At 51.4% G+C, this 120,407-nt stretch overlaps 5 protein-coding genes, 1 long non-coding RNA gene and 15 other non-coding genes across 30 annotated transcripts; 5 read left to right on the top strand and 16 right to left on the bottom strand.

The window, feature by feature from the left end:
- Positions 1-4,763: 4,763 nt before the first annotated feature.
- Positions 4,764-21,236, bottom strand: LOC129016329 (olfactory receptor 1F1-like). Its single transcript, XM_054455694.2, has 4 exons — positions 20,056-21,236; positions 11,238-11,433; positions 9,054-10,176; positions 4,764-5,778 (listed from the first exon to the last, which is right to left on the bottom strand). The coding sequence occupies exons 1-2, from the start codon at positions 20,937-20,939 to the stop codon at positions 11,421-11,423; spliced, it is 897 nt and encodes a 298-aa protein (XP_054311669.1). The 5' UTR covers positions 20,940-21,236; the 3' UTR covers positions 4,764-5,778; positions 9,054-10,176; positions 11,238-11,420.
- LOC129016330 (olfactory receptor 1F1-like) lies at positions 9,716-10,293 on the bottom strand. The gene has a single exon (XM_054455695.2). It carries the CDS (start codon positions 10,160-10,162, stop codon positions 9,716-9,718), a length of 447 nt encoding a protein of 148 aa, XP_054311670.1. The 5' UTR covers positions 10,163-10,293.
- A 9,424-nt stretch (positions 21,237-30,660) lies between the features above and the next one.
- On the bottom strand, positions 30,661-30,733 carry TRNAR-CCU (transfer RNA arginine (anticodon CCU)). Its single transcript has one exon. It is a non-coding gene; the product is annotated as a tRNA-Arg (tRNA).
- A 2,350-nt stretch (positions 30,734-33,083) lies between these two features.
- On the bottom strand, positions 33,084-33,156 carry TRNAK-CUU (transfer RNA lysine (anticodon CUU)). The gene has a single exon. It is a non-coding gene; the product is annotated as a tRNA-Lys (tRNA).
- Positions 33,157-34,953: 1,797 nt separating this feature from the next.
- TRNAP-AGG (transfer RNA proline (anticodon AGG)) lies at positions 34,954-35,025 on the bottom strand. Its single transcript has one exon. It is a non-coding gene; the product is annotated as a tRNA-Pro (tRNA).
- Positions 35,026-36,427: 1,402 nt separating this feature from the next.
- TRNAP-UGG (transfer RNA proline (anticodon UGG)) lies at positions 36,428-36,499 on the bottom strand. The gene has a single exon. It is a non-coding gene; the product is annotated as a tRNA-Pro (tRNA).
- Positions 36,500-40,534: 4,035 nt separating this feature from the next.
- Positions 40,535-40,606, top strand: TRNAP-UGG (transfer RNA proline (anticodon UGG)). Its single transcript has one exon. It is a non-coding gene; the product is annotated as a tRNA-Pro (tRNA).
- A 1,401-nt stretch (positions 40,607-42,007) lies between these two features.
- Positions 42,008-42,079, top strand: TRNAP-AGG (transfer RNA proline (anticodon AGG)). Its single transcript has one exon. It is a non-coding gene; the product is annotated as a tRNA-Pro (tRNA).
- A 1,995-nt stretch (positions 42,080-44,074) lies between these two features.
- On the top strand, positions 44,075-44,147 carry TRNAK-CUU (transfer RNA lysine (anticodon CUU)). The gene has a single exon. It is a non-coding gene; the product is annotated as a tRNA-Lys (tRNA).
- Positions 44,148-50,862: 6,715 nt separating this feature from the next.
- TRNAK-CUU (transfer RNA lysine (anticodon CUU)) lies at positions 50,863-50,935 on the bottom strand. The gene has a single exon. It is a non-coding gene; the product is annotated as a tRNA-Lys (tRNA).
- A 3,683-nt stretch (positions 50,936-54,618) lies between these two features.
- TRNAK-CUU (transfer RNA lysine (anticodon CUU)) lies at positions 54,619-54,691 on the bottom strand. The gene has a single exon. It is a non-coding gene; the product is annotated as a tRNA-Lys (tRNA).
- Positions 54,692-56,802: 2,111 nt separating this feature from the next.
- Positions 56,803-56,874, bottom strand: TRNAP-CGG (transfer RNA proline (anticodon CGG)). The gene has a single exon. It is a non-coding gene; the product is annotated as a tRNA-Pro (tRNA).
- A 6,991-nt stretch (positions 56,875-63,865) lies between these two features.
- On the bottom strand, positions 63,866-63,938 carry TRNAK-CUU (transfer RNA lysine (anticodon CUU)). Its single transcript has one exon. It is a non-coding gene; the product is annotated as a tRNA-Lys (tRNA).
- Positions 63,939-69,778: 5,840 nt separating this feature from the next.
- On the bottom strand, positions 69,779-69,850 carry TRNAP-UGG (transfer RNA proline (anticodon UGG)). Its single transcript has one exon. It is a non-coding gene; the product is annotated as a tRNA-Pro (tRNA).
- Positions 69,851-71,374: 1,524 nt separating this feature from the next.
- On the top strand, positions 71,375-71,447 carry TRNAK-CUU (transfer RNA lysine (anticodon CUU)). The gene has a single exon. It is a non-coding gene; the product is annotated as a tRNA-Lys (tRNA).
- Positions 71,448-75,511: 4,064 nt separating this feature from the next.
- Positions 75,512-75,584, bottom strand: TRNAR-CCU (transfer RNA arginine (anticodon CCU)). The gene has a single exon. It is a non-coding gene; the product is annotated as a tRNA-Arg (tRNA).
- Positions 75,585-77,601: 2,017 nt separating this feature from the next.
- TRNAR-CCG (transfer RNA arginine (anticodon CCG)) lies at positions 77,602-77,674 on the bottom strand. The gene has a single exon. It is a non-coding gene; the product is annotated as a tRNA-Arg (tRNA).
- A 906-nt stretch (positions 77,675-78,580) lies between these two features.
- Positions 78,581-80,475, bottom strand: LOC129016328 (uncharacterized). Its single transcript, XR_008494774.2, has 4 exons — positions 80,415-80,475; positions 79,937-80,011; positions 79,296-79,399; positions 78,581-78,640 (listed from the first exon to the last, which is right to left on the bottom strand). It is a non-coding gene; the product is annotated as an uncharacterized LOC129016328 (long non-coding RNA).
- Positions 80,476-85,525: 5,050 nt separating this feature from the next.
- On the bottom strand, positions 85,526-93,397 carry ZNF213 (zinc finger protein 213). Of its 6 annotated transcripts, none has more exons than XM_054455687.2 (6): positions 93,036-93,376; positions 90,775-91,288; positions 89,953-90,076; positions 89,676-89,749; positions 89,381-89,504; positions 85,526-87,785 (listed from the first exon to the last, which is right to left on the bottom strand). In XM_054455687.2, exons 2-6 carry the CDS (start codon positions 91,171-91,173, stop codon positions 87,127-87,129), a joined length of 1,380 nt encoding a protein of 459 aa, XP_054311662.1. In that variant the 5' UTR covers positions 91,174-91,288; positions 93,036-93,376; the 3' UTR covers positions 85,526-87,126. The 6 variants fall into 6 exon arrangements, with proteins under 6 accessions (XP_054311662.1, XP_054311660.1, XP_054311663.1 ...); XM_054455685.2 differs by having other exon boundaries at positions 92,817-93,302; XM_054455688.2 differs by lacking the exon at positions 89,676-89,749 and having other exon boundaries at positions 89,953-90,138; positions 93,036-93,375.
- On the top strand, positions 92,838-103,202 carry LOC129016056 (uncharacterized). Its single transcript, XM_063655126.1, has 7 exons — positions 92,838-92,850; positions 93,005-93,130; positions 93,796-93,902; positions 96,324-96,407; positions 96,530-96,680; positions 99,140-99,332; positions 102,851-103,202. Exons 1-7 carry the CDS (start codon positions 92,838-92,840, stop codon positions 102,960-102,962), a joined length of 786 nt encoding a protein of 261 aa, XP_063511196.1. The 3' UTR covers positions 102,963-103,202.
- Positions 103,203-108,240: 5,038 nt separating this feature from the next.
- On the bottom strand, positions 108,241-116,215 carry ZNF205 (zinc finger protein 205). Of its 5 annotated transcripts, none has more exons than XM_054455677.2 (7): positions 116,078-116,215; positions 115,272-115,410; positions 113,191-113,404; positions 112,839-112,930; positions 112,212-112,332; positions 109,745-109,855; positions 108,241-109,504 (listed from the first exon to the last, which is right to left on the bottom strand). In XM_054455677.2, the coding sequence occupies exons 2-7, from the start codon at positions 115,326-115,328 to the stop codon at positions 108,432-108,434; spliced, it is 1,668 nt and encodes a 555-aa protein (XP_054311652.2). In that variant the 5' UTR covers positions 115,329-115,410; positions 116,078-116,215; the 3' UTR covers positions 108,241-108,431. The 5 variants fall into 5 exon arrangements, with proteins under 5 accessions (XP_054311652.2, XP_054311656.2, XP_054311654.2 ...); XM_054455681.2 differs by having other exon boundaries at positions 115,272-115,342; positions 116,078-116,199; XM_054455679.2 differs by having other exon boundaries at positions 115,810-116,175.
- Between the last annotated feature and the right edge of the window lie 4,192 nt (positions 116,216-120,407).

Raw genomic sequence — 120,407 nt, 5'->3', positions numbered from 1 at the left:
CTTACCAATTTACCCTGAAGAAACGATCTGGCCTAACATATTGCAGCTATCCTTCCCACAATAGGGAAACAATGCAAAGTCCCATCAGTTACTCCATCAAGGTCCATAACAGGAGCCCCTCTACTCCAATGTGATCCCATCCTGACATTCTGAAACTTCTGAATCCAGCTTGAAAGCTAACCAATAACTACACATCCTGTGTATATAAAATATGGAGAAAATAGAAAGGACGATAAAAGGAAGGAGGAAAATATGAACAAATACTGTAATCTTTATTTCTGCAGGTAGCCACAAACCCTTAGTTCATATTAATAATTATCCTCGTCCACAAGCTAATTCCTTTTCCTTGTCTTTAGCCAATGTCTCAGCTGTTCCAGGTTGTTTTTTAATCTGATGTAGTCACCCAAAACTTTCACGTCTGAGAGATTTGGCCTCCTTATAGGCCTGCCTATAATGTATAAGATTGTTCCAGTTTTTCATGTTATCAATGAACATGTCAATTCCAGAATTCTCTCAGAGATTTTTCTATCCATAATCCTCTCTGCTACCACTGTGAAGCTGCAGAGCTACGTTCTGTTGATAGTCAAAGCCATAACAATGTTAGAATCCCCTTTTTGGTGACTTTATTCAGTAACAAATGGAACCCAAATTGGCCAGCAAGAAGTCTCTACAAAGTCCGGTGTTTCCAGGATAAGAAACAAAATTTTGCTAGTAAATCATTAGGTATTAGAAGAAGACATGTCCACTTGTACCCCTTGTTTCCTTGCTCTATAAATTCCTGGTTGAGAAAAAGTTCCGCATATATTGTCCACTGGTATGAATCTTAACAATATCCTTAAAACAGCACCGAAAGCTTACAGGGTAGCTTCAAATGGTGCCAAAACTGAGTGTTTAAAAGACCATCTCACTATTCCATAAGGTCAGCTGCTTCTGGTGATGGTGTACAATACCCATGAATCACGGGGACACCAGCTGGACCCCTTGTGTTAATTACCTATTGTTGCATAACAAATTATTCTAAAATTTAGCAACTTAAAACAGTAAGCATTTCTCTTAGGCAGATCTTGTGAGTCTTGAATCTGGCAGTGGCTTAGCTGAATGGTTCTGGAACAGAGTTTCTCATGAAATTGCAGTTAAGTTTTCAGCACCAGCTCAGTCACCTAAAGGCTTGACTGAGGCTGAAGGATGGGATTCCAAGATGGCTCCTTCACGTTACTATCAGGAGGAAGCCTCGGTTTCTCACATGGACCTCTCCATAGAGCTAATCAGACATGTCCTCACACATGACAACTTGTTTCCCCCGGAGCAAGTGCTTCAAGAGAGCAAGATGGAAGTTACAGTACCTTTTACGACCCAGCTCCAGAAGTCATACATCATTGTTTCTTACAGCCACTATTGCTGCGTCCATCAGACCAATTCAAGGTGGGAAGTGATTACACAAGGCTAGCATCATTGAGAGTCATCTTGGAAACTGACTACCATGTCACTTTTACTATAAGTTGGGTTCCTTGGTTAGAGACAATGTCTGTGGGATGCCAAGTTGGTGAATAAACCCATGCATCCCTAATACACATTCCGCCTTGTCTTTCCACCTCAGGTTGATTGAGCACCTCTTTTCATACATGGGTTTCCCTTTCCTGGGCACTTCTGCACATTCCCAGGCACCCATGTTCACTGTAGGTTTTCTACCTACAGCATCTCACATCATAACTTTCGTTATATCATCCTGATTAGGTAGACAGTTATGTCTAAAAGGTCATAAAGATCCAGAGTGTGACTCACAAGTCTCAAGTCTTATTATCTCCATTAGGTTTGCAGTATAGGCCACCGGCTGCAGAGCCAAATGCAGACGTCAACATTGTCTCCCAGACTCGAAATCTTGGGAAGTGCACGGCAGCCATTTTGAAACATTAACACGCACAGAAATTAACACCTAGGGATGTTATCAAAGTGAAGATTCTGACTCAGGAGCCCTGAGATTACGTATTTCTAACAGTCATCTAAGCGATGCCTGTCCTCGGATCTTTTTATAAGCCCTAAGTAAGGGCTTAGGTTGAGAAGACGAGCCTGAGCCACCTACATCCATTTTTGCGCTACTGGCTCCTCAGCCAACCTCGCCTTTTTAAAAGATACCCAGACTGGAAGTCAGATTCTGACCTCCTTCAGTCCCACTCGTGGAAGTAGGAGACAAGAATCCCGAACATTTGGTGAAGCACCCTATCCAGAAAGGGCAGACAGGTGAGGCAGAGACCTAAAGATCCCCGGGCAGGTGGAGTGGAAGTGCTCATGAAACCCCCCAGCCGCCCAGGTTTGGCGGGCACCAACACCGGCGTGCCTCTTCATGCCTTCTGGGGTGTAAGAACTCGAGCCAACGCAGGACCCTGGTCCAAGCAACTGACTCCTGGCGGCCGTACTTGCGGCGAAACATGGCGCTGCACTTCTTTACAGAGATGGCACCGAGCTTACGCCCCGCCCCCTTCTATGTAATTGGACAGGAGGGCGCCAGCGGAGAAAATAGTCCTCTAGTACTGGATAAGTAAAGAAAAACCTGCAGGGGGCGGGGCAAGGAGAGTTGGACGGCGCAGCCTCGGATTGGTCCCGTTCTAGGGCTTGTGCGGCGCTTTCTCAGGGAGGGACCTCCGGGTTCGTCCCTACCGCCCTGCGCCTGCGCGTGGTGGACTGGCCAGGGGCGGTACCCTTACTGGAAGAGGTCGTTCGCGTCCGGGAGACTGCCGATCTCGCGCAGGCAAAACTGAAGCACGTGCAAAATTTAATGGGGCCAAAAAAGTTTAGTAATAGAGATAAACAATATATTAATGCGATATTTTTTAAAAGCAAACTTAATGCAAAGACCAGTAAGATAGAAGCTATATTTTACCTCTGCATTTGGTCAAAAGAAATTGTCAAATACTCTGGCACTTCTTTCAGTTGAAACCAAGATAAGCAAAGAATTAGATTTTGAAAATATTATTGATGTTTGTCACCACGGGCGCTGGGAATGTAATACAGTCGTGGGCCCCAAAATGACGTTTCGGTCAACAACAAACGGCATATACAGCTATGGTTCTATAAGATTATAATACCGCATTTTTACTCCGCCTTTTCTATGTTTACATATGTTTAGATACGCAAATGCTTGTGTCGCAATTGCCTACAGTGTCTGGTACAGTAACACTCTCTTCGGGTTTGCAGCCCAAGAGCAACACATTTCTCAGAGGGTATCCTCCTTATTAAGCTGCACATGACCGTATTTTAAAATATTTTAGTTTGGGGCTCGGTGTGGTGGCTCACGCCTGTAATCTCAGCACTTTGGGAGGCTGAGGTAGGAGGATCACTTGAGCCCACGAATTCGAGACCAGCCTGGGCAACATAGCGAGACCCTGTCTCTAAAAAAAAAAAAAAAAAAAAAAAAAATCTGTGTGTGCTGGTGCACCTTTATTCCCAGCTACTTGAGAGGCTGAGACAAGAGGATGGCTTGAGCTGGAGAGGTTGAGACTGCAGTGAGCCATGATTGCACTACTGCACTCCAGCCTGAGTGACAAACCAAGATCCTGTCTCAAAAAAAGAAAAAATTCTTGTTTGGATACAAATAAAACATTGAAGCTTAAAATAGTTTGAGTTTTAACATAGCTACTTTTTTAGTTTTTCAGTTTTTTATCTTTTTTACTTTTTTTTTTTTTTTTTCGGAGTCTCGCTCTGTCGCACAGGCTGGAGTGCAGTGGATGCGATCTCGGCTCACTCCAAGTTCCGCCTCCCAGGTTCACGCCATTCTCCTGCCTCAGCCTCCCGAGTAGCTGGGACTACAGGCGCCCACCACCACGCCCGGCTAATTTTTTGTATTTTTAGTAGAGACGGGGTTTCATCGTGTTAGCCAGGATGGTCTGGATCTCCTGACCTCGTGATCCGCCCGCCTCAGCCTCCCAAAGTACTGGGATTACAGGCTTAAGCCACCGCGCCCGGCTATCTTTTTTACTTTTATGTTGCCCAGACTGGTCTTGAACTTCTGGGTTCAAGCAATTCTCCCACTTTGGGCTCCCAAGTGCTGGGATTACAGGCGTAAGCCACCGCACCCGATAGTTTTTCCTTTTTTTTTTTTTTTTTTTACTCTTTTAAGTGTTCTGGAAAAATTAATGGTTTAAAAAATACAAGAAAACATGTGTATAAGGGTATGTATTTTTCCTTTTGCTTCAGGCTTTAATATGGCTTGGGCAACTCTGGTACAAGGTGGGAGAGAGCTGAGCCAAGCCCATCATCTCCTTTAGGAAGATTTTCATCTTCCTCTCCAGTGACTTCCACATCATATTCATTCATTCATGTAATCATTGTTTGCCTAATTTATGTAATTAGGCCAACAATAGTTGTTTAGCAACTAGTACATCCCAGGGTCAAGCTGATAAAACTGGGCCCCTGCGCTCATGGATACAGCCTAGTTGCGAGATGGGGAGAAGACAAGGAGAAAGACACACAAAAAAATTTTCGGGGTACTGATTCCTCCTATTTATCCATTATTCATTAAACATTATACACTTTACTTGAACCAAACCCAGTGCCTAGCACTTACATGCACAAATGTGAATAATGATCTATTCTTTCTTTCAAGGCTTCCAAAGGCTTTATAAGCTCGTGGAGGAAGACCTAAGAGCAATGCAAACAACAGCAGCAGAAGGCTGTACAGGGCATATGAGAAGGATAAGGCAAGCAATTCTATTGGGATGATGTATTCCTATGGCTATTGTAATGAAGTACCACAAACTAGGAGATTTAAAAAACAACAGAAATGTATTGTCTCATTGTTCTGGAGTCTTGAAATCCAAAATCAAGAGGTTGGCAGCATTTGTTTCTTCCGAAGGCTGTTCCGTGCCTCTCTTCTAGCTTCTTGTGGCAGTCAGCAACCCTTGGTTTTCCATGTCTTGCAGATGCATCATTTCAGTTTCTGCCATCATCTTCACATGGCATTGTCCCTGAGTGTCTTCTGTGTCTTTGCATGGTGTTCTATGTGTTCAAATTTCTCTCTCTTTCTCTTTTTTTTTTTTTTTTCTGAGACAGAGTTTTGCTTTTGTTGATCAAGCTGGAGTGCAGTGGCATGATCTTGACTCACTGCAACCTCCACCTCCCAGGTTCAAGCAATTCTGTCTCAGCCTCCTGAGTAGCTGGGATTACAGGTGTGCACCACCACGCCCCGCTAATTTTTTGTCTTTTTAGTAGAGACAGGGTTTCACCGTGTTGGTCATGCTGGAGCAGTAAGGGAGCTGTAGCACTGCTTCTTCAATAAAGCTGTTTTCTTCTACCTCTAGCTTGCCCTTGAATTCTTTCCTGGGCAAAGCCAAGAACCCTTGTGGGCTATGCCCCACTTTGGAGCTCGCCTGCCCTTCATCATAGCTGTTCTTGTTCACTGTTGTCATGCTGTTGTTACTGTTATCAAAACGTTGTCTCAGATTGGGTTCTCCAGAAGCACATGCTAAGGCGAACTTGGGGTAGAGATGTTTACTGACCTTCAACGCCTTTGGGTGAGAGGTAGGGGGCAGAAGGGATTGGGCAGTGAAGAAAGTAAAACCCAGTGGCAGCCATGAACATCTCTGGAGATGAGTGGGCTCATCGGAGTTGTACTGGGCTGGGCAGAACTGTCAGGGCTTTTATACCTGCCATGGATCAGTCACTGAATATTGTCCACCCAGGAATGGTATGATCTCCAGAGAGTCCCCTCTCTGCCTCTGAAGCCATCCCAGAAGGAGCTGACAGCAAGAAGTTTGGTTGCTGACAGCAAAGGCAACCAGAATCCTGAAGGGGAAATTGAGCAGCAAAAGTTAAATAATAAAAGTGAGTTACAAAACACATTCAAGCATATTGGAGTACTTCAATTTTTAAAGTTTTAAAATGCAGACATTTGTGAAGGAGGTAATATCATCTTGATTATGTGTCTATGTAGGATTGTCAGTTCTCTGTAGTTTTCTTTTCTCCTCTCAAATTTAAGCAAAGAAAGGATTAAAAGGGCAAAAATACTATGTGCACAGTCCTCAAGTGAATACGTGGTATTCATGAACCCTGGGCACGGCCGACTCCATTGGATGAATGAGCTTTGGGAACCTTTGCCAACAACAGGGTGAGACTCTGATAATAAAGGCCAGTGGAATTGGGTGGAAATAACTAGATAAAGGAATATGACCCAATACTTGCCCCTGCAGTTGAAATGTTAACGGTTATCTGTGGAAATGTTAATGAATGCAAACAAAGTTGTGTGAGCATGATGTCCACTGCAATGTAATTTCCATGTGTAAAGGAATTGAATCTGCTCAAAGTTGGGAATTAAGCCAAATAAATTACAATACATCCATATCATGAAATGTCACACAACTGTAAACATCACAGTTGAAGGTATTTGACAACATGGGAAATGGTAAGTGGAAAAATCAGGATGCGAAATTGTATACATAACCTGAAATCAACTTTGGTTGAAATTATTTTCAACCAAAATATTTATACCAAAGTATTTTTAACAATGTTTCAATATGTTACTTTAATTTTCTTACTTATATTTTTTGAAATCTTTTCTAGAACGTAAATACTATATTGTTATTCCCAAAATATAATTTTTAAGCCTCTTGCCTGATTAAAGATGTCAAATTGAAAGTTAAGATGATGTTCATTCATTCACATTCAATAAAAGTGGGTTGCTGCCAGACGCAGTGGCTCACACCTGTACTCCTAGCACTTTTGGAGGCTGAGGTGGCAGATCACTTGAGGTCAGGGGTTCAAAACCAGCCTGGCCAACATGGTGAAACCCCATCTCTACTAAAAATATAAAAAATTAGTGGGGCATGGTGGTGGGCACCTATAATCCCAGCTATTCAGGAGGCTGAGGCGGGAGAATTGCTTGAACCTGGGAGGCGGAGGTTGCAGTTAGCTGAGATAGCGCCACTGCACTTCACCCTGCGTGACTGAAGAGCGAGATTCTGTCTCAAAAAAAAAAAAAAAGTGGGTTGCATAAGTAATCTCTATCAGGAGCCAAGCTTTATATCTGAGGGGCACAGTGTATGTCTGAGTCCCGTGCATCTCACGTCGGTAGAGGGCTTTGAGGATGAAGCAGAAGTTAGAAGCAGCAGCAATAAACAAACTGGGTGGCCTTGCGTGTACAATAATTCAAATAAGAGTGTTCTGAGGGAACCCAGGAGAGGACATGGCTGTCTCAGCCTACAGGAATTAGTAAAGGCATCAGAGAGTGGGAGACGTTAACTTGGATCTGGAAGATTTATGTAGAGTGTGCTACTCAGGAAGAAGACAGGTGAGGCATCCTGGACAGAATGAATAGCAAATTTATTTCTTTGAAATCGAAGACACACCTTATATTAAATATACCCCCATAAAGTAAGGCAGTCAAATTGGAGGATGAGACACTAAAAATTATGAAGTGTTCTTCGGAATCCATAATCCACACTTCGCCCAGGAGTGTGAATTATGGCCAAAGGACCAGCCTCGGCCTTCCCAGCACAACAGTTTTGCCCACAGAGAACTTCTAGTGACTCAATTTTTCACCTCTATTGGTTTTACCCAGATTAGACCTTGGATTTCCTTAGGCAGGGTTTCTAGGCTCACTCTTCATGATGAGCAATCTGAAAGGTGATCCAGAGCAGGGTGACTGTCAGCTCCGAAGGTCCATTAGACCCACAGCTGGTATCATGCTGAATGAGGAAAAACTAAAAGCCTTTCCTCTAAGATCTGGAACATGTGCCCACTTTCACCACAGTTATTCAACATAGTACTGGGAGTCCTAGTCAGAGCAATCAGACAAGAGAAAGAAATAGAGGACATCCAAATTGGAAAGGAAGAAGTCAAATTATCCTTGTTTGCAGATGATATGACCTTATATTTGGAAAAACCTAAAGACCTCATCAAAAAAAACTATTAGAACTGATAGACAAATTCAGTAAAGTTGTAGGATACAAAATCACACAAAAATCAGTATCATTTCTATATGCCAACAGCGAACAATCTGAAAAAGAAATCAAGAACTTAATTCCATTTACAATAGCTACAAATAAAATTAACTACCTAGGAATTAAATTAACTAAAGAAGTGAAACAGCTCTACAATGAAAAACTATCAAACGTTGATCGAAGAAATGGAAGAAGATACAAAAATTGAAAGATATTCTATCTTCATGGATTGGAAGAATCAATATTGTTAAACTGCCCATACTACTTAAAGCAATCTACAGATTCCATACAATCCCTATCAAAATACCAAAGACATTCTTTACAGAAACAGAAAAACAAACCTAAAATTTATATGAAACCACAAACGATGCAAGTTAAGCTATCAGGATGCAAAGGCATAATGGATTTGGGGGACTCAGGAGGAAGGGTGGGATGGGGGTGAGAGATGAAATACTACATATTTGGTACAGTGTACATGGCTAAGGTGACGGGCGCACCAAAGTCTCAGAAATCACCACTGAAGAACTTATCCATGTAACAAAACGACCTGCCTCCCAGAAACTATTGAAAGAAAAAGAAAAAGAAAAGAAAAAGTCATTGAACAAAATGTTGTTGGAGGATGTGCTGTATATATTTTCAAAGTGCCCCACATGATACTAAAATGCAGCTATGATTGAAAACCAGTGCTGTAGAGCCTAATAGCATTTACAACAGGAAAGTGCAAAAATATTTGTAACATATAGCCTTTTCTTGGAGATGGAGTCTTGCTCTGTCTGGAATGCAATGGCCGATCTCGGCTCACTGCAACCTCCACCTCCTGAGTTTAAGTGATTCTCCTGCCTCAGCCTCCCAAGCAGCTGGGATTACAGGCACCCACCACCATGCCTGGATAATTTTTGTATTTTTAGTACAAATGGGGTTTCACCATGTTGGCCAGTCTGATCTCAAACTCCTGACCTCAGGTGATTTGCCTGCCTCTGTCTCCAAAAGTGCTGGGATTACAAGCGTGAGCCACTGTGCCTGGCCAACATATAGCCTTTCAAAATGATCATTTGGAAAGGAATAGTTTGACTTTTATGTAAAAGAATTTTAAATACAGTAATTAGAAACAAATGTCATTACCTGCTTAAGAGAGTAGGGTTGTAGTTAAGTCAGAGTTCATCGATAAGTATCTACTGGATGTATTTATTCTAAGTTCCTTGAAGACACTTTGACAGATAGATTGCTACATTTCAATGAGTTGGCAAAGATTGCTATGCCTGGAAATGACACATAGTTCCATAGGACGTCCATCCGTAAGAGCATGTCTTCCTGCCAACCACTTTGCCAAGAGCCCATTTTATGTCCTTGTTCCTCAAACTGTACATAAAAGGGTTCAGCATGGGAGTCACCTCTGTGAACATCACAGCAGCTGCTGTATCTCTCTGAGCTGAGTGGGAGGATGAAGGGCTGAAATACAGAGACATGATGGTGCCGTAGAAGAGGAAAGGCACAGCCAGGTGGGAGCCACAGGTGGAGAAGGCTTTCCATCTTCCCTTTGTGGATGGGACCCTCAGGACAGCGCAGGTGATGTGCATATAGGAAGCCAGGATGCGAAGAAATGGGGTGATCATGACTAGGGCAGCCTCAGTAAGAATCATCACTTCACTGAGGTGTGTGTCTGAACAGGAGAGTTTCAGGAGGGGAGTCACATCGCAGAAGACGTGGGGGATGGTGTTGTCTGCACAGAATGAGAGTCGAGCCACCAGCAGGGTGTGCAGCAGAGCATTCAAGTCGGTAACCACTCATGATCCAGTGACCAGCAGGGCACAGAGCTGATGGGTCATCTTTGCTGTGTAATGTAAGGGGTGGCACACAGCGACAAAGCGGTCATAGGCCATCACAGCCAGGAGGTAATTGTCCATGTCAGCAAACACACAGAGAAAACACATCTGCATGAGACAGCCAGAGAAGGAGACGGTTTGAGTCCCGAGTATGTGATTGGCCAGCATCTTGGGGATGATGGTGGAGGAGAAGCAGACGTCCACAAAGGACAGCTTGCTGAGGAAGAAGTACATGGGGGTGTGCAGGCGGGAGTCTGTGCTGACAGCCAGGATGATGAGCAGGTTCCCCAGGATGGCGGCCAGGTACATGCTCAGGAAGAGCACGAAGAGCAGATGCTGCTGCTGGGGCTGCCTGGAGAGTCCCAGGAGGAGGAACTTGGAGACACTCGGCTGGTTTGTCCCTCTCATATGTCTGAACCCAGCTGCGTAGAAGACAGTGAATTCAGAAACACACACATGGATGGGTAAGATGTGATGAGGCTCCAGGAAGAACCACGTTTGCAAATCAATTGGTAAACTTGCAAAAACAGGATGTGGTCTCCTCACCCACCGTTCCAATTTCCAACACTCAGTTATGATGCTTTTCCTAGCGGACTCACTGATTCTTATTTTGCATATTTAACATTGAAAACACAGACAGGCTGGGCATGGTGGCTCATGCCTTTAATCCTAGAACTTTGGAAGGCCGAAGAGGGAAAACGGCTTGAGGCCAGGAGTTCAAGACCAGCCTGGACAACATAGCAAGACCCCATCTCTATTAAAAAAGAAAAGAAAACAAAACACACAGACATATACACATAGCCTGACTCTGAGAATGTGAGTGTCTTTGGTACATTCAGTTCCCCACCCAACTAGTTAACAGCTCATAAAGAGACTGGAGGAATGACTGATGATTACTGGGTTAATCTCAAGTGACAACTGATGGATTGAGGACTCCTGTACTTCACTTCTCTGTACTGTACTATTTACTTCCTATATCTGGATGATGTAGCAAAGAAGATTCCTAAAAGAACTTCACATCTGAGCCACACATATTTAATTTTTTACCTCTGCGACCTTACCTGGAGAAGGTTGGTGCTGTCACTATCAGTTGTTCCTCATTTCTACATAACTGGTCAATGCTTCTACTTATTGTGGGAGTTAGAATGTCTTGGAAACACAGGCAGGTCCTGAGTGTGTGAAGAGTAGGGGCTCATGGTCTTAGTCCTCTGTGTAAGTAAGTGTTTGCGGTGATCACAGAGCAGGCATTTGCAGGAACCTCCTTTGACCACTGGGACCAGATTCCCTGAATCCTCATTAGGGACAAGAAGAACATAATTGTCCCACCTAATTTTGGCCCCTTTGGAACAAACAACGATGACATACAATATTATCTAAGGTTTAGATCAAACTCTTTGACCAAAACTTGAAGATATTAGAAATGAAGCCATCCTGATAGAGATAAATCGCAGACAAAATTCCTTGGAACTACAAACCTCCTCACCTTGTTATCTGGTCCTGTGCCCATAGGTGTGGAAATTCTGTCATGAAATCCTTTGCAGTATCACTTCCTTTGTTGAGATATGGGGCTCTGCCGTGTTTTCTGTGCAGCCCTTGCTTTCCTCTGCCTGGTCATCTTGAGAGATTAGTGATGCTTCATGTTTTCCATTTTAACGTTACGAGCACGTTACTGAGATGGGCTTAATTCATGAAAATGTTTGGGGTCAGGCACTGTGGCTCATACCTGTAACCCCAAACTTTGGGAAGCCAAGGTGGGCAGATCACCTAAGGTCAGGAGTTCGAGACCAGCCTGGCCGTCATGGTGAAACCCCCATCTCTACTAAAAATACAAAAATTAGCCAGGCATGGTGGCATGTGCCTGTAGTCCCAGCTACTTGGGAGGGTGAGGCACAATAATTACTTGAACCCAGGAGGTGGATGTTGCAGTGAACCGAGATTGTGCCACTGCACTCCAGCCTGGGCAATAGAGTAAGACTCTGTCTCAAAAAAAAAAGGAAAAAGAAAATGTTTGAGATGAAGGGTAATCTGATTCTAAGGGACGTTTTCTCCAGGAGAACCCAGGATGCTGTGATTTATGAACTCTAGACCCCTAGGATGGACATCTTTGGGGATGTCCCTGCAACTCACATGGTTTACCCTTTTCTTGGGATAGAGCTTCCTAATCTGCATAGGCACAGTGTGATGGAGCCCCAGGAGTCATGTTTATACCACCTCCCCTTCACCATAGCTGGTTGAACCAGAGTATTTGGAACCAGGATTGAGCAAAGCTATCACTACATGCTTGGCTAGAATGTATAAATCCAATCACCTTCTCCCTGTCCCATTCTTTTTTGTTTTTTTTTTTTTTTTGAGACGGAGTTTCACTCTGTCACCAGGCTGGAGTTCAGTGGTTCGATCTCGACTCACTGCAACCTCCACCTCTTGGGTTCAAGAGATTCTCCTGCCTCAGCCTCCTGAGTAGCTGGGACTACAGGCACGCGCCACCATGCCCAGCTAATTTTTGTATTTTTAGTAGAGACAGGGTTTCACCTTGTTGGCCAGGATGGTATCGATCTCTTGACCCTGTGATCCGCCTGCCTCAGCCTCCCAAAGTGCTGGGATTACAGGCATGAACCACTCTGCCTGGCCTCTTTCTTTCTTTTTTTTTTTTTTTTTTTTGAGACGGAGTCTCGCTCTGTTGCCAGACTGGAGTGCAGTGGCGCAATCTCGGCTCACTGCAACCTCCACCTCCCAGGTTCAAGCGACTTTCCTGCCTCAGCCTCCCAAGTAACTGGGACAACAGGTGCGTGCCACCACACCCAGCTAATTTTTTGTATTTTTAGTAGAGAAAGGGTTTCACCATTTTGGCCAGGATGGTCTCTATCTCTTGACCTCGAGATCCACGGGGTCTCAGCCTCCCAAAGTGCTGGGATTACAGGCATAAGCCACCGCGCCTGGCCCTCTTCTCTTTCTTCTCTTTCTTTCTTTCTTTCTTTCTTTCTTTCTTTCTTTCTGTCTCTCTCTCTCTCTTTCTTTCTTTCCTTCCTTCCTTTCTTTTCTTCTTTCTTTCTTTCTAATTTTTATTTTTGGAGAGTATTTTTAAGATGAGATTAACATTTAAATCTATAGAATTTGAGTACAGCAGATTAGCCTCCATAATGTGGGTGGGCCTTATCCAATCAGTTGAAGGCCACAATAGAAAAAGTCAGCCGACTGCCTCTGGACTCAAGCTGCAACAACATCAGCACTTCGCTAGGTCTACAGCCTTCTGGTCCACCCTGCATATTTTGAACTTGCCAAGCCTCCATAATCACATGTGCCAATTCCTTAGCATTTAAAATCTTACTTTCCCACCCACCCCACCCACCCTTTAACAATATATTTTGTTGGCTCTCTTTCTCAGGAGAACTAACAAACCAGTCTTATGGCTGAGTGTGGTGTCTCATGCCTGAAGTCCCAGCACTTTGGGAGGCCAAGACAGGAGGATTGCTTGAGGCCAGGAGTTCAACATCACCTTGGGCAACATAGCGAGACCCCACTTCTACAAAAACAAAAACAAAACAACAACAATAAAAAAAAAATTCATCTGTTAACAGTGTCCCAAATCATGACTCCAAGCCAGCTAGTGAGGACACCAGTGCTGCTGCCACCAAGCACTAGATGCTGCAGCTTGTATTTCTGATGTTCTTCTCACAGACATTCGCTGCTACCCCTAGCATTACTGTCGTCACACTCCAGGAATCCATGTCCCTACAATGGCTGCCACTGCCAGAGCAAGTTCCTCCTTGTCTTCCCTTCTCTGTTTCAAATGCAGGGCAGGTATATCTGATGGACAGAGAGCCTGTCACTTGCTCTCATTCTAGCTGAAAGAGACACTCAGAAGCAAGTTTCTGGTGTACTTATTTCTATAGTGGGAGGTGGGCTGTCTTCCCAAAAACATCCATAAATTAGGGGACTCTACAAACTTTGGAAGTGGGCCCAGATGCTTGGAAGCCACAAAGTCTGACAAATGTCCACTAGAGTCATCCTCTGGCTTGCGATATTAATAAGCACACCTCTTCCCCAAAACACACCCTTCTGAAAATGTTAGGATGGATCCTAACATAACGCAAGTATCCCTTACAAAACCGAAAGCCCCACTCACCCGTCTTCAAAAGAGGGACATTCAAAGGTGAAAATTAGTAGATAAAAATTTACGTGGAAAAGCAGAGACATAAGTGTGTGAGATAGACAAAAGACAAATTGAAAAACAGAATCATTTCTTTTTTTTTTTTTTTTTTTTTGAGACAGAGTCTTACTGTCACCCAGGCTGTAGTGCAGTAACACGATGTTGACTCACTGCAACCTCCACTTCCCAGGCTCGAGGGATCCTCCCACCTCAGCCTCCTGAGTAGCTGGTATTACAAGAACCCGCCACCACACCCAGCTTATTTTTTTGTAGTTTTAGTAGAGATGTGGTTTCACCATGTTGGTCAGTCTGGTCTCGAACTCCTGACCTCAGGTGATCCGCCTACCTCGGCCTCCCCAAGGGCTGGGATTACAGATGTGAGCCACCATGCCTGGCCTGTAGACTGTTCTTTCTAGGTGTTAGATTGTACAATAATTTTTTTTTTTTTTTGACAGAGTCTTGCTCTGTCACCCAGGCTGGAGTACAGTGGCGTGATCTCGGCTCACTGCAGCCTCTGCCTCCCAGGTTCAAGTGATTCTCCTGCCTCAGCCTCCCGAGTAGCTGGGTAGCTGGGACTGCAGGTACCCGCCACCACGCCCAGATAATTTTTTTGTATTTTTAGTAGAGACGGGGTTTCACCGTTTAGCCAGGATGGTCTCGATCTCCTGATGTCATGATCCACCAGCCTAGGCTTCCCAAAGTGCTGGGATTATAGGCATTAGCCACTTCGCCTGGCCTAATTTTTTCTCACATACTGAAAGCTTTGAAAAGGAAGATCTTGATACAGAGGGAAGGAGCCCTTCATTCCAAGTAAACTGTTTCAGAAAGTCTGAGAGAATGAGCAAACACAAGAAAGCAGAATGAGTAATATTAATATTAACCAAAGTATCCTTTAAGCAGAAACAAGAATTGAAGAGGACAAAGATCATTCTGTTACTAGAAGGTATTTAATATAATTCATAATGAATGGATAACATTCACCAACTTCCAGGCCTTCTGTGTTAGTCCGTTTTCACTGCTATAAAGGAATACCTGACACTGGGTAATTTATACAGAAAAGTGTTTTTGGGTCACGGTTCTGCAGGCTGTACAAGAAGCATGGTGTGGGCATCTACTTCTGGTGAGGCCTCAGGAAGTTTCCAATTATGGCAGAAGGTGAAGTGGGAACGGGTGTGTCACATGACAAGAGAGGGAATAAGAGGGAGAAGGGGAAGCTCCCAGGCTCTAACAATCAGAGCTCATGGTAACTTATTACTGTGTGGGGGGAACCAAGCCATTCATGAGGGACCCACCGCCATGATCTAAACACCTCCTGCCAGGTGCCACCTCCAACACTGAGAATCACATTTCAACATGAGATTTGGTGGGGACAAACAGCCAAACCACATCACCTCCATAACCAAACATCAAATCAAAAAGTAAAGCTGGCCCGGCATGGTGGCTCGTGCCTGTAATCCCAGCAGTTTGGGAGGCCGAGGCAGGCAGATCACTTGAGGTCAGGAGTTCAAGACCAGCCTGGCTAACATGGTGAAACCCTGTCTCTACTAAAAATACAAAAATTAGCCAGGCATGGCGGTGGATGTCTGTAATCCCAGCCATTCAAGCGGGTGAGGCAGGAAAATCACTTGAACCCAGGAGGCAGAGGTTGCAGTGAGCTGAGATCGTGCCACTGCACTCCAGCCTAGGCAACAGAGTGAGACTCCTTCCCAAAAAAAAAAAAAAGTAAAAGCTTAGTGCAATCATCCTGTAAAGAAAAAAAAAAGTAAAAGCCATTAATGTATAGAAAGAAAATAATTGAAATGTTAATTATTAGACTTCACAAATCAAATAAATAAATAATAAGACGCAGTCAGAATTCAAACATTATAATCTTCATATAGACCTATTTGGATTATATTTTACAGCTACAGCTGTATCATGAGAAAAAAATAGATTGAAGTCAATTCCACATAAAAAGATCCCAAGGACCCAGAGGAGATCTCAAAGGAATAAGCCTGGATCTGCCCTGGGTGTTCCTGGGGAAACCTGGTTTGACACAGTGGGACTGGAAGCCCCAGGGCCAGGGAGTGGGTGTCCATCCGGAAGCAGATTTTTTTTTTTTTTTTTTTTTTTTTGGAGGCAGTATCTTGCTTTGTTCCCCAGGCTGGAGTGCAGTGTCATGATTACAGCTCACTGCAGCTTCAACCTCCTGGGCTCAAGTGATCCTCTCACCTCAGCCTCCCAATTAGCTGGGACCACAGGTATGCACCACCACGCCCAGTTAATTTTTTAAGTTTTTGTAGAGATGGAGTCTCACTGTATTGCCCAGGCTGATCTCAAACTCCTGGGCTCAAATGATCCTCCCTCCTTGGACTTTAAAAATGTTGAGATTACAGGTGTGAGCCACCACACCCAGCCCAGAGTCAGACTTCAATGGAGAATAACATGAGTTTGAACACAAATGGCAGTGATCTGAACCTTAGGTGGGTCCCAGTGTGGCCCCCAAAGGGATGGGCCACAGGCATCTATATTGCAGCACACGGGCTGCCAGCTGACCAGACATCAAAGGGCGGGGACTACACTGTGTGCCGGCAACTCAGGATCGTGCCAGTGGACGCTTCTAGCTCCCCATTCTCTCCCTCTCTCCACCTGGCTGACTCCATTGAGTGAATCTCTGGGGTGCTTTTTGACACCCACAGGGAGGTTCTGGACCCACTGATACTAATGGCAGGGTATAGTTAGGCAGAAATAATGAATAACAAAGGAAAGGTGACATTGTTACTACAAGCTGGAGAAATAGATCACTCAGGCTACCTGTGGCAATAATAAACACAAACGATTCCCACACAAGGAAGTGTGCAGCAGTGTTTGTTATGGTACAGAAACACTTGAAATTGTTCAGAGTTGAGGAATGGGTGAATTATATCACGTCCCTGTGATGAAATATTATGCAGCCATTAAAATCACATTTCTGGACCGGGCACGGTGGCTCACACCTGTAATCCCAGCACTTTGGGAGGCTGAGACGGGCAGATCACGAGGTGAAGGTCGTGCCACTGCACTCCAGCATGGCAACAGAGCGAGATTCCATCTCAAAAAAAAAAAAAAAAAATCACATTTCTAAGCGCTCCACTGACATGGGAAGTAGGAAGTGGAAAATCAGAACTCAAAATTATACACATCGATTGCAGCCAACTTTTGTAAAACAATATTCCAAGTGCCTAACTGCAATTACCTTTGAGCTGCAAGGATACAGGTTACTTTAATTTTCTTCTTTATGATTTTTGGTGTACCATAATGCATGGGTAGACACTAGCTTTTAAATAACAAAATGATTTTTTGTTATTTGACCCCGCCCCCTAAGTCAGGCAGCCAATCAGGGTGCTCCTGGCCAGTTCCCACGGTTCAGCGTCGCTTCACCTCGGCACTGCCTGGGCTACAAGCGGGCCAAGGCCCAAGGCTCATCTGAAATGCTTGTTACTTGCTGTAGTACTCACATTTCACTCCGCTATTTCTTTCTTATTCTAAAGTAAGACTCTCCAAATTAAAATGTATGGCAATATGCATTCACCTATATTGTTTCCTTTCAATTAAAGTTGACGATCACCTTTGGTCTAGGAGCAGTGCTGGACACCGAGATACAAAGTGAGTCGTGTGTGTATTTAGGTCTGTAGGTCTCGTAGTCTGTGGAAAGCCCTTGTGGAGAGGGAATGATAAACCAAAGAAAAACAGAGCTCTGAGAGCCAGAAGAAGGAATCCGGAGGCTTCATGGAGGAGGAGGTGGCATTAACTTGGTTCTTGAAGGTGTGGGTGGGAGCTGACTTGAGAGGAGAGCCAGGGGCAGTTGGTCTGGATGGAGGGAAGACCAAATGTCGATTTGTTTCCCTGATGTCAAAGACCTGGCTCCGGTTGACCCCGCCCCCTAAGTCAGGCAGCCAATCAGGGTGCTCCTAGCTGGGTCCCACGGTTCAGCATCGCTTCACCTTGACACTGCCTGAGGTAAAAGCGGGCCAGGGCCCGAGGTTCATCTGAAATGCTTGTTACTCGCTGTAGTACTCACGTTTCACTCTGCTCTTTCTTTCTTCCCTCCCCTCCCCTCCCCTCCCCTCCCTTTTTTGACAGAACCTTGCTCTTTCACCCAGGCTGGAAGCAATGGCCTGATCTTGGCTCACTGCAACCTCCACCTCCCAAGTTTAAGCAATTCTTCTGCCTCATCGCCCTGAGTATCCGGGTTTACAGGCACCTGCCACCACGCCCAGCTAATTTTTGTATTTTTAGTAGAGACAGGGTTTCACCATGTTGGCCAGGCTGGTCTTGAATTCCTGACCTCAGGTGATCCACCTGCCTCGGCCTCCCAAACTGCTGGGATTACTGGCATGAGCCACCACACCCGGCCTCACTCCGCTGTTCTTTTGCCTGAGGGTTTTTGTGACCCAGCCTTTATGCTTGACCATTGTGGAGGACACATAAAAGGAGGATGAGGCCAGTGAGTCTTCACCCGGGCTGCACAGGTGATGCACACCTGTAGTCCCAGTTACTCGGGAGGTTGAGGCAGGAGAATAGCTTGAACCTGGGAGGTGGAGGTTGCAGGAAGCTGAGATGGCTCTACTGCACTCTATTGGGGCAACCCACCCCCAATATTTCAACATAGGTTCTTTCTATTTTCCCTAAGTGTCAGCCAGCTGAGAAATAAAGAGAAAGAGTACAAAGAGAGGAATTTTACAGCTAGGCCTCCGGGGGTGACATCACATATCGGTAGGACCGTGATGCCCACCTGAGCCACAAAACCAGGAGGTTTTTATTAAGGACTTGAAAAGGGGTGGGGGTGTATGAACAGGGAGTAGGTCAAAGAGATCACAGGTGTCAAAGGGCAAAAAGGAGAACAAAGATCACATGCCTCTGAGGCCAATAAAGATTATAAGGCAAAGGGCAAAGCAAAGATCACAAGACAAAGGACAAAATAAAAACCTCCAGATAAGGGTCTATGTTCAGCTGTGCACGTATTGTCTTGATAAACATCTTAAACAACAGAAAACAGGATTCAAGAGAAGAGAACGTGTCTGACCTCAAGTTCACCAGGGTGGGGTTTTTTCCCCACACTAATAAGCCTGAGGGTAATGCAGGAGACCAGAGCATATGTCAGTCCTTATCTCAACCACATAAGACAGACGATCCCAGAGTAGCCATTTATAGACCTCCCCCCAGGAATGCATTCCTTTCCCAAGGTCTTAATTATTAATATTAGAATTCAGCGATATCTTCCCTACTTGCATGTCCATTTATAGGCTCTCTGCAAGAAGAAAAATATAGCTCTATTCTGCCTGACCCCACAGGCAGTCAGACCTTATGGTTGTCTTCCCTTGTTCCCTAAAATCACTGTTATTCTGTTCTTTTTCAAGGTGCACTGATTTCATATTGTTCAAACACACATGTTTTACAATCAATTTGTATAGTTACATACAATTATCACAGTGGTCCTGAGGTGACATACATCCTCAACTTATGAAGATAACAGGATTAAGAGATTAAAGTAAACACAGGCGTGAGAAATTATAAAAGTACTAATTTCGGGAACTGATAAATGTCCATGAAATCTTCACAACTTATGTTCAGAGATTGAAGTAAAGACAGGCATAAGAAATTATAACAGTATTAATTTTGGGAACTGATATATGTCCATATTAAAACGAAATCTTCACAATTTATGTTCCTCTGCCACAGCTCCAGCCGGTCCCTCTGTTCGGGATCCCTGACTTCCCACAACAGCACTCCAGCCTGGCGACAGAGCGAGACTCCATCTCAAAAAAAAAAAATTAGCTGGGCATGTGGCACACACCTGTGGTGCCAGCTACTCAGGAGGCTGAGGCAGGAGGATGACTTGAGCCTGGGAGATGGAGGGTACAGTGAGCCAAGATCGCAGCACTGCACTCCAGCCTGGGTGACAGAGCATGACCTTGTCTCAAAAAAAATTATAATTAATAGTTTAACTTAGTATAAGTAATAAGATCTCCCCCTATGTGTCACTAGCAAGAACATCATTTAATGAAACAACTACTGCATTAAACTCAATTGGTGAAAAATAAATTTCCTTGGGAATGAGATTCAGTCTTGATTATTTCATCACACAGAAAACACCACACTGCCAACTACTTTTTTCAGTGCCCCTTTCAAGTACCTGTTCCTCAGGCTGTAGATGAAAGGGTTTAGCATGGGAGTCACCACTGTATACAACACAGTAGCTGTAGTGTCTTTCTCAGCTGAGTGGGAGGACAAAGGGTTAAAATACACAGCAATGATGGTGCCATAGAAGAGGAGAAGCACAGCCAGGTGACAGCCACAGGTGGAGAAGGCTTTCCACCTTCCCTTTGTGGATGGGACCCTCAGGACAGTGCAGTTGTTGTGCACATAGGAAGCCAGGATGCAAAGAAATGGGGTGATCATGACCAGGGCACCCTCACTAAGGATTATGACGTCATTGAGGTGTGTGTCTGAGCAGGAGAGTTTTAGGAGGGGAGTCACATCACAGAACAAGTGAGGGATGGCATTGTCTGCACAGAATGAGAGTTGAACCATCAGCACGGTGTGCAAAAGGACATTCAGGTTGGCAACCATCCATGATCCAGCAACCAGCAGGGCACAGAGCTGATGGGTCATCTTTGCTGTGTAATGTAAGGGGTGGCACACAGCGACAAAGTGGTCATAGGCCATCACAGCCAGAAGGAAATTGTCCATGTCTACAAACATGAAAACGAAATACATCTGCGTGAGACAGCCACAGAAGGAGATGGTCTGAGTCTTGAGTATGTGATTGGCCAGCATCTTGGGGACGGTGGTGGAGGAAAAGCAGATGTCCACAAAGGACAGGTTGCTGAGGAAGAAGTACATGGGGGTGTGCAGGTGGGAGTCTGTGCTGACGGCCAGGATGATGAGCAGGTTCCCCAGAACTGTGGCCAGGTACATGCTCAGGAAGAGCACGAAGAGGAGATGCTGCTGCTGGGGCTGCCTGGAGAGTCCCAGGAGGAGGAACTCGGAGACCCTCGACTGGTTTGTCCCGCTCATGGGCCTGGGATCCTGGACACAGAGGCAGACAGGCCTGGGATCCTGGACACAGAGGCAGACAAAGAAGACGAAATGCAAAAGCTTGGAAAATGCTGGTTAAGATGGGGCACAGGAATGGCAGTAGAATTTTGCTTGCAGGATGTAAATGATAATATTGTCAACACTGCTGGGGTTGCTATTGCTAAGTTCAGGGCTCAGGTTTACAGAAGTCCGAGCTAGGCCTTCTTGCCTATATCCACTGAGCTCCCTTAATCCAACTTGTAAAATTAAAATGGAACAACCCAGAGGTCTGGGCAGAAACTCAGTCAGTTTGTGTTCCCCACAATTCAGGATGTCAGACAGACGAGACGAGAGTGGTCCTGACTGGGTGATTGCAAGGAACTGCTGCTGAGCTCAGGACTGTTTTTCTGGCTCCACATAATGGAAAGGAAGGAGTGTCCCTCTGAGGCTTTACATCCTGACAAGCAGTTACCAGTGAAGTTCCACTGATCTGACTTTCTTTTTCTTTTTTTAAACGGAGTCTTGCTCCGTCGCCAGGCTAGAGTGCAGTGGCAAGATCTTGGCTCACTGCAACTTACAACCCCCTAGTTCAAGTGATTCTCCTGCCTCAGCCTCCCAAGTAGCTGGGATTACAGGCACGTGCCACCATGCCCAGCTAATTTTTGTATTTTTAGTAGAGATGGGGTTTCACCGTGTTGGCCATGATGGTCTCTATCTCTTGACCTCGTGATCCGCCTACCTCAGCCTCCCAAAGTGCTGGGATTACAGGCGGGAGCCACCGCACCCGGCCACTGATCTGACTCTTACCCAGAAAGAGCAGCAGTCCTCACTGTCTCCCGAAGTCCTGGGTTGGCTTCCCTTTTTCAGACCTGGCCAGAGGTTATTGGTCTGAGGGAGGGTGACTCATCACTGGAGCTTTGAGGCTGAGTATCTCGTGAATCAGGAGCTGGGCTGCACAGACTCAGCCCTTGATGCAGGAATGATGTTCGGAAGAATCACAGGGCAAGCTGTTTACAGGAGCCTCCATGGCCACTAGGGTCATATTCCCTGAGAGCCTCATTAAGAAAAGCAGAGAGTAATTGTCCCTTCCCCTCCTTGGCTCTTTTGTGTCCAACATTGACGATAAAGCTTTGTCATACGTAATTCCTGCCTCAGCACTTGGCAACACTGAAAATGATGCAATCTAAGGGGTAATCATTGGCAACAACACTTCCGCTAGAGGGAACTCACGACCCTGTATTTTATCCCCCACCCAGCTGGGATGGTGATCTTGTTGGGAGATACCTGTGAAGCTGTACTGGGATTAACAAGATAACCTTTGGATTTTCACAGACCAGCACTCAATTTCCAGATCCACCATTACCAGTTGTATAGCCTTGGAAAAGCTAGTAACCTCCACTGAATCACCAGCTCCCATCATCTATAGAGTGGAGAAATAATATTCACCTTGTAGGGTTGTAATTTATGTTAAATATCTCGTGACTCTTAACCTCATCAATGCACTGGGCTAAGACCATGTCCACTAGGTGAAGGCTAAAGATATTAAATTGTTATTATTATTATTATTATTATTTTTTGAGATGGAATTTCATTCTTGTTGCCCAGGCAAGGCACTACAGGCATGCACTACCATGCCCACCAGGCTGGGTAACAGAGTGAGACTTCGTCTTAAAAACAAACAAACAACAAGAACAACAAACAACCCGTATAGCTAATTACGAAAGATCTGGAGAGGAGGAGGGGAATGGCCACTGCATTAGCAAAGACATTGTTTGCAAGCGATAGAAAACCAATTCATATCAGCCCAGGGAGAAATGACAGGTTAATGTCATTACAAAATCCAAGGTGTCTTCTTGCAAAGACTTTGTGTTTCAGGCCAGACCAAATTCAGGGATCTGAATAATAACATCAGGACCCTGTATTTCTCTGTCTCACTACTGTGTTAACTTCTGCTCAGCTTCATTCTGCAGATTACCTCTCCTCATGTGGCAGCAAGATGTCCAACAGTGGCTCCAAATTCACATCCTTCCAGACTAGCAGCCACAGGGCACATGAAACTTCTCTCTACCAATGTTTACTTATTAATAACATTGTACTGATGCAGGACAAGCGAGCCCCAGAGTGAGGCCTAGTCTGCAAGGGTTCTTGGCTTTGCCCAGGAAAGAATACAAGGGCGAGCCAGTGGTAGAAGAAAACAGCTTTACTAAAGCAGCAGGCAGTGTTACAGCTCCCTGAATGCTCCTGCAGAGGAGGGCTCCCCCATAGGCAGTGTGCTGAGAGTAACTGCTCTGGGCAGTTTTGCAGCCATATTTATACCCATTTTTAAGTACATGTAGAATAAGGTGCAGTTTATGCAGAAATTTCTAGGGAAGGGGTAGTAACGTTTGGGTCATTGAGTCATTGCCATGGAAAGGGGCGGTGACACCTGGTGTCACTTGTGGGTATGTCTTATGGAAAGCTGCTTTCACCCCATCTCTTTTAGCTAATCCTCAATTTGGTCCAGTATCTGAGCCCTGCCTCCTACCTCAACTCCAGGTAAGGTTGTGATCATCCCTTCGTGGGTCATGTGTCCAAACCTGAACCAACCATTCTGCATGGAAGAACGGGGTACTCTCATCATTCTGGATCATCAACTCAATCCATTCCATGCGGGAATCCAGTGATGGACATTATCACCAGGACTAAATGGAGGAGGATAGGAGTTCCCCTTTCCTCCACGTATTTGGCAATAATTAAACAAGCAAACAAAAATGACAAGTGTTGGCAAGGATGTAGAGAGACTAGAGGTCTACATTGCTGGTGAGAATGTAAAATGATGCAGCTGCTGGGGAAAACAGTTGGGTTCCCCCAGGAGCTAAACATAGAATTACCATACAATCCAGCAATTCCATTCCTAGCTTTGTACCCAGAAGAATTGAAAACAGGGACTCAAACAGCTATTTCTACAACAATTATTGTACATTAGTCACAATGGCCAAAATGTGAAAATAACCAAAGTATCCATCAACAGATGAATAGATAAACAAAATGTGGTAGATCCTTATGATGAAATATTATTAATCCATAAAAAAGGAATGAAGCACTGACACACACTACAATGTGGATGAACCCTGAGACAATATGCTAAGTGAGAGAAGCCAGACACAAAAGAACAAATAATGTATTATTCTACTTATATGAAATGTCTAGAGTAGGCAAATCCATAGAGACAGGGAGTAGATTAAAGGTTATTAACAGCTGCTGAAGGGGATGTGGGGAGTTATTGCTTAATGGTTACAGAATTTGTTTAAAATGAAAACGTTTTGGAAACGGATAATGGTGATTATTGCATACATTGTGAATGTAATTAATGCCACTGGTCAGGCATGGTGGGTCACACCTGTAATCCTAGTGAGGCAGGATAGGTAGTCAAGAAAGTAACCATGTTCTTGGGACACAGCAACTGAGGTGACTACACAGTCCACACAGTAAGCCTCAGCATTCACCTTGTAATTGAGGTCATTCAAGCAAAGCTATCTTCAGTAGGTACTTTCCCTTCTGCAGAGCATGTGCATTCTGATCTTTCCTGTCTTCAAATTGACCTTTTCCTGGTTCTTTGTTTGTTTGTTTGTTTTTTGTTTGTTTGTTTTGAGATGAAGTCTTGCTCTGTCGCCCAGGCTAGAGTGCAGTGGTGCAGTCTCGGCTCACTGCAACTTCTGCCTCCCGGGTCCACACCATTCTCCTGCCTCAGCCTCCCGAGTAGCTGGGATTACAGGCATGCACTGCCATGCCCGGCTAATTTTTGTATTTTTAGTAGAGACAGAGTTTCACCATATTGGCCAGGCTGGTCTCGAATTCCTGAGCTCAAGTGATCCGCCCCTCTCGGCCTCCAAAAGTGGGATTACAGGCATGCGCCACCATGCCCAGCCTTTTTCCTCATTTTAATAGTAAAAAACACATCCCTGGGTGGAGATTTAAGATGCTAAAAAGACATGCAACCTATAAACAAGCATTCACAGCTACAGCATGCATGCACCAAGAAGACCACCCAGAACATGCTTACTAGTAACACCTCTCTCATCTCCTTATGAATAACCATTTAAGGCTCCCATAAAGGGAGTCTCCCTCATGCAACTTTGCTGTCTCATTCTTACAAGCAGCCTGCCCTGAATGCCCTCTCTCTCAGGGTGTACTATCTATTCTGCACCTAACTTTCTTCTTTTTTCTTTTTTTTTTTTTTTTTTTGAGATGGAGTTTTGTTCTTGTTGCCCAGGCTGCAGTGCAGTGGCATGATCTCAGTTCACCGCAAACTCCACCTCCTGGGTTCAAGCGATTCTCCTGCCTCAGCCTCCCGAGTAGCTGGGATTACAGGCGTGTGCCACGATGCCCAGCTAATTTTGTATTTTTAGTAGAGACAAGGGTTTCTCCATGTTGGTCAGGCTGGTCTCAAACTCCTGACCTCAGGCGATCCACCCACCTTGGCCTCTCAAAGTGCTGAGAGATTACAAGTGTGAGCCACTGCACCCGGCGATAACTTTCAAAAAATCCTTTTTCTTTTGCAAGAAATTACTCGATGCTGCATTTGTTTTGCTGTGTGTCTCTCGTTTAAATTCTTTTAAACCAAGAATACAAGAACCAAGGTGCCATATCAATGGTCAACACTAGCACTTTGGGAGGCCAAGGTGGGAGGATAGCTTCAGCTCAGGAGTTTGAGACCAGCCTGGGCAACATAGCGAGACCATCACCACATCTGCGTAATTTTTAAATTTTTTGTAAAGATGATGTCTCATTATGTTGCCCGGGCTGGTCTCGACTGGTCTTGGACTCCTGGGCTCAAGCAATCCTCTTACCTCAGCCTCCTGAAATACTGGGATTACAGGCATGAGACACTGTGCCCAGCTATTTAATCTCTTTTATTATATATTTTTATTTTCATCATAATAATTATTATTATTATTTCAGGTAGGGTCTTCCTCGGTTGCCTAGGCTGGAATGCAGTGGTATGAACACAGCTCACTGAAGTCTCAACTTTCCAGGCTCAGGTGATTCTCCTGTCTCAGCCTCCTGAGTAGCTGGGACTACAGACACATGCCACTGTGTTCAGGTTTTTTTTTTTTTTTTTTTTTTTTTTGTAGAGACAGGATCTCACCATGTGGCCCAGGCTGGTCTGGAACACCTGAGCTCAAGTGATCCTCCCGCCCTGGCCTCTCAAAGTGCTGGGATTGTAGGCGTGAGCCACCATCCTCACCTTCTTTAATGGGTTTTGATTTTGTTTTTGTTTTCATTTTTTGTGACAAGATCTTGCTCTGTCACCCAAGCTGGAGTGCCTTGGAGCAATCACAGCTCACTGCAGCCTCAAGCTCCTGGGCTCAAGTGATCCTCCCATCTCAGCCTCCAAGCCCAGCTAATTTTTGTATTTTTTGTAGAGACGGGGTTTTGCCATATTGCTCAAGCTGATCTTGAACGCTTGGGCTCAAGTGATCCTCCTGCCTCACCTCTCAAAGTGCTGGGATTACAGGCGTGAGCCACCGCGTCCACCGCTGTGATTTCTTAAGGGTAAACAAAAAGGATCAGAAGACCTTATAGTTTCTACCAGGCAGGGCCTCGCCACTACCCTTTCACCTGAAGTACAAAGTCTCACTTTTGTTTCCTTTCATCTCCTGCCAGCTGCCACCATCAGGTCCAACATAGACCAGCCCCAGGAGAGCTGCCTGTTCCCTGTCCCCGCTTTCGTATCTGTACAGAACTGTGTTGATTCCCCTAAAACACCCATGTTCATCAAGCATTTTCCCTGCTTAAGGGGTTAAGCGTGTCCTCTCTCTGCATGTGTGATCCCCACCACCAACAGGGGAAACATGTCAGCCTGCTTGCCTCAGCCAGATGGCACACCGGCTATTTCTTGCCTTCAGAATCCAATGAAAACACCCGCTCTTCCTGAGTCTCCCGCCTGCCAGCCTCTGGATTAGAACCACACCATCAGCTCTGCTGGGTCTCCAGTTTGCCAACTCACCCTGAAGACTTGGGGACCTGTTAGCCTCCATCTGCGTGAGCCAATTCCTTATAATCTCTCTCTCTGTCTCTCTCTGTCTCCCTCTGTTTTCCTCCTTCTCCCTCTCCCTCTCCTTCTCCCTCTCTCCCCAGTTGCATTTAAGCTTGCAGTCAGATCTAGGTCTGTGCTGTCTGAGGAACTGGCCCCCAGCAGCAGGTGGCTCTGGAGCCCTTGACATGTGGCCTGTCCAAATTGAGATGTGCCTTAGAGGAAAGTATGCCAGATTTTGAAGGTTTAGAATGACAGAAAAAAAACCAACAACAACATAATCTATCTCATTAATAATGTATGTATTGATTACATGTGACATAAAACATTTGTTGAAATAAAATGTATTATTAAGATTAGTTTTGGGCTGGGCATAGTGGCTCACACCTGTAATCCCAGCACTTTGGGAGGCCAAGGCCAGGTGGACCACCTGAGGTCAAGAATTTCAAACCAGCCTGGCCAACATGGTAAAACCCCGTCTCTACTAAAAATACAAAAAAAAAGAAAACGCCAGGCGTGGTGGCTCATGCCTGTAAACCCAGCACTTTTGGAGGCTGAGGAGAGCGGATCACCTGAGGTCAGGAGTTCGAGACTAGCCTGGCCAACATGGTGAAACTCTGTCTCTACTGAAAAAAATACAAAAATTAGGTGCAGTGGTGCACTCCTGTAATCGCAGCTACTTGGGGGGCTGAGGCAGGAGAATCACTTGAAGCCGGCAGGTGGAGGTTGCAGTGAGCTGAGATTGCACCACTGCACTCCAGCCTGGTCAACAGAGTGAGACTCTGTCTCAAAAAAACAAAACAGAACAACAACAACAACAAAATAGCTGGGCATGGTGGTGGGCACCAGTAATCCTAGCTACTTGGGAGGCTGAGGTGAGACTGGAGACTTGCTTGAACCCAGGACACGGAGGTTGCAGGATGCCACTGGACTCCAGCCTGGGCAACAAGAGCGAAACTCCATTTCAAAAAAAAAAATTAATTTCACCGCCAGTCATGGTGGCTTACATCTGTAATCCCAGCACTTTGGGAAGCCAACACAGGAGGATCTCTTGAGCCCAAGAGTTCAAGACCAGCCTGGGCAACAATAGTGAGATCCCATCTCTACAAAAATAATTTAAAAAATTAGCTGGGTGTCGTAGTGAGTGCCTGTGGTCCCAGCTACTTAGGAGGCTGAGATGGGAGGATATGCTTAGCCTGGGAGGTCAAGGATGTAGTGAGCTGTAATTGCACCACTGCACTCCAGCCTGGGCAACAGAGAGAGACCCCATCTCAAAATAATAATAATAATATTTTTACTTTAAAACTTTTAATGGCCCTGATTAGCATCTCCTAAGTCTTGCTAAATGTTACTAATGTTCATCCAAAAACTTTCACTGGGCAAAGACTTGAGAGTACTCCATGTTTCAACCTTCTCTTCAGCCTAGGGCTGCAAAGGAAAAGTAAACATGTGCTCAACACAGGGCTCAAACCCACAATCCTGAGATGAGGAGTCTCATGCTCTACCGACTGAGCTAGCCGGGCATAACTGCAAGGTTTTCTGATAATGGAGTGTGTGCTCACCACTTGACATGAACATGAGGATGAATCAGGGAGTGCCACCAACTGCTCACTGGGTCCTGCCCTTCCCAGGAGAAGAGAAAGTCAGCCAGGAGAGATGTGACCCACGCATCCTGCTGGCAGGTGGCACAGAGACTCTGGGGTCCTGGAAGCCCCAGGCAGGGGCTCAGTGACCAAACCAACGTGGTGGGGCTGCGCACCCAGGTGGGAGGGTACATCCCACCCTATGTTCTCGGTCCCAAGGGGTGCCCAGACGTACCGGGGGCCACATTGCCCAGTAAAGTAATTCATGCTCTCAAATATTTATTGAGCGCCTCTGTGTGTCAGGCACCGGGGATATAGCAGTTAACAAAACGGACTTTCAAAACTGAAATAGAAAGAGGGTGGATTCCGTATCAGAGGCAGTTGCTGGTCTTCACTTTTTTTTTTTTTTTTTTTTTTTTTTTGAGTCCCACTCTGTTGCCCGGGCTTGGAATACAGTGGTGTGATCTCTGCTCACTGTAACCTCCAACTCCCGGGCTCCAGCGATTCTCTTGCCTCAGCCTCCCGAGTAGCTGGGATTACAGGCCACCCCCCACCACGCCCAGTTAATTTTTTTGTATTTTTAGTAGAGACAGGGTTTCACCATGTTAGCCAGGCTGGTCTCGAACTCCTGACCTCAGGTGATCTGCCGGCCTGGCCTCTCTGAGCCACCGCGCCCGGCCCTGTTTCCTTTCTCACTGGGATGGACGCCCCCCCATTTGAAGCCCGCGGGTCGTTTAACCCGCACACGAGTCGCGGTAGCTGTTTTTTGTTTGTTTGTTTTTTGTTTTGTTTTTTGCCTTTTTTTCTGTTTTCTTTTCTTTCTTTCTTTCTTTTTTTTAATTGTAAATGCAATTAGCACAATGAGTTAGCAGTCTTTTTCGGGAGGATTCTCTCCTGTTTCCGTAGCGGCAGGAAGGGAAGGAGGGAGGGAGAGGGCCGGAGGTGCAGGATCTGAGATTGGGTCCAGGACCCGGGCTCCGAGCAAGAAGCACCCTCCTGAGCCAGGATGCGCTTCCCGGAGCACGGCTGGCATCGTCTTCGGGGTACACGGGGCCTTCCGCCACCAGAGTGCTCACTGAGTGACACGCCAATCTGGACAGCACTTGCTGGACCCCAAATCCTGGACCGATGCCAAGACTCCACCCAGGAGGTCTTTTGCGCCCAGGAGTCACTATCAGAAGTCACAGAAGGGCGGTGGCTCACGCCTGTAATCCCAGCATTTTGGGAGGCCGAGGCAGGAAGATAACTTGAGGCCAGGAGTTCCAGACCAGCCTGAACAACATAGCGAGACCTAAATCACTCACAATCATAAACCAGATTAAGTCCACGTGATCATCTGCCCACCTCACTTCCAATTCCGCAAGTGCCCCCCTGAAATTCCAAAATAGACCTCTGTTTTCTACTGTTCCTGTTTACTTTTGACCTGCATATTTTTCCATTTTACTAGAATCTTTTTTCTCCCCTCCTCTCCTCTGGCCCGAGTGCCAAGAGCCTTTGACACTGATCATACACAAACATCTGGGGCCTCGGAGTCGCTGCTTGTTTTGTAAAGTGTGTCACACGTCTCTCCCGTGGGGGATATCCAAGTCAACAAGGATAGATTCAACGTTCTTTTCTGAGGTTGAACAACATTAATGAAACAAACTGTATTCAATACATCCCCTATTCATGGTCATCCCCCTTCCCGTTTTTGAACAAAATTACTGCAATAAAACATCCTTGTACATACATAGTACTTTTATTTCTGTGAAATGGAACTTGCGGGTCAAAGAGGTGTGTATACAAGGGTTGCTTTCTAAAACAGAAAGACAAACCAAACAAAACAAACAAACCAAAACAGAATACCAGCCTCCAACATTTTCCCACTTTGATATATACAAAAGCTGTACATTGCTTTTTCTTGTCCCTTTGGTGTGGAGAGAGGTAAGTAAAACCTTCACTTTCTCATCCTAGAGAGAGAGAGAAGATTGTGGGTCTTTGAGTTTAATGCCCTGTTTTTCTTCCAAATTCATGCTCTTTCTTCTTATTCTTGTAAAGTTTTTCTACCTATGTGTCTCCATGCTTTGTCCTTTTTAAAAGGTGTGCTGCCTTAACCCCTGGTCACCAAAGGTCAGTGTTGTCTTACCCCAGATGGGACTCGAACCCACAATCCCTGGCTTAGGAGGCCAGTGCCTTATCCATTAGGCCACTGGGGCAGTTACCAGATGCCCTCCTGAGAATATTAAAAGACAGAATAACTTATCGCGGGTGGCGAGAAAATGACCCTAGAATTGGCTTGGGCATTTATTCAAGAAAGTATGCCAGCTTAAGCAACATAGCGAGACCCTGTCTCTACAAAAAAATTTTAAAATTAGCCAGGTGTGGTTGCACTCGCCTGTGGTCCCATCTACTTGGGAGGCTGAGGCTGGAGGATCGCTTGAGCCTAGGAAGTGGAGGCTGCAGGGAGCCAAGATGGCGCCACTGCACTCCAGCCTGGGCGACGGGAGTGAGATCCTGTCTCAAAAAAAAAAAAGTCTTAGCTGAGTTCTTGCCACGCAGCAGCCTCCATTCGGGTCGCCGGGGACGCCATAGTGAACGAGAGAAAACTCCCAGTCCCCGTAGAGCTCTGCAGGCTGCGTCCTCGCGCCCCCGGCGCTGTCCTCTCCCGCGTGGTTTCCGATCCTCCAGCCCGCATGCGCTTCGCGGAGCCCGACTCGTGTGATCCTCCAGAAGGGAGTCCCAGGCGCCCGAAGGAACTGGATTTTCCTTCGGAGTCAGAGAGCAACGGAGGGTCTCGGGCTGGGTGGGTCGGTGGAGCACTGAGCCTTGATGCGAGACCCTTGACAGCCCTACTGTGTGTTTAATAAAGTCAGGTCCTCCTGGGGCCCAGGGCATGACAAAAGATCCTGCAGGGGCCGGACGCGGTGGCTCGCGCCAGTAATCTCAGCACTTTGGGAGGCCAAGGCGGGTGGATCACTTGAGGTCAGGAGTTCGAGGCCAGCCTGGCCAATATGGCGAAACCCCGTGTCTACTAAAAATACAAAAATTAGCCGGGTGTGGTGGCTCCTCCAACTACTCGGAAGGCTGAGGCAGGAAAATCTCTTGAACCTGGGAGGCGGAGGCTGCAGTGAGCCGAGATCGCTCCACTGCATTCCAGCCTGGGCGACAGAGGAAGACTCCATTTCAAAAAAGATAAAAAATTTAAAAAAACTTTTTTTTTTAATCCCGCAGGGCACAGTACCGGGGAGGAAGATTGCAGACGGCGCGAGTCAGACACCCCACCGGACCCCCAGAAGCTCAACTGCAAGCCCAAGTCAGCGCCCTCTTAGCAGCCCCCCGCGCTGCACCCCAGGGCCGAGCGCCACGACTCAGAGCTGGGCCAACGTCCGGGACACGGCGGCGGCCCGGGAGATTCCACCCTGCACCTCGCTTTTCCAGGCTCGGCGCGGGAGGAAGCAAAGAGCCAGACAAAACCCTCCCCTTGAGGCGGCTCAAAGCCGACGCCCCCGGGATCGTGGACACGACCCCTGGAATCCGCTGTGACTGTCATTTACCCAGTGGTAAAAATTCAGCAGAGTTGGAGCTGCTCAAGATACTCATCCCACCAAGGGAGCTTCCGGAACCTCAGAGATTCATGCAACAAGACGATCTAATACACAATGCATATTCTAAATTCCTCCAGTAACTTTATATTTTATAAATTGAAGGAGAAAAATCCAGGACCGAGGGGTTGAGTCTCATTGGAGTAAACCCTGGACTTGAGCCCTTGAAAGTGCATGGCTGTTGGCCGGGCGCAGTGGCTCACGCCTGTCATCCCAGCACTTTGGGAGGCCGAGGCGGGCGGATCACGAGGTCAGGAGATCAAGACCATCCTGGCTAACACGGTGAAACCCCGTCCCTACTAAAAATACAAAAAATTAGTCGGGCGTGGTGGCGGGCACCTGTAGTCCCAGCTACTCAGGAGGCTGAGGCAGGAGAATGGCGTGAAGCCAGGAAGCGGAGCTTGCATTGAGTCGAGATAGCGCCACTGCACTCCAGCCTGGGCGACCTAGCAAGACTCTGTCTCAAAAACAAGGGGAGGGGCTCATTCAGGATTTGAACCCCGGACTTTTCGCACCTTAAGCGAGAATCATACCCCTAGACCAACGAGCCAAGGTAGCAAAAGATTTACTTTTCTTTGGGGCAGTCGTGAAGTATTTGGAGCGATAAAGCTCAAGCCTGCGAAAGCAAAGTGAGAGGAGACTGCGATTGCAGGCTCAGCGGGTGGGCCAGCGCCCCGGCCCCTCTCCGCACCGCACAAAGTGGGGAGAGGCCCCTGCACCCCTCACACCCATCCTGTGGCCCTCCGTTCTCACCCGCCCCCGCCCCTCTGCCCCCGGCTGGCAACCAGCCCGTCCCGGTGCTGCCTTTGGTCATTTCACTGACGATCCTCGCTGCTGGGAGCGCGCGGAGACCAAAATTCAATCACTGAGGGGAGACCATCACAGAGCGCGATGTGGCACCTGGTAGTGTTCATTAAATGCTGGCTGTTTCCAGAACTCCAAGGTAGCAAGGAAGAAAACAAGTCGCCCAACGTGGGGCTCGAACCCACGACCCTGAGATTAAGAGTCTCATGCTCTACCGACTGAGCTAGCTGGGCTTCCCTGGGAACATTTTATGTCTAGTAATTGGCGGGGTGGCATGAGAATAGTAGAAACTAAGTGACGTAATGAATCAGCCCCAGAAACCACGGTACACTGGGGGTCCCCCACAACAGGTTCAATTCCGCCCGGACATCCCCGCTGGTGCAAGACTTCGCTCACCACTCTGCGATCTCCCATAAATCGTGATGACCCGCCAGAGGCTCCTTCCGCACGGCGCCGGCATAGATCTGTATTCTCTGCCGTCCGCTGAAATGTCCTCCTTTCAGAAAGAGAAAAAACATACCCACACTGCACGCACCTGAAAGAGTCAATGACAACCTCTTTTTTGAGGCCACTCGAATTACAGGAACAGGAGAGTTCTGCTGTGTATCGGGCAAATTAACCCATCTTTGGAGCTGCAGACAGAATGCCTGAAGCTCACTGGGAGCTCGCAGAAGCCCTGGCAGGTGTCGCTCCGCACTGTAACCTACTGTGACGTGCATCTTGCTGTTCCGTTTCCATTACTGTGTGCTTTTATATCTAGAACTATTTGGTGCTTTTTTCAATCTGGAACGTTGAAAGGAGAGCATTTTACATAGGTCCTGTTGTCAAAGATATTTTCTTGATTGCCTTTCCTAACGATAATTGTATTACAATCTTCCTAATACTCTGCATCCAAAATGTTTGCAATTTTGTTTCTATTGCCTACTGTTGATGACTTGTTGTTCATGATACCTTGTTTTGCTTGCTTTTTTTTTTTTTTTTTTTTTTTAGATTGAGTCTTACCTTGTCACCCAGGCTGGAGTGCACTGGCGCCATTTCAGCTCACTGCAACCTCCATCTCCGGGGTTCAAGCTATTCTCCTGCCTCATCCTTCCTAGTACCTGGGATTACAGGCTCCCGCCACCATGCCCGACTAATTTTTGTATTTTTAGTAGAGACAGGGTTTTACCATGTTGGCCAGGATGGTCTCAAACTCCTGACATCAGGTGATTAACCCGCCTCAGCCTCCCAAAGTGCTGGGATTACAGGCGGGAGCCACTGCTCCCTGCCTCCTTGTGCTGGATCCATTTTCCTTGTAAATTTCTTTGATTCTTGGTTCATAGCACGTTCTCAAACCCAGCGTCCCAAACAAAAATGAAGTCCCTGCCAATAGAATCTGTCCTCAGAGTAGATCAGAGGAGGCCCCAGTCCTGGTGGGCGCTGGCACTCAGGACGGGGTACCCGGGCTCCAGGGTTCAGTCCGTACTCCTTCCAAAACTAGGACGGGGGAGCAGAGGAGCCCCAAGAGGCTACACGCAGGTGAGGAGTGACGGGATGTGGGGAGGGAGAGGCCTCTGGACCCCAGATACAAACACCCATAGCCTATCTCCTCTGCTCAAGTGCCTGGCTCACTCTCTCGTTAAGACTGCGACTGCTAGAGCCAGGGATAGTGGGTGGGAGTCCCAGGCTGGACCTTTTAAGGCGTCTGACTGTGAAGATTCGGCTCTTATTGTATATAGGGACTTGTCTCTTCTTCGGTGCCTCAAGTTTGCACTGACAGAAGTAACAAAAAACAAAACAAAACAAAACAAAAACCACCAAAAACCAAACAAACGACAAAAAATAGCTTGTCAAAAGGGCTCTGGCAACACTGGTGACAAGACTCTAGATGAATTTTAAGAAGAGGTAGTGGGATAGTAGGCAGCGTCAACATAGCTTGAGACCTTTGTACAAATTACCTTTGCAGGGCGTCCACGTCCTGCGCTGAGGTCTGTAGGTCGAGCCGAATCTAAAAAAGAGCAGGAAACGATTTTTACCCTGCACCAAAAGCCGGGCTCGTCCGGGATTTGAACCCGGGACCTCTCGCACCCTAAGCGAGAATCATACCCCTAGACCAACGAGCCACACAAAGCACACATTAAGGTTGTCTTTGTGGGCGTCCTAGCATCCTGGGGGCGGCGGGGGCGGACCCAGCAGGACCCAGTGAGTAGACTCTTATTTCAGACCCGCCTGGAAGGGGCAATTTCAAGTGCGGATGGGTGTGGCGGGAGCCCAGAGCCCCGGCCCCTCCTCCGCGACGCACAAAATGGGGAGCAGCCCTGGCGCTCCCACAATCCAGAAGGGCCCTGGGTCCTCGCCCGCCACCGCCACTAGGCCTTGGGCTGGGGATTCGGCGTCTCCGAGGCGCGCAGTGAGGGGCTCCCACTGGACGCCCGCCTTGGAAACGCTGCAGTCCCTCAGCGTGGCACCAATGGGTGTTCAATAAAGGCCTGACCGAGTGCACGAGACACCAGCCACCAGGCACCCTACCTCGCCGCACCTCACACTTCTCCGGCTCCGGTCCTCCCTTCTCCCCAGGGAAGCCAAAACCCAGAAAGCGAGCTTCCCACGTGGACCTCGAACCCTAAAGGCTGACGCTGAGAGTCTCTTTGCTCCACCGACTGAACCAGCCCCGCAGCGCTTGCCTGGCCTCAAGTGCCCAGGATGGCTGAGCCCTCGGAGAAGACGGCTTAGGCCACCAACCACGCTGCGCACCAGGGGCGATTCTGTGATGCGCCCCCTTGCCTTTCACTGGGGGGAGCTGGCGGGACCTCCAGTCCCCAGGACGTGAGGAGGAGGAAGAATGAAGCCCGTGGGGCAGCAGGCGTCCGTCGGGCGTCGGTTCCGGGGCACCCTTTACTGTCACTCTGCCCTTCCCTGTATCCAGATTTCACCTGACTCCCGAGAATCTAGCAGATCTGGGCTGAAAGGGGCTCCCTGTCCCCTCCAGATCCAAGCCGCTAATTTCCTCGCTCTCAGTGGGAAGGCCCCGGGGTCTGGGCGTGGAGACAGGGGCCGAGACCCCCACCCCGCCAGGGACGACCGAAGTGCTGCCCGCGGATGCCCGGTCTTCCCCGCCTCCCTCCTCTCACTCACTCCCCTCCCTTCTCCCCCGCTTCCGGTATTCTCCCCTTCTCAGAATAAACTGGAATTTTAAGCGGAGTAGAGCTCACCTGGGACTGGAACCGCCATACTCTGGAATCCTAGAAAAAAATTTATGCCCCTGGAGCGACCAATGAGCCCGGCGCATTCTTCCTTATTCTAAATAACCTCCTCCTGCTGCACGGGGTCATCTCCTTTAACCGCAGTTGCCGCAGTTGGCAGCGCTGGATCCCATTTCAGCAAGGCAAGCGATTCAGGCCCGTCCATCTGCGTCCCGGGACCCCGGGAGGTCTCCACGAGGCCCTGACAACAGAAGCCTAGCTCCGCCTTCCTAGTCTCCTGTCCTTGTTGAAAATACGAAAAGGGAGAAAAGAAAAGGAAAAGGGGCTCGTCCGGGATTTGAACCCGGGACCTCTCGCACCCAAAGCGAGAATCATACCCCTAGACCAACGAGCCGCCGCTTCTTCGGCTTTTTTTCTTTTTCTGATGGGGGACACGTCCTTCCGCCCCTGACGCAGAGCGAGACTCCATCGCCCCAATAGCTCAGTCCTTAGCGCGCGCACCTGCGAATCTTGACTTGTGGGTTCGCGGCCACCCTCAGATTTGCGAGGCAGGCTTTACTCCTGCTAGGTAAACCAACAAGGTTACCCGCTGAGGTTATGAGCTGGTGGTTTAAATGTCGTGCTGATATGAAATACAGGTGCATTTGCCTGTTACTAAGGTAAAAGGATTTCCAGGCAGGATAGTGATGTCAGAAATCATAAAGGAAATACACAGATTTTATCCAAGGTTTTAAAACGGCAAATGACAATCCAAAGAAAATAAAATCTAAGTTACAAACTAAGGGCTTATTACTGGGCTACACAGATTTCAAATCCTTTAAAAAAATACATAGGCATATTTTTAAAAGACATTTAAGAAAAGAAATGAAGATCTATGACAGAAACGGCTTCGTCTTCCTTACCTGGGACTATAGAGCATAAACGCTGCTTGCCGCAGCCTCTCAGGCTGGCAAGTATAGCCTCGGGCTGGCCCTAAGGGCCAAAGGTGGAAAACAACTGAGCCTTGAAGTGGAGACCGGAGAAAAAGAGATTGTCCTAGAGCTTGCATGGGAAGAGTTTCGGGACCCAGAAACTGGAAACATTGGATTTCCGTGACAAAGTTTGCCAAGTAGCAGTACATGGTGCAATGGGTGTGTCTGGAGGCTGGCGTGAGGCGTAAAAGGCAGCTGGGCCCGCTGCTTCAGTGACTTCCTTGAGACTCAAAGGAAGCCAGGGAGAAACGTGTCTACTCACCGGCAGGCATCTCTCCCGGGGTCTTATGTATTGGCTGCTCTGGAAGTCACAGAAAAGTGAAGGAGGCTGGGTGCGGTATCTCCCGCCGGTATTCCCAGCACTTTGGGAGGCCAAGGCGGGTGATCGCTTGAAGCCAAGAATTCGAAACCAGCCTGGTCAACATGCCAGACCGCTGTCTCTACTAAAAATACAAAAATCAGCCGGGTATAGTGGCGCGTGCCTGTAGTCCCAGCTACTCAGGAGGCTGAGGCACGAGAATCGCTTGAACCCGGGAGGTGGAGATTAGAGTGAGCCCAGACTGCGCCACTGCCCTTCAGACTGACAGGGTGAGACCCCGTCTAAAAAAAAAAAAAAGAAAGAAAAAAATGGAAACTGAGAACAGATTCCAACTGCTCATTCTCGTCAGTTACTGAATAGGGACTGGACTCTGCTGGTTTCCATGAACTAACTCATACCGTTTTCTTTCTTTCTTTCTTCCTTTCTTTCTTCCTTCCTTTCTTTCTTTCTTTCTCTCTTCTTTCTTTCTTTCTTTCTCTCGCGCTCTCTCTCTTTCTTTCTTTCTTTCTTTCTTTTCTTTCTTTCTTTCTTTCTTTCGTTCTTTCGTTCTTTCGTTCTTTCGTTCTTTCTTTCTATCTTTGAGACGGAGTTTTGCTCTTTTTGCCCAGGCTGGAGTGCAACGGCATGATCTTGGCTCACCGCAACCTCTGCCTCCTGGGTTCAAGGGATTCTCCTGCCTCAGCCTCCCGAGTAGCTGGGATTACAGGCGTGTGCCACCATGCCAGGCTAATTTTTGTATTTTTAGTAGAGACAGGGTTTCTCTGTTTTGGTCAGGCTGGTGTCAAACTCCTGACCTCAGGTGATCTGCCTGCCTCGGCCTCCCAAAGTGCTGGGATTACAGGCGTAAGCCATTGTGCCCGGCCTCATGCTGTTTTCAACAGATGCACAATGAGGACACCATTATCTTCATGTCTACAGATGACACAACTGGAGCCCTGGAAACGTTAAGAAATTAGTTCAAGTTCACACAGCCGGGAAGTGCCCTGGAAAGTCTGGCTAGAGACCCATGTGAACAGCTGTCTTTGCGCACCAACAGGTAATTCACAGAAAAAGGAAAGCAAACACACGCACACACACAGAGACACGCACAGATGGCCAATAAACATGAAAAACCACTCACCTCACTAGCAAAGCTTCTTTCCCCACTTTCTGAACTGCCCGCTGCATCAGTTCCGTTCTAGGCCTAGTTTATCTCATAGCCTTACCACAGAAGCCAGTGGGGAATAGCTATATGTCTGAATTCTCCAATTTTGGCATATGCTTTGACTCATTGTATTGATAATTGAGATATACTACACATACCATAAAATTCACTGAAGTGTATAATTGAGTGGTTTTTATATATTCATGAGATTGTGCAACAGTCACTACTATCTAGTTCTAGAATGTCTTCATCATCCCAAAACAGATGCAGTACCCATTAGCAGTCCTCCCTGTTCCTCCTTCCTCCCATCTTCTGGCAACCACTAGTATGCTTTCTGTCTCCACGCATTTGCCTGTTCTCTACATTTGATATAAATGGAATTATACAATAGCGGCCTTTCATGTCTGGCTTCTCCCTCTTAACATAAGGTATTCAAGGTTCATCCTTGTTGCATATGTCAGTAATTCATTCCTAATTATGACCAAATAATATTTAGTATCATTGAATAATACTATATTAGTTTGCTAGGGTCGCCATAACAGTACCATAGACTGAGTGGATTAAATAACAGAAATTTATTTTCTCACTATTCTGGAGGCTGGAGTCTGAGACTAAGTATGGGCAGGGTTGGTTGGTGCTGAGGCCTCCTTACTTGGCTTGGGGACAGCCGTCTTCTCCCTGGGCCTTCACATCATCTTCCTTTTGTGTATGCCTCTATCCAAGATCCAAATTATTTTTATTATTATAATTTTGAGACAGGGTTTGTTACCCAGGCTAGAGGACAGTGGCATGAACATGGCTCACTGCAAGCCTCCACCTCCAGGGCTCAAGAGATCCTCCTACTTCAGCCTCCTGAGTAGCTGAGACTAACTACGGGTGATTGCCACCACACTCAACTAACTTTTTTTTTTGGGGGGGGGGATGGGGGGGAATGGAGTTCTGCTCTGTCACCTAGGCTGGAATGCAGTGGCATGATCTTGGCTCACTGCAACCTCCGCCTCTCAGGTTCAAGCAATTCTCCTGCCTCAGTCTCCTGAGTAGCTGGGATTACAGGTGTTTGCCACCATGCCTGGCTGATTTTCATATTTTTATAGAGATGAGGTTTCACCATATTGGCCAGGCTGCTCTCGAACTCCTGACCTCAGGTTATCTGCCTGCCTCGGCCTCCCAAAGTGCTGGGATTACAGTAGTGAGCCACCATGTCTTGTCAACTAATTTTTTTATTTTTATTTTTTGTAGGAACGAGGTCTCGCTATGTTGCCCAGGCTGTTCTCAAACTCACACCTGTAATCCCAGCACTTTGGGAGGCCGAGGTGGGTGGATCACTTGAGGTCAGGAGTTCAAGACCAGCCTGGCCAAGGTGGTGAGACCCCATCTCTACTAAAAATACAAAAATCAGCTGGGTGTGGTGGCTCAGGCCTGTAGTTCCAGCTACTCGGGAGGCTGAGGCAGGAGAATTGCTTAAACCCAGGAGGCGGAGGTTGCAGTGAGCCGAAATTGTGCCACTGCACTCCAGCCTGGGCAACAAGACAACAAGAGAGAAATTGTGTCTCAAAAAAAAAAAAAAAAAAAAAAAACTATGAAGCCCAGTAATAAGCCCTTGATTTGTCATTCAGATTGTATTTTCTTTGGATTGTCATTTGCCGTTTTAAAAACTTGGGTAAAATCCGTACATTTCCTTTGTGATTTCTGACATCACTATCCTGCCTGGAAATCCTTTTACTTTAATCATAGGCAAATGCACCTATATTTCATATCAGCACGACATTTAAACCACCAGCTCATAACCTCAGCGGGTAACCTTGTTGGTTTATTCAGCAGCAGTAAAGCCTGCCTCGCAAATCTGAGGGTGGCGGCGAACCCAAAAGCCCAGGTTCGCAGGTGCGCGCGCTAAGGACTGAGCTATTGGGGCAATGGAGAGAGTCTCGCTCTGCGTCAGGGACGGAAGGCCGTGTCAAAAAACAACAACAACAACAACAAAAACGAGGAAGCTGCGGCTCGTTGGTCTAGGGGTGTGATTCTCGCTTTGGGTGCGAGAGGTCCTGGGTTCAAATCCCGGACGAGCCCCTTTTCCTTCTCTTTTTTCCGTTTTCTCATTTTCAGCAAGGACAGGAGACTAGGAAGGCGGAGGGAGGCTTCTGTTGGCAGGGCCTCAGTGGAGACCTCCCGGGGTCCCGGGACGCAGACGGATGGGCCTCAATCGTTCGCCTTGCTGTCGGTCCCATCACCCTGAAATGGAATCCAGCACTGCCAACTGCGGTAACCGTGGTTAAAGGAGACGACCCCGTGCAGCAGGAGGAGGTTATTTAGAATAAGGAAGAATGCGCCTGGCTCGTTTATTTATGGGCATAAATTTTTCGTAGGGTTCGAGAGTATGGCGGCTCCAGTCCCAGGTGAGCCCTACCCTAGCTTAAAATTGCATGGTATTGAGGGGGAGTAATATATGTGGCGGGGTGCCAGAGGGAGGGGAATGAGGGAGAGACGAAGGAGGGTCGAAGGCCGGGGCATCAGCTGGCAGCACTTTAGTGGGCCCTGGCGGGGTGGGGGTCTCGGGCCCCGTCTCCACGCCCAGACCCCAAGGCCTTCCCACTGAGCCAGGAAATTCGAGGCTTGGATCCGGAGGGGAGGGGGAGACACTTTCAGTCCAGATCTGCCGAATTATCGGGCTCCGGGTGAAATTTGGACACAGAGAAGGACAGAATGACAGTCAAAGGTGCCCCGGAACCGACGCCTGGACGCGGCCTCTGCTGCCCCAAGGGGCCTCTGTTTCCCCACGGCCTGGTGACCGGAGGTTCCGCCAGTTCCCCCAGTGAAGGGGAAGGAGGTACATCGCTGACTCCGGCAGGCGCCGCCGGTCTGGTGGAGCGAAGCGACGCTCAGTGTCAGCCTCTTGAATTGAGGTTCCAAGTGGGAAGCTCGCCTTCTGGGTTTTGGCTTCCCTGGGGGAGAAGGGAGGACTGGAGCGGGAGAAGCGTGGGGCGCGTCGAGGTAGGGGGCTTGGTGGCTGGTTCCTGGTGCACTCGCCAGGCCTTTACTGACCACCCATCTGCATCACGCCGCCCGGCTGCAGCGTTTCCAAGGCGGACGTCCAGTGGTCGCGGTGCGCGGACCCTCAGCGCAGCCGCTGCCAGCTCTTGAGAGGTTCCCATGTCCCGCCGGAGCTGGAGCTCCTCACTACGCGAGGTGTCGTGACGCGCGGATCCCCAGCCCAGGGCTGAAAGGCGGAGGCGGGCGAGGGCCCGGGGGGCCCCGGATTGTGGGGGCACAGGGGATGCGCCCCATTTTGTGCGGCGCAGGGAAAAGCGGGAGCTCAGGGTTCCCGCCGTGCCCACCCGCGCTTGAACTTGTCTCTTCCAGACTTGGCAGGAAATCGGAGTCTCCTCCTAGCTCTGCTCTGCTGGGTCCCCACCTCTGGCCACGAGGACTCCAGGAGGGCCACAAAGACAAGCCAAAGAAAGCAGAGTGTGTGGCTCGTTGGTCTAGGGGTATGATTCTCGCTTAGGGTGCGAGAGGTCCCGGGTTCAAATCCCGGACGAGCCCAGCTTTTGGTCCAAAATATTGGTTTCTACCCTCTCCTACTTTAGATGAAGATCAGAAATCCAGACAATTCTGACAGGTCAGCGCAGCCCAAGTCCTTCGAAGTTAGTTTGCTTGTTTTGAGACGGAGTCTCTGTGCCCTGGCTGGAGTGCAGTGGTGCTATCTCACCTCACTGCAACCTCCGCCTCCTGGATTCAAGCAATTCTCCTGCTTCATTCTCCCAGGTAGCTGAGACTATAGCCACGTGCCACCATGCCTGGCTAATTTTTGTGGTTTTTTTTAGTAGAGACAGGGTTTCGCCATGTTGGCTACGCTGGTCTCCAACTCCTTACCTCAGGTGATCAGCTGCCTCGGCCTCCCAAACTGCTAGGATTACAGGTGTCAGCCACCGCGCTCAGATTTGGAAGTTAATTTGTACAAAGATCTAAAGCTGTCTGACACCACCCACTGCCACATTTAAAATTTATTTGGAGTTTTGTCACCAGTGTCGCCAGAGCCCTATCCCCTGATATTTTTGTTTGATATTTTGCTATTTTTGTTTTCTGCTTTTATTATTATTATTATTTATGAGCTACTTTTGTCAGTAGGAACTCACTCGAGGCACTGAAGAAGAGATAAGTCCTCCCTATATATAGTAAGAGCCGAGTCTTCACTGTCAGACATCTTAAAAAGTCTACCTTGGGATTCCCACCCAGTGTCCCTGGCTCCGGCGGCTAGAGCCTTAAGGAGAGAAAGCCGGGCACTTGAGCAGAGGAGATGGGCTATGGGCGTTTGTATCTGGGGTCCAGAGTCCTCTCCCTCCCCACATCCCGACACTCCTCACCTGTGTGTAGCCTTCTGGGGCTCCTCTACTCCCCTATCCTAGTTCTGGAAAGGGTGCAGACCGAACCCAGGAGCCCGGGTATCTGCGTCCTGAGTCCCAGCGCCCACCAGGACTGGGGCCTCCTCCCATCTATTCTGAGGACAGAATCTATTGGCAGAGTCTTCCTTTTTGTTTGGTATGCTGGGTTTGAGAACTTGCCATGAACCAAGAGTCGTGACTAATCCAATTTTGAGGGCTTGAGAACCAAGTGGAAAGAAACTCAAGCAGATTTAAAGTGAGCAATGTCTGGTTATGCCCTTGAGCCCCTGCAGAAGCAAACAATAATTTTTTCTGTGTGTGGACAAATACATTTGTATTCCAGATCTCACAGAATTTCCTACACAAAGAAATTTGCAAGGAAAATGGACATTGCACTCTAAAAATTAACAAGGAAAGAAGGTACCAGGAGCAACAACTCATTAACAGGAACAGAAACAAAATTGCAAACATTTCAGATGCAAAGTGTATCGGACTTATAATACAACTATCCCTACTGTGTCTAAAGAAATGAAAGGCAATAAAGAAAATATCTTTGACATCAGGACCTCCAACCTTCTAGAATGAAAAAAGAACCAAATAGTTCTAGATATAGAAGCACACAGTAATGCAAAGGGAACAACTAGATGCACGTCACAGTAAGTTACAGTGCGGAGCAGTACCTGCGAGGGCTTCTGTGAGTCCCAATGAGCTTTGGGCATTCTGTCTGCAGCTGCAAGGATGGCCCATACACAGCAGAACTCTCCTGTCCCTGTAACTCAAGTGGCCTCCAAAAAAAAAAAAAAAAAAAAGGTTGCCAAGATTGTCATTGACTCTTTAAGTGCATGCAGTCGCAGTCTGGGGATGTTTTTCTCTTTCTGGAAGAAGGCCTTTTCAGCAGAGGGCACAGATTGGGAGAACACAGATTTATGCCGGCGCGGTGCCAAAGGAGACTCTGGCAGGTCACCCCCATTTATGGGAGATCACGGGGTGGTGAGGGAAGTCCTGCACTAGCGGGGACGTCGGTGGGGAACTGAGCCTGTTGTGGGGGACCCCAAGTGCGCCCTGGTTTCCCGGAGTGATTCATTACCTCACTTTGTTTCCACCACCCTTAGGCCACCCGGCCCATTTGTAGATATGGAAAGGAACCCATAAGAAAGCCCAGCTAGCTCAGTCGGTAGAGCATGAGACTCTTAATCTCAGGGTCGTGGGTTTGAGCCCCACGTTGGGCGTGCCTTTTGATGTACCGCGAATGTACATCTTCTTCTCCCAGCTTTCTGCCCCTGGCGATGCAAGACTTGGTGAAAGAAGAAACTCAAGCAGAAGATTTAAAGTGACCAATGTCTGGTTATGCCCTCCCCTGCTTATTCCAGAAAGCCATCCTGGCTCCTGCCCCATGGATGCGGTTCCTACCTGGAAGACCAGGAGAACAGCAGTTCCTCGCTCCTTGTTAGCAGAGGCCCTGGGGAAGACCCCCACTAGGGTTTTCCTTTTCTGGGATCCCAGCAGGGCTGTCCTCATTAAAACAGAAGAAAGTCTGAGAACCTAGGCTTGTACAGGATTGGACTCTCTTGTACCCTAAGCAACAATCATAGCCTGGACAAGGAGCCACCTACAAAACCTTTCTCTGCTTATCTCCCGTCGTCCTTATGCCTGGCTCCACCCTTGTCCAGCAACATTGCCCAGATGCTGATCCCCAGGGGGTCATGTCAGGGAGAGTTTGACTCAGGTCCCATCAAGTAGAGGGGGATAGAGATCCCAATGTTCACTAGTTTGAGAGTCCCAGTGTCTGGCTTTCCTGCCTTCCTCTCTGATTATAGGCTTCCAGCCCAGGGAGGTGGGTGCCAGATCCTCCCAGAAGTGCCCAGTGCAGCCGGAGGCAGCAGCTGTGGTCTCCTGAGTTACCCAACCTCCCTCCACCCGGACCCTCTGGTGCATACAAGATTTTACTGGATCTCTGCTTGTAGGGCCAGCGTGGTGCTGCTGGTACCTGCTTGCAGAGTTGTGAGGCTGGTGATGGTGACCCAGGGGGCAGAGATTAGGATGTTCAACATTAGCAGTAGACGTAGCTAATGCTTATTAGGCTCACCATGCCTAACACTCTTGTAAGCTCTTTACTTATCTAAACTCATTTAATCTTCACTACTATACTCTTATTGTTGCATTTTCAGACAAAATTGAGGAGCTGGGATGGAAACATGGAAACCCAGTCAACCTGCCACAGAATGTGCCCTCCCAACCCCAGCAGGTCAGGGAAGCGGACGGCAGGGAAGAGACGGGCTGCTTGACTTGGTGTCGGCATTCCTGGGGCAGTGAGGTTTATTGACTGATTGATTTACTGATTGAGAGGAGTCTCGCTCTGTTACCCAGGCTGGAGTGTGGTGATGTGATATCCGCTCACTGCAACCTCTGCCTCCTGGGTTCAAGGAATTCACCTGCTCAGCCTCCCTTGAGTAGCTGCGATTGCAGGAACGCGCCACCATGCCCGGCTAATTTTTGTGTGTTTTTAGTAGAGATGGGGTTTCACCATGTTGGCCGGGCTGGTCTCGAACTCCTGGCCTCAGGTGATCTGCCTGCGTCTGCCTCCTAAAGTGCTGGGATTACAGGCGAGAGCCACCGCGCCTGGCCGGTTTATTCAGAATAGTTTTTTGGTTTTTTTTTTTGAGATGGAGTTTCACTCTTGTTGCCCAGGCTGGAGTGCAATAGCACCTTCTTGGCTCACCACAACCTCCGCCTCCTGGGTTGAAGCGATTTTCCTGCCTTCACCTCCCAAGTAGCTGGGATTACAGGCATGCGCCACCACACCCAGCTAATTTTGTATTTTTAGTACAGATGCGGTTTATCCATGTTGGTCAGGTTGGTTGCAAACTCTCAACCACCAGGTAATCCGCCTGCCTTGGCCTCCCAAAGTGCTGGGATTACAGGTGTGAGCCACCTTGCTCGGCCTATTTAGAATAGTTTATAATGAAAAATACATTGGCACAACTCCTCAGGTGTGCTCCTTAATGCTGGTGCAAGGAACACCACTCAAAATCCAGACCTGGCCTTCTGAGATAGGTCAAGCTGTAAGGTCACTTGGAGCCCACTGAGGAAAGTGGCACTGGGACAGGCACAGTGGCTCACGGCTGTAATCCCAGCACTTTCGTAGGCCGAGGCGGGTGGATCGTCTGAGGTCAGGACTTCGAGACCAGCCTGGCCAACATAGTGAAACCCCGTCTCTACTAAAAATACAAAAATTAGGCAGGCATGGTGGCAGGTGCCTGTAATCCCAGCTACTTGGGAGGCTGAGGCAGGAGAATCGCTTGAACCCAGGAGGCAGAGGTTGCAGTGAACCAAGATCATGCCATTGCACTCCAGCCTGGGTGACAAGAATGAGACTGCGTTTCAAGAAAGAAAGAAAGAAAGAAAGAAAAAAGAAAGAAAGAAAGGAAGGAAGGAAGGAAGGAACGAAGAAAGAAAGAGAAAGGAAGGAAGGAAGGAACGAAGAAAGAAAGAAAGGAAGGAAGGAAAAGAAAGAAAGAGGCACCCATCAGTAGGCCTGCTTTTCTTTTTTGCTTTTTCTGAAATTTTGAGATAGGGTCTCACTCTGTCACCCAGGCTGGAGTGCAGTGATGCAGTCACAGCTTACTGTAGCCTCGACCTTCTGGGCTCGATCAGTCCTTCCACTTCAGCCTCTCAGGTAGCTGAGACTACAGGCCGAGCCACAATGCTTGGCTATTTATTTTTTGTAGTAGCAGTAGCAATAGTAGAGATAGGGGTCCCTCTTTGTTGCCCAGGCTGGTCTTGAACTCCTGGGCTCAAGTAATCCTCCCATCTCAGACTACCCAAGTTCTGGGATTATAGGAATCTGCCATCAAGCCTGACTCAGGCATGCTTTTCACATAAGGCATAAGAGATCTCAGGTTCTAGTCCTGAATAAGCCCAAAGTTTTTTCCTTCTAAAATCACTAACATTCTAGGTTAGGGGCTTGGTCCCTTCCCTTCCTGTGGTCCTGAGGATCAACTGTGGGGAGTAAAGGTGGAGAAGCCAGTCCCCTCCAGTTTCCCTGCAGGGCTCGCAAGGGATTGGGGATCGAGACCTGGAGACCCTATAGGTAAAGAGGAAGAATCTTGGAGGACAGCGAGAGTCGGTATGAAGGATCAAGAATTGCTGGTTGTAGGCCCGGCACGGTGACTCACCCCTGTAATCCCAACACTTCAGGAGACGGAGGTGGGCGAATCACTTGAGGTCAGGAGTTTGTTATATACAAAGTTTCGGTGCCGCAAAAGAAATAGCACTAAAATATAAAATTTTCTTTTTAATTCTCAGCAAGGCGAGGTACTTCTATAGAAGGGTGCGCCCTTACAGATGGAGCAATGGTGAGAGCACACTTGGACAAGGAAAGGGAAGGGGTTCTTATCCCTTTCGCACGTGGTCCCTGCTGCTTTGTCTTTCCCCTATTAGATAGGGTTAGACCGCACAGGCTAAACTAATTCCGATTGGATAATTTAAAGAGAGAGACGGAGCGAATGGTTTGGCAGGAAAAGTGGTTATTACAGAGCAGGTAATCGAATGAATCAGGGTGGAGTAGGTAATCGAAAAAGGTTGCTTTATGAGGAAGTTAAGTTTAAAAGTAGAAAGTAAAGAATTGAACATACTGACATATTGAATCTTTCAAAAGAAATTTAGAACTCATATCTAACAAGTTGGAGACCAGCCTGGCCAACATGGTGAAACCTCGTCTCTACTAAAAATACAAAAATTAGCTCGGTGTGATGGCACGTGCCTGTTCCCAGCTACACGGGAGGCTGAGGCAGGAGAATCACTCAACCCTGGGAGGCAGAGGTTGCAGTGAGCCGAGATCGCGCCACTGCACTCCAGCTTGGGCAACAGAGAGAGACTCCATTTAAAAAAAAAAAAAAAAAGTGTACAATTTGGTAAGTTTTGGCAGTCCATCACTCTCTGCTTTCTGTCACTGTATTATTTTGCATTTTCTAGAGTTTTACACACATGGGATCATCATTATATAACATTATTTTTTATGACATTATCCTCTATTTTGGATTTATGATAATTCATTTAATCCATGCCCTATTTTGGGGCAAGTAGATTGTTTCCATTTGTTTTTTGTTTTGTTTTGTTTTTTGAGACGGAGTCTCGCTCTGTTGCCCAGGCTGGCATGCAGTGGCACGCGATCTCGGCTCACTGCAACCTCCACCTTCCGGGTTCAAGCGATTTTTCTGCCTCAGCCTCTCCAGTAGCTGGGACTACAGGCACGCGCCACCACGCCCGGCTAATTTTTGTAGTTTTGGTACAGACGAAGTTTCACCATGCCAGGCTGGTCTCGAACTCCTGACCTTGTGATCCGCCCGCCTCGGCTTCCCAAAGTACTGGGATTACAGGCGTGAGCCACCGCGCCCAGCCTGTTTCCTGGTTTTTAAGTATAATCTCAGAATAAATATTTTTTGATGCAAAATATCTATGTAAATCTATTACTACTTTTCTAGGATACAAGCCCTCGGTCAGGCTGGTGGGAATATAAAATAATCCAGCCACTGTGAATAATAGCCTCAAAATGTTAAACACAGAACTACCAAATGACCCCAAAATTCCATTCCTAAATGGAATTCCACTCCTATGCTCAAGGAAATTTAAGACGTATGTTCATACTAAATCATGTACACAATGTTCACTTTAATGAGCTGAGTTGTGACTGTCCACCATCCATATTGAAGTTCTAACTCTCAGTCCCTCAGAATGTGGCTGTATTTGGAGACTGGATATTTAAAGAGGTAATTAAGACAAAATGAGGTTATTAGTATGGGCCTTAATCCAATATGACTGGAGTCCTTATAAGAAGAGGAAATTCAGGCCAGGCACCGTGGCTCACGCCTTTAATCCCAGCACTTTGGGAGGCCAAGGCAGGTGGATCACCTGAGGTCAGGAGTGGTGAAACCCCGTCCCTACTAAAAATACAAAAATTAGCAGGGCATGGTGGCATGCGCCTGTAGTCCCAGCTACTAGGGGGGCTGAGGCAGGAGGATCGCTTGAACCCAGGAGGCGGAGGTTGCAGTGAGCCAAGATCATGCTACTGCACTCCAGCCTGGGCGACAGAGTGAGACTCCGTCTCCAAAAAAAAAAAAAAAAAAGGAAACTTGGCCTGGGTGTAATCCCAGCACTTTGGGAGGGCAAGGCAGGAGGATCTCTGGAGCCCAGATTTAAAAAAAAAAAAAAAAAAAAAAAGGAAGAAAGAAAATACTCTATTTTCAATTTTGTCTGAAAATGCACTTATAAGGGTATAGCAGTGAAGACTGAACAAGTTAAGGCACGGAAAGGGGCTGGCTGTGGTGGCTCAGCCTGTATTCTCAGAACTTTGGGAGGCTGAGGCAGGTGAATCGCTTGAAGCCAGGAATTCAATAAGTAAAGAGCTTAGAAGAGTGTTAGGCATGATGAGCTTAAAGAGCGTTAGCTACATCTACTGTTAATGTTGAACATCCCATTCTCTTTTTTTTTTTTTTGAGACAGAATCTGGCTCTGTTGCCCAGGCTGGAGTGCAGTGGTGCAATCTTGGCTCACTGCGAGCTCTGCCTCCTGGGTTCACGCCATTCTCCTGCCTCAGCCTCCTGACTAGCTGGGACTACAGGCGCCTGCCACCATGCCCAGCTAATTTTTTGTATTTTTAGTAGAGATGGGGTTTCACCGTGTTAGCTCGGATGGTCTTGATCTCCTGACCTCGTGATCCGCCCGCCTTGGCCTTGCAAAGTGCTGGGATTACAGGAGTGAGCCACCACACCCAGCCAAACATCCCATTCTTTGACCACTCCATCACCAGCCTCAGAACTCTGCATGCAGGCACCCCCTGCCCTAGATTTCACAGGAGAGATCCTGTGAAATCCTGTGGTTTCAGGGTGGAGGGAGACCAGGTAACTGGGGAGATTAGAGCCTGACCTCCCAAAGACCTGCTCCCTCTGACTGCACTGGGCACCTCTGGGAGGATCCGGCACCCACCTCCCTGGGCTGGAGGCCTTTAATCTGAGGGGGAGACAGGGAAGCTAGACACTGGGACTCCCAAACTGGTGAACATTGGGATCCCCATCCCCCTGTACTCGATGGGACCGTAGTCAAAAACCCTGACATGATGACACGACCCCCTGGGGATCAGCATCTGAGCGGTGTTGCTGGACAAGGGTGGAGCCGGGCATAAGGATGACCAGAGATGAGTGGAGAAAGGTTTCATGGGTGGCTCCTTGGTCTAGGCTATGATTGTTCCTTAGGGTGCAAGAGAGTCCAATCCTGGACAAGCCCACGTTCTCAGACTTTCTTCTTTTAATGGGGCACAGTCTTGCTGTGGTCCCAGAAGAGGAAAACCTTAGTGGGCAGCTTCCTCACGGTGGCTGCTAAGAAGAGCAAGGAACTGCTGTTCTCCTGGTCTTCCAGGTAGGAACCGCGTCCATGGGCCCCCATAAGGGGTCCACAGCGATACTTGGAGTAAACGCCCCCCAGCTCAGGAACCCAGGATGGTTTCCTGGGATGAGCAGTCATCTGCTTTCACCAAGTCTTGCATCGTGGGCCGGGCGCGGTGGCTCACGCCTGTAGTCCCAGCACTTTAGGAGGCCAAGGTGGGTGGATCACTTGAGGTCAGGAGTTCAAGACCATCCTGGCTAACAAGGTGAAACCCCATCTCTACTAAAAATACAAAAAATTAGCCAGGCGCGGTGGCGGGCGCCTGTAGTCCCAGCTACTCGGGAGGCTGAGGCAGGAGAATGGCGTGAACCCCGGGGGGCGGAGCCTGCAGTGAGCCGAGATCGTGCCACTGCACTCCAGCCTGGGCAACAGCGAGACTCCGTCTCAAAAAAAAAAAAAAGTCTTGCATCGCCAGGGGCAGATGGCTGAGAGAAGAAAATCCACCCAGGTGGAACAGAAACTCACAATGCTATCCTTGTGGGTGAGGCTCGCAGTAAAAGGTCTCGCCCAACGTGGGGCTCGAACCCACGACCCTGAGATTAAGAGTCTCATGCTCTACCGACTGAGCTAGCCGGGCGACACACTGATGTCACCTTAGTGGATTTCTAGATTTAAAGCAGAGTCCAGGACCAGGAGCCTCAGTGTGGGGACTACACTGTAGAACACAGTTGCTCCGCAGTAAGCGTTGCCCTCAGGCCTGCCCCAAAGGCGAGGCGCAGCCGGAGGCCCCCAACGGTAGCTGGATCCGGGTCCTTCTCTGCGTCAGAGGCCCACCCGCGGACGCCCCCAGCCTGGCACCTCCTGAGTGCCAGGGTGCCTGGCCCTGGCACCCGCCCTGACTCAGGGCTGTGGAAGCGGATCTGACCTGTGGATTCCTCATTCACGCGAAATACCTTTGCTGAGCCCCAACTTCGAGCCCAGCCAGATCCCATGGAGGCAGTAGACCCTGGGCATCCAGCCCCGTTGAAGGGTGTGGCACAGAGCCGGAGCGGCCAAACTGGGGCAAGAAATTGTGACTCCTGCCCAAAGTGTGGGGGTGGGGGTGGGGAAGAGGGAGGGACTGCAGGAGCTGCGAGGCGCCCCGGAAAGAAAACCGTGTCCCCGCCAGGGGGAGGTGGGCCGGGCTGGGCTGGGGTGCAGGGGACCGGGAGAATGTGGGAGGCGGCCGGCAGTGATGGCGGGAAGCAGACAGGAAACCTCCGTGACCCAGCGGCCTCCTGCGCTGGGTTCCGTGCCTCGCATCCCACCTGGGCAGGTGACGGTTTCCCGTTCCTTTCTAGGACCCTTAGCCTTTGCCGCTGCTGTTCGGCTGCAGAAGAATCCCCTAGCCGGGTTCGGTGGCTCACGCCTGTGATCCCAGTACTTTGGAAGGCCGAGGGAGTAGGGTCGCTTGAGCCCAGGGGTTGGGGACCAGCCTGGGCAATATAGTGAGACCCCCGTCTCTACAAAAAATAAAAATTTAAAAATTAGCCGAGCGTGGTGGCGCGCGCCTGGAGTCCCAGTTACTCGGGAAGCTGAGGCTGCAGTGAGCTATGATTGCACCATAGCACTCCAGCTTCGGCAAGAGGGCAAGACCCTATCTCAGAAAAAATAAAAATTAAAAAAAAAAAAAAAGAATCCCCCCTGAGCCCTCAGCACTTGCATCTCTCCAGGTTCGAGTCTGCTCCTTGGCAGGGCTGTGGGGGCGGCGGCTTCAGGCGCCCCGTGGACTCTGTTTTTCCTGGCTCTTCTGTTCTCACTCCACGCTGAGGTCCTATTTCTTCCAGGACCCCAGAGTTCAGCCAGGAGGGAGCGCTCCTCAAACCCTACGTCCAGGGTTTAAGGGAGATGCCTAAGAGGGTTCAAGCCACATGCCTGAGAGTGGGGGGTGGGGAGGGTGGAGTCTCATCTGGACCCACCTAGCTAGCCAGACTGGGGCAGGCTGTTATGCTGCCATGCTGGTCGGGCCTCGCCGCCCGGGGGAAGGCGATCCGGACAGGAAACCAGCAGTTTAAAAAAGAAAAGAAAAGAAAAAGTGGGAGGGGCTGAGGGCAGCTCTAACCTCAGCAGGTTTTTCCAGCAGCGAGATGGGAGTGTGTATGGGGTGACCCCTCACGTTCAGCCCCAGCACTGGGGCTTCGACCTGGGCTTTCCGTTTTTTTGCTTCTTCCTGCGCTGCTGAATCACAATATCAAAAACCTAGAGGATCTGCTGTATCAGCCAGGCTCTGGAAAGAAACAAAACCGTTAGAAGAGATATTTGAGACAGATGACGCTTATGTGTACACGTGCATGGACGTGTTGCTATTTTTATTAGATTTATTTAAATGAATTGGCACATGTGATTGGGCAAGTCTGAAATGTATAGAGTGGGCAGCCAAGAGTTAATGTGGAAGTCTTCAAGCACTGTTTTACATGCTTTACCAAAAAATGAAGTAATTTTAATACTCTAATTAATCTTTTAATTGCCATTATCCTCACATTACAGATGTGTAAGCTGGGGCCTTTGAGAGCCTCAATTTTGTGGGTCCATATTTGTGGGGTGCAGATGAGGGATGGGGATCCTGGTCCTGTCATCTTTCCCTCTATCCCTAAAAGAACTGTCCCAGGCCGGGAGCAACGGCTCATGCCTGTAATCCCAGCAATTTGGGAGGCCGAGGCTGGCAGATCACCTGAGGTCAGAAGTTCGAGACCAGCCTGGCCAACATGGTGAAACCCTGTCTCTACTAAAAATACAAAAAATTAGCCGGGAGTGGTGTTGAGTGCCTGTAGTCCCAGCTACTTGGGAGCCTGAGGCACGAGAATCACTTGAACCCAGGAGGCAGAGGTTTCAGTGAGCCAAGATCACACCATTGCACTCCAGCCTGGGTGACAGGGACTCTGTCTAAAATAACAATAATAATAATAAAATAGCTGGGCGTGGTAGCTCACGCCTGTAATCCCAGCACTTTGGGAGGCCGAGGCGGGCAGATCAAGAGGTCAGGAGATTGAGACCATCCTGGCTAACACGGTGAAACCCTGTCTCTACTAAAAATACAAAAAATTAGCCGGGTGTGTGGCGGGCGCCTGTAGTCCCAGCTACTCGGGAGGCTGAGACAGGAGAATGGCGTGAATCCGGGAGGCGGAGCTTGCAGTGAGCCGAGATCATGCCACTGCACTCCAGCCTGGGCGACAGAGGGAGACTCCATCTCAAAATAATAATAATAATAATAATAATAATAATAATAATAATAAAATAAACATGTCTGTTTCTTATTTGCCGTACTGGCCTCACAATGGGCTGGTAAGAGGTCTCAGTTAAACTCACAGGTCCAGGGCCCTAAAATGGTACTAAACGTGGGGTGAAGGCCTGGAGTAAGAGCTTTAGCTCTGAGTCCCCGCCTCCCTTAGAGGCCCGAAGCGCATGGAGAGGAGCATCTCAGGCCAAAACAGAGCTGGCCCCAGAGGCAGGCAGACCAAGGTCTTCAGCCCCTTTCACCCATTCCCAGTCTGTAGGGGCCTTCAGAGGCCAGGTCAGGGCCTGGATTCCTGACGGGCTGTGGCAGACAGATGCTCTATGGCAGGACCTCAGCCAGCCTGCTCCTCCTGGCTGCCCTAAGGTCGGGGCACTGCCTTGAGTCTCTTCATTTGCAAAGCTGAGGAGGCTTGGGGAGGTTTGAAATCCAAGCCAGTTCCTCTGCCAGGAACTGGGGTGTGGCTGTAGTCCCTCGGTCAGTGGGACAATGGGACATTAGGACCTGCCTCCTGCGGCCTGGGGCCTTTCTGCCCAGCCCCTTGCCTTCTTCCTTCCTCCTCCAGAGACAAAACATCGCCCTTGGGATTCCCATGGAGCAGTTCCGACATTCCCCCTGTGGTATCCCCCAGTTGGGCAACCCCATGTATGATAATCTTACCACCCACCAATGGAAAAGATGTGACTCTCATTCAGAGTGAGGGGTGGAGGGGACTCTACCCGGCCAAAGCCAAGTCACAGGTAAGGCAGGAAGGCCCCAGTTGGTGAAGGAGCAGCACCTAGACCACACCTATGGGAACTGCACCTCTGTGCCTGGCTCTGCTCTCCCTGCTTAAGCCACGTCCCCCAAATGGATCCCTAAATGTGGAAAACGTGAGACAGAATGCGTCCCCCCAAATGAAAGTCAGAGATCCAGAACAGAGGACCCTCCTCCTCATGCAATGAGGCAGCCGGGAAGTTTTCTCGAGATCTCTCTAAACAGTATTCTGTGTTGCTTACAAGCTCTACAAGGCCTGAGCTATGAAAGAACTCCCTTCAAAGGGTAGACTCCACCCAACGTGGGGCTCGAACCCACGGCCCTAAGATTAAGGGTCTCATGCTCTACCGACTGAGCTAGTCAGGCAGGTAGTGACAGGTGGTGTTCTTTTTCCCTAGATCTGAGGCCTTAGGTGACTTGGCTGCTCCTATCAGGCCTTCTCCGATTTCCAACATCTGCTATGTCAATAAGGACTCTGGATTCTGGGGCTGAGTCCCCTAGACCAGCCAAAGTTCTAGAGTTGCGACTTGAGGAAATGGAGGGCAGGAGTGGGGCTCGAATACCAGGACTGTGGGCGACTCACCTGAGCCGCGGTGGCCAAGGAAACACATCCCCTTCTCTGCCACCTCAAACAGGCCTCGGGGCTACCTGCTTGCTGGGGCAGTTTGTGGTCTGGGGTTGCTGAGTCATGGCTGCTTGTTTCTTTGTTAGCCAGGCCCTGGGTCCGAGCCCTAAGGACATTGTTGTGGAACAAAAGCAGGGGCTGGGATTATAGCGCTTGGAGTCCCTGACCTTGCCTGGGGCGCTTTGGAGGCAGGAGCAGAGCTGCGGAAGTCCCACCTGTCTTAGAGCCACCTGGGACCTGGTCTCCACAGATGTTCCTCTCTGTCTGGGCCCAAATGCTGGGAAGAGAAACATTGAGAAGAGGACACGTAGATCGTAGATCGGGTGCAGTGGCTCACACCCATAATCCTGGCCACTTTGGGAGGCCAAGGTGGGCAGATCACTTGAGGCCAGGAGTCCAAGATCAGCCTGGGCAATATAGCAAGACCCTGTTTTTATGAAAAAAATTTTAAAATTAGCCAGGTGTGGTAGCCCAGTGACTCACACCTTTAATCCTAGCAATTTGGGAGGTCAAGGCAGGCAGGTCACTTGAGGCCAGGAGTTCGAGACCAGCCTGGCCAACATGGTGAAACCTCGTCTCTACTAAAAATACAAAAATTAGGGCCAGGCGTGGTGGCTCACACCTGTAATCCCACACTTTGGGAGGCCAAGGTGGGCAGATCACGAGGTCAGAAGTTTGAGACCAGCCTGGTCAATGTGGTAAAACCCTGTCTCTACTAAAAGTACAAAACACTAGCCAGGTGTGGTGGCAGGCACCTGTAATCCCAGCTACTCAGGAGGCTGAGGCAGGAGAAGCACTTGAAACCGGGAAGTGGAGGTTACAGTGAGCCAACCAAGATCGTACCGCTGCACTCCAGCCTGGGAGACAGAGTGAGAGTCCGTCTCAAAAAAAAAAAAAAAGTTAGCCAAGCGTGGTGGCATCCACCTATACTCCCAGCTACTCAGAAGCTGAGGAAGGAGAATCTCTTGAACCCTGGAGACACAGGTTGCAGTGAGCCGAGATGGTGCCAATGCACTCCAGCCTGGGCGACAGAGCAAGACATTGTCTCAAAGAAAAGTATAATTATATAATACAATTATATTATTATGATATAATCATATTATTAATATAATTATATGATACATATATACTACATATAATATATAAACATATATATGTTTAGATATAAAATATATATGTTTTTCATATGTGTGTATATTATTCAATACTGTAGACACGAAATCTAATTACCATGTGTAATGAGAGAATGAGATATCTTATTTTTTTGGTACTAAGTCTTCAAAATCCCGATGTGTATTTTGTACTCACAGCAGCACATCTCAAGTGGACCAGCCATATTTCAAGTGTTTAAGAGCCATAAGTGGCTCCTGGCTACCTTCCTGGCCAGCGCAGCAGGGGGCCATCGGGTCACGCAGCTTTGACCTGCTCTCAACGAGCTTCATCTGCGACTCCGCCTTGGCCTGCAGAGATGTGGGTTTCTAGGGCGAGGAGGGGAGGTCGAGGAACGAATAGCTCTCCAGGGCCCGCCCGGACCGTGCACCCCGATCACTCAGAACCCAACCACCGGCCTCCCCCATACCCAGAGCCCATGTGGAGCTGAGCAACCCGGGCTGCAGAGGGTGCAGCGTCTCTGGTCTGGGGCTGGGAAGGAGAAGGGCGCGGGGGCTCCAGCGAGGCTGAGGCACCTGCCGACCAGGCCAGCCTCAGGAGCATCCTGGTCCCTTGCAGCTGAGGCACAGACCTGGACCGACCTGAAGCGAGGAACGCGACTGGTGGATGAGGCTTCAGGGTCGGTCCCCGATTTTCAAGCTCTATATTCTCTAAAATGACAAGGGAAAAGTAACCACTTCTAGGGCTCGTCCGGGATTTGAACCCGGGACCTCTCGCACCCGAAGCGAGAATCATACCCCTAGACCAACGAGCCTCCCATACATGTATTTCCGCTGACATTTCAGACACCTGCCTCCGATCCGGCGCAAGTCGGCTGATTCCGAAGTGGATAGAGCTTATCGCCGTACCCAAGTGATTGGCAGAATTCTGGGGTCGCTGCGGGGAGACCCTGGTGAACCAGCCCCCTGGAGACAGAGCCCATCCACACTGGGCTCTGTAGGGGATGCTCAGGGTCAGGCCTGCAGCCTGGGGCTCCCCGCTGTCTTTTCCCCTGCGCCGGGATTACCGGGTCTGCGCTCACACCTGGGGCTGCTGACTCATACCCAAGACCTTGGCCTAGGAGGATGGCTGAGCGGCCAGCCCATCTTTCATCCGACCGCGCCGGTGTTTGGCTCCATCCCAGAGGCTCCCCCATAGCCTCCCTTGGATGGAGCCCAGAGCCTCTGCCCTGACTCAGACGTTAGCTCTGCCCCCGTCTCTTCCTCTGTCAGCAAGAGCTGAAAAAGTTCCAGGAGGTCACTGGGGATGAGCAGCGACGGCAAAGGGCATGACAGCGACACACACTCTCTCCGTCTCTGTTTCTGATTAGGGTGAGAGTGGGCCTCAGGTTCAAATCCTGATAGGCCAATACCGCAACACCTTTTGGATCCTTTTTTAAGGACGTGAGCAGGTTGGAAAGCCGGTGGAAACGGCCTGGATGTGGAGAGGATCCAGCGAGTTCCGCGTGTGGTGGGCGAGAGGGTTCTGCCCATCGCCACAGGCCGCCCGCCCTATTTTGCCCTAGATCAACCCCACCCCAGACCTGAGCGCTGTCTCATTCCGGGGACTCCCTCCTCCCCTCTGGTTGGGCTTCTCGCTGCCGCGATCGTGGGCTCCCGGCCACGCTCCTAGCGCTGGCATCGACGTTTATGGAGAGCGGAGAATACAAAGTCTTGGGTTCCAGAAAGATAAAGGGCGGTGCGGGGGGGGGGGGGGGGGGCGTGTGGGAGTAGGGGAGCAAAGATGGTGCTTCCCGCCACCGAGGCCTGTTGGTCTAGAGGTATGATTCTCGCTTTGGGTGCGAAAGGCCCGGGTGAGAGTCCCAGAGGAGCCCAGCCTGCCGCGATCAGCTGTTGTTTATGTTAGCCTGGGAAATCCAGCGCGCAAGAACAAGAATGGAGTGAATGAAAGAATCTTTCACAGGAAAAGCCGGCGCTGCCTCCCTCTCCTACCTTCTTCGGTTTCTCAAACTGCAGGATGCGACCCCACCAGGCGGGGCCTTGGGCCCCGGGCCCGGGTTTAGGAACCCGGAAATCAGCTCCACTGCCAGCCACCTCCTGGATCCAGGACTGAGTACCCTGGACAGCGCGCGACCGGCCGTTTTTCTTCTTTTAGGGAAGGACTGCAGGTACAGGTGCTTGACTGAGGGTGGGAGTCAATGAAGACGGTGTCCGGGGGCCCAGTGGCCGCAGCCAACTCAGTCTCCGCGTCCCTCGCTTGTTGGTCTAGAGAAGTAAGCGAACGCGATGGACGCCTCCCCCGACAGGAGCCTCTGTACTGGGCGGGGGTAGGCGGGCTCCCCAGCCCCAGCGGATGGAGCCCGGGCACCTGGTCACCCCGCCTCCCAGATTCCTGGGCGCAATGGGCTCAGAGGCCCAACTTCCATCTCTCTTCAACCCCCTTCCCTCCCGGGGACCTGAACTGAACCTAGGACAGTTCTGAAGTTAACACGCCTCTTCCAAAGTAAAAACCCAGACCATATTTTAATTTTTTAAAAAAGAAAAAGTCGGCAGGGCGCGGTGGCTCACACCTGTAATCCCAGCACTTTGGGAGGCCAAGGCGGGCGGATCACGAGGTCAGGAGTTCAAGACCAGCCTTCCCAACATGGTGAAAACCCTATCTCTACTAAAAATACAAAAAATTAGCCAGGCGTGGTGGCGCATGCCTGTAGTCTCAGCTACTCGGGAGGCTGAAGCAGGGGAATCGCTTGAATCCGGAGGTGGAGGTTGCAGTGAGCTGAGATGGGGCCACTGCACTCCAGCCTGGTGACAGAGCAAGACTCCGTCTCAAAAACGAACAAATAAACAAAAAAGAACAAGTCAAGCTGGGCAGGGTGGCTCATGCCTGTAATCCCAGCACTTTGGGAGGCCTAGGCGGGCAGATCACTTGAGGTCAGGAATGAGACCAACCTAGCCAACATGGTGAAACTCCGTCTCCACTAAAAATACGAAAATTAGCTGGGCTTGGCAGCATGCACCTGCAATCCCAGATATTCGGCAAGCTGAGGCAGGAGAATCGTTTGAACCCGGGAGGCGGAGGTTGCAGGGAGCCGAGATCACGTCACTGCACTCCAAGCTGGGCGACAAGAGCAAGACTCCGTCTCAAATAAAATAAAATAAAATGAAAAAGTCAAGTCAGGTCTAGATTTATCTCCATGGAGTCAAACTTTTTATTCTCAGAGATCATAGCATCGTGTGTTAAAGCATGCACCTAATTTTTTGCTGGGCACAATGGTGGACACAAAATAAAGAGCACACAGTTTGAAGTGAAGATTGACAATAACCAAGAAAAATACGTTTAAAAAAAACAGCCAGTGTTCATTTTCTGGCATTGATGCTGAGCCATAGTTATGGAAGTCTTAGGGGAAACTGGGTGAATGCTACACAAGAGTTTTCTGTCCTTTTTTTTTTTCTTTTTGGCCACTTACTGTGAATCTACAAGTATTTTAAAATAAAAAGTAAATAGGCTGGCCCAGTGATGCACATCTGTAATTCCAGCATTTTGGGAGGCCGAGGAGGGAGGATCACTTGATCCCAGGAGCTCAAGACCATCCTGGGCAACATAGAAAGACCCGGTAGCTAAATTTAAATAAATTCATCAGGCTGGCTACGGTGGCTCACGCCTGTAACCCCAGCACTTTGGGAGGCTGAGGCAGGTGGATTACTAGAGGTCAGGACCTCAAGACCGGCCTGGCCAGCATGGTGAAACCCTGTCTCTACTAAAAATACAAAACATAGTCTGGCATGGTGGCACATGCCTGTAATCCCAACTACTCGGGAGGCTGAGGCAAGAGAAACACTTGAATCCGGGAGGTGGAGGTTGCAATGAGCTGAGTTCGCATCACTGCATTCCAGCCTAGGTGACAGAATAAGACTTCACTGAAATAAATAAATAAAATTAGCTGGGTGTGGTGGCACACGTCTGTTGTTTCAGCTACTTGGAAATCTGAGGTAGGAGAATTCCTGAGTCCAGGAGGCTGAGACTGCAGTTAGCTACGATCACACCACTGCACTCCAGCTTGGGCAACATAGCAAGACCCTGTCTTGGAAAATTAAGATAAAATGAATAGACTTTCAAAAATTACAGGCTGTCATAAGGGTGTTGTCATATATAGATGAGTTCCTGACATCCCATATAGATGGGAACAACGAGTCTAGGAGTGACATTTAAGCTGAGACAGGAGAGAAAATAAGGGGCCAGTCGAGAAAGAGGAGGAAGAACAGCATTCCAGTCCAGGAACTGGTAACTGATGGGAGTTGAAGCAAAGAAGGAAAATAATGGGCTGGGCGCAATGTCTCACAAGAGGATCCCTTGAGCTCAGGAGTTTGAGACCAGCCTAAGCAACATAGTGAGGCCCCATCTCTACAGAAAACACAACAAAAACTAGCTGGTGCATGAGGTGCGAGTATTGCTTGAGCTGAGGAGGTTGAGGCTGCAGTGAGCTGTGTTCTCACCACTGTGCTGCAGCCTGGGTAACAAAGTAAGATTCTGGCTGGTCACGGTGGCTCACGCCTGTAATCCCAGCATTTTGGGAGGCCGAGGCTCACCTGAGGTCAGGAGTTCGAGACCAGCCTGGTCAACATAGTGAAACCCCAACTCCACTAAAAATACAAAAATTAGCCGGGTGTGGTGGTGGGCACTTGTGACCCCAGCTACTCCAGCTACTCGAGAGGCTGAGGCAGAGAGAATTGCTTGAACCCGGGAGGTGGAGGTTGCAGTGAGCGGAGATTGCCCCACTGCATTCCAGCCTGGGTGACAGAGCAAGATTCTGCCTCTAAAACAAACAAACGATTAATACAGGAGTGAATTGCATCAAGCGCCTTCCAAACATTAAGATCACCACATAACTTTTTTTTTATTCTGTTAATATCATGAATTATTTTGATAATTTTCTTGACTTGAAGGCCAACCTTGTACTCTTGGAATATACCTAGTTCAGCCTTTATTTGATAGCTCCAGTCTTTCTTTTTTTTTATTTCTATTTATTTTTATTTTTTTCAGATGGAGTCTTGCTCTGTCACCCAGGCTGGAGTGCAGTGGCATGATCTCAGCTCACTGCAAGCTCCGCCTCCCGGGTTCATGCCATTCTCCAGCCTCAGCCTCCACAGCAGCTGGGACTAGAGGCGCATGCCGCCATGCCTGGCTAATTTTTTGTATTTTTAGTAGAGACGGGGTTTCACCGTGTTAGCCAGGATGGTCTCAATCTCCTGACCTTGTGATCCACCCTCCTTGGCCTCCCAAAGTGCTGGGATTACAGGCGTGAGCCACCACGCCCGGCCTGATAGCTCCAATCTTTCTAAAAAGAGGCAATGACAATTACAGGATAGCCCTATCCCCTCCCTGAAAAATGCCCAGGATTGACAGTTTCGGACAGAAGAGTGGGCACCATTCCCCAACCCACCCCTGGCTCTGCAACCCTCACAGGCCAAGGACACAAGTGACCCCAGCCCCATTCCCCATGTATTGCTGTGACACACGGTCATGGTTATAAGGCCCCAAGAGCCAACATCCTCCAGGTGGGATTCGAACTCTGACCAGAGGCTGAGGTGATGGTGCTACATTATTGGGACCTGGGCTGGTGAGGTGCCTATAGCCTTTTGTCCCAGCCTCTGATCTGCCTTCCTCAGGGCCCCCAGACTGCCTCAGCACCCCCACTGGGAAATGTGTCCAAAGCCACTCTAAAGCCCAGAGATCAAAGTTTGCCTCCCATTCCAAAGACACACCTTGGCTGGTTACAACCATAATGCAAACCTACACCCAAAGTCCAAGGAAGGTGCCAGGCCGAAGAAAAATACAGACAAATCATCTTTCTTAGGAAAGAAACATTTATTAGGGACTTATGAACAGAATCCACGTCTGGGTCTCTGGTGGCAGGGAGACAAGATAGTGGGTCTCCATGCCTTTACCGCCCAGACCCAGGTTCTACATACTACAGGGAAAGGGTGTATGTACTTCAGGAGGAATGTTTAAGGCACTTGCTTAAGGGCAAGATTTATGGTAAATGCAATAGCAGCAAGGTTGTTTTGACCTAAGGGCAGAATTTATGGTTAGTCTTACACAAGAAACAATAGATGAACTAGAACTCTTAGAGGCTGTCCCAGAAGTGGGATTAATCAGAAATCTTTATGTCGGATTAGCATCCTACACAGGGTTGCCTTCGCCTCCAAAAAATCTGTTAGGCATGTTTCGGAGGGACTCGGTGGCTGCACTCCTGGTCTCCTAATAACAAGGGCCACCATCCAAACAGTAAGAGAGATAAGTAATGGCTGGGTCATACTGGTTTCTGGGGCCCTGGTGTCTCTCACAAGAGCCTGAGTTAGCCGGGGGACTGTGGAGCAGGTGGGAGGTGGTCTCTCCATGTTGACCAGTGGGCGGAAAGACACCCAGGTGCCGAGGCAAGAGACCGAGGGCACTAGCTGTTCCAGTATAATAAAATATATAAAATAACAAGAGTTATACTAGATATAGATCATAGATATGATTATATATAAGTATCATTAATCATTAGTTTGTAGTAATTACTCTTTATTCCAATATTAAATAATCCTCGCTCTACAATCATAACCTAGGAAAAACCAGGCCATCCAGAGATAGGAGCTGGAGGGACATGGTGAGAAGTGACCAGAAGACAAGTGTGAGCCTTCTGTTATGCCCGGACAGGGCCACCAGAAGGCTCCTTGGTCTAGAGGTAACGTCAGCGTCTGGGAAGACGCAAGTTACCAAGCAGACCGTGGTCTAGTGGTAGCGTCAGTGCCAAGGAAAAGCACCCGCTACTTAGCAGACCGGGAAAGGGAGTCTCCCTTTCCCCGGGGGAGTTTAGAGAGAAGACTCTACTCCACCATCTCTTGTGGAGGGCCTGACATTGGTCGGGCCCGGAGGCCTAACCGTCTCCCTGTGATGCTGTGCTTCAGCGGTCACGCTCCTGGTCCACTTTCATGTTCCATCCTGTACACCTGGCTCTGCCTTCTAAATAGCAGTAGCAGAATTAGTGAAAGTATTAAAAGCCTCTAAAATGCAGAAATAATGGCGTAAGCTGTCTTTCCTCTCTCTCTCTCCTCCTCGGGTGCCATACAGGGAAGGGCCCCGTCCAGTGGACACGTGACCCATGTGACCTCACCTATCATTGGAGATGGCTCACACTCCTTATCCTGCCCCCTTGTCTTGTATCCAATAAATAACAGCGCAGCCTGGCATTCGAGGCCACTACCGGTCTCCGCGTCTTGGTGGTAGTGGACCCCCAGGCCCAACTGTCTTTTCTTTTATCTCTTTGTCTTGTGTCTTTAGTTCTACAGTCTCTCATCTCCATACACGGGGAGAAAAGCCCACAGACCCTGTAGGACTGGCCCCTACATTGACCCACAGTCTCAGCTGAACTGGGTGGGAGGGCCCTTCTCCCTTGGCTGAACTTCGAAGCAGCACATCCACCTCCAGCCCTGGGACTGAGTCTCCTGGGGGAGGGGAAGAAACTAAAGGAAAGGGATCCAGGTTCTCTATCCCAGTCTAGGGGTGAGCAGACAGACCTCCCTGGGGTGCAAAATCTCCTATTCTTTTTCCTAAGAGACTCTGGTTCTGGTACACCGGCTGTGAGAGATAACACAGCCAGTCGTCAGATTGATGAATTTGGGAGGAGGCCTTGAAATCTCTGAAGTGGACATGGATTGAGTTGGGACTCAGTGAAACTTTACCTTCCAGTTAGGGGCCAATTATCAGAAACTGGGTCACCTGTGATGATGCTGAATTCTGTATACCAAGAATGGTAAAAGCTCCGCCCAACGTGGGGCTCGAACCCACGACCCTGAGATTAAGAGTCTCATGCTCTGCCAACTGAGCTAGCCAGGCTGATGTAATAATACTTGCTTCCCACCCTAATGTTCAGAATCCTCAAAACAGGCGCTGCAAAAACAAAAACAAAAACAAAAAAACAAAGGCTGTGGTGACTCTAGTCCCGAGGAGGTGGCACAGGCATGGCTACCCGCGGAGCCGGCCTCTGGCATTCAGACAGCTGGGTGCACAGTCCCTGCCAGGGTCTCTGGACATCTGGGAGCCCCTATCCTCCCCTTCTCGGCGACTTGTGTAACCTCAAACCCGAGCCTCCAGTCAGGTGGAATTTGTAGTCAGGGACCATTAGCCATGGCTCCAGGCGGGGACCTCTCAGGGTGGTCGTGAGTGGGAGGCGGGAAGGAAAGGAACAACCTCTCTCTGGGGCCCAAGTGCGGATCCGAAGAGGTCTGGGTCCACGCTTCGCTGACAATATAAATCCGAATTCCTTCTTAATATTGAGCCCGGCCTTTGCTATCTCCAAACGGTTTCAAAATGACCCAAAGAGCCTGCCTCTTCCCACTCCCCTGCAGATCTGCGTGCACGGTGGAGGCAAGCGGCTCATGACAGAGGATTCTCCATGTTGGTCAGGCTGGTCTCGAACTGCCGACCTCAGAACTGCCGACCTCGGGTGATCCGCCCGCCTCCGCCTCCCAAGGTGCTGGGATTACAGGCGATCCCGGCTGCTGGTCTGCGCTGCTTCTGCATTAATGATCAGTGCGGGGTCAGGGGGCCAAGGGAGGCCGGGAAGGAGGGACTGAAGGGAAAGAGTAGAGAAGCGGTGTAGGGTCTGTCCTGAGTGTGCGCCTCACGAAACGGACCCGCTTGTCTTGGGACCCAGTTCTTCCTCGCCTCCCCTTCCCTTCCTTAGATCGGAACAGGAACTGCAGGGCGGCCTCTGTCAAGCGCGTCCGTAAGAAGAGACCACCAAACAGGCTTTGTGTGAGCAATAAAACTTTTTTAATCACCTGGGTGCAGGCGTACTGAGTCCGAAAAAGGAGTCAGCGAAGGGAGACGAGGAAGGGGTTGCTTTATAGGAGTTGGGTAGGTAATGGAAAATTACAGTAAAAGGTGGTTATCTATTGTTAGCAGAGGAGGGGGTCACAAGGTGTATGGTAACGAGGTCAAAAGATTTACTGTCCAAAAGAAGAATGTCACAAAGTCGATTGATCAGCCAAGGTAGGGCAGGGACAAGTCACAACGGTAGAATGTTTTAATGTTGGTTAATCAGTTTAGGCAGGAACTGGCTGTTTTACTTCTTTGTGGTGTTTTTGGCTTCTTCAGACTTCTTGGCTCCTGCAGGCCATCTGGACGTATACGTGCAGGTCACAGGGGTTATAATGGCTGAGCTTTGGCTCAGAGGCCTGACACCTCGACCTGTGACCCAGGGCCCAGCAGCAGCCTCACGGCCTGGCGGTCATCGGACATCGGCCGTCAGCCCAACTTCCTCTTTGTCCACATGAGGAGCAGCCCCAGGCGTCCCTCCTGCTCCCACCCAGGGAGTGTCAGCGCAGACCTGGTCATTCTGAAAGCCTGGAAAATCCCAGCTTGAAAATGTCGATCAGGCCGGGCGAGCAGGCGCGGTGGCTAACGCCTGTCATCCCAGCACTTTGGGAGGCTGAGGCGGGTGAATCACCTGAGGTGAGGAGTTGGAGACCAGCCTGGCCAACATGATGAAACTCCGTCTCTACTAAAAATACAAAAAATTAGCCAGGCGTGGTGGCACCCGCCTGTAATCCCACCTACTCGGGAGGCTGAGGCAGAAGAATCGCTTGAACCCCAGAGGCGGAGGTTGTAGTGAGCCGAGATGGCACCACTGCACTCCAGCCCGGGCAACTCCGTCTCAACAACAACAACAACAACAACAACAAACAATGTCAATCAACGCACAACGGACACCGACACCGGTGTTGGACCATCTGACAGGATGACAAAGGTGGTGAAGCGGTCACCATAAACATGCTTCAACTAAAACCCCTGCTTCATGCAAATGAAAAAATATGAAGTCTCATCAAAGGAGTAGAAAATATAAAGAATAACTAAGCGGAAAGTTTAGACCCTAGAAATACAAAACCAAAGGAAGGAGCTTTAATGAATGGGCAACAGCAGAATGGAAGAAAACAGGAGACTCCTCAAATTTGAAGACAGAACAATAGAAATTACCCGGAGAGACAATAAACTTAAAAAAAAAATAACAGAACCTCGGGTGTTTGTGGGACTTTAACAAAAGATCTAACATCACAGTTATTGGAGACCCAAGAGAAGAAAAATATGGGCTTTACAAACGAAAGCAGGCCAGATACGGTGGCTCACACTTGTAATCCCGCGCCCGGCTAAAATGTCTTAAAATGGCCGGGTGCGGTGGCTCACGCCTGTAATCCCAGCACTTTAGGAGGACGAGGCAGGTGGATCACGAGGTCAGGAGTTCAAGACCAGCCTGGCCAAGATGGTGAAACCTCGTCTCTACTAAAAATACAAAAAAAAAAAAAAAAAAAAAAAAAAAGCTGGGTATGGTGGCGGGCGCTTGTAATCCCAGCTACTCCGGAAGCTGAGGTAGAGAATTGCTTGAACCCGGGAGGCAGAGGTTGCAGTGATCCGAGATCACACCACTGCACTCCAGCCTGGGCGAAAGAGCGAGACACCGTCTCAGAAAAAAAAAAAAAAAAAAAAAAAAAAAAAAAAAAAAACAACCAAAACCAAAAACAAAAAACAGCTTAAGAGCAGTTTTAGGTTCTCAGAAAAATTGGGTGGGAAGTGCAGAGTTGCAAATTCTCCTCTGCCCCCACAGGCACACAACCTCCCCCATTCCCATGTACGTTTCTGTTTTTTGTTTGTTTGTTTGTTTTCGAGACAGAGTCTTGCCCTGTCGCCAGGGGCACCTCCCGGGTTCAAGCGATTCTCCTGCCTCAGCCTCCCGGGTAGCTGGGATTACAGGCGCCCGCCACCAAGCCCGGCTAATTTTTGTATTTTTAGTAGAAATGGGGTTTAACCATCTTGGCCAGGCTGGTCTCGAACTCCTGACCTCAAGTGATCCACTCGCCTCGGCCTCCCAAAGTGCTAGGATTACAGGAGTGAGCCACCGCGCCCCGCCCTTTGTTTATTTGAGACAGGTTCAAGCGATCCTCCTGCCTCAGACACAGGAGTAGCTGGGATCACAGGGGCGCACCACCACGCCCTGCTAACTTTTAAAATTGTTTTGTAGAGGTGGGGTTTCACTACGTTGTCCAAGCTGGGCTTGAACTCCTTGGGCTCAAGAGATTCTTCCACTTCGGCCTCCCAAAGTGCTGGGATTACATGCGCGAGCCACCGTACACGGCCGCCGCGATTTCCAACCACATTTCCCCCGGGCGCATCACGGGAGCTGAGGGAGGTGGGCATGGGCTCCCGGCGGTCCTGACCACCATGGTGCCAGGAGGGGAACAGGGGTGGCCACCTCTGTGCCCGCTTTCCCGGGGACCTGAAGTGCCTGATCATTTTGATTATTTGACAACCACGCCCCTGCCACCTATGCAGTCCGGCCTTGCACGCCGCCAGCCAGCCAAAGCTCTCTCTACACTGGATCCCGGCCCCGCTTCATTTCTCTCTGAGCAAGGTAACTTTAGAATCAGTCCTATGAGGGATTTGAACCCAGCTACCAGACAAAGCCACTCACAGTTTTCCTTAGTTTGGTCAACGAAGTGAGCCACTGCTATCAGCCTTGCCTAGGCAGCAGAGCAAATCTGCAGTCGTAAGAAGCTCAACTTCTGCGGGACACGCTCCATTGCGGGAGTAGGTTTTGTCTGGGAGCTCCAGGTCACAAGCCTTACTCATCCCGGGATGCAACCACCACTCCAGTCACTCGGGGGAGTCCCTCAGGACAAGATCCACCCTGACTGCCCCAGAAAAAAATTCCCTGGTTAAACAGCCTGTGTCCCACCACCCATGTGCCCCAAGGACAACGCCACAGACACAAACACTGATTTTTTTTTTTCTTTTTTTTTGAGACTGAGTCTCGCTCTGTCGCCCAGGCTGGAGTACAGTGGCGCGATTTCGGGTCACTGCAAGCTCCGCCTCCTGGGTTCACGCCATTCTCCTGCCTCAGCCCTCGAGTACCTGGAACTACAGGCGCCCGCCACCACGTCCGGCTAATTTGTTGTATTTTTAGTCGAGACGGGGTTTCACCGTGTTAGCCAGGATGGTCTCAATCTCCTGACCTCGTGATCCGCCCGCCTTGGCCTCCCAAAGTGCTGGGTTCCTTTTTTTTTTTTTGAGACAGAGTCTCGCTCTGTCGCCCAGGCTGGAGTGCAATGGCACAATCTCGGCTCACTGCAACCTTCGCCTCCCAGGTTCAAGTGATTCCCCTGCCTCAGCGTCCTGAGTAGCTGGGACTGCAGGCGTGCACCACCATGCCCAGCTAATTTTTGTATTTTTAGTAGAGACAGGGTATCACCGTGTTGCTCAGGCTGGTCTTGAACTCCTGACCTCAAGTGATCCACTGCTTCGGCCTCCCAAAGTGCTGGGATTACAAGCGTGAGCCACCGCGCCCAGCCCCTGCTGGGTTCTTAAAGTGTGGGATCGTCCGGGATTTGAACCCGGGACCTCTTGGGTCTCCCGGGCTTGTCCCTCTGCTCTCTAAGCGAGAACCACACCCCTAGACCAACGAGCCAAGCGGAAGAGGGGTCGGGGCCTTGGTCGCCCTTCATGAGCCCAACGCGTCTCTGCCTTCGCTGTTCTGGATCAGTCCTAGTTTCCTCGGTCACAAACTGTCCCCCTTTCCCGATGCTTGTCCTGGACCGGATTCTAATTCCCATGGGTAGGAGGGGCACGGCGAGCTTCAACATTGCCACACCCTGCGACTCCAAACAGGAAACCCAGCTCGGGTTTTGGGGCTTCCTGCTCTCCCCGCCGCCCCTGGAGAACTGAGACCATCAGCTAGGGGAAGCCCCCCAAGTCCTCCTCCGTCCTCGGGCAAAGGGCTAGGAGCCAGGCGTGGACTCCCCAGAGGCGTTGCAGGCTCCCGGAACCGCACCTCTTCCCCGCCATGTACCGGAGGGAGCGCCGCTGCGACCTCAGGACCTGGAAGGAAAAGGAGCCAGCTGAGCATGGTGGTTCTGGCCTGTAATTGCAGCACTTTGTGAGGGGAGGCCGAGGTAGGAAGATTGCTTGAGTGCAAGTTGAACACCAGCCTCCAGAACACAGCAAGACCTCGGTTTTACACACATACACACATACAATTAGCCTGGCGTGGTGGTGAGCACCTGTAGTGCCAGCTACTCGGGAGGTGGGAGGATCCCTTGAGTTTGGGAGGTCGAGGTTGCCGTGAGCCGAGATCGCACCACTGCACTCCAGCACTCCAGCCTGGGCAACAGAAAAAGGAAAATAAAAGAGAAGACAGACAGACAGACAGACGAGAGAGAGAGAGAGAGAGAGAGAGAGAGAGAGAGAAGGAGGGAAGTTCGAAACCCTGGGCTCGTCCGAAATTTAAACTTAGAACCGTCCCACTCAAAGGAAAACTAGACGCCCAGACCAAGTTCCATGGCCACCCGGGATCTAGGGCCACGTCTGCAGAGGCAGACGCGCCGGGGGAGGCGTTTGCCCTCCTTTCGGGTCCCGGATCTGGGGTCCACTGCCCCAGCGCCAGGCCTTAGGAGCACTCAGAACTCCCAGGTGGAAGGCTCCGGTCAGGAGGCGCAGGCGAATAATGCCTGTAGCCGGACAAGGCGAGGGGCTGCAAGCTGGACGGAAGCGGGAAGTCGGATCGGCCCCGGCGCCTGCGTCTGCCACGGAGAGACCAAGTTCCCTGCGACCGGGACTCCGTGAAGCTCCTCAATCTTCACCGTGAGAAAATGATGGTGTTCGGAAAAAAGAAAAAAAAAGGAAGCGGGCTCGTCCGGGATTTGAACCCGGGACCTCTCGCACCCAAAGCGAGAATCATACCCCTAGACCAACGAGCCAAGACAACAGCTCCCTGACATCTATCCTTGGAGGTCCACACCCGCGGTTCCACTCTCCTCCGCGCGCACCCCCCAGCCCTCGCCTTCACTCCACCCCCCACGCCTCCCCACCCGGGTCCTGGCCACACCCCAACCTCAAGCCCATCTGAGAGGGTTGCGCAGGTGGAGGTTTCGGTTTCGATCACAGGAAGCTGGTAGGAGGTGCAGCGCCTCGGGGACCAGCCCCGGGAAGAGCTCCTGTACGACCCCCGCCCTCAGGCGCACAGATGCGGACCCGGCACCCGGGGCACCGCGGCGCCGCCTCCCCCGAGGGCCACCCGGCTCCCAGCGGCTCCAGGCGGCCCCAGCACCGAGAGGAGGGCCGGTGACCAGGGGCTGCGACCCGTGGGGAGGTGGACTGTGTGGCCTGCGTGAGGCAGGGGTCTCGCGTGCTGAGCCCCAGCCCTGAAATTTCACTCAATGTGAAACCCGAGTGCAGGACCCTGAGGAGGAGACCCCGCCGCCTCCCAGCAGGCCAGCCCGGGCGTCCTAAGAAGGGATCCCGTCTCCCGCACACACCTCGAGCTCCTGTCCTCAGCCGAGCCCCTTCTTGGCCTGAGCTCTGCCCAGGCGACCCTCGCAGCCCTGGGATCTCCGATACAGGAGCCGGAGCTGGGGTCAGAGTTCATTTCTTCCCAAACGGGCGGCTCTACAAACGCTCCAAACTTTTCTTCGGTTTTCCACTGGCAAGGGACCCAGCATTTTACTGGGAGCCTAAGGAGGAGAAAGGTCTACCGGGCTTGTCCCTGTGGTGAGGCCTCGCTGCCCGCCCTAAACAGGGATGACGGTTTGAAAATGAGGGGACCTCCGTGGTTTGACCCCGGAACCTCTCACAACCCTAAGAGAGAGTCACGCCGAGTTTCCCCCTGGCCATCTCCAGTGTCCTTCGTCCCTTCAGCTCTTGTCCCCGACGTTCCCGCTCCCGGGAGCTGCAGGGGCCGCACACACCCACGAGGGAGGGCAGACAGGGGACACACACCACGAGGGACAGCAGACAGGAAACACACCCGCGAGGGACAGCAGAGAGGACACACACCCACGAGGGACGACAGACGGGACACATGCCCACGAGGGTCGGCAGACAGGACTCACGCCCGCGAGAGTCGGCAGACAGTAAACACACCCGCGAGGGACGGCAGACAGGACACACCTCCACGAGGGTCGGCAGACAGGACACACCCCCACGAGGGACGGCAGACAGGACACACACCCGCGAGAGACGGCAGACGGCACACACGCCCACGAGGGTCGGCAGACAGGATACACCCCCACGAGGGTCGGCAGACGTGACACACACCCGCGAAGGACGGCAGACCACACGGGCCTGGTGGCGTCCTCCGTTCGCGCCGAGCTTAGGGCTGTAGTGCTCAGCATGTAGCATGTTTCATGTCTTGGATCCAGGACTCATCCCCACCAATTTTATATAGAATAGGGAAGTTCTGGAGAGCTCCAATGGACGTGTGGGAAACCGTCTTTGTCATGACCGCCCGGCTAGCTCAGTCGGTAGAGCATGAGACTCTTAATCTCAGGGTCGTGGGTTCGAGCCCCACGTTGGGCGTGAAGGTTTTATCGGACAGATTAGTCTTGCAACTTGGAAGAAAGTCAAGTAAATTAAGTAAGAAAACGTGGAAGTGACTCCGTATACCTTGCAAATCGGGAATTGATGGTCAGGCAAACACAAAACGCTCCACCAACCAACTGGCTTCAGGATATATCAGGATCCCCTTGGTCTTGTCTCATAAAAAAAGGGGCCGAGCTTCGTGGTTCATGCCTGTAATCCCCTTACTTTGACCCCAGGAGTTTGAGACCAGCCTAGGCAACATGGTGAGACCCCAGCCCTTAAAAGAAAATACAAATTTTCGCCAGGCTTGGTGGCGCACGCCTGTAGTCCCAGCTACTTCAGAGACTGAGGCAGGAGAATCGCTTGAACCCGGGAGGTAGAGGTTACAGTAAGCCGAGATTGCGCCAGTGCACTCCAGCCTGGACAACACAGTAAGACTCCATCTCAAAATAATAATAATAAAAAGAAATTGGCCGGGCGCGGTGGCTCACGCCTGTAATCCCAGCACTTTGGGAGGCCGAGGCGGGTGGATCACGAGGTCAGGAGATCGAGACCAACCTGGCTAACACGGTGAAACCCTGTCTCTACTAAAAAAGAGAAAAAATTAACTGGGCATGGTGGCGGGCGCCTGTAGTCCCAGCCACTAGGGAGGCTGAGGCAGGAGAATGGCGTGAACCTGGAAGGCGGAGCTTGCAGTGAGCCGAGATCGTGCCACTGCACTCCAAAAAAAAAAAAGAAATAAAAAAAAAGAAATAAAAATTACGTATGTATAAAATTTGCGTACATGTTCCATATTCAGTACACAGAGCATTTGGGACCCTGTCTGCATAATATTTGCCTTAAGAGGAATTCTCCTTCTATTCACCCCAGTTTAACACTGGCAAAAATTCTCATAATTGCACGCTACAGCACACCAAGGACTCTCACCTACCATCCGGGACGTGGTCCTCATTGCCAGCCAGCCAGCCAGCCAGCCAGCCAGCAGGGGAGTCAAATTTAGAATCTCACCATTATAATCTGGTTCTAGGCTAGGTACCATGGCTCAGGCCTGTAATCCCAGCATTTAGGGAGGCCAAGGCAGGAACATCACTTGAGCCCAGGAATTTGCGGGTGCAGTGACCCATGATCGTGCCACTGCAGCCTGGGCAACACAGTGAGACCCTATCTCCAAACACCAAAACAAGTATGTATACCTATCTAATAACTGTCATATTAAATATTCTGTGAAAATAGCTAATGGGAGGTGTGGGGGCTCATGCCTATAAGAACAGCACTTTGGGAGGCCAAGATGGGAGTATTGCTTGAGCCCAGGAGTTTGAGACCAGCCTGGGCAACATAGCAAGACCCCGTCTCTACAAAAAATAAGTAGCATGTGCCTGCAGTCCAAGCTACTCAGGAGGCTGATTGGGGAGGATCACTTGAACCTGGGAGGTCGAGGCTGCAGTGAGCCGTGATCACACCACTGCACTCCAGCCTGGGTGACTGAGTGAGACCCTGTCTTAAAAAAAAAATATATATATATAGCTGATGGTTTCCTGACTGCTACCTGGACATTGGTTTGGTAACAAATTTTGGCTTCAAAGCAGTGCTGAGGTCCTTACCAATGGAACGTGAGATGGTATAATTCACAGTATACAACAGCATCGTGATCAGGCAATGCGTGACCTGGTTGATTATGAGGAGTTGCAGACTGAAGCAAGTGCCCTGGGTGACCAGTGGCTGCTGTGCCTGACTGTTGCAGCACAGGCGACCACATGGACTTCCACTGGTTCATGGCATGGAAAGAAGTCTTCTGAAGGCCCTGGTTTGCTTACAGAAAGAAAATGACAAGATCAGGTCTCTAAACTTTTAGACTAAGTCATGTTCAGAGACCCAGGGACAATTTATGGCAACCATACAATAACCTTAAAGCCACGAGGCTGATATTGCTAAAAATCAAACGTGTCATTTAACTAGGCATGTTGCAGAATGGCATGTAAATTGAATTCACAGCCTTAGGAAATCTTTGGTGTGAAAGATACAGCATTGATTAGGAAGAAGTGGTGACATCAGATTGGACTCAAAATTGAGAATCTTGAACTACAAAGGTTGACCTTGGAGAAAACAGCATACATGACAAAACAAAACAGAAACAAAACAAGTTTGGCTACTTTAAGCCATCATAAGGGGGATGGGATATGATTTTGTATCTGGTGAATTTATCCATCTAGGTGCACATCCCAAAGAGCCTATAGTTAATATGTTATCTCATGCAGCTGACCATGGCCCTACAAGGTTTCTTGGTTGGTTGGCTGAAAATTGAACTCAGTGGTGGCCTATGTTTAATGAGACTGGGCTGCCAGAACGTCTCGGGCAAACTGTAGAGAAAGAAACCTAAAGACACCAAGAAATGTCGGAGTGCATCTATCATGCATAATGTGCATACCACTGAGAAGACCAGAGGACACTCCCTTTCTTTCTTTCTTTTTTCTTTTTTTCTTTTCTGTTTTTTTGAGACGGAGTCTTACTCTGTCACCCAGGCTGGAGTGCAGTGGCACGATCTCGGCTCACTGCAACCTCTGCCTCCTGGGTTCAAGTGATTCTTCTGCCTCAGCCTCCCAAGTAGCTGGGACTACAGGCGAGCGCCACCACACCCGGCTAATTTTTGTATTTTTAGTAGAGATGGGGTTTCACCATATTGACCTGGCTGCTCTCGAACTCCTGACCTCATGATCCCCCCGCCTCCGCCTCCCAAAGTGCTGGGATTACAGGCGTGAGCTACTGCACCAGTCCAGGACACTCCCTTTCACAAGGCCTCCCAAAAAAATCCATCACGGAAGCATCAGCTTCCTTAAGTGGCTCTGTGGTGGCCATTCTCTACAGGTGGCCTGTGATGGTGTAAGGTAACGCCATTGAGGTGTGGAAGGTAACGCCATTGAGGTGAGGAAGGTAATGCCATTGAGGTGAGGTCCCTGATTTCAGTGGGGATGATGGGGTCCAGGATGTTTGGGGAAGTGAGAGAAGCCAGGCCAGAGCTGGAAAAACAGAAGAGTCCCAATTATGGGTTTGTTTTATTTATTTATTTATTTATTTATTTATTTATTTTTGACACAGAGTCTCACTCTGTCACCCAGGCTGCAGTGCAGTGGCGCGATCTCCGCTCACTGCAACCTCCACCTCCCGGGTTCAAGTGATTCTCCTGCCTCAGTCTCCTGAGGAGTTGGGATGACAGGCGCATGCCACCACGCCCAGCTAATTTTTCTATTTTTAGTAGAGACCGGGTTTCACCATGTTGGTCTGGCTGGTTCCTGATCGTGATCCGCCCGCCTCGGCCTCCCAAAGTGCTGGGATTACAGGCGGCAGCCACTGCGCCCAGGCCAATTATGGGTTTTAAAGGCAAAAGCCAACCATGTTTTTATACATATTTATGACAAAACTCTAGCAGTGGTCCCCATCAGAGCGGCTTCTGATTTTACTTTACACCATGTCCTGTAGTTCGGGAAATTTTTACCTTGAAGATGGCGTCATATATTGCATGGATTTAAAAAAAAGAATACTATGGACTATTTCAAATATGTATTAAAAGAGAGAAAATAGTGCAATGTCCCCTCATGTCCCACATTATCTACTCATGGATAAGTAGTTTCATCTATACCTCCATCCAGTTTATGATTTCTTTTTTTTTTGAAACGGAGATTACAGGCTGGGATTACAAGCGTTAGCCACTGCGCCTGGCCTCAGTTTTATGATTTTTAAAACAAACCAGTTGTCCTGTAATTTAATCTGTAAATAATTGTGTGTTTATAAAAAAAAAAAGATTTAAAAAATATATGTAACCATAATAGAATTAACAAACCTGGAAAAATAAACAATCATTCCTTTCTATCAAGTTAAATGGATGGTACTTAAAATCCTGTAAAAGATTCAACTCCTTTTCTCTGTGACCTGAAATTGCGATCGTCTTATTTGAAAACAGGTACAGGTTGTCTGGGAAACCCTCCCGAAACTCCGCACTTCCAATGGCCGTATATCAAATTTCAACTTTTCTCCCCGGTAAGGAACACTAAAACTCAGCCTTTCCTTACCCCGGGTGGGACTCGAACCCACAATCCCTGGCTTAGGAGGCCAATGCCTTATCCATTAGGCCACCGGGGCGGACGACGGAACGTTGGCGCTTGTCTTAGACCAGTCTCTGCATCACTCCGCGGTGGTTTCTGCACAGCCTGCCCGTCCTATCCTGGCCTTTCTCCCACCCCTCCACGGGAATCCAAGCTTCGGTTTAGATCTCGTCCGCTCCTGAGCATCGTCGGGACCCCAGAGAGACCGCGCACGTGCAGAGGGACCTGAAAGACACCGAACGTCTGATTTTCGGCTCGGCTCTTTGGTCTAGGGGTATGATCTTCGCTTAGGGTGCGAGAGGTGCGTGGATCAACTCCCTCACAAGCCCTAGTCTCCATTCAGGAGAGAACCCAAGTCTAGGGGTAATTAGTAGCGAAAGATGCACTTGCGATGGATAGAGTGTATGGGAAGGGGCACGCGATTCCTGCTCAGCAGCTGGCTCCTCATCCCGAGCCCGCCGCTTGCGGAAGTGTAGGTCTCCGTCCTCCTCCCCCTCATTGTCCGTTAGACCAAGGGTGCCGCCCAGTGGTCGGAAACCTCTTAATAATGACCCTCCAAAATCCGCCCTCTACATCCCCAGCTGGCTCGGTGTTAGTCTCAGGATCGCCACGTTGGGTGTTTACTTTCCTGCCCCAACATGTGTGTTATTTTCCTTTTTTAAAAAATCTGTGTTTTAATGAAGTTCTTTTCCTTTAATACCTAGTAAACGCTTCAATCCAGGAGTTCGAGACCATCATGGGCAAAATAGCGAGCGCCCCGTCTCTACCAAAAACAAATACCTTCGTAAACCACTGAACCATCAAAAAAAGTTAATGGAGAAAGTGACACCCTGCACGACGCCAGGTCACCAGCGGCCGCCGACCGGGGGACATGCCTGCAGCTGCGACTCTCCGCAGCCTTCACCTGGTGGAAGGATACCCCACGAGGCGCTGCTCGGCACCCGGACTAAACTCGGGTTCCGCTGGTAGATATTTTTTTTCCTGGATGAAATATTAACTCAATCCTGGAGATACTCTTTGAAATGGAAATTTTTATTTTATTTTATTTCATTTATTTTCTATTTTGAGACGGAGTCTCGCTCTGTCGCCCAGGCTGGAGTGCAGTGGCGTGATCTCGGCTCACTGCAACCTCCGGCCTCCCGGGTTCAAGCGATTCTCCTGCCTCAGCCTCCTGAGTAGCTGGGACTACAGGCGCGCGCCACCACGTCCCGCTAATTTTTGTATTTTTAGTAGAAACGGGGTTTTACCATGTGAGTCAGGCTGGTCTCGAACTCCTGACCTCATGATTCGCCCGCCTAGGCCTCCCAAAGCGCTGGGATTAGAGGCGTGAGCCACCGCGCCCGGCTCATCACCACTATTTATAATCGTTTTCTTTTTTACTTTGTTACCCCATGATCGGTTAATACAAAGTTTTTCATCACAATTATTAATTAAACTACACATGTCGCCGGGAGCGGTGGCTCACGCCTGTAATCCCAGCACTTTGGGAGACCGAGGCTGGACGATCGCCTGAGGTCGGTAGTTCGAGACCAGCCTGGCCAAAATGGAGAACCCACCACCCCCCACCCAACTCCTACTAAAAATACAAAAATTAGCCGGGCGTGATGGCGCATGCCTGTAATCCCAGCTACTCGGAAGGCTGAGGCAGCAGAATCGTTTGAACCCGGGAGGCGGAGGTTGCAGTGAGCGGAGATCAAGCCATTGCACTCCAGCCTAGGCAACAAGAGCGAAACTGCGTCTCCAAAAAAAAAAACTACACATGTCCTTTGACCCCTTGGGGCAACTCCCTACCAGCTCCCAGGACCCGCGTTTTTTGGCTTCAAGCTCCGCAGTCCGCCAGGACCCTGCCGGCGTTCTCTGGGTCGCCCTCGCTGCAATTCTGGCCCTGGGTCCTTAGTTGCGCGACTGCAGAAGCAGGGCGAGGTCCAAGTGTTCCTAGGGGGTAAAGGGCAAGCGACCGGTGCACTCAGTTCGAGTGCCCTAGTCGCCCAGGGTGCAGTCCCAGGTGAAGCAATTTTTTTAAGTGGAGCTGGAAGAAAACGGTAAAGTAGCAACGACCACGAAGGGACTCGAACCCTCAATCTTCTGATCCGGAATCAGACGCCTTATCCATTAGGCCACGCGGCCCCGCTTTTCAAGAGCTCCCAACTTTTCTCATAAAGCTTTCTATAGCCTATGCTGTGGCCTTAATGCGTATGCTTAGAGTGAGGGGAGGCCCGTCCTTCCGAGGCTCCCGGTGGGCGGGACTTCGAGCTGGGCCACCGCGCCCGGCCGCGGAGGCTGCTGGGTGGAAACTGCCGCCGCGGGCCCGGGACTGTGAGTTCGAACCCTGGCGAGCCCGCCCTACCCCACCCTCCCCGCAAGACGGCGTTTGGGAGCGCTTTCCGCCATGTGCCTCCCGCCGCTTTGGGTCAGGGGCTGCAAGCTGCTTCCCCAGCCCCTGTGCTTGCTCCATCACCGGTGAACCTGTAAAGGTGTGTTTCAGAGGCTTTTGGCCCCAGACTTTATTCTGGCCGCCTGGAAAGCGGAGGCCGTGTCTCCTGAGTTTCTATGGCCCAGCGCGGGGTGGAGGTGGGGCGCGCGTGCACAGGGACATGGCTGGGAGAGGGATATGCGTCCTCTTCCTGGGACCCCTCTCCCCCCGGACGCTCCCATAACCGAACTGCCAACCCAGCCCAGCCTAGTCCAGCCCATGCTGGCTTCCTAAGTCCCGGAACCTGGGCACAGGCCCCAGCTCGGTTCCCATGGACACTATTGCGTCCATATGCAGTTCCAGGCGCTTTACACACATTATCTCACTTATTTCACACGTCCTTGAGAACAGGCACTGTTCGCGGCAGATATTTATTGCACGGCCACCCCCACGCTGCCACGCCTCGCTCTCGGATGAGGAAACCGGGGGGTGGGGGGTGGATGGAGGCAAGAATGGCTCTGGGATCTGGCCACCATCTCAGCAGCGCCCCCGTGGCCGCCGCACCCTCAGGCCTGGAGGCAGAGCCGGCGCTGGAGCGAGCTGCGGATCTCCAGGCAGGCCTTGCGGAGCTCATCGCAGTCGGGGCCCAGCACGTCCTGCTCACACACCCGCCTGTTGACCTGAGGACCACACCCAGCCTGTGCCCGGGGCTACAGCCCTCCGGGACTCAGCCTGCCCCAGGGGAGAGCCCCTGGCTTCGTACATTGCAAGGCCTAAAATTTCAAGGGCTGCCTGGACATCTTTGAGGCTCGCAGAGCTCCAGAGGCCTAACGGTGAATTCCTCTGCTCTGGCCAGACATGTCCCCACCCAGCAGGACAGGCTCCCACCCCCTAGGTCCCCTCTCAGCAGACCAGCTGCACCCCACCTGGTCCTCACCATAATGGACTTCAGCCCCCTGGCAGGCCTTGGAAATATTCAAACCAACCAACCACATCTGCCTGTGGGAACCAGGGGGCATCTCACTCTCTTGTCACTACAAAACCAGCTTCCCACTGGCCCTGCATGTTCACCCTGCTCTGAGCACAAGCCCAGGTGGCCCCGCATGGCATGCAGTGTCCTCCTCCCTACCCGACTGCAGTACGTGTGACTAAGAACTGCGGTGGATGGCATCTGTACAGTGTCGGCCATCCTGCATTTGGTTGTCTTGTAGTATTGAGGGCAGAGGATCCCTCCTTCGCAAATGGAGTTCATAGGAGGTGATCAGAATACCAGGGCTGGGGAGAAGGGCAAACCCAGCTCCTTGCCCCTTGTCACCCGGGAACCCCCCAACACACCTCAGTCAGCAGCTCCAGAAGGTCTTTCTCGGGATTGGCTCTGAGGACCTCCACCAGTGTCTGGATAAAGTCTGAGCCCTTGTCATCGCGATAGGCCACATAGCCTAGGTCAGGGGACCAGGGCCAGAGCATCAGACCAAGGCCCCAACCCTCTGCCTTCTAATCCCAGGGGTCCTATTGTTGGTGGAAGGTGGGGTACAAGCAGGCAGGACCCAGGAATCAGGCAAGGGAACAGGGCAGGGAGCAGGGACTTCTTGCATCTGGAACAAGTTGTTGCTAGATATTTGCAGAGGTGAGCCAATGGAGAGATTCACTACTGAACAAACATTTACTGTGTACCTACTATGTGCCAGACACTGAGCAGGGCCTTGGGGCAGGCAGATCTGCCCTGGCCTCGTGGAACTCACAGCCTAGAGGAAACCTGCACACACAGTGGTTGGCACAGCTGCGCCTCACAGCACTCACCATCACTGCTGTTACTACACATCATAACCCATGTAGGGAACATGGCTGGACCACAGCTGGGCTGGCATCTCTGTGCCCCAACCCTAAGCCCTAGCTGCCCCTAAGGCTACTCCAGATCTTAGGCCAGGAAGCTGGGCCCTGTGTAACCACAGGCTCCCGATGACCCATCTCCTTACCCTCTGCAGCTGAGTAGACCGTCAGGATGTCTGCTTGGTCAGAGCTCCCTGGAGGGGCGCCCCTGCAGGAGCTGCCTGCAAGAGGAATCAATTCCAGTAATCAACATCGTGGCACTCCATCAGCCCCGGGAGCTCCCCATCTGTGGCTTAAGGGCAGCCCAGGGAGGTGGAAAGGGTGCAGGGCAGGAATGACAGACGGAAGTTCAAAGCTCGGCCCAGCCACTTACCAGCTGTGACCTCAGAAAAGCTATTTGACCTTGCCGACTCCAGGGTTCTTGCCAGGCTCCAACAGGGGAAGAAGCTCCCACTTCCCAAAGGCCCTTGCAGTTTAGGAAGATTTTTTTCTTCCCATTGTCTTGGCAAACAGAGGATGCAGGTGGCAGCCATACCCCAGCTTAGAGCCCTGGAGATGCTCTCTGGACAGTCCCCACCACCAGCCCTGCCCAAGCCCAGGCCCTGGAAGGAAGGCAGAACCCACCTTGGGCCTCAGCGTAGATCTGCAGGACATCTGCATGGGAGGGGACAGATGGAGGTGCCCGCAGCCAGCTCCAGTACCAGGGGAGAGCTGTGGGCCCCACACCAGCATCCCTGTTTCCTGAAGAGGGTGGGGAGAGGCAGATAGTCTCACTCTGGGGAGACCTGGGGGTGCTCAGGGGTCTAGTGTGAACGTGGGGTCAAGGTGAGAACCCAGCTCCAGAGCTCCAGGGCAGGCTTGCCAGACTGGAGACATTCAGAGCGCTGAATGACAGGTGTTGAGAGTTAAGGGTTCAATGTCGTGGACTTGACCTCTAGGAGAGGACAGGAGAGGGGCAGGGAAGGGCAGGTACCCAGGCTTCCTGGAGAAGGTAGACAGTGAGTCCCGGGAGCTGAAGCTGGCCGAGGAAAGTGAGGGCAGGAGGAGGCCGGGCCGCTCACCCCCACGGCAGGCCTGCAGCAGGAAGATCTTGGGGCAGCCCCGCAGCACCTGGCAGCGGCTCAGCTCCTGCATCAGTGCCTCGGGCTGCACCTCTTGCCCATCAGCCCCCAGCAGCTGACCCCGTGGTCCCCCATGGGCCATCAGGGCCACAAGGGCACAGCTCACAGGGCCCCTGCAGTTGTCCAGTTGCTCCCGGAACTGGGCCAGCTCCTCCTGGAAAGCCTGGGGTGGGAACAATGTTGAGGCCTGGGCCAAAGCCACCACCTCCCCAGCCCCTGGCTGCCCTCTGTGAGGCTGAGAAGGTTTCCCAGACCCTGCCCCACCTGGCCTCCCACCGCCTGCCACTTACAGCTCCAGGGAAGAAGCCCTCTTTTTTTTTTTTTTTTTTTTTTTTGAGGAGTCTTGCGCTGTCACCCAGGCTGGAGTGCAGTGGCGCGATCTCAGCTCACTGCTATCTCCGCCTCCTGGGTTCAAGCGATTCTCCTGCCTCAGCCTCCTGAGTAGCTGGGACTACAGCCATATGCCACCACACCTGGCTAATTTTTTGTATTTTTAGTAGAGATGAGGTTTCGCTGTGTTATCCAGAATGGTCTCGATCTCCTGACGTCGTGATCTGCTTGCCTCGGCCTCCCAAAGTGCTGGGATTACAGGCGTGAGCCGCTGTGCCCGGCCTGTTTTTGTTGTTTGAGACGGAGTCTCGCTCTGTCACCCAGGCTGGAGTGCAGTGGCACAATCTCAGCTCACTGCAACCTCTGCTTCCTGGGTTCAAGCCATTCTCCTGCCTCAGCCTCCCAAGTAGCTGGGATTACAGGCACGCACCACCACGCCCTACTAATTTTGTCTTTATAGTAGAGACGAGGTTTCACCATGGTAGTCAGGCTGGTCTCAAACTCCTAATCTCAAGTGATGCACCCGCCTTGGCCTCCCAAAGTGTTGGGTTACAGGCATGAGCCACGGCGCCCGGCCAGAAGCCCTTTTCTAACTCCCTCCTGCAAGGCCTTGGCATGGCCTCTTTAGAGGTGACATACAGACCCAGCTTCCTGGAGCCAGTTCTCCTCCTGCCCTCGTTGGGAAGCTGCACCAAGAAGTTGAGAGGTGTGAGGAGAGCGGAGTAGGCTGCTGGGAGCCAAGAGGGAAACCAAGACTTGGAGCTAAAGCTTTGAGCTGGGGAGGGGGCGGGGGGGGGGGCCAGAGAACCAGCCAGTGAGGGAGGCCTCAGGGACCCTGGAGACCAGGCTTCCAGAGGCAGGGAAGTGATGGGCCAGATGCAGGCAACAGGGAGCACAGAGGCTAGACTTGTGGTGCACTTCCTGCCAGTGATGGAGAGAGGCCCCAGGTTCCTAGGGAGGGGTGGTCTTCCTTCAGAGCACCAGCGGAAGTTCTCGGCTTCCCCTCACCTGGGCTGTAGGGTCCGTTCTCACGGTGGTCTCAAAGCCCAGGGCCCGGCACAGGCCCCCCAGCACCTCCACGTCATGCTGGGCCCCAGGCCGGCCTTGGATCACAGCCAGGAGGAGGGCAGCCCTGGCCTTGGACAGGTCATACTGTGTGCTGGGACCGGGGGCCGGCTGCAGAGAGGGTTAAGACGCATCTAAAGTGGCCTGAGAGGACTCCAGCTCCTGACCTCCCCCGCCTGGGTCCCCCTAAGCTTCCGTCCCACTGGAAACTGTGGCCATGTGATTGGACCCCTGCCCTGTCCCCCTCACCTCAGGCCTCCAGGGCTCCACGCCTCCCAGGCACAGTGCCCCCCGCAAGGAGCTCCGAAGGACAGGGCAGCAGGTGCCCCCTGTGGACTCTTCAGCCACCCTGCGGAAGAGCTGGGGATGGGGCCGAGAAAAGACTCAGCCAGGCTTGTGGCTTCCATAGTCCCTTCAGGGTCACCTGCCAGAATGCAGAGAGGAGGAGGCCAGCAAAGGACAGACAGGCAGGATGGCCTCAAGCAAGGCCCAGGCTCCAGTTCAGGCTCAAGGTTATGGACTTCCCTGGGCATGGATGGCCTCGAGTGGACAGTGGCCACACCATTAACCCCTGCCCCGGGATCAGTGCGCACAGAGGTGGGGATGTTCCCTAGAGCGGGGTAGGGCCTGTCGGGAAGGCTCACGGGGTGGGCACTACCCTGCTGGGAGATCTGTGGAGGAGAGCTGGGGCCCCCTCATCTTCAGGGCTGCCCAGGAGCCACCCAACTACACAGTGAGACCTTCAGCCCTGGAGACCAGACTTGAATCATTCCCAGTCCCAGCCTCCAGGGTCCTGTGATCTAACAGGGCGGATAGCCACTGCTTAGTGTAGAAAGGGGCAGCCTGAAGTGCAAGCCTGAAGTGCAAGGAAGGGCATCGCTGGCAGCCTGCAGAGGACTGTGCAGGGCTCCCAGGACAACAGGAAAGCATAGCAGGCAGAGGGAACTGCTTGGGCCAAGGCATGGAGTTGGGAGGGGTCTGGAGTGTCGGGGATCCTGAGTGGGCTGTCAGGGGTCCCGAGTTGGGGGTGAGGGGCTGACACCACTTCTGTAGACAGTAAAGGTTTGTAGAATGAATCAGAGGGAGGATACAAGTGAATGAATCTAACTGTAACTGGCTCAGGGGGACACAGCAGAACCAGTGGAGACAGCAGGACCAGCCCCGCTTCCCTGGGCCTCCCCCTCCAGTGTCCCCACCTCCGTCAGCAGCTGCACCAGGGACCAGTGAGGAGAGCGGCCACACAGCTCTCTCAGGCCAGCAAGGAAGGCTCCAGGCTCCGGGGAGGCTGGGTGGAGAAGCAGCATGTTGGCCTGGAGTGAGGCCCGAGGCTCTGCCCCTGGGTCCCTGCCCAGCCCCTGGATCCTGACCCAGCTCACTCACACCCAGGGCCACTCGAGAGCAGCAGGAAGACTTTGGGGCAGCCCCGCAGGGCCCGGCAGCCGCTCAGCTCCCGGACCAGCTGCTGTGGCTGCCTCAGCTGCCCTCTGGGGGCCACCAAGGCCACTAAGGCACACCCCACAGGGCGCCCGTGGGCATCCAGCTGCTCCTGGAACCAAGCCAGTTCCTCGAGGAAGCCCTAGGGGCAAGAGTGAGACCGACCTGAGTCTGGGGAGGTTTTGGGTGGGGAGGAGATTCTGGGTCAGGGGAGAGCGGGGAAGGGGTCGGTGCTGGGCCTGAGGGTGGATGTAAGAGGCGGAGGCTCACCTGGACCGGGACCTCCCTCCTCTCGCAGCTCTCAAAGCCCAGGGCCTGGAACACGTCCTCCAGGGCAGTGACTACAGCGGCCACCACCCCAGGGCTGCTGAGCATCAGGGCTGCCCTTGGACCCTGGACGTCATACTTCCCCTGGGGAGGCAAAGCCAGAGCTGGGCTGGGCTGGGCTGGGGCTCAGCTGGGAGGCAGGAGCAGCTGGGCCAGGCGGTGCCTCCAGCTACCTTTCTCCCCAGGCTGTCTTGAGTGTCTGCCATCTGCATGGCCAGCCGCAGGGTCCCAGCCACCAGGAAAGCCATAGGGCCAGACGGGACTTCCTCCAAGCACCAAGCACGGAGCTCACCTCCTGGCCCTGGGTTCTCAGTGCCCTGGGTCCTAACCCTTGCCCTCTCCCCTAACGACTGCTATCAGCTCTGCTTATGAGCTGAGCTGGACTCTGCCCCCTCCCTGGAACCCTGGGTCCTGGCCCAGCTCTCCCAGCCCGGGCTTCATTCTCTGGCTCCTGCTGGTGACTTCTTTGCTGGCACTGACATGCCCCTACCTGAGCCAGGAACCTGTGCTCAATCCTATTCTTAGCTCCTGGCCTACGTGCTTATCTGATCTCGTTACACCCGAGTGTCTCCATTTGGAGCCAGCCACCACCACCAAGAAGTCCTTGTACCGTCCTGGCCACCCGCCACACACATGCACACAGTACGAGGCCCCCAGAGGTAAAAATCGCCAACTGGAATCAGCCTTGTCCACAGCGAGACCTCGCTTGCTTCTTATGGGAAACAGAGACCATGGCAGCGACCGCAGGATGATGTGTGCATGAGAGGTTGGCTAAGAAAGGCCTAGGGGCAGAGAGGGCTGGCACATGCACACCTGTTACCAAGGGACCAGAGCGTCTTGTCCGCTGGCCCCCGCCTCCCCTCAGCCAGGGGCCCTGAGGCCACCAGCAGATGAAAGAGAAGGAACCAGCATGGGTAGAAGGAGGGGTCGTGCCTGGGTGATCACTAGTTCTGACCATGCACCCACCAGCTCTTGGCGGGTCCCGGCCTGGGGCTCCTGGTAGGGAGAAGTTGGACGTCAGGGGCTGGTGGGAAGAGCAGGCCCGCTGTCAGCCCCTCCTCCAAGGGACTCAGCCTGGGGCAGCCTTGAGTTCCGGATCCCCAACACGCAGCAAGAGGGTCCCACCACTGACCAAGCAGTGTCTATGGGCCCTTCTTCCTTTCACAGTTGTGGGAGAGGACTGGCCTGGTGAAGACCCTGAGTCCTGCTCAGCTCCCCGTTCTGCTGGAGCACAGACGGTGCTCCCAGAGCAGGGCAGGCACGAGCTGACACAGGGGAACAAGAGTCCCAGGGTACACGGCTGCCCATTGGGGCCCAGCCGACCTGGACGCCAAGAACGCGGCTCCCCCTGGTGACGGCACAGCAGCATGTGCCACCAGGACACAAGGCCAGGGCAAGGGGTTTATATTACAGGTATCCCCACCCTCCAGCCACCGAAAGAACAGAACAGCCTGGAGGTAAGTTTTCACGTTTATTAATACTCTTCTGTTGCCCTTTGGAGGTCCGTGGGGGGAGTCCTTGCAGGGCCTCTGGTCTGTCCCTGTTTATGGAAGGCAGTGCTCAGGAGGCAGCAGCAAAGTGCCAATGAAGCTGGGCGTTAGTGCCGATGGAGCGGGGTATGTTAGTGCTGATGGAGTGGGGCGCCGAGTGGGGCGTTAATGCCAATGGAGCGGGGCGTCAGTGCCGATGGCGCGAGGCGTCAGTGCCGATGGCGCGAGGCGCCAGTGCCGATGGAGCGGGGAGCCAGTGCCGGTGGAGCCGGGCGTTAGTGCCGATGGAGCGGGGCGCGGGTGCCGATGGAGCGGGGCATCGGTGCCAGTGGAGCGGGGCGTTAGTGCCGATGGAGAGGGGCATTAGTGCTGATGGAGCTGGACGTAGTGATGATGGAGCGGGGTGGTAATGCCGATGGAGCTGGACGTTAGTGACAATGGAGTGGGGCACCAGTGTCGATGGAGCGGGGCGTTAGTGCTGATGGAGTGGGGCGCCAATGCCAAAGGAGCGGGTCATTAGTGCCGCTGGAGTGGGGGCGTTACTGCCGATGGAGTGGAGCATTAGGGCTGATGGAGTAGGGCGCCGAGTGGAGCGTTAGTGCCGATGGAGCAGGGCGCCAGTACCGATGGAGCGGGCCCGTTGGAGTGGGGGCGTTAGTGCCGACGGAGTGGGGCGCTGAGTGGGGCGTTAGTGCCGATGGAGCAGGGCGCCAAGTGGGGCGTTAGTGCCGATGGAGCAGGGTGCCAGGGCTGATGGAGTGGGGCGTTAGTGCCGATGATGTGGGGTGCTAGTGCTGAGTCTGGTGCAGCCGCACCTCTGGAGGAGCACATGGCAGCCAGGCGCCCTGTTCTTGGTCTCCAGGGTTGGCCTCCTGTGGCTGGAGCCACCATTATCCTCACCAGACTGGTGGGCAGGTGGCTCTCAGAGCCTCATGCTAGGGCAAGTAGGCCGAGGGCAAAGGCAGGCCAAGTCCATGTGGCCAGGACAAGGCAGAGTGGTCATGGCCTGGAAACGGGAGTGGCTGGGGGCCAGAAAGCCCCTGCCGCCGTGACTAACACCCACGGTCCCACAGGTGTGGGCTGTCTCTCCCAAAGCCCAGCAGCCCCCTGTGGGGCCAAGGCCAGTCCTCCACGCCCACTGAAAGGCACAGGTTGGCAGGGCAGAGGCCTGACCCACGGACCCACCCCACAGGGCGGGGGCCCAAGAGCCACACAGTCAAATGAGGCTCGGGGGCTTCTGGGAAGGGACCTAGACCTGAGTCCTCGCCACCCTGCTGCCCCTGCCGGGAATGTGTTGGGGCTCCAGGAAACTAGAGGGGAAGAGAAATGCTAGGCGCAGAAGGGGGAAAGAGGACAAGATTGGGGGCGGGAGGGGGAAGCTTCCGTTCCCTTTGAGTGCTGAGCAGGTCCTCAGAGCCGAGGAGGGCAGGCGAGCTCCGAGTGTGAGGTACCCTGGGGTCCCTCGGACAGCCCGGGAGGTGGCCACAGATGGAAGGAGAGTCCCAGTGGTGAACGAAGCAGGATGTGCCGTGGCTGGGCCTCCCCCGGGTTTCCGGCCAAGCCAGCTGCTCACCCCACCGGCTGGGCCATCTTGGCGTGCAGGCTCTGATGCGCGATGAGGTGCGCGCGCTGCTTGAAGCTCTTGTCGCACTCTCCGCAGCCGAAGGGCCGCTCACCGGTGTGCACACGCCGATGGTCCAGCAGGTAGGAGCGCAGCGAGAAGCTCTTGCCGCAGTCGCTGCAGCCGAAAGGCTTCTCGCCCGTGTGGATGCGCTGGTGGTCGGCCAGGTAGGCGCTGCGGCTGAAGCTCTTGCCGCACTCGGAACAGGAGAAGGGCTTCTCGCCCGTGTGCACGCCTTGGTGGCGCACCAGGTCCGAGGAGCTGCGGAAGCTCTTGTCGCACTCAGGGCACTTGTGTGGCTTCTCGCCCGTGTGCGTGCGCTGGTGCCGCGCCAGGTCCGAGCCCCAGCGGAAGCGCTTTCCACACTGCCCGCAGCTGTGCGGCTTCTCGGCTGCCAGGTCCCGGAACTGGCGCCGGCGAGTGGGTGGCCGCCCCCGTCGCGCGCCCACCACTGGGCCCAGGGCCGCCCTCGGCCGGTTCTCGCTCTCCCAGGCCTCAGCCTCCTCGGGGCTCCAGGACACAGTCACGTAGCTGCCTGTCTGGCCTGGCACCACCGGCACCACCTCCTGCAGCCGGGACTTCTCACTTTGGCCTTTGAGCCCCAAACCTGCAAAGGGAAGGAGGCAACCTCTTCAGTCCCACTCGGTTCTGCGGCCAGAGCTGAGGTGAGGAAGAAACAAGGCTGGGAAAAGCTCCCTGCCCTCCAGGTTCAGAAAACCCTGGGTTCACACAGCTGAATCCTCAGGTTCCTCATCTATAAAACAGGGATGATTGGCCGGGCACAGTGGCTCAAGCCTGTAATCCCAACATTTTGGGAGGCTGAGGCGGGCGGATCACCTGAAGTTAGGAGTTCGAGACCAGCCCAGCCAACATGGCGAAACCCCGTCTCTACTAAAAAATGCAAAAATCAGCAGGGCCTGGTGGCGCACATGTGTAATCCCAGCTACTCAGGAGGCTAAGGCAGAAGAATCACTTGAACCCAGGAAGCGGAGGTTGCAGTGAGCCGGGATCATGCCATTGCGCTCCAAGAGCGAGACTTTGTCTCAAAAACAAACAAAAACACAAATAAATCAAGGATGATGAAAAAATTCGGCAGAGCAGCAGTCTGAATAAGCCTCTGATCCCGCCTGCATGGGCCAGCCCCCTAAGCCATCTGTGCCCTGCAGGCCACACTGAGATCCAATCTCCCACTCTGAACCCGATATCAAGCTCCATAGCAGAACAATTTATAGTAATTTTGAAAATTTTCAAGGGCCGGGCGCGGTGGCTCACACCTGTAATCCCAGCACTTTGGGAGGCCGAGGCAGGCGGATCACGAAGTCAGGAGTTCGAGACCAGCCTGACCAACATGGTGGAAACTCGTCTCTATTAAAAATACAAAAAAATTAGCCGGGCATGGTGGCTTATGCCTGTAATCCCAGCTACTCAGGCTGAGGCAGGAGAACTGCTTGAACCCGGGAGGTGGAAGTTTCAGTGAGCTGAGGTCATACCACTGCATTCCGGCCTGGCGACAGAGCAAGACTCCATCTCAAAAAAAAAAAGAAAGAAAATTTTTCCCAACTGTCACAGTCGGAAACTGAGGAGCCAAACTGGTCTAGCTAGGGTGGCTCCCTTCACCACACAGGCTCTAGTTCTCCAAACTCAACACAGATCTGGACAGATCTCGACAGAGGTCGCAGCCCATCCCGCTGCGAGTGTGGACTGAACAAGATGATCCCTGATGGTGCTGAGAAGGGGCCTGGCATGGAGAGGGACCTGGTAAGTGCAGTTCTGACGAGCAGGGGCCCAGGCTGATGAGCAGCTGGGGTTCCCCGTCAGCACCCCTGCTCCTAGCAGCCCAAGGTGGCCTCACAACTATGCCTGATCCAAGTCCCAGCTGTGTCCCTTCAGCATCCACTGACCTGAGTCTGAGGTCCCTTATGTGTAAAATGGGGACAATACTTCCATGCACTAGGTTGTGAAACTCAAAGAAGTTGCCCTTACAAGCGCTCATGCAGGGCTGGGCAGTGCCAGCGCCGTCCCACGCTGCGTGTGGAAACACACAAAAACTGATCGTCAGCCAAGAAAGGAGTTACTCAGGCTCCTGGCAAGACCTAGGGAGAGCCTCCTTTGGAACCAGCTAAGGATGGGGTGGGAAACAAGACTGAAGTTCCAGCAGAATGTGGGGCGGCCAGCCTGGACCCAAAGGCCCTGGGTGCTTACCCAGGGTGGTGTTCCGGGAGTTCTCCCGCTTTATGTCCCAGAAGAGATCCCGCTGAGCAGGGTCCAGGGTGCCCCATTCTTCCCGGGAGAAATAGAATGGAATGTCTCCCAATGCCACAGGTCCCTGGAATGGGGTAAGAAGACCCGGCTCAGGGCTCCCTTGCTCAGGCCTCCCAGCAGCACTGGCGGGGACAGGATGGGTCAGATGAAAGAGGCCTGATGGGACAGCAAGTCCCATTTTACAAACTCAACAGAGCCAAGTGCCTTATAGAAGACAAAGGGACTGGTGACTCACATGGACCCCAGAGACAAAGCAGGTGTCCGTCGTCTCTCTGGTACGCCCCTCTTTAAGAAGAGCAGGAGGCTGGGCTGAAGGAGAAGAATGGAGCCTTAGAAAGGCCAGCCCAGGCTTGACACCAACGCCTATGGCCTCCCCAGCCTGTGCGCATGCACGCACGCCCTGGACTTCACAGAGGGAGCTGTCCTGCCTGTGACCCTTAGGGCAACGCCGGTGACAAAGCTAGGTCCCTGACCAGCCACTCTACTGCCGACAAGGATGGAGGCTTACTCACCGCTATGGCTGTGCTGCTCCTGGGGAACAGATGGCCGCCTCCGTGCCCCCACCACTGGGGGAGGCCCCTTGGCCTGAGATCCCTGGCCTGCAGCCTCGGGTTCCGCCTCCTCCGAGGGCACATCCTGTGCAGGAACCACAATATGCTCATCAGCCCGAGACCAGACCGGGGGAGACAGTTTATTCCCTGGGAAGGAGACACAGGACATGACCCTCAGGATACTGGGGTGTGAGAAGGAGACCAATATGGTACCCCAGGAAAGTCCAGAGGAGAATGTGGTACCAGGTAATGCTGTGTGCCCGAGGATGCTCCCCGATCATTCACGAGGCAAGAACCAGCCCTGAAAGGCCAGAATCACAGCCACTTAGCAAGGGGGTAGCTAGGGACCCTCCTGCCAAAGGCAAAACCCCATCCCCCAGCCACTCATTAGAACCTCCCCAGATGCATCCAATGTGAAGGACCCAACATCCCACAAGGTAGCAGGGGCCCCGGACAGCTCCACCTTCTCGCCCCACTCTGGAGCTGGCTCTATGCACATCCTTGTGTCCCCAGAGCCAGGCCTAGAGCAAAATGCAAATAAACATCAGCAGACCCTACATGGAACTAAAACCTCCTATGTGGAACATTCGCACTTCAGCCCAATTGCTGCCTTCCAAAGCCACAAAAAATAAATCACATTTACTTTGGATTGCATCTTTCAGAAAAGCACCCATGGCACGCTGTGCTTGTGTGAGCCTCTGGGAGAGTTATCTTTGCAGGGTACCCACTTCTCTTGAGCTCAGGTACCATCCAGGTGCCCCTGGATGTGGAAGGGCCCCTCACCTGTGGCCAGGCTTTCACTGGCTGCTTCTGTAGGTCCTCCACCAAGGCGACAGCCTCCTCGCCACTTCCTGGGTGCTGCTCACGCACCCAGCCCTGGATCTCCCCTGGCAGCACTGCCAGGAACTGCTCCAGCACCAGCAGCTCCAGGATCTGCTCCTTGGTACGCAGCTCAGGCCGCAACCAGCGGCAGCAGAGCTCCCAGAGCTGGCTGAAGGCCTCATGAGGCCCATGCACATCCCCATAGCAGAATTGCCGGAAGCGCTGGCGGCAGGCTTCGGAATCCCTGCCGTCCTCATGCTGGGCAGATTCCTGTTCCCAGGAGGAATCTTCCACTTTCACAATCAGAAGCCCTTCTCCCTCCCCAGGGGCCTGGTCCTGGGGCTCCAAGGGGGATGCCATTCCCCTGGCCTGAGGCTCAGGGTTGGTCGGCCTCAACCTGGGCCCCAGAACCTGTACTTTCAGTCTCCCAGAGGGATCCCCTGTGGTAGCTGGGCCGGCATCTGGATGTGTACTCCTGGGGAAAGAGCAAAATGGCAGGACTGAGGAAGAAGGATGTGGAATACAAGAGCAAACCCCAGGCTGAAGAGCCATCCAGTCCCCATCCTTTCATGGCCCTGAAGCCTTTTCTAGGCTTTACTGTAATGCCTTGCTCACGTGACTGTCTCTCCTATTAACACAGGCCCACAAGCTCTGATCCCAAAGCCAAAAATCCAAAACCCGGGTATTTCATAACTCTTTGACTGCAAAACCCAAAGTCATTCATTTGGCAGCACCACCTGACCTGATATAAGCATATTTATAATCTCAATTTATTCCACTACTCAAAATTATGGTGGAAATATTAATAACATATATCTTCAGTTTATAAAAATTCATTGAGCTATACCCACTGATGTGTTTTTCTGTATGTACATTATACATCAATTAAATATCTTTTTTTTTTTTTGAGACAGAGTCTCACTCTGTCGCTCAGGCTGGAGTGCAGTGGCACAGTCTCAGTTCACTGCAACCTCCGCCTGCCGGGTTCAAGTGATTCTCCTGCTTCAGCCTCCCCAGTAGCTGGGACTACAGGCACCAGCTACCACGTCCAGCTAATTTTTTGTATTTTTAGTAGAGACGAGGTTTCACCATGTTGGCCAGGATAGTCTCAAACTCCTGACCTTGTGATCCACCCACCTCGGCCTCCTAAAGTGCTGGGATTACAGGCGTGAGCCACTGCGCCCGGCCTAATTAAAAAATTTTAACTGATATGTTTCATTATTTAGTGTTGCCCCAGATTCCTCTGGAGATGTGCTTGATATATCGTATGTGCACTATATTATGTTTATCAAATTTGAAAACCTCTGAATTCCAAAACACATCTGGCCCTGAGGTGTCACAGAAGGGCTCACAGACACCATCCAAAGCCATTTATCCACAGGTACATATAAATGTATGACACATTTATACCTTACATTGTTACTCTTTACTGAAAAGTGTATTATGCAATTTTCAGTAATCGATTTTTTGTTTCAACAATAAAAATACAAACTGGCCGGGCTTGGTGGCTTATGCCTGTAATCCCAGCATTTTGGGAGACAGACACAGGACGATTGCTTGAGGCGAGGGGTTCAAGACCCCTTTGGGAAGACAATGTGAGACGCCATCTGTACCAAAAAACAAAAAAAGCCAGGTGGGGCTCCTGTAGTCCCAGCTACTGGGGAGGCTGAGGAGGGAAGATTGCTTGAGTCCAGGAGTTTGAGGTTGCAGTGAGCTATGACCGCACCACTGTACTCCAGCCTGGGCAACAGAGTGAGACCATCTCAAAAAAAAAGAAAAGTAAAAAGAAAAAAAAAAGCAAACCATCGTAATAAAAAAAGGGAAGATTCAAACAATATAGAAATCCGTAAAACTCTCCCTTCCTCAATGCCATTGTACCCCCCGACTTAACAGTCTGACAAATGACGTCCCAGACCTTTTCCTGTGCTTTCACTAAAAAAGCCATCCATAGGGGGGAGAAAAGGAAAGGTGCTTGATGTGTTTTCACATAAATGAGAACTTACTGCACAGACATTAGCGGCACTATGAGCTTCCGCGGTATGGATATGCTCTAGTTTCTTAATCAATACTCGAGTGATGCATTCGGGTTGTTTCCAATTCTTTAGTCCACCCTAAGCACTTTATTTATTCTGCTCCTCACAACACCCCTGAAAGGTGCGTGCACCATTCTCATCCTCTGGTGACTTCGAAGAAGACTTTCCTCGAAGAGGGCCAGGACTCACCAGGGTCGCTCAGCAGGACACGGCAGGCGGGAAGGAGAGCCAGCCGGAGCCCCGCGCTGTCCCCCGCAGCCTCGCCCGCGGGGCGAGCGACGATCGTGCAGGGGCGTCTGCCGGGGGACCAAGGAGGCAGAGCGGCGCGGGGGACCAGCACTTCCTAGCAGTGCGCGCGCCCTCCGGCCTCTGCCTCGGGCGCTGATCCCGGCCACCCGGAGCCCGGTGCTTGTTGTCGGAGCCAGACGGCCAGAGCACCCGTCCCCGCCCCCGCCCCCGCCCCCGAAACACACAACGCCCACGACTGCCCAGAAGATCCCACTTCCGCCGCGAGCTCCCGGCGCCGGAAGTCCTCGCGGGGCTCGCTGGGAAACTACGCAGGGCAAGCATTCCCCAGCTCCCAGAAAGCCGTTCGTCCACTGAGCCCACCTTCTCCTTGACTGATGGCCAATGAACAGGAAGAATTCTCAGGCTGCCTATTAGAAGACGGAAAGGCCATACGCGTCATACATCTGCATCCGGAAGGAAAGGCGAGGCTCTGCATCTAGATTTACTTCGTTCTCTTTCGTCTCCGCTTTTTTTCCCACATTTCCTTGCGCCCCTGGCCCTTGGGCGACAAAAAGGGGAAGCCAGGGCTGGCCTGAGGAACGGAGAGGGCACATGGCCTAACCACGAGTGGAGCTTCTGCTCCGCCCGAAGGGATGCGCTGGAGCGGCCTCTTCCTTCCGTCACGGTCTTTCTTTGCCAACTAGTAGGTGAGGGCCGTAAGGCCGCGGGCCGTGGAGCTCGGGCCGGGGAGACTCGTTTCCAGCCTCTTGGGTCCCGCTCCTCCCAGTTCCCCGGAGAGGCGTGGAGCTTGCTGGGAAGTGCCCTCAGGTAAGGGGCGCGGAGCCTCCTGCGGCGATCCTCTGTCTTCGGGTCGCCTTAGCAGGATGCGCGGCAAGCGGGACACTGACCTGGCCGGAGTCCCGCGCTCTCCCACCAGCTGCTACGTCCACGAGTTGCTGCTGGGCGGCAGGGGTCCCACGGCCCGGAGGGATCTAGAGCAAGGGGGCTCGGGGTCCTTTCCATACCCTCGGATCCTCTCCCATTATCTCCACGCCTCGACCCGGCAATGATCTTAGGCTCCAGATATCTTTCATAAATGGAAAGAGCTTTCTTGGTTTGTTTTGTCTTAATTATGCAAGTGTTGCATGCTTGGAAGAGAAAATTAAGAAAGTTAATTGGAAAACCATAAAGATAGCTTTCTCGTGATAGCCACAAGGCTTGCTCCCTCACTCTGCTCATATGTCACCCCCTCAAGGAGGCCTTCCTCAGCTCTGTAAACAACCTCTGCGCGGCCTTACTTTTCTCCCTAATGTTTACCACTACCTGACATATACTTGTTTCCCACGACTCAAAGATAAGTGTTCATGAGGGCAGACACTTTTTAATGCCCTACCACAAGCACCTAGAATTGTGCCTGGCACATGGTAGATGCTTAGTAAATATTTGTTTAATGAATGAAGGTAAAAAACATTTATAATACGACCATCCAGGAATAAGCACTATTCATATTTTAGTCTGTTCTTACAGTTTTACTGTTCAGACAGATATATGTCTGTGAATATATATGTATTATATATATATGTGTGTGTGTATATATATATATATATATATATATATATATATCTTTTTTTTTTTTTTGAGACGGAGTCTCGCTCTGTCACCCAGGCTGGACTGCAGTGGCGCGATCTTGGCTCACTGTAACCTCCGCCTCCTGGATTCAAGCGATTCTCCTGCCTCAGCCTCCCGAGTAGCTAGGATTACAGGCGTGTGTCACCACGCCCGGCTAATTTTGTATTTTTAGTAGAGACGGGGTTTCTCCATGTTAGTCAGGCTGGTCTCGAACTCCTGACCTCAGGTGATCTGCCCGCCTCGGCCTCCCAAAGTGCTGAGATTACAGACGTGAGCCACCGTGCCCAGTGGAATTTTCATATTTTAAGTCCCCCAGCCTTGGACATTTAGATTGTTTCTATCTTTATGTATTTGCAGATATGCTTCTACATACACCTTTATGCATTTGCTTGAACATTTCCCTGAGAAAAACTAGAAATGGAATTGCCAGATTACTTTGTGTACATGTTTCCAAACTGTCCTCCAGAAAGAATGTAATGCTTTGAACTTCCACTTGAGACTCAAATGTTTACCTTCCTCTGTTCCTCCAGATTTGGACATGTACAGTGTTCAGCCGTTGTTGTGGCATTCCAGTTCAATTGGGAAACAGCTTGATGTAGCGTCCCCATAAGGTCCACAGTAATTAAGTTTTTTTTTTTTTTTTGGTGCAGTGGTGCAATTTTGTGGCTCACTGCAACCTCCACCTCCCAGGTTCAAGTGATCCTCCCACCTCAGCCTCCCTAGTAGCTGGGATTACAGGTGCACGCCACCACACCAGGCTAATTTTTGTATTTTTAGTAGAGATGGGGTTTCACCAGGTTAGCCAGGCTGGTTTTGAACTCCTGACCTCAAGGGATCCGCCTGCCTCAGCTTTCCAAAGTGCTGGGATTACAGGTGAGAACCACTGCACCCATCCTATTAAACTTTTAAATCATGATAGTTACCATGTATAGAGTGTTTATATGCCAGGCATTGAGCTAAGTCCTTTACATCTTGCGCTCATTCTGTGCAGCAGCCTAATGGGAGAAATTCCATGAATATAGTTACCATTTTCTTGATTTCTAGAGAAGCTGGATATGTTTTCTTTTTTTCAAGTATTATTTCTATTTATCCTTTTGTGAATTGTCTGTTGTTATTTTCATTGGAATATTCTTTTTTTTTGACAGAGTCTCACTCTGTTGCCCAGGCTGGAGTGCAATGGCGCGATCTCGGCTCATTGCAAACCTCTGCCTCCCGGGTTCAGGCAATTCTCCTGCCTCACCCTCCTGAGTAGCTGGGATTACAGGCATCCACCACCACGCCCAGCTAATTTTTTGTATTTTTAGTAGAGATGGGGTTTTGCCATGTTGGCCAGGCTGGTCTCGAACTCCTGACCTCAGGTGATCCACCCATTTCGGCCTCCCAAAGTGCTGGGATTACAGGCATGAGCCCCCGTGCCCGGCCACACCATTATTTTGAAGAGAAAATTTGATAAAAATAATTGGTCAGTTGTAAAGATGGTTAACTACCCAACTGGGTAAGAGAGATTTCTAAGAGTTACAGAATAGCAACTGCAGGAAGGAACTTGTGCCCTTAGGACTGAGGAAGTAAAAAGGAAGGAAACTTGGAAACACAAAAGAGTCCTTCCCCTTTCAATTCAAGGTGGAGACTGGACCTCAGAGAGGGAGTGGGTGCCCTGAGAACTCACAGCTGGTGGACAGCGGAAAGGGCAGAACCCGGACCAAGGTGAGGACAGCGGAACTGAAGTTCTGCTGGTTACCTCTCCTGCCCTCCGCTGGCCGCACTGGAGAAGACAGCCCCTCCCTCCTGCTCTGACCTGACAGTGTTCATCCATGGCCCTCTATTAGGGAAGAACAACATCAAGCTGGCTAGCAAGGAACTGTATACAGGGTCCAGCTGGGTATCACACTGGATCTCACCCAAAGCTGAGATGTGATCCAGCTCAGTATCACAAAGCAGAACGAAAAGGATGTGTTCGGGCTGAGAGGCAATACATTGGTAAGTGGCACATGAACTGTATTTTCTATTGAGCATTGCTGGTATATGGCAAATTTGCATAAAATTATATTGAAATTGACTACCTGATTGCACTTTCTTATTCCTTCTGATAATTTTTCACGTGTTCTTTTTCTTTCTTTCTTTAGATGGAGTCTCGCTCTGTCGCCCAGGCTGGAGTCCAGTGGCGCGATCTCGGTTCACTGCAAGCTCTGCCTCCCGGGTTCATGCCATTCTCCTGCCTCAGCCTCCCGAGTAGCTGGGACTACAGGCGCCCGCCACCACGCCTGGCTATTTTTTTTTTTGAGATGGAGTCTCACTCTGTTACCCAGGCTGGAGTGCAGTGGCGTGATCTCAGCTCACTGCAAACTCCGCCTCCCGGGTTCATGCCATTCTCTTGCCTCAGCCTCCCGAGTAGCTGGGACTACAGGCACCCACCACCACACCTGGCTAATTTTTTGTATTTTTAGTAGAGACGGAGTTTCACCATGTTAGCCAGGATGGTCTCGATCTCCTGACCTCGTGATCCACCTGCCTCGGCCTCTTTTTTGTATTTTTAGTAGAGATTTCACCGTGTTAGCCAGGATGGTCTCGATCTCCTGACCCCATGATCTGCCCGCCTCAGCCTCCCAAAGTGCTAGGATTACAGGCGTGAGCCACCGCGCCTGGTCATTTATGTATTTATTTAGTTAGTTAGTTTTGAGACGGAGTCTTGCTCTGTAGCCCAGGCTGAAGTGCAGTGGCGCCATCGCGGCTCACTGCAACCTCCACCTCCCACGTTCAAGCAATTCTCCTGCCTCAGCCTCCCAAGTAACTGGGATTATAGGAGCATACCACCATATCTGGCTAATTTTTTGTATTTTTAGTAGAGATGAGGTTTCACCATGTTGGCTAGGCTGGTCTCGAACTCCTGATCTCATGATCCACCCGCCTTGGCCTCCCAAAGTGCTGGGATTACAGGCAATTCTGCTGCCTCAGCCTCTCAAGTAGCTGGGATTACAGGTGTGTGCCACCATGCCCGGCTAATTTTTGTATTTTTAGTAGAGATGAGGTTTCGCCATGTTGCCCAAACTGGTCTCAAACTCCTGACCTCAAGTGATCTACCTGCCTTGGTCTCCTAAAGTGTTGAGATTACAGGCATGAGCCATCGCGACCGGCCCACTGTTTTTTCTAGCTAGAAAATATAGTCTGAAGTGGCCAGGTGCAGTGGCTTACGCCTGTAATCCCAGCACTTTGGGAGGCAGAGGCGGGTGGATCATGAGGTCAGGAGATCAAGACCATCCTGGCTAACACGGTGAAACCCCAGCTCTACTAAAAATACAAAAAATTAGCCAGACGTGGTGGCAGGTGCCTGTGGTCCCAGCTAGTCAGGAGGCTGAGGCAGGATAATGGCGCGAACCCGGGAGGCGGAGCTTGCAGTGAGCCAAGATCGCACCACTGCACTCCAGCCTGGGCGACAGAGCGAGACTCTGTCTCAAAAAAACAAAAAAACAAAAAAGAGAAGATAGTCTAAGGCCAGGTGTGGTGGCTCATGCCTGTAATCCCAACACTTGGGGAGGCTGAGGCGGGTGGATCATGAGGTCAGGAAATCGAGACCATCCTGGGTAACCTGGTAAAACCCTGTCTCTACTAAAAATACAAAAAATTAGCCAGACGTGGTGACGGGCACCTTGTCCCAGCTACTTGGCAGGCTGAGGCAGGAGAATGGCGTGAGCCCAGGATGCGGAGGTTGCAGTGAGCTGAGATCGCGCCACTGCACTCCAGCCTGGGTGACAGAGCGATACTCCGTCTCAAAAAAAAAGAAAACATAGTCTATAAATAATGAAGAAAGTAAAGTGAACCTGGGAGGTGGAGGTTATAGTGAGCTGAGATCACGCCTCTGCACTTCAGCCTGGGCAGCAGCAAGACTCCGTCTCAAAAAAAAAAGAAAAGAAATATGCGAGCTGCTAAGCTAGGCAGTTCTGGCTCAAGATCTCTCATGATACTGCAGACACCACACCAACGAGGACCCCAGTCCTCTGGCACTGGAGGACCCACTTAGAAGGCGGATCACTCACATGGCTCTTGGCAGGAGACCTCAGTTCCTCCCCACGTAGGCCTCCCTATAGGACTGCTTGAGTGTCCCATTTGCCAAATGATCTAAATATGTTCCGGTTTTGATTGGCTACTCTGCAATGTGGGCCGTTATCTAGCAGATTCAGTGGGGCTTGAAGTGTCAGTTCCTGCTGCAGGGATGTTATATGGAACCTTTGGCAGGCCGCTACAGACGAATCATAATATAAACCTGTGCTAATTATTGATTACGTCGCAGCTCCTGCATTGCCTGCTCTGTGAAATGTTTCTGGCCCTTTAGTTTTTCCTTTACCAGCTGGCATGGTCTTAAGCTTTGTCAGTAGAGGGCGCTGGAGAGACATTGCAGGAGACTAGAGTTTCCCTTCCTGCTTCTGGTGTGTTCTCTCTAGGCTCCGGCAGGACGGGTGACTTCTTCCGAGTCTGGCTTCTGCAGCACACAGGGCTTCGCCAGCACCCAGCTCCTGCAGCATGGACAGCTCGTGTGACAGCAGGCGCCCACAGCCTGCAAAGCTTCTCCAGTGCCGCCTCCTCAGTGAACCGCAAGCAGCGGCACCTAGCAGCTTTCTCCACCACCCTCTTCAGGTAGTTCTGTAGCAGCGCGTTTCTCATGAGACACTTCCCTGTGAGCAGTTTTTTCTACCCTTGAGGATGGATTTCCAGCAAGTTCTGCCCATGTGGTACCACAGCCACTTCTCTGCCATTCAGTGAAACTGCAGATGTGCCCTCTTCACGGTCTGGATCTAAGCCCAGGGACCAGGAAACCTCTTGCTTGAGTGCTGGAACTCAGGCCAGAAGGTATGGCTGCTACTATCTGCTGTGACCAAAGAGAATCAGAGTTCTCTTTACTTCTTACCAGCCAACCTCTTGAAAATGCCTTTTTTTTTTTTTTTTTTTTTTTTGAGACGGAGTCTCGCTCTGTTGCCCAGGCTGGAGTGCAGTGGCTCACTGCAACCTCCGCCTCCTGGGTTCAAGTGATTCTCCTGCCTCAGCCTCCCGAGTAGGTGGGATTACAGGCATGTGCCACCACGCCCAGCTAATTTTGTATTTTTAGTAGTGACGGGGTTTCTCCATGTGGTCAGGTTGGTCTCAAACTCTCGACCTCAGGTGATCCACCTGCCTCAGCCTCCCAAAGTGCTGGGATTACAGACGTTAGCCACAGCGCCGGGTCTAAGCCCTTTATAGCTTAATTCTATATATTAAATTTTCCCAGTTCAAATTACTGTGTGCTTCCCTTCTCCTGATTGGACCTTGCTTGATACAAAATTAGTACAAGGAGTGGTCTCAAGAGATAGATGCACAAAGAAGGGATATGGGGACGGATTTGGGTATTTGGGCTTGAGTGCAGACTGAGCTCCTTGACAATGAGAAATAGGATATGTATTAGTAAGGGTTCTCCAGAAACAGAATAACAGAATCTCTGTGTGTGTGTGTGTGTGTGTGTGTGTGTGTGTGTGTGTGTGTGTGTGTGTGTGTGTGTGTGTGTGTGTGTGTGTGTGTGTGTGTGTGTGTGTAGAGAGAGAGAGCTTTTATGTGTGTGTATATACGTATATATACACACACACACACTAAGGTATTGCCTCACATGATTATGGCAGTCGAGAAGCCCCACAATCTGCTATCTGCAAGCTGGAGACCCAAGAAGGTCAGTGGTGTAGCATTCTTTTTTTCAGATGGGGTCTCCCTCTGTTGCCCAGGCTGGACTGCAGTGGCACAATCACAGCTCACTACGGCCTTGACTTCCCCAGCTCAAGCAATCTTCCCATCTCAGCCTCCTGAACAGCTGGGACTACAGGTAGATGCCACCATACCCAGCTAATTTGTTCTATATATTTTTTTTTATATAGAGATGGCCTCTCCTTATATTGCCTAGGCTGGTCTCGAACTCCCATGGGCTCAAGCTATCCGCCTGCCTCCGCCTCCTAACAGTTTTGTAATTTTAAGGCCTGAGAGCCAAAGGCCAATGGTGTAGATTCCAATTCAAGACTCAAGGCCTGAGAGTCAGGAGCACAAGACCAGGAGATCAATGTCCCAGTACCCAGGTCTCAAGTACTCAGGCACAGAGATAATTCAACCTTCCTCTGCCTTGATGTTCTGTTTAATTCCATACCGGATGGATGATGCCCACCCGTGTTGAGGGCCGTCTGCTTTACTCACTCAGCCAATTCAAACGTTAATCTCTTCTTGAGAAACCCTCATAGACACACCCAGAAATAATGTTTAACCAGCTGTCTGGGCATGCCTTGGCCCAGTAAAGTTTAACATGAAATTAACCATCACAGGATGCTGGTTATCCACGGCATGCAGTGATATCACAATTAATCAAGCAGCCACCTGCAGGTGATTATGAAGTGCCAATGAAAGCACATACCTGGTGGGAACAAGTAGCTGCTGCACTCGGCCATTATGGTGTCCACAGATGTATAATGATGATTATACAGCCATGGTATGGGATACATTATTTTTAGTGCACTTGAGCATTTACAGTGAGAAAATGACAAACCCAAGTCCCTTAGCTCAGTTCAAGTTATGGTCTGAGAACCTGAGAACTTCTGTGATAGCTTAGAAGCAGCTCTTATTTGGTATAGCCACAATACTGTCACTGAAAATCAAACACAAAACTTAACTGTAGAGTCGCTGAATAATAATGACAGCTAAATTCCCAGGCCCAACAAATCTCTCACATGAAAGTTACTACGCTGATTGGTAAAGAAGGTGATCCTGGCCAGGCGCAATGGTGCAGTCCTGTAATCCCAGTTACTCGGGAGGCTGAGGCAGGAGAATTGCTTGAACCTGGGAGGTGAGGTTGCAGGGGGCCGAGATGGCGCCACTGCACTTCCAGACTGGGCGACAGAGCGAGACTCTATCTCAAAAAAACAAAACAAAATGAAAAAACAGAAGGTGATCCTGAAACTCAAAGTGGGGATATATGTTTGGACCCAGATGAAATTGACAGTCTTGATTCCTTAAGTCACTCTGAGCCTCCTTTACCAGTAGAAGTAGTTTGCCCTCAGTATCTGAACAGAATAGCCTTTCTCTGCTTGAAAACCTTAGGATAACCTCCCCAGGGGCAGAAGACCTAAAAGGGAATGTCCATTTTCCTGAAAACCCACCACAATTGCACTGCATTGCCAGTAAACTCATAACAACTAGGGTCAAATCTCAACAGAATCTATATATGTGTGTGTGTGTATAGAGAGAGAGGCTGCACAAGCATGTGCAAGAGACAGAGAGAGAGGGGAAAGATACACATTATGACCCAGGAGGAAATAGCTTATACACTAAAATAATTCACTTTGCTAATATAAACTAGCAGAAACCTGGGGGACAGATGCAAGAGTAGATTCTAAGGATAGCATACCAAAGTGGACAGAATATAAAAAGAGATGAGATTAGACCGGGTGCAGTAGCTCATGCCTGTAGTCCCAGCACTTTAGGAGGCAGAGGCTGGAGAATCATCACTTGAGCCCAGGAGTTTGTTATCAGTTTGGGCAACATAGTTGAAACATAAAATACAAAAATTAGCGGGGGCGTCGTGGTGAGCACCTATAGTCCCAGCTACTCAGAAAGCTGAGGTGGGAGGGTCGCTTGAGCTTGAGAGGTCAAGGCTGCAGTGAACTGTGATCATGCCACTGCACTTCAGCCTGCATGACAGAACAAGACTCTGTCACAAATTTAATGTTAGCATGTGTGGCTGTTGGTGGCTTTTTAGCAGTTTACTCCATTGGTTGGCTGAAATTTGGACTCAGTGGTGGCCTTCAGTTAACAAGGTTGAGATGGCTGAAGTGGCATGACAGGAAAGAAGGAAACCAAAGGCTCCTTTTCCTTAGGGAGATGGAAATGTTCAGTGGCCTTATCATGCATGACCTGTGTACCCACCCCATCCCCAGCTATCTTTTACCAGTAGACACTGGCTTCACTAAGTCTCTGAGAAAGGCATTAATGACAGAATCACCTGAATCCTTGAAAAGCTCTGTGGTTGCTCTGTGAGATCTGTGTTCATCTTCATGACTAGCCTAGGGCTTTGTTAGTTGAGAACATAAAAATTGCTGTCTTAAGTTACTGAGGTGCAGGCCATTCATTGGGTGCTGCCTTTACACCAGGCAGGAAGCCCACCTGACCCCACGTCTCAGGCTGCCAGAGAAGCGTGTGATGAGGAAGGCTGGACTATCTTCACAGGACACCGGGGAGAAGCCTCAAGCCACAGCCCCCTGACAAGTCTCAGCTCTCCAGCCTGTCTCCTGGCTCCCCTCCCCTCGACACGGGGGTGTTGGCGGGGGGGTCATTTCAGCTCCTGGGCACCAGTCTCCTCCTCATGTTTATCCTGTTCCCTTTGCTTGAAAGGTTCTTACTCCAGATCCTTGTAAAACGGCTTCTCACCCTTTGAGTCTCAGCTTAAATGTCCCCTCCTTGGAGGGGTCTTCCCTGACAATGAAGCTCCGACCGTCCTCTCCTGTTTTACCTAGTTCATTTTTTTCTGGCATTTGTAACTACTTGAAGTTAAAGTGTGTGCCATGTATGTGTCTGTCAGTTTCCCCCACCACACTGGAACCCCACGAGGGCAAGGGTCTTTTCTGGAATCTTCATCACTTACAACTCAACATTTAGCAAAGGACCTTTGCTAAATTAACAGGCATTCATTTTGTATTTGAAAAATGAACAAGTGAGGCCGGGCGTGGTGGCTCACACCTGTAATCCCGGCACTTTGGGAGACCGAGGCGGGCTTGAGATCAGGACTTCGAGACCGGCCTGGCCAACATGGTGAAACCCCATTAAAAATACAAAAATTGGCTGGGCGCGGTGGCTCACGCCCGTAATCCAAACACTTTGGGAGGCTGAGGCGGGCGGATCACGAGGTTAGGAGTTCGAGACCAGCCTGGCCAACATAGTGAAACCCCGTCTCTACTAAAAATACAAAAATTAGCCGGGCATGGTGGCAGACGCCTGTAATCCCAGCTACTCGGGAGGCTGAGGCGGAAGAATCGCTTGCACCGGGAGGTGGAGATTGCAGTGAGCCGAGATCACGCCACTACACTCCAGCCTGGGCGACAGAGCACGAATCCATCTCCGAAAAAGAAACAAAACGAACGTGTGAGGAACGCAGCAAAGCCCCTACAGTTAACGTTTGCCGCCCTCTGCCCCTCAGGCACTGCAAAGCTGCAAGCCGCCTCGCGCAGCCCGCGCGTTTCTTCTTCTCCCCCGGAAGAGGGCACGGTCTCCTTCCTGGCCGCTGTCTGCCGGCCGTACCGCACGACAGCTGGCAGCACCGTCAGCCACTGCTCCGGAGCTCGGAAGATGCTCTAGCTCCGCGGCAAGTGCAGCGAACCCACCCAACCCTGGTGCAGGAGCCATTGCCGCAAATTGACAGGGAGTCCTCTGGGCCGGAAGTGGCCCTGGCCCTGCGCCATATGCTCTCTAGGACTGCAGGAGGCTCGGCATCTCGGTGATAGACCCAGGAAGTCAGTGGCTGGGCGGGGCGGGCTGTGAGGACTGAGGTCTGCAGCGAAGCCGAGTCCAGCCCCGTGGTCTTCGCTTCGTTCGGCAACGAACGCCCAGCGAAGGGTAAGACGAAATGCTTCAAAGACAGGATCCTGGAGCAGTTGCCGGGGCGGCCGTGCGGCTTGGGGCGTGGCGGGGGAGGGGGCGAGGGCCGGGCACAAACGTCAGCCGTGATTGGCTGGTTCTGCTGGAGCCGCCTTTATCCCCGCCCCGATGCCTGATTGGCTAAGGGCAGAGCGGGGGGCGAGCCCTCCTGGATTCAGTCCTGCGGGCGACGGGGCCGCAGAGCGAGAGGCTGGTTCCACGGGACCTGCCTCACTACACGGCCGGGCCCGGGAGCTGGGAGACGGTGTCCTAGGCTAGGACGGCGCTGAGGCCGACGCCCCCGGCCCAGAGGGGCAGCGCCGACAGCCGATCCCTGAGCGCTTGCAACAGGGACCTGGGGCCGCAGGGAAGCCAGGTGGGAAGCCAGGATGCAAACATCCTGCCTCTCCGCCTCCGCCCTCACCGTGCTCCTGACACCGCGTCAGTGATGATCTGGTGGGGTTCTCCAGTGGCCGAGAAGCCCCGAGGAAGCCAGGGAAACCTCTGAACCTCCTCACCCTCTACCCAGGGAGACACCAAGACCCTTACCTGGCTTCTTCCCTCCAGCCTCCCACCTCTCAGTGACGCCCATCACCCACCGAACTATGAGCACCCTTCAGCCTGGCGTTCCAGGCCCTTCCCTGGCACAGCCCCTACTCCTCCCTGTCTTCTTTGCGCTTGTCGAATATTTCCCAAACTGCCAAGTTCCACTCTTAAGATACTCTTGCCAGATCTATCCCACAATGGGGCCTCTGGAGGGATCCCTAGAAGGAGAAGTGGGCCAGCCCTAGGGAATGGCCATCTGCAGGCACCGTCCACGGGGCCCTTGGAACCCGTGCCCCTGCACTCTGCCATGAAAGGGGAGACGTTTCACCAGGATACTGTGTGCTCCCTGGAGGCCAGAGTGAAGTTTTTAAATGACTCCCTAGATCACTCAGCGGTCTTTTTTTTGAGACAGGGTCTTGCTCTGTTTGTTGCCCAGGCTGGAGGGCAGTGGTGTGATCACAGTTCACTGCAGCCTCAACCTCCCAGGCTCAGGCGATCCTCCCACCCCAGCCTCCCAAGTAGCTGATACTACAGGCATGCACCACCATGCTTGGCTAATTTTTTAAATGATTTAGAGACGAGGGTCTTGCTATGTTGCCCAAGCTGGTCTCAAACTCCTGACTTCAAGCCATCCTCCTGCCTCAGCCTCCCTAAGTGCTCAGATCACAGGTGTAAGCCACCACACCGAGCCTCGACAGACCTCTGAATCACTCAGGTCCTGACATCTGGTCCCTGGCACGCTGGCCAAGGAGCCTAAGGAACTGAAATTAAAGCAAGCAACACTCACTGTGCAAGTGAGTACTCTGCTCAGCTCTCTTGCCAAGTGATGACGGCTTCCAGGGTCATTTTAGCAACTCTCCCACCTCTATCTCTCTCCTTACTTAGAAAATGAGCTCTTTGAGAGCAACCCTGCTTTACAAATGAGTCTCCCTCACCCCCTTACACTGAGCCAAGCAGAGCAATCCTATTTCTGGCTGAGTGATTGGAACCATGAAGACAAACTGAAGGGAGGAAACAGCTTTTTTTCTGGCCTTAGAAATAATCATTTAATTCAACCAATCCTGCCAGCATCCCTAGCCTAGATTCTAGAGACCTCCTGGATACCATCAAGTCCTGCCTGGGCTTCCACTAGTGAGCAGCCCCCTGGTGTCCAGTTGATTACATCCCACCTCACCCACATCTCTAGCTGAGTCTAACATTCCTGAGGGTCAAGTCTATTGTCCTACTCTCTCTCTGTTTTGTTGTTGTTGTTGTTGTTGTTTTTTTAGACAGTCTCACTCTGTCATTCAGGCTGGAGTGCAGTGGCAAGATCTCAGCTCACTGTGACCTCCACCTCCTGGCTTCAAGCAATTCTCCTGCCTCAGCGTCCCAAGTCGCTGGAACTACAGGTGCCTGCCACCATGCCCAGCTAATTTTTGTATTTTTAGTAGAGACAGGGTTTCACCATGTTGGTCAGGCTGGTCTTAAACTCCTGGCCTCAAGTGATCCACCCACCTAGGCCTCCCAAAGTGCTGAGATTACAGGTGTGAGTCACTGCGCCTGGCCTTGTCCTCCTCTTTTTAGATAGCCCTGCATGGGTCCTAGTAGTGTACACCAGTAGTCCAAGCTACTTGGGAAGCTGAGGTGAGTGGATCACTTGAGCCCAGGAGTTCCAGACCAGCCTGGGCAACATAGCAAGACCCCGTCTCTATTTTTAAAAAGACAAAAAAAAACAAAAACAAAAAACTGGGCTAACAATGCACACTTACATTGTTGTGGAGAGCTGTATCTACAATGCTTGGCCCCATGCCTGGAACAGCAGCTGCTTGACAACTGGCAGCTATGATTACTCTTCTCAGTCTACCGTCCTCGGCAAGTCACTCTGTTCCTTAGGATCTGGGAGCCAACCAGGGTTGTGGCCACCCTGGTGGCCCTATAATCCACAAAGACAGGTGGGGTCTCAAGGGCCTTCTTGGTGCAGACATCCTCGTGATCAGTTGGTGTCAGAGCTGAAAGTTATCTTGGGAGCTGGGCCACAAATACAGGATGATAGGCAGGCTGAGCCCATCCCCACCCAGGGAAAAAAGCAGAGAATGGGAGTTGGGAGCTACCGAGGTTAAAACCAGGGAAAGAGGCCAGGCACGGTAGCTCACGCCTGTAATCCCAGCACTTTGGGAAGCTGAGGTGGGCAGATCACCTGAGGTCAGGAGTTCAATACCAGCCTGGCCAACACGGTGAAACCCTGTCTCCACCAAAAATACAAAAAATTAGCGAGGCATGTGGCGCACACCTGTAGTCCCAGCTACCCGGGACACTGAGGCAGGAAAACCGCTGGGACCCAGGAGCCGGAGGTTGCAGTGAGCCAAGATCGTGCCAGTGCACTCCAGCCTGGACAATATAGCAAGCCTCTGCCTCAAAAAACAAACAAACAAAAACAGGGGGCCGGGTGCGGTGGCTCAGGCCTGTAATCCCAGCACTTTGAGAGGCCGAGGTGGGTGGATCACAAGATCAGGAGATCAAGACCATCCTGGCTAACATGGTGAAACCCTGTCTCTACTAAAAATACAAAAATTAGCCAGGCATGGTGGCGTGCGCCTGTAGTGTGTGTTCCCAGCTACTCAGGAGGCTGAGGCAGCAGAATCACTTGAACCCAGGAGGCAGAGGTTGCAGTGAGTGGAGATCGGGCCACTGCACTCCGGCCTGGGCGACAGAGCAAGACTGTGTCGCAAAAACAAAAACAAAAACGCCAGTGGGAAGACCGGGAGTAAATCAAAGCTCAGAGCCAGGCAGGGGCAAGCAGGGTGAATTATATAGGACATACACCAAGAGGCCAAGGAGGTGAGACATAGCAGAGGCAGGTGACAGCAGCTGCAGCAGGGGCCAAGAAGGAAAGTGGCCCCTGGTGAGTGAGGAGCCCTCGCAGGAGCACAGGCAGGCCATGGTGGGGGCAAACGGCAAAGGCCAGTCACAAAACTCAGCTGCCGATGCCTGGGTGGGAGATGGGGCATGCAGGAGTTTCCGGACCAGTTCTGCTTGCTCCTGGCTTCCAAAGAGAAGAGCGGAGGGAGAGTGCGGGCTCAGTAAGTAGTGCCCTTGGGTCAAGTGGCATCAGCAGCAGACGGCCGGGAAGGGGTCCCCAGGTCCAGGAGCAGCTGACTGGCTTCAGCCCTGGAAACCTCTCTGTACTTGAAGCCTTTGCTTGCCAATGTGTGCAACGCTTTGGAATGGGCCTTTGGCAAAAGGGACCCCAACCCTGGTGGAGACCCAAGCCAAGAGTGGTGACACAGGGATGCCTCAATGAGGACAGGGGATTAGCCCAGGAGCTCCCCCACGCTTGGGGGATCAGCGCCAGGGCACCAGGAGACAAAGCTGTGTAGGCGGGCGCTTCAAGTCCAAGGCCTTTAATTCGCAGAGTGCCTGCCCTTTCTCGCCCTCGCCCTCCCCGGTCGCCATGCCTCACCCCATGCTCTCACCGCCCCAGCTCCCTTCCCGCGCCCCTCTCTCCTCCCTCGGAGGCTTGACTCCAGTGGGGCTGTCCCAGTGGCCCTGGGCGCCCCGCTCCCCCTCTCCTGGCTCCTAGGTGGGAGCGGGTGGGGGTGTGGCCAGAGCCCCCGCCGCCGCCGCCGCCCCCAGCATCAGCATGGCCAGGGCCTTGGGCCCGGTGGTGTGGATCTTCTCGTGCCGGTGCAAGTTGGAGCGCCGGCTGAAGCTCTTGCCGCACAGTGGGCAGGCGTAGGGCCGCACGCCACGGTGGGTGCGCTGGTGCGCGGTGAGGTGCGAGCTGTGGCTGAAGCTCTTGCCGCAGTCGAGGCAGTGGTAGGGCTTCTCGCCCGTGTGCGTGCGGTTGTGCGCGATGAGGTTGGAACGCTGGCTGAAGCACTTGCCGCACTCGGGGCACGGGTAGGGCTTGACCCCGGTGTGGGTGCGCTGGTGGGTGACCAGCGCCGAGCTCTGCGTGAAGCACTTGCCGCAGATGGGGCACTTGTGCGGCTTGGCGCCCGTGTGGGTGCCCTGGTGGGTGACCAAGTCCGAGCGGCGGGTGAAGCGCTTGGCGCAGCGGTCGCACACGTAGGGCTTCTCTCCGGTGTGGATGCGCTGGTGCTGGATCAGCGTGGAATGGTGGCTGAAGCTCTTCCGGCAGGCGGGGCAGGTGTAGGGCTTCTCGCCCGTGTGGATGATCTGGTGCTGGATGAGGTGCGAGCTGCGGCCGAAGCGCTTCCCGCAGTCAGTGCAGGCGTAGGGCTTCTCGCCCGTGTGCGTGCGCCGGTGCGTCACCAGGTGCGAGTGCCAGCTGAAGCCCTTGCCGCACTGCTCGCACCGGTAGCTCTTCCTGCCCGCCTCGCTGTCAGGGGCCAGGCCCTCCTCGCCACTCTCCGGGGCGCCCTTCTCCTCCTCGCTGGGCTTCTCCGGGACGCGGCACTCCTGGGGCTCCGTGGGACTGGGGTCTGGCGGAGCTGCATCCAGGGTGCGATCTGGATCAGCCGGCTCCCCGGAGTCTTTGGCCGGCCCTGAGCTCCGGCCGCAGGCTGCTTCCTGCGCGCACTGCAGGACGCCCCCCTGGACGCTCCCCGCCCTGGGTCTGAAGGGCTTCACATCCCCAAGGGCTGCCACGGATGAGGTCGGCACCCTCTGCCCCACCTCGACGGCTCCTGGAAAAAGAAAGTCGTTTCCAGCTAGGGACGAGCTTCCCTAAGGACCCCAGGAGGGTGGAGAAGGCAGAGCTAAGGGTGGGGGCTGGATTCTCAGAGACCAGAAAGCGCAAGGGCCGCCCTGGGCGCAAACCGCCCAGAAGGGGGTCTGGTGGCCCTGCCCCACTCCCACAGACAACAGCCAGAAGGCCGGCGTCTGCGCTCCACTCTCGCAGACAAAGATGCGCGCCCGTCCCTCACCTGTGCACGCGCCTCTCCACTCCTTCTCATCTCCTGTCTGCCGGCTGGAGCCCGAGGCCTCACCCTTGCCGTGCGCTTGAGGGGCCCAGAAAGGCCTGCTGAAGGGAAAGCCTACCCAGAAAGAGATGCTGTGCTGTCACAGGCCTTCTGGCGCTGCCCAGCTGCAGACAGCATCCCCCCAAAACTGATGGGCCCAAGTAGGGGGTGAGGCTCTGGAAACAGGGGGTAAAATAAAGCAGTTTCAAGAAGTCCCCTTGGGTCGGGGGTCCGCCCCCTGCCTGGGGGCTGCCAGAGCTGAGTAGGCCTGTCTCCTCTTTCCCTGAAAGAGCAACAAAGTTTAAAGGAGAGGAGTGGGCAACACCCTACATCAACGCCCACGGGACGGGTATCCCGCCCCTACACCCACACCTGGAGGGGAGGGGGTAGTGGCCCTCTAAGTGGGAGGACCTGGGACAGGAGGGCCAGGATCTCCAATGACTAAGGTCATCCCATTTGTCAAGTCTTGAGGGTGTGTGGCCCCAGGAATTTTGGTCAAGTCAGTAAGAGAGCAGAGGGGGCCCTGGCTTCTACCACCCGTGGGAGGAAAGGAATGTCTTGGACCAACCAGGTGGCTTGGGGCGTCTACGAGGCCTGCCGTGGTGCTGAAAATGGGTGCTGAGTTCCTTCTGATCCCTCAGGACTTGCCTGGGCTTGCTGGCCCAGGCACTGGGGAACCATAAGAATGGTGAGCAGCCTGAGCTAATTAAGGGGTGAGCATCCCTGGTGCCAGCCAGCGGGGCCTCGGGACCACCATGATGCCACCAGCTGGAATGCTGAGTCCTGGAGTCTGCCTGGACTAGCAAGTGTGCTAGCCGGGTGTCTGCCAGGTGCAGTGGCTCATGCCTCCAGCACTTTGGGAGGCTGAGGTGGGCAGATCACGAGGTCAGGAGATCGAGACCATCCTGGCCAACATGGTGAAACCCCATCTCTACTAAAAATACAAAAAAAAAAAAAAAAAAAAAAGCTGGGCATGGTGGTGGGCGGGCGCCTGTAGCCCCAGCTATTTGGGAGGCTGAAGCAGCAGAATCACTTGAACCCGGGAGGCAGAGGTTGCAGTGAGCTGAGATCACGCCACTACACTCCAGCCTGGGTGACAGAGCAAGACTCCGTCTCAAAAAAAAAAAGCTAAGTGTCAACTGAATGAATGAATAAATGAATGAATGAATACTGATTTTTCCATATGAAAACTAAAGTCTGGAATTGAGGAGTCAAAAGCTCCGGGATGGCTGGGCACAGTGGCTCATGCCTATAATCCCAACACTTTGGGAGGCCAAAGCAGGAGGATGGCTTGAGCCCAGGAACTCAAGACCAACCTGGGCAATATAGCGAGATCCCATTTCTACCAAAAAAAAAAAAAAGAAAAAGAAAAAGAAAAAAATAGCTGGGCATGGTGGTACCTGTAGCCCCAGCTACTCAGGAGGCTGAGGCAGGAGGATCACTTGAACCCAGGAAGTCGAGGCTGCATGAGTCGTGATGGTGCCACTGCACTCCAGCCTGGGTGACAGAGCAAGGCTGTGTTTCAAAAAAAAAAAAAAAAAAAAAAGCTCTGGGACTTAAATACTTACCATCCAAGAAACAAAGGGAACCAAGGCCCCTTGGAGACAAGCACCTGCTCCTCAAAGCAGATGGGATACCCCAGGGTCTGCAGGGCCTGGGGAGTTCAGCTCATGCCATCTCTCTCCAGGGCAAGCAGCCCTCGGGCCCCAAAGCCAAGCTAGCTGCTCAGACACCTCTGAAGTTGGGGCATGGAAAGGAAGATGGAGCTACAGGAGTGAGCCCTGCAGATGAACCCAGGAAAAGCGGACTTCCTGGGGCAGCATCCAGTATAGGAGCTGCTAGCCATATGCGGCTATTTAAACTCTCATCTGAGCTGATTAAAACCAAGTAAAACTGGCCAGGCATGGTGGCTCATGCCTGTAATCCCAGCACTTTTGGAGGCCAAGGCAGGTGGATCACGAGGTCAGGAGATTGGAACCATCCTGGCTAACACGGTGAAACGCCATCTCTACTAAAAATACAAAAAATTAGCCGGGCGTGGTGGTGGGCGCCTGTAGTCCCAGCTACTTGGGAGGCTGAGGCAGGAGAATGGTGTGAACCCGGGAGGTGGAGCTTGCAGTGAGCCAAGATCGTACCACTGCATTCCAGCCTGGGCGACAGAACGAGACTCCGTCTCAAAACAAAACCAAGTAAAATTAAAAACTCAAGGGCTCTACCCACATTTCAAGTGCTCAGCAGCCACACATGGCTTGTGGCTCCCATCCTAGCACACACAGAACATTTCCATCATTACAGAAGTTTCTATAGAACAGTGCTGTCTCAAGGGACAAGGAGAAGGGTGGGAGGAAGAGGGAGGGAAGGGAGGAAAGAGGAGACGGCAGAGCAGGACCCCTCCCTAACACCCTAGTCCCCCCTCCAGGCGAGTGCTTACCCAGTGACAGCCCGTTTTTCTTCTGCAGGACATCCCTGTAGAAGTTCTGCTGCGTGTGGTCCAGCCGTCCCCACTCCTCCCGGGAGAGGTACAAGGCCACATCCTCGAAAGTCACTGGCATCTGAAACAATGTGAAACATCCACTCTCCAGGACATGACGTGGACACGGTGGAGGGACCCCATGGCATGAGATGTGTGGTGAGATCCCGGACTCCCAACCCACTGTCTCGAGTGAGGCCTGCCACTTCCATCTGATGGGGAAGTGGGTGAGCCACCCAAGGCCTTCTGGGGAGTTGAGAAAGAACAAAGACCAAGAGGTATCTTCAGGGACCACAGTTAAGACTTAGGATGTCCATGCAGCCCCCATCCTCAGCTGAGACCTCGGAGGACGGTTCCCAGCGGCTCCCAATGAGAGGCCCTGTGTCTCTAATTCCTGCTGCTTCTCCTCCAGCTTTGGCCCAGGCCTGACCATGGGCCTTGAGCCTGGACAATTCCAGCAACACTAGCAAGAGCCCCAGGCTTCAGGCTTGGCTGCAAGTGGGGCCAGCGGGGTCCTGGCTTTCACACAGAACCAGCAGATGCAGGAAGGGCTGAGTACCATGCCGGGGCCGGGGAAGGGCCACTCACCTGGGACCAGGCAGTGAGGAGCGCTGCGGCCATCTGCCGGTCTCTGGTCCTCCCCTCTCGGGAAAGCACCGGGATCCGGGGGGAGGGGAGGGCTGTGGGAGGAGAGAGGTCCTCAGGTTGACCAGCTCATCCTGCTGGACCTGCTGCTACTCCAGCTGCCTCAAACTCCACCCCTGGCCCGACCCAAGGACAGGGTCCGATGGCTTTGAGGCTGCCAGGGGGCTGTGGGCCACAGGGGGACAGCGTCCCCTGCTGGCATAGAGACCCTCAGCCCCACCTGGACCTGGGCCAAGCCTCCACCTCCCCACAGCTGCCTCCCTGGGAAAGCACCTCTTCCCCGTCCCTCTCCTACCTCCACCAGGCAGGAAGAGAGCTTTCTCCTTAGAGCCGTGACTTAGGGGTGCCCAGCCCCATGCATCTTGAGCCCCATCCTCCTGCGATGCCCCCTCGGGGTGTGGCTCTTCTGGCTCCATCTTAATGTGCAATGACTCCTGAATGTCCCCTGAAGGTACCGCCTCCCCCACCTTAGAAGGCATTTCCTGATGAGGATGTCCACGATCTGGAACCTAGAAAGGACAGCCCTATCAGCACCTGGATGAGTGGGAGAGACAGCCAGAGCTGCATGCCAGGGCGCTCCGGCAGGGTCGGACACCAACATGCAAGACACAGCTTGAAGGACTGTCCTTGCTGCCTTCATCCAGCTCACCCCAGCAAGGACGGGTGGCAAGAGGAGGAATATTCACCAAGCCACTTCCACGGTGCCGGTGGGCATGGTCCCCAAGGGCAGCTACCCCTTCTCAGCTCCAGCCTCACACTGACCTCAGCAGTGTAGACTGCTGTCTATTAGTGTATGAGGAAACCAAGTGTACTGGCTTGAATAGTGTCCTCTAAGAATCCATGTCCTCCCTGAACCTCAGAATGGGACCTTATTGGGGAAAAGGGTCTTTATACAGGTAAGTTAAAGATCTTGAGATTAAATCATCGTGGATTTAGAGTGAGCCTAAAATCTAATAACGACTTATGTCCTTACAAGAATAGGAGAGGACACAGAGCCACAGAGAAGGAAGCAGAGACTGGAGGGATGCCCACACCAAGGACACCAGGAGCCCCCAGGAGCTGGAAGAGGCAAGGGAGGGTCCTCTTAGTCTAGAGCTTTCAAAAGGAGTGTGACCTTGCTGACACCTAGATTTTGGACTGCAGGCCTCCAGGACTGTGAGAGAGTCAATTCTGGTTGTTTTCAGCCCCCCAGAGAGTAGAAACTTGTTACAGCAGCCACGGGAGACTAACACACCATGGCTGGGGATGAGACCACACCCCGGGACCACATAGCTCAAAAGCTTTGGGAAGGTCAGGGAGGGCCCTGGTGGGGCCTCATCCACAGCACAGGGACTGGCCAGACTTCTGCTGGGGCCTCACACTCCTTCCTCCATGCCCTGAATGTGTTTGGGTCTTGAAGGGAAACAACCTCAGGCCAGGAGTCAGGGTGCCTGGGTGCCAGACCCAGCGACACCCCTCCCCAACCAGGCAGCCTTCAGGACGCAGCTGCTCTGCCCCTGCACAGAATGGTCATGAGGTTCACACAGATAATGATGGAGAAGGAGCTGCCGGCTCAGGAAAGTCCTGGAGAAACACAGGGTGGCACTGGCCATTATTCCCCTCCCTGTGCGCACCAGACGGAAGCCAGCGCCAGTAGAGAATGCCAACGTGTGGGGCTCTGCTGACACGCCCGAGGTGTTCAAGGCACACGGGAAGTGGATGGGAAACCGAACCATGCTAACAATTCTTTGTGCTTCTATGGTGTGAAAACCATAGATGATGGCGCCTCATGCCTGTTATCCTTAGAGCCTCCCAATGACCCTGCAAGACGGGTGGGAATGGCAGGCATGTGGTCTGCATTTTACAGATGACACATCTGGTTCCCAGAGGCCAGGGACTGGCCCCCGGCCTGTCACTGACTCATACTCCTCCAGCTCCAAGCCCAGAGACCCAGGTCCCCCACAAATAGTAATTACACACACACACTCAACCACGCACACACACACACACACAGGTAGCAGGTACAGGAAGGAGAAAGGACCGGGAGCTCAGACCCAGAGAAATGAGAAGTTGTGGTTCCAGGTGGAGAAGCACAGGGAAGGAGAACAGGTTTCCCTGTGTGCTCTGAGCGCTGCTCAGAAAGAAAACCTCACTGATAGGACCCCCACCCAGACCTCTGCCATCTCCTGTGGCCACTGACTAGAGAATTCACCAGCAAAGCAAAACTGTTATGCTGTAAATTCCAGACAGAGGGTACTACCCAGCATGCCACCTTCTCTTTGATCTCCCCACCCCAGTGAGTCTAACTCTTCCAGGGGTCCAGACTCCGTGCCTTGAAAATCTCCTCTACACCGGCCTCTTCCATCTCACGCCTCCCTCACCCAGCCCCATCTGTACCTCCAGGGGTATCTCCTTGTCCTGGGTGTCCTGGATGCCTCCGCCGTCTGCAGACATTTTCTATTTCAGAGCTAGAAAGAACAGCTGAGTTGTTTCTCCCTCTTTTTGGCCAAGCCCCCTCCGGCTTCTGGCCAGGAGCCTGAAAGAGCAGACAGAAACCAGCCCTCGATTCCTGGACATCCCCAAAGAGCCCTGAAAATCCCCACAAGGACCAGCGCTCCCTGGTCCCAATCGGAAAGAAAGTCTCTCAGACCCTATCCGATGGTCCCACTCTCTGTGATGTTTTCTGGGTCCTATTTTTGAAAGAATGCTATTTTGTATTGTCCCCTTTATCGCTGAAGCAAGAGCCTCGCATCTCAGTGTAACAGGCTCAGGGAAAGCCGAGGCTAAATTGGAATTGCTATTTCCTGTCATCAGGAGCAGAAAGTTCTGCAGAGATCCTGCAAAACAGGTGCTGGTGGGGCCCCGCCCGTCAAGGCCAGGGGAATCCAGGCCCTGCTGTCCCCCGACCCCAGGACATAACACCCTGTGTCCCTACCTGACTCCCAGCCCCACCAGGAATTCAGAAATCAACCTGCCCGCTCTCAGCAGCCCCCCTGCAGCTGCAACCACCTGCCCCAGGCCTGGGATGCCCATCCTGCTCTTGGTCCTGGCAGACAATGTCCTTCTCCTTCCCAAACCCGGTCCTGGCCCCCTTCTCTCCTGCCAGCTTGAAGCCTTCCACCTTTGACCCCATCCCCTCCTGCAAGCTGATCATCTGCGCCGGTCTCGGGATCCAGATGCCCTCCCCAGCACCCACTTCTCACCGGGGTGGAGGCAGAGGGGGCACCTGCGGCAGCGGGGGCCCCCTCCCCCGGGAAGGGAGTCTCCACAGCCTGCACGGGGCGGGCGGGGGAGTCGGGTGGAGACTGGGATTAGGGACAACAGGAAGTCCCTCCCAGATCCCATTCCCCATGCAGCCGCAGCCCTACAGCGTTCCCGGTTTTGAGGGTTCCGGGTGTGGAGTCCCGAGCCCGGGTTGCACCTGCTCTTGGCTGGGAGGTGACTCCCAGAGCTGCAATGCCAGCTCATGAGGATGGCTTTACCCAGCACGCGTTCATGATGCCAGCAAGGCAGAGCCACCAAAACAGAAAAATGGAAGATGCATTTTGTGGAAAGATTGTGTTATTTGAAATTTCAAAGAGAGTACTGCAGTCGTCCTCACAGGTAGAAAGAAGGGCATTTTGCAGGGTGGAGAGGGCAGGACCATTTATTTTAGCACTCAGGGTTTCTGAAGGTTATTGTCTCCTGAGGGACCCTGAATTCATTTAGGGACTCCTAGTCAAGGGCCCTCTGGGTCCCCCCAAGACTGGCACAGAACTCTCTCCCTAAGAGTGAACTTGAGAAACAGGCTGGGAACTCCCCCTAACCCGGAGGCCCCACACCTTGGGAAGAAGTTGGTAAATCTGATTCTTCCAGGCCCATTTCAGCTTGGCGATAGAGGGTGTGATCTAGCTATAAATGGGGTCCTAGGTTCTCAAACACGCCTGGCAGCTGCAGATTCTGCCTCTCAGGCACCATTTCGCTTTAGACCCTGAGAAGTAAGGCCTCAAATGGAGAGGACAGAGACGGTGCTTTACTTTCTGGGGGAAGGAACCATTTCTCCTGGGCAGGCATGGGGGCTGGCTGTCAGGAAAAGGGCCAGGGGCCCAGTCCTGGAATCAGATTCCAGGAAGGTTCCCTGGGAAACATTCCCATGCCCGATGTCTTTGGCTCACCAGAATCCCCTGAGATGCACAGCTTCACACAGTAAAACAGGCACAGTTGCCCCTATACCAGCTCGTGATATGTTGTGTGGGCTTTCAAGGGTTTGTTTGTTTATTTATTTATTTGAGACAGGGTCTTGCTCTGTTACCCAGGCTGAAGTGCAGTGGCACGATCATAGCTCACTGTACCCCCAACCTCCTGGGCTCAAGCAATTCACCTCAACCTCCCAAGTAGCTGGGGCCACAGGTGCATGCCACCATGCCTGGCTAATTTTTTTAATTTTTTTTGTAGAGATGGGGGTCTTGCTTCCTTACCCAGGCTGGTCTTGAACTCCTGATCTCAAGCAATCCTCCCACCTCCCAAAGTGCTGGGATTACAGGTGTGAGCCATCATGCCCAGAGGGTTTAATTTTTTTTTTTTTTTTGAAATGAAGTCTTGCTCTGTGGCCCAGACTGGAGTGCAATGGCGTGATCTCGGCTCACTGCAACCTCCACCTCCCTGGTTCAAGTGATTCTCCTGCCTCAGCTTCCCAAGTATTTGAGATTACCGGTGCCCATCACCATGCCGGGCTAATTTTTGTATTTTCAGTAGAGACAGGGTTTCACCTTGTTGGCTAGGCTGGTCTCGAACTCCTGACCTTGAGTGATCCACCTGCCTCGGCCTCCCAAAGTGCTGGGATTACAGGCATGAGCCACCGAGCCCAGCTAATTTTTTTTTTTAAACTTAGTTTCTAACATTTAAAAAGTTAGACTCATAAAACTGATTCTTTTGTTTTCCTAGACGGAGTTTCGCTCTTCTTGCCCAGGCTGGAGTGCAATGGCGCAATCTCAGCTCACCCCAACCTCCGCCTCCTGGGTTCAAGCGATTCTCCTGCCTCAGCCTCCTAATTACCTGGGATTACAGGCATGCACCACCGCACCTGGCTAATTTTGTGTTTTTAGTAGAGATGGGGTTTCTCCATGTTGGTCAGGCTGGTCTCGAACTCCTGACCTCAGGTGATCCACCCACCTCAGCCTCCTAAAATGCTGGGATTACAGGCGTGAGCCACCATGCCCGGCCTATAAAATTGATTCTTTAAAAAAAATTAGAACATTTACCGATGCTGGACCCACCTTCCCCACCTTCAGGGTCCACTTTCTAGGTGGCCACAGTGCCTGCTTGGCCCCTGTAGCATTTGAGTTTGCAACTCTGCTTTTGGAGTTAAACATGTTTTAGGAGTCCTGGGATTCTGATTGATGCTATTGTCAATTTGATGAAAGAAAAATTACTCCTGGGATTTGTGTCTGGTGTTTTCCAGGTGTTCTGTTTTTGGGATTTTGTTGTTCTGTTTTGTTTTTGTTTTTGTTTTTCTGAGACAGAGTCTCGCTCTGTCATCCAGGTTGAAGTAAAATGGCACCATCTCGGCTCATTGCAACCCCCACCTCCTGGGTTCAAACGATTCTTCTGCCTCAGCCTCCCGAGTAGCTGGGATTACAGGAGTGTGCCACCACGGCCATCTAATTTTTGTATTTTTAGTACAGACAGGGTTTCATCATGTTGGCCAGGCTGGTCTCGAACTCCTGAGCTCAAGCAATCCACCCACCTCGGCCTCCCAAAGTGCTGGGATTATGGGCTGAGCCACTGTGCCTGGCCAGGTGTTCTGTTTTTGTTTTTGATTTTTTAGAGATGTGGTCTCACTGTATCACGCAGGCTGGTCTCGGACTCCTGGCTTCAAGCAATTCTCCCGCCTCAGCCTGCTGAGTAGGTGGGACCACAGGTATGAGCCACCACACCCGGCTTCTAGGTGTTTTAAGCCTCAAGGCGAAGAGAGACATGCAACTTAACAAGTCAGTACTGTTTTCAAGCCAGAGTGAGCGATGAACTGAAAGATGAAGTGGGGAGGGGTCCTGGAAATGAGGACACTCTTCACTCTGCCAACCAGGAGGAGAGCTGAGTGTCCAGGGACAGGGAATTCACTCCTGAAAGGAACCCTTTCACCCCACACAGTCCCAGGAGCGCACCAAGCCCCCCAAAAGTGGATGTGTCGATGTGTCCCGACTCTTGGGCAAAAGTTTCTCTACCAGCAAAAGGGGCCACTTCAGGGATACTGGGGGAGTCCAAAGGTTTGGATCCCTCCATAGGATCACCTAAATTAGGTCAAATGAAGTCTGAGCATCTATTTAATTGTTCAAAGATGTATTGGACATCTACTATAAGGCAGACATTAACTTCTTCTTGAGAATGAGAGGTATTCCTTCCAGGGCTGGCTTTCGGATCTAGGCAGGTCTAGGAGAGAGGGTTACCACAGTTGCCATATGGCAATGGCAACCCCTAAAAGAGCTCCGAAAGGTGTCAGGGTAGGGTGAGTCAGTAAGTAGAGCAGACATTAAAAACTTAAACGGGGCTGGGTGCAGTGCCTTGTGCCTGTAATCCCAGCACTTTGGGAGGCCAAGGTGAGCTGATGGCTTGAGCCCAGGAGTTCCAGACCAGCCTCGGCAACATAATGAGACCCCAACTCTATTTATTTATTTATTTGTTTTGAGACGGAGTCTTGCTCTGTCGCCCAGGCTGGAGTGCAGTGGCACAATCTCAGCTCACTGCAAGCTCCGCCTCCCGAGTTCACGCCATTCTCCTGGCTCAGCCTCCTGAGTAGCTGGGACTACAGGCGTCTGCCACAACGCCCAGCTAATTTTTGTATTTTTAGTAGAGATGGAGTTTCACTATGTTGGCCAGGCTGGTCTCAAACTCCTGGTCTCGATCTCTTGACCTCATGATCCACCTGCCTCGGCCTCCCAAAGTGCTGGGATTACAGGCTTGAGCCACCGCGCTCGGCCCCCAACTCTATTTAAAAACAAAAAACTTAAATGCCTCCAGCCACCAGCTTACATACGGGACCAACGGCTTGGGTGTAAAATGGGAGGGAGAAGGGACTTCAGAGGCCTTTGAGAAATCATTGAAGAGAAGCCAAAAAACAATTCGATTCCTCTGTGACCTCCTGACTTTTAAATTGATGACAAAGTTTTAAAATTTAAGAATTCCGGCCGGGCGCGGTGGCTCACGCCTGTAATCCCAGCACTTTGGGAGGCGGAGACGGGCGGATCACGAGGTCAGGAGATAGAGACCATCCTGGCTAACACGGGGAAACCCCGTCTCTACTAAAAATACAAAAAAAATTAGCCGGGCGTGGTGGCAGGCGCCTGTAGTCCCAGCTACTCGGGAGGATGAGGCAGGAGAATGGCGTGAACCCGGGAAGGGGAGCTTGCAGTGAGCCGAGATACCGCCACTGAACTCCAGCCTGGGGGACAGAGCGAGACTCCACCTCAAAAAAAAAAAAAAAAAAAAAAAAGAATTCCATACAAGTCTAGCAGAACACACCTGCTGTCTGCATTCAACTCACGGGTCATCTGTGTA

The sequence above is a fragment of the Pongo pygmaeus genome, chromosome 18 (assembly GCF_028885625.2).
Source record: "Pongo pygmaeus isolate AG05252 chromosome 18, NHGRI_mPonPyg2-v2.0_pri, whole genome shotgun sequence".
Lineage (NCBI taxonomy): Eukaryota > Metazoa > Chordata > Mammalia > Primates > Hominidae > Pongo > Pongo pygmaeus.
The sequence above is the reverse complement of the archived record's forward strand: the minus strand, read 5'-3'. Positions and strand labels throughout refer to the sequence as shown.

What these genes read in the sequence shown, in the direction of transcription:
- LOC129016056 (XM_063655126.1), top strand. An exon ending in TTGCTGGGAAGTGCCCTCAG is followed by an intron (nt 93,903 to 96,323) that starts GTAAGGGGCGCG and finishes TTTCAATTCAAG; the next exon opens with GTGGAGACTGGACCTCAGAG. An exon ending in TTCTCCACCACCCTCTTCAG is followed by an intron (nt 99,333 to 102,850) that starts GTAGTTCTGTAG and finishes CCTTTACACCAG; the next exon opens with GCAGGAAGCCCACCTGACCC.
- ZNF213 (XM_054455685.2), bottom strand. An exon ending in CAGTGAAAGCCTGGCCACAG is followed by an intron (nt 90,077 to 90,774) that starts GTGAGGGGCCCT and finishes GTTCCTGCACAG; the next exon opens with GATGTGCCCTCGGAGGAGGC. An exon ending in GGAGCAGCACAGCCATAGCG is followed by an intron (nt 89,750 to 89,952) that starts GTGAGTAAGCCT and finishes CTTCTCCTTCAG; the next exon opens with CCCAGCCTCCTGCTCTTCTT.
- LOC129016329 (XM_054455694.2), bottom strand. Translation starts at nt 20,939, where the DNA reads ATGAGCGGGACAAACCAGTCGAGGGTCTCCGAGTTCCTCCTCCTGGGA.
- LOC129016330 (XM_054455695.2), bottom strand. Translation starts at nt 10,162, where the DNA reads ATGAGAGGGACAAACCAGCCGAGTGTCTCCAAGTTCCTCCTCCTGGGA.
- ZNF205 (XM_054455677.2), bottom strand. Translation starts at nt 115,328, where the DNA reads ATGTCTGCAGACGGCGGAGGCATCCAGGACACCCAGGACAAGGAGATA. An exon ending in TCTCTTCCTGCCTGGTGGAG is followed by an intron (nt 112,931 to 113,190) that starts GTAGGAGAGGGA and finishes CTCCTCCCACAG; the next exon opens with CCCTCCCCTCCCCCCGGATC. An exon ending in TCCTCACTGCCTGGTCCCAG is followed by an intron (nt 112,333 to 112,838) that starts GTGAGTGGCCCT and finishes ACATTGTTTCAG; the next exon opens with ATGCCAGTGACTTTCGAGGA.